The following is a 144,179-nucleotide window of genomic DNA, read 5'->3' on the forward strand; positions in this document are numbered from 1 at the left end:
GATTCTCAAAACCAATGCCAGTGAAGCAGAAACTCTGGCAAATCTTACCATGCTGGGGAGTCTTTGAATACTGGCTTGTTGACTATGTTTTTCAAGGACCACCTACCTGGCTAGGTCTGGAGAATCTCACTGTTAGGTTGAAGGAGGATTATGAAGTGTTTGCCATTGCACTCTCGAAGATCAGCTAAAGTTAGAGGGCTGCTGCTGAGTTTGAGAAGCACTGAAATGTGTTGCCTGATTATTTTTCATCTTTTAAACAAAATATACATATCTATTTCTTTTAGAAAATTGCACGTAGACTGTGTTGGCCATGTAGGTTATGTGAATGTCCACATAAGTTTGTCTAAATGTGGTTTGCAGGAGGGATGATTATCTTAGAATTTCACCTACCCCTCTCCAAGAAAGACCAGTTCCTCTCTGGAGAGGAACAGATGGGGCTATAAGGCTGGCCTCTCTGCTTTCTTTAAGGAGGGAATACTGGACTAGAATTATATCTACCTGTGCCCCTAAATAGTTAGTACAGGGGAAATAATTTCATTCTTAGGTTCAAGCTGCTTACCTGGTTGTTATCCCTTAAAAGCAGACACAGATTATATCTCAAGTCTTGGTCCCTTCCCAACAAATGCTAGTTACACACAAGATCATTACAAATACTGATGAATACACAAACAGCCCCAGAGAAGTTTTACAGATTAGGATATATCAGAAAATTCATAGATTGAATTAACTCTCCCTTGGTAGTGAGATCTTAGCTCCACCAAGGGAGAATCCCTGATCTTACCCAAGGGAAAATTCCCTGAAGTCTCTAGGGAGGCACATCTGGTAGTGTTCTGAGTGATGAATTATAGTGTGGAGAAGGCAAGAAGTCTTGTTAGACAGTCATTGCAAAAGCCAGGTGCCTGATAACATCTATATACGTGATGAGACTGCAAGAACAGTAAGGGAATGGATTCAAGTGATGTTTCACATGTTGAATTGGCACCACTTCATAACTGTTTGGGTATAAGAGGCGAGGGAGAAGATAAATGGGAAGGCAGCTGACAGAAATGTTAAGTCTAATGGAGGTACAGGAAAGTTTAGGGGGAAATATAACGAGCGTGATTTGGAGTTGAAGTTGAGACGCTGACGGCACATACAAATACATACAATCTGGAGGCACAGTTGTGTGTAACACGTTTTGTTATAACAAGGAACTTTATTTTTTAAGGGAAATGTTTATCGAATACTTAATCACAAAGGACATTCTTATTCATAAAACTAAAGAAACAGAGACTTACCTAACCTTAACAAACTTCATTTAAAAATGGAGCCACAACACAACACACACACACACACACACACACACACACACACACAACATTAGGGGAGACCAAAGTTTGGGATCTATAAACTGGGTTAGAACTCAAGATATAGATTTGCTTCAAGTATTGGGTATTTCTATTCCAATCTATTATTGATCTATTATGTAAATCTGATGTCTTTCAGAATTCATTTTGGTTACTTTATAACCACAATCACATCTGAGCTGTTGCTATCATTTTCCACTTAACTCAGAATTTGGTTGTTTAGAAAAGTAGCTGTTTTTTAAGTCTAGGTACTCATATGAATGTTTTTAAACAACATTTTTGGCCCATCTCTGTTCAACTTTTCATTTAGTTGAATTACTGCTGTTATCATCTCCCTTAGGCTGCCAGCTGAGGGTTGGGGGCTCTCCTGATTTCAGCTTCTAACATCTCCAACGGGGCTGTTCAAATTTACATGCTGGCTATCCTCAGGGTTCTTTGAGAGAATCTGTTTCAAAATAGGCCTCACTTTTTTTAAAAGCAATTTTACCCAAAAAAGTGACACCTGCTGGCCAAGAAGGTTAGGTGCAACTGATATCCAAGTCCTTTAATGAAATTTAATCCATGGGATCATGGGTTTGAAAATGAAATGGACTTTAGTAACCATCTAGTGAACCCTCTCATTCTATAGATGAGGAAACTAAAACTCAGAGAAGTTAAATGAATTCATGGTCAACATATAATTTAGCTCATTGCCAATTAAAATCTGTTGACTAAAAACCATCACATATGAATAAAGGATTTTTAAAGCTGAAAGTCTAAAGCCCAAAATGGCACATTGGAAAGAGAACCAGATTTTGAGAAAGAAGAGCTGTGCACAAATTCCAGTTTTGCTACTTAAAACTTGTGTGACCTCAGGCAAATCACAACCTCTCTAGACTTCATTTTCCTTGGATGAAGGAGTTTGGACAAGATGATCTCTTGTCCCTATATTCTTCCAGTTCTAAATTCTATGACTGTATAACTGGTGCTCTGTTCTTCAGAAAACACAGATTCTACTTACCGAAAATCCTGCCATCAGTAAAGTCAGTAAGTACCTTTACTACTATAACTTAATTATCAGATTTCATCAATCAACAAGCATTTCTTGAGTACCTACAAGGTGACCTCCAAATTAAATTGTTTAAAATACCAGATAAAAATAATCCTAAAACAAAAAAGTCAAGGTCATAAAACAATAACAAAGTTCTTTTCAGAAAAACAAAACTGAATTCATGACACATATTTGTGTTATTACAGGCTAGTGGACTTAAGTACACTGTTGGTGGAACTACAAATAGGTCTAACCACTCTAGAAAACATTTTAGACTTAAACTGTTCATATCCTTTGACCCAGAGGTTCCACTACTTGGCATATACCCCAAGGAAGATACAAAGGTCTCATATATCCTAATATTCCCAGCAATACTTTCAGCATTAACAAAGAACTGGACGGAAAATAGGTACCCTTCGATTTGGGAATGAGTGGACAAATTGTAATATGAATGTAATGGAATATTATTACACCATAAGAAATGATGAAGAATTTAGATAAACATGGGAAGGTTTGTATAAACTTTTGTTGAGTGAAATAAATAGGACAAGGAAAACAATATCATACTGTGACGATATGATAATGTAAATTCTTAAAAAAAAAAAAAAGCTGAATTCTAAGTAACTTCAATGAAAAAATCCTGGCCCCAAAGAACTGATAATGAAACATACTTCTTTTCTCTCAGCAGAGAAGTGGGAGACAATGAGGACAGAAATTTTCATTCATTTATATGTGATTAATGTATTGTTGTTTTGGCTTAACTTTTTTTTTTTATAATAGGGTAGGGTTCAATGCTAGAGTAGAAAGAGACTCTATCTGGAAATGCTATGTGGTGAAACCAAAAAGCCATCTACAAAATTAATTTTTCAAAGGTCTAAGCTTAGGGCCCGGGAAAGGATACTTGGGCCCAGCAAAGGAAGGAGTATGGTGGGAAAAATACTGGATTTGGAACTTAAAAGACCAAAGTCTGAGCTTTAGCTCTGCAACTTACTAGCTGTGACCATGGGCAAATCACTGAACCTCTCTGAGCTTCAATTTCCTTCTCTGTAAAAGGCGTAGGGGATTGAACTAGATGATCTCAAGGGTTTCTTTCAGTTCTAAATCTGATGCTACTCCACACAATGACCAATCACAACCCCAAAAGACTCATGATGAAACGTGCCATCCACCTTAAGATAGACAGCCAATGAACTCAAAGACTGTAGACAGAAACACTTTTTCTTGCTTTCTTTCTCGACATGGCTAATGCAGGAATTTATTTTGCTTGATATACTTATCTGCAACAAGGTTTTTCTTGCCTTATCAATGAGGGGAGCAAGGGGAAGTAGGAGAGAAAGAATTCAGAACTGAAATGAAAATAACATCAAATATCATAATTATTAAGCCTTTAAAATAAATATTAAACTTCCCAAAAAATCACATGATGCTGATTTCTCGAAATCAATTGTTGAAAGCAGCTTGTAGTGAATGACTTAAAAGTTCTAGCAAGCATCTCCATGATATACTGCTTGCTGGCTTTTCCCCCTAAAGCAGAGAGCAATGAATTGATGAAAGAGTTCCAGAAATTTATTTAAAAGACAGTAAGAAAAACAAATGAGGATTTTTCCATCTTTGTTAACCAAGAGATGAAAAAGAATATATACAAGCGGGGTGTCCTGGGTCTCCTTCAAAGTCATGTCACTGCTGTCCAAGGAAGGAAGCCATGGGGTCATCCGGCCTCTGGCGCTTCATCCTGTAGGCCTCCATTTCCTCTTCTGTAGGCTCTCGGGCTTCATACATGCTATTGTAGGGCCTCTTCCTCTCATCTAGCTGCATGATCTCCTTGACGTGGAGGAGGCGGGCCTCCTCGGCATTTAGTGCCTAAATGGAAAAATAGAGAAGAAACGAATATTGGCATTTTCAGCATGACTCTACTTGCCCAACAGTGGCAGGGCAGAATGGACGCAGCACTGGGAACTGTGATATCAGAAACCACTCAGCTAGCAGATCTGAAGAAGTTCTTCAAACTCTAATTGGAACCAATTATTATTCAGCTTGCAACACATTTTTAGTTTGTCAAAGACAACTCTCATTATGAATTTTTCCTTTTGTTTCAGCTATTTTAGTAAATTTTAATGCATTTTTACTAAATGACAAAGACCGAGCAGAATTTGTTTTTCTGATCTGTTTTCCTAGGCTTGGCTTCAGGTAGAGATTTAAATCCCACACTTTAAGGTCAATGAGTTAGACTTTTGTAGACAGCTTAGAGACAACGGACAAATTTCATTTAGCAAATATTCTAAAATTTCTGAGGTGAGGCCTTTACAAAAAGTCTTAGAAGTGAAGTTTAGGAAATGCTTCAAGGGTAGTTAAGTCAAGGTCATTACATACCTTTTTCAGTTTTTCATGTTTCTTCTTTTCTTCACCCTCGCTGTCAGAACTACTCTTCCTGTGTTTCTTCTTCTTTTTCTTCTTCTTCTCCTCTTTCTGTTTCTCTTGGTGAAGCTTCGAGGAAGGATTAAGATGTAGGATTAATACTACACTGAAAGTAGTACGTGATGAAGTCAAGTGACCTTGGTTTGAACCTAACTGGGCAGGTTCCTTCGCCTTTTATGAGTCCCAATTTCTTGATCGATAAAAGAGTATTAATACCTGTATGAATTACTGCACATCTGTTGTTAAGGAAAGTGCTGTGTAAATTATAAAGTATTATATATAAATGTGAACTCTTATTAACATGCTCATGAGTGTCAAATGTTCACTTCTACCATTTATTTATAGATTGTAAAGAATACTGGTAACCTGTAAAATGAACAGGGCCATGGCCTACCTCCATTAGAGCTTTTGGTCTGCTTGTCTGCTCTTCTCCCACAGCATCATCAGGAATATATTCATCTGCCTTCTGTTGAATTAAAAAGGGAAACAAACTAAATTCAACTGGTATATCATAATGAACAAACATCACAAGAAAAGGTACTACCCAAATCACCACTTCACCTAAGTCCACCTAAGGACAGAGTGTTTTTGATGTTTGACTTAAAGCTATGCTAAGGTGGAACAGCCTGGGAGGACACATGTTAGAGCAGAGGTGTCAAACCCATGCCTGCAAATGCCTCCTGAGTATGGCCAGAACTAAATTTAGATGTAATTGGGAAATTTTTAACAAAATAAAAAAAACCACAGAAAATGTTAGTTTGTGGTTTTCTAAGTCTATATACTACCCACAGGGATCCAGATCTTTCTATTTGAGCTTGACCCCCGTGTTGGGACGGACGCTGCCTTTTGCATATATAACCTTGGCAAAGTCACAAATATCCTGAGCTTCACAGCTGTAAAGTATGGATGTTAACACTCATGGGAATATGTTTTGTAATGGTAAAATATTAATCATGCCATTATAATCTTAAGTAATTATATAACTGTTTCTCAGATCCGGATAGGGATGGGGACTGGACCTGATTTCAGTAGTATAGAGAGCTACTAGATGAAGAAATGCCTTCTACCAATCCAGTTTGGCATTGTCTCTATAACTTAACAGTCCTAAGAGAGTTGCCTGTGGGCACTGAGAGGTTAAATGACTTGCCTACGGTAATACAGTAAGGATGTTTCAGAGGGAGGACCTGAACCCATATTCTCTGCTTCAGACTCGGCTCTCTATCCACTAATACCAACCTGCATCTTTTTTAAGATCAAAAAGTAGAATTTTCTGAAAAGAATTCTAGAAAATGTAAAGACAGGCAGTAAGAAGAATGAGTGACTCCACTGTTTAACAGTAATCAATCTGTAGCATTTCTAGAAAAAGGGATACTCACAGCAATTTCCTTCCCAGCTTCTCCAGTACAGTAGGAAAACTTGACAAAGGAGTGACAACACTTGTACCCCCATCTACCTTCTTTCCAATAGGAACCCCAGATATGCTGTAGATGAGAAAGACATTATTGAAAAACAGAACATATGCTACTTTAAATTCAAGAGTGTATATGAAGCCTCCAGAACAGTTCAGTCAAGAGAGAGGAAGGAGGCAGATGAGGGTAGAACTCTTCTGTACAGATTTTACTGTTTCTCTTTGTAAGTATGATGTTTTTGTTACATGTTCAAAGACCATCTAATAAAACTTCGTTAACTTGGGCTAGACTAAAGTTAACGTCTGCTTACCACACTTTCCATACCAACAAGAAAATTAATAACATAATCAAGATTTTACTGAATATCTGAAATAGCACCAATTTTGAAAATATTCTCAAATACTTATGAAATGTTCATTCTAACTTCTGTGAACCTTAGTTTCTTCATCTATCAAATGGGGATATTAATAATGCTTGGCCTACATACTTCACAGGGCTGGGAAGATAAAAGGCAACAACAGATGTGAAAATGCTTTGAAAAAAGGAAGTCTTGCAATTTATCAACCCCATTCCTTTACTGCAATGGATCTTCCCAATGTCATTGATGACATAATCATCTCTAAATCCAATGATTTTTGTTCTGGTTCTCATCCTCCTTGACCCTTCTATAGCATTACTGGACATTAATCAGCTATTACTGGACCACCTTCTCCTTCTCTATGCCCTTTCTTCCCTAACCTTTGGTGACAGTAAATTCTTATGTGTTTTTCTCTTTTCTTTTGTGCTGACCTACTATACCCATTGCTGACTCCCCATCTTTCTACTTCCTCCTTGGGTGTCCCTCAAGGTTCTATTGTTAGCCCTCGTTTCTGCTCTCTAGATGACTTCACCAATTCCATGGTTTCCATTACCTCTATGCAGATGACTCCCATGGAATCGCAGACTCCCAGAGGTCACATCTACTAGCCCAACCCATATCTGAAAAGGAAAACTCTACTCTGCCAAGTGGTCACCCAGCCTTTACTTAAATATGTCCAGTGAAGAGGAATCCCACTCAGATATTTCATTTCACTTTTTGACAGTGCTCATCATTAGGAAGTTTTTCCTTATATCAATGCAAAATCTGCTTCTCTGCAACTTCCCTGCATTGCTTGTAGCTCTACCCTCTGGAGCCAAGCAAATAAATCTAATATGTCATCTATGTGATAGCCCTTCTAATCCCTGAACATGCCTACTATGTTCCCTAAACTTCCTGTAAGTTCCCATTCCAACCACCCTTTTTCAGGCCCCCATCTATCTCCAGATTATTAGAACAGATTTCTAACTGGTCTTCTTGCTTCTTGAACCTCCCCTTTCTAGTCCATCCTTCACATTGCTGCCAAATAGCCTTCCTAATGCATCCCTTTGATCACATCACTCTTCTACTCAAAGACCTTCCCTGGCTCCCCGTTTTTTAGAAAGGGAATTGACAAAAGGAGGATAATCCATATGAGAAGATGACTGCAGACCATGAGGTATAAGGATTAGATAAGGAAACTGAAGATGTTTACTTTGGAGAAAAGAAGAGGCAGAGGGGCTATGACAGCTGGGTCCCAATATTAGAAAGCTCATCATATAAAAGAAGGGTTGGATTTGCTTGGCTCCTTTCCAAAAGAGAGAGCTAGGAGCATAGGGAAGAAGCAGGCCACACGCTGTGGCTTGATCTAAGTAAAAAACTTCCTAATGATCAGAGATATCTGAAAGTGGAAGGAATTGCATGGGGAGACTCATCAGAAATAAAATTAGTGTAACACTTATATAGCATTTTAAGGTTTGCAAAGTGCTTTACGTGTGTTATCTTCCTGGATCGTCACAACAACCTCGTGAGGTAGGTGCTATTATTATCCCCACTTCACAGATGAGAAAACTCACCCAGGCTTGGTCACACAGTTAGGCAGCATGCACTGCAGGATTTGAACTCAGGTCTTCCTGACTCCAGGTCCAGAGCTCTCTCCAATATGACACATGGCTACCTCTTTTATGAATCTTGATTTTACAAACTTAGGTTACCTAATCTCGACTGAGCCTTCACCGTAATAAGACAATCCTTTCACTCCTCTCTAACGGATTCTCTATCCCATTCCCCACAAAAGGCTGTTTCAGAACCCCTCAAGTCACAGGTCACTCACACTCTCCCCTTCTCCCTAGGTCAAGATCATACTTCACACCCTAGAAAAGAGACTATGCTCCATGAGCTCCTTCCTCGCACCTTTTCTACATCTCAAATCCTCTTGATAATCATTCTTTTCTCTTTCCTCTTTTACTCTAGTTTCTGATGAAGAGGTGATCTTTCTCTTCCACAAAGCTAACTCTTCTATATAAACTCCTTCGATCCTTCCTCCTGTCTTCTACATATTGCTCCCATAATCACCTCTTATCTTTCTAACTCTCTCTCCCTATATACTAGCTCCTTATTTGCTTACTCAACCTGGTCATCTATCGCTCTGAGCTATCATCCTGTACCTCTCCTCCCTTTGACAGATGAACTAGAAAAAGTCGTCAGCATCAGCTGCTTCCACTTGCTCTCAATCTCTTCTCAACCCTTTGCCACTTGGCTTCTGACCTCATCACTCAACGGAAACTGCCCTTTCCCAAGTTATGAGTGTTCTCTAACCATAGAAGCTGATGGCCTTTTCCCAACGCTCATCTCTCTTAGCCACTCTGAAGCATGACGCTGCATCATTCTCTCTGCCTCAATGCTCTCTCCTCTTTTGGTTTCTGGGACACTGCCTCTCTTGGTTTTCCTACGTGTCTGACTGCTCCTCCTGTGTCCTTTGGGACATCATCATCCATATCATGCCCCACAGTTGGATGTACCCCCAGGCTCTGTGCTGGGTCCTCTTCGATTCTCTCTTTACATTCTTATGAGATGACCACATCAGCTCCCCTTGGGTTTAATTATCATCTCTTTACAGTTGGCTCCCTGATCTTACGTACGTAGCCCTAGCCTCTCCCCTGCATCCAACTGTACGTCTCTAACTCTCTCCTTACTGGTTATTTCAAACTGCATGTCTGTAAGCACCTTAAACGCGACAGGTCCAAAGCGGAACTCATTACCTTTCTCTCTAAACCCACACCTCTTCCAGACTCCCTGGACTCCCATGCTGCAAATCTCCTGGGTTCTAAACTCCAAAATTATCCTCAAGTCCTTATTCAGTAGCCAAACATTTTAATTCCTACCTCCATAGTATCTCTTGCCCCTGTACCCTTTCCTCTATGAACTACTTCAGTGCCCTAAGCCCTTTTTGCTGAGAGTATCACAAGAATCTCTTAATTGTTCTCCCTCCTCTACAATCAAGCATCCTCCCAGCTGTCAAAGTATGCTTTCACTAAAGCACGAGTCTGACTACACGACTACCATAACTCACTCAATTACAACGGCTTCCTATTGCCCCCAGGATCAAATATAGGCTCCTGTTTAGTTTGTAGAGTCTTTCACAACATGGCTCCAACCTTATTGTACATTTTTCTTCTTCCCGCACTCTACAGCCCAGGCAAACCGGCCAACTTGCTGTTCTTAACACATAACAATCCATCTCCTGTCTTTGCATCTTTGCACTGGCCATCCCCCATGCCTGGAATATCCTTCCATCTTATCTACACTCTTACTTCCTTTGGCTCAAGTGCAGTCTTCTACATCAAGCCTTCCCTTACGTCCACAGCTTGCAAAGATGTTAGTAAAGTGACAGTGTGATTGGAATCTTAGGGCTGGCAAACTGGGAAGAGAAGCAAGGATCCAAGAGTGGTATGACAATTAATATGCTGGGGAGGATAGTTTCAATGTGCCAGTCTCTAATAAGGGTTAATGAGTTTCTTAAAGAGATCACTGCTACCTTAGCCTCATAGACACATTAGCTAAACTAGGCAAATGTGAAAACAACAGAAAGCAACAGCACAGAGCAGTTGTGATCTTCTGAGCTTACTGTATGATTGTTGATCTTGACATCCTCCTCATACTTAGAGCAGGCAATAGCACGCTCTTGTCCTTTGATGACCGTCCCATGTCTTGAATATTCCACGTAGTCCTCTGTTTGAGCCAAGAGTAACTCAGAAGGGGGAGCATCCAGGTGTTCTTGACCTCCATACTAAAAAGAAATTATGCCTGGTAAAGCATGCGGAAAGCATTTACTCAAACACATATTTAAGTCATCTGTATAAATGTGAAATGTGAAGTCTAAAAAAACTTAATTGAATTCTTCTTGGGAGAAAAAGAGCAATAGATAAAAGAAAGAGACAGGTAATCGTACTGAATTTTTAACTACTAAATTAAAGATATTCTAGAGTGGAATAAAAGATTACAATGGGTAAAAACAGACAAAATGGTAAACACAAAAGCTAAGTTTATATTAATAAAAGTTTTTAGAATTTAGCTAATGTGAAGCAATATATATTAAAAGGAATTTTTCTTTTGGCAGTGTTGTTATTCAACTTCAGTTCTGGCCAAAATTACCTTCTCTAGGATGCTTTCTTTCTGTTGTTCTTTGAAATCTTCTTTCTTGACTTTAAATGATTTATACAGCAACTCCAGTTTTGTTGGATCTGCTTGGAGATGCACTTCAGACCCTTTGTCATAAGCCTCCCAGGCAAACACTAAAATGAATGAAGACATTGAAAAAGAAAAAGTTAGTTATTAGCTAAATATTGCATTCAGAAAACACGAATTGAGCATCTGTCATGTACAGGCATAGCCAGGTGTCAAAGAAACTAGAAAGATGAATAGGACCTTGGTCCTGTCCTAAAAAGGCTTACAATACAGTTGGGAAAGGGGAATACTACTCTATTTTGAATATTTACATGCATTATAGTGGTATTGGTATACTTTTGGCCAGGGATCATTTGACTTGGGCTTCAAAAGCAAAGCTTAAAATTTCTTTTGGCCAATATTTTCACTAGTTGGTCTATCAGAAAGCAAGTCTTTTCTTATAGAAAAAACCTTATATCATCAAGGTCTAATTTGATGAAAATACTTACACTGTGTTTGTGCCATTGAAATTGTATCTCCAGTGTATCGAACAAAATTGTCTCCTGCATAACTAACTCTAAAAGAACAAAAAACAGATTATTTTATGAGGCTGACTTCTCAGAAAGGTAGACTGTTTCTTTCCTGACTTTGTCACAACATTATATTAATTTCTATTAAGAGTTGTTGACTCATCTCACCTTCAATTTGAAATACCTTCTCACCCTGCAATGTACACACAAAACAAACCTTAGACCTACTTACTCATCAGGACTCTTTCCTGCGTTGGCATAAGGATTCTCTCGCATTGCTCTGGTTTTTGGATCATAGTAGGCAGAATTGGGATCTAAATTTCGCAAGTACTAAAAAAAGAGAAAACACATGGAGTATTAACTTTTACTTACAGAGTAAGAACTTTTCAATGAAGTGGTGTACAGCTGAGAAAATCAGAGTACAAGAGGTGCACCACTGGGGAGATATAGACCTCAATGTGGTTACTGTTCTAGGCTCTCAAAAGCCTTGCCTTGGAAATGTTCTTACCCCAATAGAAAAAAAATCCCATTACAAGTATATCAAAATGAATGCTGGCATCTTCATTTTTAATAGATTACAACTTAAGACAACTTGGAGCTTACTTTAGCAATGTCTTCTCGAATCCTGAGATTCCGAACTGTAATTCGTCTTTTAGAGTCAAAATTTTGTCCAGGCATATCAATATCATCTGCATACTTATCTTCATCCTCATCTTCACTGTTGTGGTCTCTTTCCTAAAATAGAACAGAGTTAGAAAACGATTAAGAAAGAGGCGTAGGGTTTTATTTTAGGTTTAAGTGGGTTCATTTTAACAATACCAAATTAGTAACAATTAATCAAAAAAATTATATAGTGTCTACTTTTAGCAGACATGGTAAATACAAAGATAAAAGTGAGATAATACCTGCCATCAAAGACTTCACCTTTTAATGGGAGAAACAAGAGGTATAAGTATAAATTAATACAAAACACAAGGATTTCATTGGTAGAAGTAACTTCCAGATGGGGAAACTCCTTCCCATCAGTGCAGATCAGGAACTTTTCTGTAACTTACAGACTTAAAATTTTGTTTAGCAGGTGTTGGCAAACTACAGCTCATGGGCTAGCGACCTGTTTTTGTCTAAGAATAATTTTTACATTTTTAGATGCAATAAAACTTTATTTTAAAATGGAAAAGCCATTCTTAGCTGTACTCCTTCTGTATCTCTGCCTTTTAGAACACCTAGCATCTTTCAAAGCTCAAGTCAAGTACCACCTTCTACTTGAAGCCTTTGTTGAATACTGGCCTAGAGCACTAAGAGGTTAAGTGACTTGCCCAGGGTCATATATAAAGTTGGTATGTGTAAGAAGCAAGACTAGAGGGGGCAGCTAGGTGGCGCAGAGGATAGGGCACCGGCCCTGAAGTACCTGAGTTCAAATCCGGCCTCAGACCAAACACTTGACACTTACTAGCTGTGTGACCCTGGGCAAGTCACTTAACCCCAATTGCCTTAAAAAAAAAAAAGAAGCAAGACTAGAACCCTGGTCTTCCTGGCTCCAAGATCATTTCGCTATCCACTATACCACACTGCCTCTCTTAAATATATTTTTAAAAGCATATACAAAGTAAATACAATGTCATAATGAGGGTAACCTAGAAAATGGGGGAATCAGAAAAAGCCTCATGTAGAAGGTACTACTTGACCTGAGCTTTGAAGGATGCTAGGGGTTCTAAAAGGCAGAGATGAAAAAGGAATACATTTCAGACATGGGAGATAAAGGCACAAATATGGCATATAGAACATTGTAAAAAAAGGATCAGCAAGCTGGCTAGTTTGGCTGCAAAACAGAATGTCTGAAGAGAAAGAATATGTGAAAGGAAGTAATGGGTAATAGTTCTGAAAAGGTAGGCTGGACCCAGATCAGGAAGGGCTTCGAATGCCAAAGAGATGAGTTTCTATTTGGTCCTAGAGGCAATAGGAGGCCCCTGGAACTTTTTAAGAAGGAGAATGATCTTGTCACTGTGCTTTAGGAACATCATTTGGCAGCTGTGTGGATGGTATCTGGAGAGGGAAGAGATTTGAGGCAGAAAAAACAATTAGGAGACTATCTCAATAGTAGAGCCGATGTGGGCCTGGTGTGGTGGTAGATGAGTGGAGAGCAAGGGACAGATGAGAGATGTTGTGGAGTTAAGAGTGCCAGAACTTAGTAACTGACTGGATGAGTGATGAAGAGTCAAGGATGAATCTGAGTTTGAGATCATGAGTGGTGCCTTCAACAGAAACAGAAAAGTTGGGAAAAGAAGTGAGATTTGTTTTACAAGTTCTGTTTTGGCCATGTCAGTTACGAGATTCTATGGGACATCCCCTGGGTTCCAGATATGTGTAGAACATCCAAGTGGAGATAATCAGTTAGAAATGCAAATGGACTTAGGAGAAAAATGGATATCTTAAATGTAGATTAGAGAGTCATGTGCAAAGAGAGATAAGTTAATCCACTGGATTAACCAATGAGGTAACCAAGATAAAGGGTGCAGAAAAAGGAGAGGGCCCAGGAACCCTGGGGGAGTGCACCCACCCACACAGAGAGGGGAAGACACGGATGATGACCCTTTAAAGGAGGCTGAATAGTCAGACAGGAAGGAATTTAAGTATGACAGAGCAGCATCACAAAGACCAAAGGAGAAAAGAGCACCCAGAAGGAAAGGGCGGTCAATAGTGTCAAATGGTCATGAAGGTTGAGAACTGAGGGAAAAAGGCCATTAAATTTAACAGTAAAGAGACGAAGAGACAAAAGACCTTGGAGACAGCAGCTGAGTGACAGACCGAAGCAAGACTGCAAAGGGTTGAGAAGTAAGTGGAAGATAAGAAAGAAGACTGCAGATGGCTCAGGATCACAGATTTAGAGCTGGAAGGAACATCACAGATCATACAGTCCAGCCTCCCATTGTACAGATGAGGAAACTGGGGCCCAAGAGGGTTAAGTGATTTGCTTAAGGTCATCCAGGTAGTAAAATCTTGCTATTAAATGGAAGGGAAAGACATAGGACAATATAGATGGTAGGATCAAGTGAATTTTAAGGATAGGGAGATTTGGTCATGTTTGTAAGGAGTAAAGAAGGAACCAACAGATCAGGGGAGATTAGAAATTAGGAAGTTAGATGGGACGATTCAAAGAGCAATGGAGAAATGAGGAAGGGGATTAAGGGCACAAGCAGAAGGATTAGCATTGGTAAGGAAAAAGATCATCCTCTCTTCTGAGATAAGAAAAAAAGAGAACAGAATGGGGACAATTTTGATATAATCTGAAGTGTGGAAATAGGCAGCAGAGTAAGTGTGTGACAAATGGCTTCAATGTTTTTAGTGAAATATTAGGCAATCAGGGGTGGAGTGTTGTAGAGAGAACAGGTTTGAAATAGCCACTGTGGGGACAGGGATAGAGTTCATCAAAGAAGAGCAAAAGGACTGGTATGCTTAAGGATCTAGTGTATGGATAACATAAATCTGCAACGGATTCACTCAGAACAGTCATGTGACTTCCTTTAGCAGTATTCAGTAGCAGCAGGCATATCGGGGCAGAAAAAGTGGATGGCAAGGAGTAGTCCAGGTTAAGGCATGGAAAGGGATGAACGGTAACAGGACAATGGGGCAAAAGATTCAAGAAGAGATGACACTGTGAAGTTGAACTGATTGACTAAAGAGAGAAAATTTTTAAAGGAACAAAGTGAAGCGAGGACAACAGTTATGATCTGTGAAAGTAGGCAGAGGTTCTGGTGAGGACAAAGTCAAGGGTTAGAAAGGGTGAGACACACAGAGAGATGAAAGTACAAGAGGTTATAGCTAGAAGAATTTCCTAATGATGGAAGTGGAATACTTGTGGATGACAATGAGTTCAAGGGTATGACCTTTTCTGTGTGTACGGCTAAGGTGAAGTGAAGTTACAAAATGATAGGAGTTGAGTAGGTTGATGAACTGGGAAGCGAGGGTACCTAAGGAAACAGCAACATAGAAATTAAAGTCCCTCAGTACAAGAACAGGGATCGGATAGAGACGAATATAGTAAACCAGGTAATTAACTTCTTGACAAAGGACAGAAAATTACCTGGGGACCAGTAGAGAACAGCCATTAGGGATTGGACTGGCTGATATATCGGGAAGGCCTGAATCTCAAAAGTACAAAAAGAAGCCAGATGAATCCCTACACCAGCTAGACAGCATGGATCCCCCTCTCCCCTCCCATGCCTGCTCCCAGGGTTGAACGTTTTGGTGGGACTTCAGAAATGGTACACCTAATACTGGACAGAGTGGCATGGGATGTAATGTCTTCTGGGGAAAGCCAGGTTTCTTGATTGCAAGATGAAAGAAGTGTGAGAAGAAGTGGCCTAATATGAAGGAATTGTAAGTGGAGCCATAGAAGAGAAGATAGGTTTTGTGGAAAGCAGGGGAGTGAAATAGAGCGTAATGTTGTTTAAGGAGTGCACCAAAACAAATGGCAAGAAGTCCCATGATCTGGCTGGGTCTTGGTGTCCTAGTAGGACTCCTGGATAGGATATACTTGCCATTTATAGGGTGTTGAGGTACTGTTTTATTTCCTCACATTCCAATCAATAGCCAGGGAAGCAGATACCTGTGGTTCTGTTAATCAATAAAGCTAAATTTTAAAAGTAATGGCTTCCTGGAAATGAAAAGGTAATATTTTTCTTAGGAAAATATAACCCAGTTATTACCCTACTTAGGAATTTTCAAACTGTAGGTATGAATGTCATACAATCAGCATAGGCTATTCACCCCTTCTTCCCTGAGTCAACAGTAACTATGAAAATTCAATGTAGATCTAGTTATTTCTGAGGCAAAAATTTCCTACCGTCTGAGAATTCGGTTCTTCTTCTCCCCACTGATGTTTTGGGGAATTCTGCATTAAGAAAGAAAAAAGGATTTTGTAACTTCTGAATGTGGACATATGATAACACATACTATAAGATATTTAACATCATTAATATTATCTAATCACATTAATATCTACTTGGTCAAATATTGAGGCCAATAAGAATTCTAAATACAACTACCACCACATATATTTTAACTGCATTACATTATCAGTACAGTCAATACTATTCAAAATTGTTTACCTGCACGTAATCATTTAAGTCTATTATGTAGACTTATTTAGAATGATATCAATTCCCTATGAAGGATTTATAGAAAGACAAGCATGAGAAAGACACAGGAGGAGAAATCAAGCATCGGCTGTGATAGGCATCGGCATGAGATGAGCTTTGGACACAGCGAAGAACAACCATTTAAATAAACACCACTCAGTGCCTGTTGTTGCTGCTCGGTCCTTTCAGTCACATCTGACTCTGTGGGCCCAGCTGAAGATTTTCTGGCGAAGATACTGGAGCAGTTTGCCATTTCCTTCTCCAGCTCATTTTACAGATGAGGAATGGAGGCAAAAAAGGTTAAGTGACATGGCCAGGGTCACACAGCTAGTGAGTGTGTGTGGCTGGCTTTGAACTCACGGAAATGAGTCTTCTTGACCCCAGGCCCAGCACTCCATCCACTGTGCCACCTCACTGCCCTCTGTGCATATAATCAACTACATTTGCTATCAAGTCCAAAGAGGTGATTGGATCAGTGGGTATAGTTATTGCACATTGAAGCCTCAAGCAACCAAGTCAGACGTAACAGTTTCTAGGCTTAATGCAAGCAATTTCCAGCAAGCGTGGCAGAGACATCACATAGGCTGACATACCCCTTTCCCTGCTTGGAGCTATTGCCAGGCTTAGGAGTTAATGATGAGGTAAATACACTGAAAAGTCATCAAAAATACTATTCAAAGATTTTCATTGTTTTTTAGGTGACCACAAAACAAAAACCCCACCTCATAAACTAAATGAACAACAAGATAATGGTTAAATAGATTGTGATACAATGATGTGATAATCATGCAATGTTTTACTTGAGACCTAGGTATATAAAGAAAATTGGGAAGATCTCTATGAAATAGTGGGGAGGGAGGGACAAAGAATTATAAGAATTGCACATAGACTACAATGGAGAAAGAATTTTTTCTGAAATGATTCTTTATGCATTGAAATCAATCAGTTTAAATGAAAAAGTTACCAAGCATGTTTAGTTGTACTAATATTCAATATTAATTTTTTAATAAAATACTTTTTAAAAAAAAGTGCTGGCCCTCATGCATTCCCTTTCCTGCTTTGTGAGCTGAGATCAGGAGTTCAATCTCTCCTACCTCCACAGTCTTCAAATGGCATTTATTCAACATGCTGTATCATTTACCAAATGCCTAATGGAAAGGAGTTGGCACCTTGGGACAGTACTTTTAAAGGGCTGCAAACCTTACCTTAGTATGGTAACAAACAATATATTCACAAGTTGTTATTTCAACAAAGACTATATTGTTGAGATTATCTAAAGCTCTTTTTAAGGCATTAACCAGTATTAACTAGGTAACTGGAGATCTAGCAGAAATTTTCTTAAATTTTGTGTGTATGTATTCTGGGTTATATAGGGGAAATGAAAAGTATATGGGAAGGTAAACTAATGTCTAACCAAGAGAGGTCACCTAGCTTCCTTTTCCTCTTTCCATTAAGTACTCAAAATTACCTCAGTGGCTTCTGAATTACAAAGGTGTTGGAGATTCTGTTTATTTTATAACTAACAAAGAGTATGATTTCCTTTTTGACATTTTGCTTAATAGTGCAAATGTCTATCTATGTTGCTAATTGTCAGTTTTTTTTAAAGTCACTGTTAAAATACATACTGATAAAAAATGTAATGGAGGAATAATAAAAGCTATGGGATATTTTTCTTGTTTTCCCAAGGTGTAAGAACTAAAATTGGCTCTCCAGATGCTACAAACACTTTGCAAAATGAGTACTTGCACATGAAAGGCTATGATTTTATGTACTAAAAACAATTCTTTTTTTTATTAATTTATTTTGATTTATCAATAATCACTTCCATATGCTTTTGAGTTGAGAATTTTTCTCCCCCTTCCTCCCCTCCACCCTCCCCAAGACGGCACACAATCTGATATAGGTTTTACATTTAAATACCCATTAAACATATTTTCACATTAGTGAAGTTGTAAGTAAAAATTAAAACCAACAGGAGGAACCATCAGAAAGATGAAACAAAACTCAACAGAAGGTAAAAATAAGTGATAGTGATTTGACTTCCATAGTTCTTTCTTTGGATGTGGACAGCATATTCCATCCCGAGGCCTCTGGAGATGTCTTAGATCCTTGTAATGCTGAGAAGGGTTCAGTTTAACAATCTTAGTCATTGCATAATGTGGCTGTTATTGCGCACATAAAAACAATTCTTGTATGAGGAGTATACTGGGGGCAGTTTACCTTGTAGCAATGTTAGAGAAACGTTTGCAAATACATTTCATTGAAAAATAAACAGAAGCTATTATATTCAATTACTTACCACTTGTTCCATTAACTTTCCTGAGGCTAATTCTTCCTGCAGCTTCTGAGCTTTCAGTGTACGTTTAGCCTATAGAACAGAAATATTTTAAATCACGAACAAAAATATGCAACCTTTTGACAAATTTTTTAAAAAATCCTAATAAGACAAATAACTACCACTTTCATTATTTTCAATAAAGGCAGAGAACTGGACCACATGATCTACCAGCCTAAAATGATTTATGATTATAAACATAAAATGAACTATAATTTTAGGTAATAAATAATCTCCAACTTATCTATCAGTTCCTCAACTTAGGCACTAAAATGAACACCTAAAAAATGAAAGATAAAACATTCTTGCTGGTTGAGTTTAATGTCATTTACTAATTGGTTAAATTCATTATTACTACTATTAACTTAGAAATGAAACACCACAGCTGCATGCCATCCTAGACATAAATCCTCTGAGTTCATTCTGTTTTAGTAATACAGAATGTGGAACAGAAAACAAAATGTATAATCACTCATTAGGGATTACAAAAAATCAGAGAATTTTGCTTACCAGGTCAACTTTGGCATATTCTTCCACAATCTTCATATGCTCCTCTGAGTTGTAGCCATTCCACCGATCCCTTTTACCATCGTAGTCAAACATAAGCTGAGGTTGTATATGTTCATCTGGTGCTATATTAGTTCCTGTGAATTTGGCACCAACACGTCTAGGTCTCTGAAAAATGGCATATTATTTTATCTTTTCTTAAATAATTGTATTCTAGAAAAAACTTTCACCTCATCTCTCTTTCACATAGATTGGAATGACAATACCTTAGAGAGAATAACTGTTAGTAACTTTGCCTGACTAATGTCTGCTTTCCCTTCATTTGGAATTTTCTGATGATTCGGAACAAATTTTCTCAAAACACACTTCTGTTCACTAAAAAGAATGTTACAAAAATCCATTTCCATCACTTCTCAAAAACATAACACAAAACAGACAGGATCTCTGGCAAGAGTCTCCAAGGCTTTCAATACAAAGCTCACCTCAAAGCAGTCTTTTTTTTTGTGCGTCATAGCCCCACAATTTTCACATGCTCCTTTGCGGTACTTTGTAGTCACAACATTCTAAAAATGCAAACAAAATACACAGGATTGGTTCCATCCAGATGTATACAGTAGAAATAATTTGTTTTCAGAATATACTCTTCAATATGTTTCTCATGACAATGGTACCCTAAAACGCCGAAAGATCTGATATGATAAAGTAAAACAGTGTTGAAATAATTATTAATTTGGACTAAATAAGAAAAAAATCCTCAAAAGGAAAACAATCTGGTTGACATTTGGGGCATTTACTATGAGGGAAAGTCTGGAAAATTTGGCAATACAACTTTAAATAATGAAAGCCTATAAACTAATATTACATATATGAATTTTAAACTTCAAAACATATTTCTATTTTTTTTATTATTCCTTAAAAATTTTGGGGAGCATTATGTTCATGATTTAAAATTTTTCTACCAACCGATACCTACAGTTCACATACCTCTTTTACACCCCTCTTATACCATTCTCCAGATGAACTATATTCTTTTTGTTTCTCAGGTTGGGGTCTCTGATGCTTTAGTGTGGGTCTTTTTGATGGATCTATATACCATGGCACAGAGGAGATGTACTGTGGAATATGAGGATTGATATCTCTGTGATGAAATAAAAGTTAGAAAGTTCAACAGCGCAGAAATTAATATGAGTTTAGTATAAATGTTCTTTTTCAGGAAAACTTAAAACACTTACTTTCCTTCCTCATCTACTTCAGCTGGGGCATTACCCAGCTTTCTCTGTTCTTCTAGCTCCTTCTTCTTTCTCCAGTCTTCCCTTGTCATTTTCTTTGGCTCTTCCAAACCCATGTCATTTGAACCCCCTGGGGGGGCAGTGTTTATCGCTTCTGCAACAGCAGCTGACATGGTCCTGGTATCTTTGAGGAGGAAAAATACTTAGATTTGATGGAGGCATTTCATTAAATCATTTTTTAAAGCCACTCTTGAGGACGTGCCAATAATAAACAATCTGAGAGTTTTATATGATTTTCTGGGGGATGGTGTGGACAACATTCTTGCTTGGGTACAGGTTAACCATGAAGATGATAATAACAGCTAGCATTTAAACAGCATGGTAAAGTTTGTAATGTGCTTTACAACTATGTTCTCATTTTATCCTCACAACAATCCCCACTTTGCAGATGAGGAAACTGAGGCAGACAGAAGTGAAATGATCTGCCACAGTTAATTCAGGGTTTGAGGCTGAATTTGAACTCGGGTCTTCCTAACTATGGCTGTCTTCCGTGGCTTCCACAGGAAGATTTTCCCAACCTCTCTTAGTTCCAGTGCCTTCCCTCTGTTAGTTACTTTCTATTTATCCCGTACTTTACATAGCGTGCGTCATATGCACGTCTGCATGCTGTCAGCCCCATTAAATTATCGGCTCCTCGGAGGCAGGGGCTGTCTTTTGCCCCTTTTTGTACCCTGAGCTTAGCATAGTGCCCGGCACAGAGTAGGCACTTTATACACGTTTACTGGAGTGGTTCCAGGCCCACCTCTGCACACTGCTCAATCTAGTTGTCTGACACGCCCCTCCCCCCCATCTGGGGCTCTATGAGTCGGAACCTGCAGCACGTTCCAGTGTAAGAGGCACTGGCTCTGGAGTCAGAAGCTGTTCGGCCACGTCCGACTCTTCGCGACCTCTACTTGGGGTTTTCTCGGCAGAGACACTGGAGTGGTTTGCCATTTCCTTCAGCTCATTTCACAGATGAGGAAACTGAGGCAAACAGGGTTAAGTGACTTGTCCAGGGTCACACAACTTACTAGGGTCTGAGGCCGGATTTCAATCAGGAAGATGAGTCTTCCTGACTGCAGGCCTGGTGCTCTCTCCGCTTAGCTGTCAGAAGACCTGAGTTCAAATCTCTCCTCGAACCTTCCCCGGTTAGCGTCATCAAGTTTCCTCCTCAGTTAAGGGAGCCGCGAAGGCTCTGATGCCCCTGCACCCCCAGCTCCACACCCACGACGCTGGGACTCTCGTCCCCTCACCCCGGGCCCTCCACCCGCCTCCAGGCCAGTTCTTTCCCCTGCTCGGGCCCAGATCTACCTTCTTGCCCCGGGGCCCTCCAGCCCCGGCGCGGAAGCCGGAGGCCCCGGGCCGAGCTCTGGGGGCCGCTGTCCCCAGGAACCCTCCTCCCGGCAGCCCAGGAGCACTCACCCGGCAGCGGCCCTCCGTCCGCCAAAGGGAAGACCTAGAGGAAGGACCCGCCGACCCCGACCCGGACACACTTCTACAGCTGGAATCCCTGTTTACATCCGGGAACTTCCGCAGGCGTCCCACAAGCCAGTGGGGCTGACGTATATTAAAGAGACAGCGACGTGTTTGCACTCGCCGCAGCGGGCGATACGGGCATGCGCAGTGGCTGTGCAGTCTTCTCTAGTCCGTCTCCCTCTGCCCTCCCCCACCCATCCTTTTCCACAGCCCGCGGACAGAAAGTTGAAGTTTATTTACTTAATACCAGAACACCACTCTCCCAGGAAACTCGTCTATAACTTAATCATGAGTGTTTTTAGTGCCACTAGTGCTCATGTGTCAATTACATCAGACAGCATGGGAAAGAACTTCGCTTTATCCGGCAATTATGCATTAAGTGCCAATAGGGGTTCTAGGTTTGCACGTGACATGGAGTGGCAGGCCAATAGCGCGTTCACAAGCCTCGGGGGCTGGGCAAAACCAACGAGTCAAAAAAATCTCACGTTGTCTGCAGTATCCCACACCCATGGGCCCCTCACTTCTGTAAAGGAGCATCTTGTGTCTTTTCTTCAGGGCTATATTGAGTCATAATTTCACAGCACTTGGTTTTGATTCCTTTGTTATTGTTCCTATTTACGTTATTGTAGTTCTTGTATGGACAGCTAGGTAGTGAAGTGGTACAACTCTGGCCCTGGAGTCAGGAAGACTCATCTTCCTGAGTTCAAATTCAGCCCAAAATAGTAGTAAGCAGTGTGACCCTGGGCAAGACACTTAACTCTGTTTGCTTCAGTTTCCTCATCTGTAAAATGGGCTGAAGGAAATGGCAAACCACTCCAGTGTCTTTGCCAAGAAAACCCCAAATAGCGATCAGGAAGAGCTGAACAGCACTGGAAAAACAACAAGCCATTGTATACGTTGCTTTGCTGGTTCTTTAGGTTTTTTGTTTGGGTTCATTTTGTTATGAGTAATGCTTCTCTGTGTTAATAATGTTCATTCTTTCAGCACAGCAATATTCTGTTATTTTCACTAGTTAGCCATTCCCCAAATTGATGGGCATCTACTTTCTAGTTCTTTGTGAGAGATACAACGAAAATGTTCGTTCTCACAAATTCAGAGCTAACAGCTAGAGAAGTAACTAAGTAAAACAGGATACAGTAGGTCTCCTCTTGTTTTGCTGATAGAAGTTGGTTAATCAGAACAAAAGATTCCATAAAATTGAAACAACTGCTAAAAGTAACTAGGAAAAATAGGATAAAGCTATAAAGTTATCTTGTTTTGCTGATGGAAGTTAGTAAGTAGGACAAAAGTTAAGCTTTGCTCAGAGTTTGCATGCTTAAGGCTTATAAATACTAGCTTCTCTACCTCCAGGAGGGGGGGCTAAGACACCATTTAATGAACAAGGGATTTATGAAGAAGGAATAGATGTGTAATAGGTATACTGGAAAGTTGTGCACTCTGGAGTACTCTGCCAGTGAGGAAACAGAGAAGGGACTTTGCTGCTGGGATTAGAGATAAATAGTGAATTCCTGCTTTGGTATGAAATGGTAAATGTCAAAGCAGCAAAATTTATTACAGGAGAATCTTAAGGAAGTTTTTACGTTTCTGGCCAGAAGTTGGCTGCGCTCTCCTTCAGGGAGGAGTGAGCACTGAGTACAGAAGCGAGAAAAGCTTTATACTGTTAATTTGGAGCAATCCCTCCCATCAGAAAGCTGGTTGGCCAGCTCACTTCCGGTTACAATCTTCCCTTTATGCCCTCATCCATGTTGCTCCTTAATGTGTTTAAACGTGTTACCCATCCCTGGTCGTGTGTCTCATGATCCCTTAATAAGGCTCTAATTTTATTCGGGATGTGTCAGTTAATATTATATCAGCTGATTAAGCATGCACAGTAGCAATTTTGAGCCATCTGGTCATTGTCCCCAACTGGTTTGAGCTGGATAGGGCCTTATCCTAAACTTGCGTTTTTTTCTTGAAACCACCAGCTTGCTTCTTATTGGCTAAGCCCACTTATAGTTCAACTGTTTCTTTTGCTTTGAAACATCTTGGTTTTTTTGTACTCTCAGCACTATTCTAACTTTGTGGAAACTTAACCCTTGCCTAACTCTCACAATTTCCTCCTCTTCTCTCAATAAGAATTATGTTTCCACACTTTTCCTACAGTATTTTCTGCATGTTTCTAACAGGTACAATGTGTCCTAGTCCACAGGACACCCATGGTTGCAACTGTGTAATAAACTGGGCTTCTAACTTCATCCTTCCTGAGTTTGAATGAACTATTTCTCACATTTGCTACCAGTAAAAGGGCTGCCATGACTATTTTGGGGCTGTGCTTGTCTTTTAGGAATCTGCATTGGTCCATAATTTCCATTTCTCCTCTGAAACTCGCACGTATGTATCTATACCCCATCTTGGTACTTATGGCCCTGCATCATTATTTCATAGAAAACAAGTAGCTTTTGCCTTTTTAGAGGGTGCTGCTCTCATTTTGGGGGGTGGGGCAAGGAAGCGCCTCATATGTTATTTGCTTTCAGGTCTTCAATGGTCATTCTTCCCTTTCTCCCTTGTGTCAAATTCTCCCACTGTCTAATTCTGTGAAGAGGTCAGGATTCCCCTCTACTTCTTCAGATGCTTCTTCTTTGCTTTTATATTGAAGCCCCTCTCCCATTAAAACAACCACCACCACAACACTTACTTCTCCTTGACAACTTGAACAGAGGAGGGATAATTCTCAAGATCCTTTACCTTCTCTTCTGGGAGGGAGATCAGTTTGTACTTTGAGAACAGGTGGCAGTTAAATTTTTTGTTTTACACGAAACTGCAAATCTCTATTACATGCAGTTGCTTTTCTTTTTTTAAGTATATAATAAATTCAACATGTAACTTTTTAAGCTGCCTTGTTTTTCTTTCTGACCTTTCTGTTTTGTTCTATACATTTATTTAAAAATGCTTTAACAATCCTCTTTTCTTTCTTTTCTTTTTTCTTTTTTTCTCTTCATCCCTATTCCTAAATCCTCTCTTCCAACCAATATCTTCTGTCCTTGTTGAAGGAAAAAAACAAAACAAAACAAACCTTTTGTAGCAAATATGTATAGTCAAATAAAACAAATGTCCCCATTGGCTCTGTCAAAAATTGTGTATCTCATTCTGCAACTGGATTATATCACCTCTCTATCAGGAGGTGAGTAGCATTGTTAGTACTCTGGAATTGAGGCTGGTCAGAGATAACAGTTATTTGCCCATTGCAGAAAAACAAATATCCTACCGTTTATTCAGGTCACAGCAAAGTAATTCCTGCTTTTTAAGCTTGTTGAAACCAAGATCCTGTGTTCTTTGTCATTTTTTTTTTTGTTTTGGCTAATAGCTCTTGGGTGGTTAATTCTCCTAAAGAACTTTAGTGCCAAAATGACAAATGAGTTTCTTCAATCCGTCTCACCTCATTAGCACCTACTCACCTCATTAGCACATTGACAGAAATACCCTTCCTCTCTCGGTGACCTACTAACCTCCTTTCTTTTCTTTCCCTATCTTTTTTAGTTTGTATCCTTCTTCAGTTTTAGTCCTCTTTCTTCTTCAATTCCTCTCAAATTTCCTGCCTCAAATATTTCTCTTTGGCCTTTTTTTTTTACAACTTCTAAACCTTTCACATCTTCACGTCTTCATAATTAATTCTCCATATTTTCCATTCTTCACGAAAGCTTGCCTCAAAAGGTAGGATCTTCTTTAAGCATCTGACATCAATGCTAGGTTCAGAAATGGTGACTAGAAATCTTGTTTTTTCTCTCTCTGATACCTGGGAAGCATGTTCCTCCAACTTGAGAGAACATTCCCCACTTATCCTAGAACTGATAAAACAACCCAATTTCTTTCTAATTAGATCTCTTAAACATTGGATGCTTAAGAGAGCAATTAAATGGTATTCTTCAGATCATCCTGGGAAAGAAGGGGTCCTCCAAAAATTTCAGAATTCATTCTATCAGTAGATACTTTTCACTTTTGGGAAGAAGAGAGGAAGGGGTCCTAGTAAGACTATACTTGGGGCAGCTAGGTGGCTCAGTATATGGAGCACCGGCCCTGAAGTCAGCAGGACCTAGGTTCAAACCCAGCCTCAGACCAAACACTTGACACTAGCTGTGTGACCCTGGGCAAGTCACTTAACCCCAATTGCCTTAAAAAAAAAAGATTACACTTAACTATACTAGGTTCTATTAATTGAATTTTCTATTTTGCTCCATTAGTCTTTTTTTCTATTTTTTTTATCCAAGACAAGACTTATTTTATCAGTTTAAATTTATATATTCATTTACATAATTTGAATTCTGTAAGGTAAATTTCCTTTTGTACTGATCTCTGACAAATTCTGTTCCATAGTTGCTCATGTTTTGCCAATCCATTTTCCATATTAATGTTTTGTGGCTTTTATCTATTTTATGGATATAGCTTAGTGGCATTTTGATTGGCATTTTATTAACTCTATAAAATAATTTGGGAAGTTTGGCCATTTTTTCCAATGATTTGCTCAACTTAACATTGTATTGAATCTATTTGTTCAGTTCTTTAATTTCAGACAAACTGTTCTGAAGTTTTCTTTACATAGATGTATATCTTGACAAATTAATGCCTAAATATTTGCTAAATTTTGTCATTTTTATAAATTATATTCTCTATTAATTTTTCTGATTTTATTGGTGGTAAATAGAAATGCACATGATTTTTGTGGATTTATCTTATGCTCTGCTATTTGCTAAAGTCACTTATTAATTTGTTTAATATTTTTGTTGAATGTCTTGGGTTTTACAGCTATAAAATCATCCATACAAACATCTATATTTTAATTTCTTCATTTTTACTGCTTATGACTAGTCATGTGTATATGCGTTCTGGTGCTGCCTACTCTTCTGTTATCCCTTGTTCTTCCTATGTGTCTAGCTCATCTCCTTTTTCAATTTTTTGGATGATAATATTTTATGACACTTCTTGCATACAAAGCATTGGAATCAACCTATTTACACTAACTACACATTTCTCCATTGTCTTCCTTTAAATTTAATTCTTTGGAGATGTGGTTTCCAAAAAATGAGTCTTTGTATAAGGGAATAATTTAGGATTGTCAAAAACACTGCACCATTTCCCAGATTTAATCTCCTCCTATTCAACTTCTTCCCCATCTTCAGGGCATCACAAACACTGTAGTGGAGGTGCATTGAAATATCACCCTTAAGCAAGTGCAAGTTCCTATAAATAGGAGATCCTATAAGAAGAAAGAGATTAATAACATAAACATAAATTGATCCCTAGACCAAAAAAGAAGCAAAGAAAAGGGAGATGTGTGTTACTGGTATTTACATGTGGACCTCTTTTCTTTAAACCTGCTTTGCAGAGACATCTATTTCTCTGGTTAATGGTCTATATCAAGGGATATCTTTCTAGCTCTTTAGGATCTTTATAATAGCTTGGGCAATAGGCAATTTTTACCAGTTTTTTTTTTCCTGTGTAGATTGTTATACTACTTTCTTTCGAGTGATTGTGGATCTCATTAAGGCACTCTTTCCCTGGGTTTTATGCCATCAGGACACTTTCAGAACAATACTATCTACTAATAGTCTCTACATCTGTTGTTATTATTCAGTTGTTTTTCAGTTGTATCCGAAAGTTGTGTCCAACTTTTTGTGAGGCCATTTGGGGTTTTCTTGGCAAAGATACTGGAATGGTTTTGCCATTCTTTCTCCAGCTCATTTTATAGAAGAGGAAACTGAGACAAACAGGGTTAAATGACTTGCCCTAGGCCACAGAGCTAGTAAGCTTCTGAGGCCAGCTTTAAACTTAGAAAGGTGAGTGTTCCTGACTCCAGGCCCACTACTTTATCCACTGTGCTACCTAGCTGTTCCTTGTAAAAGTAAACTGATGTTAAATAGTTAAATGTAATTGGGGTACTAAGCACTGTTAGCTAAAGACAGGGAAACAACCAGTGGGGACTCAGGTTGATGGTATTAGTGCAGCGTTACCCCCAACCCCCCAGGGGACTCCTAGAGCCCTTAGAGGGAGATGTAGTGACATGACTCTGGGATAGTGACCTCAGAGACATATTCACTACATGGAGAATATTAAAATATCAATAAGCTTCTCTCTCAGATAGCTTCAGAGCTCCAAGGAGGGCCAAAAAGAGTGACAATTTCAAGGGTCTCTGGCTTCCCATTCCTGAGAATGTAAACATAGCAATGTTTTGATCACTCACATTTTATTTTCAGCTGACAGTCAATACTAATTAGGCAGAAATGCAAACAAACTTTAAAGAACAGAGATAAGCTCTGGAACTGGGTACTCACTCTCCCTGAGAAGAGGATAGAATGCAAGGAGAGAGAAGCATCACCATTGCTGTTCTCAAAAAAAAACACCGACAGTTATAGACTCTCTCCTCATCTCAGCTCTGGGTCGCATCTGCCACCTCCTCACCTCTCTTTTCATTCCCCCTTTCCCATCGTTGTAGCAGAGGTGCTGCTGAGCCCTAGTGTTTCCTCCATATCTCTTTTCCCTCACTCAATTTTCCCCTTTTCTTTCTCCATCTCTGCTCATCCCTGCCTGCCATGACATCTTCTTTTCCTGGGTGAAGGGAAAACAATATTGTTTCTTTAAGGCACAATCCCTCTTTAGCTCATGAATCAAAACAGACTGAAGAGTTTCTTTCCCAGCCAGCAGAACTTTATTCTCAGTATGTATATCTCCTTGGTAACAGGAGCTACACACAGATGAAGAAACTGAGATTGTTACCGTAAGGATGCAGATCTGTTCTGCCCTGATTATACCAATGTAAGGACACAAAATGTTCAAAGGAATAGTCCTACCCTAAGGGGAAAGTACTAAGATACTGAAGAAAGAAGGGCAGTCCATGCCACCATGTATAAATGTATTAGAATTTATTAGGTTAATTGGGGGAGTTTAAGTGAAGTTTACTCACAAGACAGCAGTCCTTGGTGACAGCAAGACAGAATAATGGATCCACCCTTAGGTCAGATCAGATATAGAAGCAGAACAAAGAAGGCATAGTGCCAGGGGTGGCCCAGGATCACAGGAAAGTTTCCCCATGAGATGCTTGTTCACATTCTTTCAAGGTAGCCTATATTAACGGGAGTTATAGATCATGTTCTAACACTGGTTTCCATTGTACAGTAATTAGCCAAGCTCACACATCCAGTTAAATGTCTGAGGTGGGATTTGAACTGGTGATGAGGCCTGGTGTTATTTCCATCACATCACACTGCATCTTAATGAAAATGGCATAACTTTTTTAGGCATTTTTTTGGGGGTATGGTGGTAAGGAAATACCATTTAATACATGGTCAGGAAGATTTCTGTGTTAATTTCTTTTCAGGGTCTTACCCTTCCTGAGAATCAATACTCTTCCAAAGGTAGCTCTAAGCTGCAATAAATAGGTCACTAATATAGTCTTCCTCAGGAAAAATCAATCCATGTATAGTTTAATTAAATAACTTTGATCTCATAATAAAATTCACAATTTTTAATTTGACTGACAAGAAAAAAAGCCAAACACAGAATGTTTGGCTGAATGAGGCATTTTGAAGATTCTTTAGCACAATGCTCTCGTTTATCAGATGGGAAAACTGAGGCCTAGAGAAGTTCTTGAAGAGTATGACTAAATAGGAAGAAGATACTGGGCTATGATTCAGGGCATGATTTTAATCTCTCTGGACAGGATTTTCAGAAATGAGAACTAGATGAGATCCTGGATAAAAACTTTGAAGAAAAAAAAAAGATTCCAGTTAATGAAAAAAAAAATTAAACAACAACAAAACCAAAACATAAAAAAACCATCCAACATTGATGTTCACCTACTGCATCATTTTTTGTTTAGTCTGTGCTCTCTAAACAAATCTATTCTACTCGATACAAGTTCGGGCCGTAGATTGTGAAACATATTTTGCTAAATTTGAGAAATAAGGTTGGGAAATTATAGAAAGAGAAATGAAAACAGGTCCCCCTTGACAAATGTTCTTGGAATACAAAAATACACTCTTGTTTAAAGTAACCAGTGTGTTTAATGATAAAAGATGAAGAGCTCACATATTTCTCAAATATATGATACGTTCTTTTTTGTTAGGCTTCTTCTAGTCCTTTGGTTAAATATTCTTTTCGGGTTTTCTTCTTACAATTTATTAAAACTCTAACACCGAATGAATGATAAATAGATTTCAAGCTAGGAGGGACCTTAGAGGTCAGCCCTTCTTATTTCACATATAGCTATGGGTGTATCCTATAGAACATGCTGCAGAGCTCCCCCATATATAGGTAACTGATTCACTGCTGAAGAGATGATGAAACCATCCCTTATTACGATCAGTAAGCAGTAACAACCAATGGCTCAGTGGATCTTAAAAAGAGAGTGAATGTTCACTTGCCTGCCCCTCCCCCACCTCTGTTCAGCCAGCCAGGACTGTTGGTACTTCCCTTTGAAGGGATGGGGAAGGGAGATGTTACCCTTCCCCTGACTAGGGCTGGAATGGTAAACTAGGAGTACAAGGTGGCTAAAGTACAGATGTTGGTTTAGAGGAGCCTAAGCAGGAACACTGGGGCCCTGACTGTCTTTTCTACTTTATCTTTCCTTATTGAGATAGATAAATGAGAAACAATCCTCAGATGGACATTTCTAGCCTCTGAGGCAACTCTCAGTATTCCAGATATCTAGGTTTCCCGTATCAATTCTTTAGTCAGAGCCGACTTGTAGTGGCACGAGTGTTCCTCCACCACAGCCTTCTTAGAGAAGATGACCATATGACCAAGGATAATGAAGAGGAGCTCCAGAGCCTGGACTGGCTTACTAGAAGACATTGACTTAAAGTATATTGTTTAGATTAGACAACACAGAGCCAAGGTAAAACATTAAACTGCCTATTCAACCATTCCACAAATTGCTTCATGTCTGATGTTTAAGTCTCAGTATAACGTTGATATGTTACTGTCTGCTGTTGAAGTATTTTGTCAATGATGATTGTGAATCTCTTATGTCAATAATTTCTTTTGGGTAGAGAAAATAAATAGCTGTCCTTTACCAGAATTACACTGTACTTTGAGTCAATCTTTCTACTTTCCCCTTTTGGGTAAATGTTAGACAGTGAGCCAAATCTAAGTTTCAAGTAATTTTCCCTGAGGTTCTAGGGTGTGGGAGGAGGTGTGGTGTTGGGGACATGGGGGGGTTATGGGATGAGGAGGGGAGGAGAAGATCAAAGGAGAGAGAGAGAGACAGACAGAGAGACAGAGAGACAGTGACAGAAACAGAGACAGAGAGACAGAGAGAGAGAGAGAGAGAGAGAGAGAGAGAGAGAGAGAGAGAGAGAGTGAGACAGAGAGAGAGAGAGAGAGAGAGAACTAACCTCCTCAAGCTCCAGAACTAAACCTGGTCCATTCATGTAGGTTGTTGAGAGCTAAGAGGGGACCCTTAGGGGTTCAGGAGAATATGAGCACTCTGCTGCCTCTTGGTCCAGCAGTGGTTCCTTATTGTTGCATACAGATGAGGAAAATGAGGCACAACAAAATTGTTTTGCTCATCATATAGGTAATGAAAAGGTAGGGCCAGGATTAAATCTAGGTCCTTGGACTTTTGGTCCTAAGTTTCTTTTCTTTCTTTTTTTTTTAGGCAATGGGATTAAGTGACTTGCTCAGGGTCACACAGCTAGTAGTGTCAAGTGTTTGGTCTGAGGCAGGATTTGAACTCAGGTCCTCCCGACTTCAGGACTGGTGCTCTATCCACTGTACTACCTAACTGCTCCTCTAAGTTTTCTTATCTGAATAAGTAGGGGATTGGACTCTATGGTCCTTTCTAGTTCTGGATCTGCGAATTCTATGATTTAAAAGTCGGGACTTTTTCCTATTTAGTCCTATTTGTAGGACTGAAGAGATCATAGGGTCATAGATCTAGAACTAGAAGGGAACTCGGAGGCTACTTAGGTCAACCCCCTCATTTTATTGATTAAGAAACTGGAGGTTAAGGTCACTCAGGTAGCAAGGTTAGAGGGGTGGAATTTGAACTCAGTTCATCTGACTCCAGGGTCAGTGCTCTTTCCTCTTTGCCCAGAGCCTTCTAAAGCTTACAATAAAAAAATTCAAACACTTTTTTCCTTCAAAGGATGAAAAGGTTTTGACAACTTTTTTTTGGGGGGGGGTCAGGTTTTTGTTTCTTTGCCTTCTATCAGTAGCTAGAGTCAGGGAAAGTCTCATGTTTGTTAGTCCTATGTTACTGACTGTGCAAGATGACTTCCAAGGCACTCTTTAATTCTGAAATTGTCATTACCTGATTCCTACTTCTGCATTGTCTTCAAAGATACCTTCTAGGTACATGATGCTGCCCTGCCTATTCTGGTTTATGTCATTACCTGAAACAAGAGGATGGGGCTAACGGCTATGTGTTTTTGTATTTATATTTTTTTCTGATAAGAATGAATTTCTCTCTCTTTTTTCCTTAATAAAATCAATTTTAAAACCCCACCTGAGCTACTGTAATTTAGCCAGATAATACAACCTTTATCTTAACAAAATTCATCAATTTCTGCTGTTAAGGGTATGCCCCATTTAGGCTGAGGATTAAAGGGGCAAGTGAAAACTGAGCTAGTGATAGGCAGCTAATTCAGAGGCTAAAAAAGTGGTAAAGACTGTAGCTGCCTGTCCAGAGAAAGCTCAGGAAGTCTACCAGATCTACCCATCCACCAGAGACCAAATACTCTGCGAAAAGCCCATTGGCTGCATGATCTTTCTGGCCTCATCCAGGAAGTTATGGCCTGGTGGCCAAGCAATCTGTCTGCCAGGAAGGCAACAGCCAAGTCCAGCCAGGAGCCAGCTCTAGAGCTGAGTGACCCGCATGATCCAGTTTGGAGTTGGAGTGACCCATTCAGCTTGGACAGCTTGCACTGGGAAGAGTCACCCCAACGGAGGATCAGATTGACTCATTTGTCAAAGATGCTGCACCTCACAGTGATCTTTAGGTCTGACTCCTCAGAGAAAGATAGCATAACAAGGTCTTGAAATTCTAGAGTTAGGAGTTGCCTTGGTCGGTCATATGTGTCCCCTATATGCACGACTTGATACCAGTGTGCCAAAAGTTCATGGTCACTCCTCTAGACCTTTTGTAAATTTGTGGGAGAGTATGCTCCTGTTTTTTGTTGAAAACTTTTTTAATGACTTGTAACTATTCTGCTTCCAGCATGATTTGAGCAAATGCTTTTTTTTTTTAAAGCTAATTGAGCCTACTGGCTGATAGTTAAGGGGAACATTTGATGGAGGCTGATGAGTTACAGTATTAGGAAGATGGTTACCCACCTTTCTGGGAACCAACCTTCTAGGGAAGTGAGCCCAGAGGGAGTGCTATATCAAATTTAATTTTCATGGCAAAAAAGAGTTTCTCAATTACTTTCCTTACCTTCCTTTCTCTTATTGCCTACTCTTTTTTCCCCCAAGACCCCAATAGAGCTAAGAGCAGCAGATACCAAAACAGAGGGTAGGGGGTGTTGGAAAGAATTGAATAGAATCCTTGATAACAATGAGCAGATTTTTTTCTTCTCTTTTCCCTATGAGAACCTAGTTTTGTAGGATCTGTTAATGTTCTACTAAAAACTTTAATGATTGAGTACCTGCTGTGTATGTAGCACCATTCTGGGTTCTAAAAGGGGATTACTAAATTGGAAGAAGAATCTGGTCTCTAATCAGTCAGCTGTATGACCTTAGACAAGTTGCTTAACCTCCGTGTACCCCAGATTCCTTAATTGTACATTGGAGGTGATAACATTTGTATTATTTGTATTACTTGATTAGGGTTGTTGTAAGGATCGAAAGAAATCATGTATATAAAGGCTTTTGTAAAGATAAAGTGGTATCTATCTATCTATCCATCTATCTATCTGTCTGTCTGTCTGTCTCTCCCTATATGCCATATATCTAGCTAGCTATGTAAATTATTATTTTTTTCTCCCTGGAAATCTTTTGAAAACGCATCCTTAGATTATTCATTAGAGCTGTAAGTTCACTTCACCCCTGGACTTCTCACACTGGAACTACTCTCTGCCCTTGCAGCCTCTTCCTTTGATTAGCTAGTTCCTCTCAGGAATTTTAAGGAAGACACCTAACCCAGCCATGTCTTAAATTCACTCCAGGATGCACTCTTAACTCTCTAGACGTTTTCCACCATGTCTTGTGAGCCATCCCCCCCACACCTCCCATCCTTCTTATATGTGCTATTTACCCCCATTAGAATGTAAGCTCCTTAAGGCAGGGACTATTTTGCTTTCTGATTTTATTTGAATTCTCAATACTTTGCACAGAGCCTGACACATAATAAGCACTTAATAAATTCTTGTTTGCTCTCTTGCTTGCTTTTTAAAGATGACTGTAATTTAGTACAAAGTACTTCTTAAAGTAAACACTTAATATGGACCCCTACTGAAGTTACATTTCACAAAGAGAACTACTGAATGTCGGAGGTCATTTGGTCCCGCCAGTGCCTGAAGAAGGATCCATAATGTAACCCAAAACAAGGCATTCAGCTTGAAAATCTCCAGTGTGGGGGAAACCATTTCCTCCTCTGTCAGCCTATCCCACTTTTGAATAGATCTACCTGTTTTTGTTTTTTTTCTGTCATTATATTATACTGCCAAGACTGAATTTATTGCTTCTACAAGGAGTATCACTCACGTATTTCAAGTGTTTAAACCAGACCAGAAAAATATGCCACTTAGGATAATTACAAAGACATTGGGATCATAACTCTGAAGAATAATGTGCTAGTGAAACCCTTCTGGCCTTTGTTTTGTTTTGTTTTTTTCTTACAATTGGGTGCAACCATGCCATACTTTATGTTGTCTAGCTTTTTCCTAAAACAAATTTACAAAGAAATAAAGTGCTATGAGACAGAATAATTACTCACATTTCTATAGCATTTTAAGTTTTACAAAATACTTTCATCATAATAACCTTGGGAGGTAGGTGGTAGAAGTATTATTTTCTCCGTTTTATATCAACAACTAAAGTCAGCCAACAACTCTGGAAAGAATGCTGTATTTGGCATTAAAGGATATTGGTTTGAATCCTTCTTCTGCCATTTATTTTCTAAGTGACCTTGGGCAAGTTATTTTACCTTTCTATGCCTCAGTTTTCTCATCTGTAAATTGAGAGATTTGAGGACTGAATGACCCATAAGATTGCTTTTAGTTCTAAATTTATGAGTATATGATTCTGTCCCCAGATATTGCAACCTCAAGGCCCTTCATCATCTTGGTTGCTTGTTCTCTGGACATTGCGGTGATTAAAAAGGTTCAAGAGGCATGGTTTCTGGGTAATTTAATCATTTTATTAATGGATGGTCATTTGGCCTTCTTTCTTAAACCAAACACAATCATGGCGGGCTCACAGTTCATATACCTTTCAAAGAGTAGGTGTTCCCCAGGGTGAAAATCAACTCTGATTGTTTAACAGTTAATGAGAGAATGAATATATTACAATGAGGAGATGAGATTGACTTCAAGTCACCCTTGGACAGAGAGGCTATTTCTATACCCAGACCATCCCCAGCCTTGGGCAATATAGACAAAAAGGTTTGTCTACACTCAAGCTTTATTGAATGGAATTCCTTGTAAAGTTGGGTGGGGTTGGATAGAGGAGAAGGTTAACTCAACCTTCAGAAACTAAGATTTTGAAAATAGAAAAGGGGGGAACTCGGAATCTCCCCACATAATTGGTTATTAATAATCATTTCTCTCAACATTCTCTAGCTTCTCAAAGTCATTTCTAAAACATGGCATCTAAAACCAAACATGACATTACAGGTGTGATCTGACCAGTGGGACCATTGCTTCCCAAATCTTGGGCACTGTGCCTCTTTTCATGCAGATGAAAGTCACGTTAACATTTTAGGCTATCATATATCATACTGCTGACTCATACATACAGCTGGCCCATTCATCTGCCTCCCCTCTGTCTTTTTCAGTTGAACTGCTGTCTAGGTATGTCTCACTCATCTTGTATTTGTGCAGTTGATATTTTAATCCATGTATAAGACCTTACATTTATCTTTTTTTGAAATAATATTTTAATTTTTCCCCCCAATTATGTGCAAATATAATTTTTAACATTATTTTTTTAAAATTGAGTTCCAAATTTTCTCCCTTCATCACCTTTTACCTCCCAAAGACAGTAAGCAATTTGATATAGGTTATATATGAACACTCAAGTAAAACATATTTCCATATTAGTCATATTGTAAAAGAAGAAACAGATTTAAAAGAAACCATGTAAGAAAATAAAATGAAAAGTAGCGTACTTTGATCTGGATTCAGACTCCATCTGAAATTTTTTTCTCTGGAGGTAGATAGTATTTTTCATCTTGAGTCCTTTGAATTGTCTTTGATCATTGTATTGCTGAGAGTAGCTAAGTTATTCACAGTTGATCATCATACAATATTGCTGTTACTGTCTACAATGTTCTCCTGATTTTGCTCACTTCATTTTGCATCATTTGTGTAAGTCTTTCCAGGTTTTTCTGAAATCAGTTTGCTAGCTATTTCTTATAGCACAATAGTATTCCATTAAAATCATAAAACATAACTTGTTCAGCCATTCCCCAATTGATGGGCATCCCTTCAATTTCTGATTCTTTGCCACCACAAAAAGAGCTGCTATAAATATTTTTATACAAATAGGCCCTTTCCCCCCACCTTTTTTTTTTTTAAAGATCCCTTTGGGATACAGACCTAGTAGTGGTATTGCGAGATCAAAGGGTATACACAGTTTAATTGCCCTTTGGGCATTGTTCTGAATTGTTCTCCAGAATGATTGGATCAGTTCACAACTCCACCAACTCAACCCCTCTCCAACATATATCATTTTCCTTTTCTGTCATATTAGCCATTCTGATAGGTATAAGGTAGTACGTCACAGTTATTTTAACTTGCATTTCTCTAATCAATAGTGATTGAAAGCATTTTTTCATATGACTATAGATAACTTTAATTTCTTCATCTGAAAACTGCCTGTTCATGTTCTTTGATCATGTATCAAGTTGAGAAATGACTTGTGTTTTTATAAATTTGAATCACTTCTCTACATATTTGAGAAATGAAGCCGTTATCAGAGTCACTTACTGTAAAAAATTTTCCCTAGCTTTCCACTTTCCTTTAATCTTGGTTGCATTGGTTTTGTTTGTGTAAAACCTTTTAAATTTAATGTAATCCATTTTACATCTCAAAGGCTCTCTATCTCTTGTTTGGCCATAAATTATTCCCTCTCCATAGGTCTGATAAATTATTCCTTATTCTCCTAATTTGCTAATTTACGTAGTATACCCATTTTGACCACATTTTGGTATATGATGTTGATCTATACCTAATTTCTGCCATACTGTTTTCCTGTTGTCCCAGCAATTTTTTTTTTGGTTAGGCAATGGGGTTAAGTGACTTGCCCAGGGTCACACAGCTAGTAAGTGTTATGTGTCTGAGGCCAGATTTGAACTCAGGTCCTCCTGAATCCAGAGCCGGTGCTCTATCCACCGCACCACATAGCTGCCCCCTGGAAAGAGAGTCTATCCCAGCAATTTTTGTCAAATAGTGAGTTCTTGTCCCAAAAGCTGAGGTCTTTGGGTTTATCAAAAATTGTCTTTTTAATTTACTCTTACTAGATTCAGGTCAATATTTTAACTTGTTAAGATTGTTCTAATCTTTTTAGATCTGAACTCTATCATTGTGTTACCTGTGGTTTTTGGCTTTGAGTTATCTGCATATCTGATAAGCATACCTTTTAGTGCCTTTATCCAAGTCATAGAGAAAAATGTTAAACAGCAGAAAGCTGTTAGCAGAGCAAAGATATCTCTGGGATACACCACTAATGATTTCTTTCTAAAATGACAGTCAAATAACTAATGACTACCCTTCCAGTCTCCCACTGAATGTCTACGTATACTTGTCTTATCATCTAGCTAAGTAGTCTCAGTGGCGGCTTGACCCCAAGGAGTATGTGACTAATTAATCAGAGGGTGAAAAGATGGGTCCTATCCCACTCTCCCCACAACAGCAATTGTGGGTCGTGCTTCCAGCATATTCTCCTCTAATACCCTCCCACTCTAAGACTCTCCTCCTGCCCCTAGATCATCCTTCTAGCAGGTGCTCTTTCAATGAATAATAACCCCCGTATCCCTTTTTTATTTTTGAGTGGGATAGAGTAAGTCCCAAAGATAAGCAGGCATGGATGGGACTGCAATCTGCATCACAGATTTCATCACGCTATCATCTCCCCTGAATTGCTAATTAATTTATGAAATTATGAAATGAGGCAGGCATGCTGGGACTATAATAATGTCAGTGGGAAGTGAGGCTTCAATCGCACTTTAACATGGCATGGAGGATATAGGGCCAAACAGCACAGAAAGTAGAGAGACAAGTGGAGTTAAAGGGGGTATGGAGGCAGACGGAGTGGGGGACAGGCATGCGGTGGTGAAGGAAGTCAGGCAGCATGAGGAAGAGGAAAGGAGGAGGAGAGGTGCAGATAATCGTGCATGTAACCATGGATTAGAGTTTGGAGCATTTGGCAGCATGGACCCAAATAAAGATGGAAAAGTCCTGGAGTGAGGGGAGGGGAGAGGAGGTAGGACAGAAGTTTGAGGTCTCATTTTTATAGGATTTTGCGGGGGACAGACTAACTCTTATCTGTGCCACCTTGGGTTAAATTGATTAACATATCCAGATCATCTCAAAGTTCTCAGTAAAAGTTAAAGTCAGCATATTCACATAATCTCAAAGTTATCAGTAACATTTGGGATCTGCTAGTCTTACTATAGATGTCTGGAATTTATCTAATGTTTATGTACTATAGGACCAAAAGTCTCTGATAGCAAAGCCTAGATGGCTTCCCCTGATTCTTCACATGTTACCAGGATGTGATTTTTGGTTAGTATATGACAACATTTCTAAATCATACTCTTTTGATCTTTGGGACTGTGTGTACACGACTTCTAGGTTCCCCTTTATAATCTTACTTCCTTATGCTGGCTACTTCTAAACTTACTATACTGACTAGAAGAGGCTGCTTGCGGTGGTCAGAGTGACCTGAACAAGATATAATTTTAACACATCTTTCAAATCCACTTCCGTTCTACATTTTGCTTTTACTACACTCCTTTCAGTCATCCAGTTTGACTGCCTCAGTATCATTTTCAGCTCACTCTCTCATCCCATGTATCTGATCAGTTGCCAAATCTTGTTATTTCTACTTGTGCAATATCTCCTGCATCTGTTGTCTTCTCTCCGATCACCTAGCCAAAGCCCTCATCACCTCTTGCATGGACAGCTGGAAAAGCCTCTTATTTGTTCTCTCCCCTCTCCAATCCATGTTCCATACAGCTGCCAAAAGGAAGCACAGGTCTGACCACACTGCTCTTCTTTTCAGTAAACTCCAGTGATTCCTTGTTGATCTAGGACCAAATATTATTTTATCTTCATCTCATTCTTTATAAATGTTTATTTTTATGCATTTTGTGACATACTTAATTATTAATATAGTAGTACTTGTATATAATTTATAGGTAAATTTACACATATTGGAGTGTGGACTCAGACATTTTTAATTAATAGAGGCATGTAATCAAGAAAGGTTTGAAGACTGTTGATCTAGCACACTTTGACCCATTTACAAGATAGATCCATTCTATAAGAATAGCGTGAGAAACTTTATTTTAATATTTTGTTAAAATCCAGGTAAACTATATCCATTGTGTTATGCTGATCTATCAATTCAATAGGACTGTCAAAGATGAAAATTAGATTAATTTGACATGTCCTATTCTTTTAAAATTCAATTTTATTTTTTCAACTAAGATTGGTTTTCTTTTCTTTCTCTTCCCTGCACTCCCCTGGAAATAAAAAAGAAAAATAAAATAATTGTAACAAATGACATAACCTATTTTTGACGAAGCTGCGCTGTTTCTTAATGAGCATCTTTTCCCTTAGATATTTGGTGACTATCTTTCTCTCTCTCTCGTAATATATTCTATAATTTTTTTTTTCAGGAAAAGAAGTTGAATTCACTGGTCTCTGGTTTGAAGACTAATCAGGTATCTTATCCATTTTTCTTATCTATTGTTTCTTGTGAATCTCAGGTTGCCTACTTCAATTGACACAAGTTAAGAGTATATAGTATCAAATATATTTTACTAAATTGATGCACTTTGAAAAATAACAAAGAGAAAGTAGTTCTAGTTTGATAAGTTATTCATTGAATAAAAACATTCAAGCTTATTTCAAATCTGAAGAATATTTGATGATGGAAGATTAAAATAATGCCATATATTTTCTTTTAAACTTTTACAAAGGGCCTTTACTTCAAAAAGAGAAGTACGAACATTTTCTCCTAGCCCTTGGACAGTCTCCCTTTTTACCACTGCAGTTCCTGGAGACAGTGATCTCAAGCTTAATGGAGTTTCTACATGGGATTGGTTATATCAAGTTTACATCCAGTTATGGCATAGCTGTTTGATGAGTGTGCTTCTCTGTTATTCATAGCCCACATACTTCTTAAGCTTATTAACATTATTTGTGAGTGGGCTAGTACTTTTTCTATAGCTCCAAGAAATGTTGTGGAAATATTCTTGATAAAACTTGGCAACTGACCAAACATGGAGGGAGAGGGAGTCAGAGAGGGAGAAGGAAAAGGGTATCCAGTACACATGCATGTCTGAAGAGATATTGATGCTGTCAACCATAGACAAGTCTGAAGAAGGGGAGAATTTACATTCAAATATTGAGATCTGCTTCAGACAAACTAAGTTTTAAAGGCTGGTTAGGACATCAGGGTGAAGATAACCAGCAGGTAGTTAGATATGAAGGACTGGAATTCTAGAAGGAGGTTAGGACTGGATGTGTGTATTGGGAATCATCTGCATAGACATGGTGATGAATACACAGCAACAGATGAGATCATCAAGAAAAAGTATATATAGTGAAAGTAGAGAAGACACCCCAGGGAAGAATCTTAAAGATGCTCGTGTATAGACAGTAGGAGACAGATCACAATCTAGAAAATGAGACTGAGAATGAATGGTCATGCTATTAGCAAGAGAACCAGGAGAGAACAGTCTCTTGGGAAAGAAGGGGGAGGAGACTATTCAGGACTACATAGTGGCTAATAGAGCAGAGAGATAAAGGAAGAGATAAGAGCAGAGAAAAAGCTGTAGCAGTGGCCTTCTCATAGAGCATGTTGGGGAATAGACTGATGCCCTGGTTATTTCTGGGGACAAGTATTCTGGCGGGGACATTGTCTTACTGTAGTTTCAGGAGGGCGTGGACCCCTATGTACAGTCCAAGAAAGGGTGTCGATACTCCTTACATATCACTGATGTTGCCAGTGGAAAGAGCCTGAGGGACTGGTTGGGGGCATGCTTCTAGTTACTGTCCTGGTATCTGGGAGAAGGGGTGAGGTCCTACTCTGTTGATACAGGTTATCTAGAAAATGTTTTAGCCAATAAACACTTGATCTTTTTAGCAAATGGAAAGAGATGGTAGGTAAGGGCAATGTTGTTTTATATTGCAAACTTCTTTGTAAACTCTATAGAGAATAACCAAAGATTATGAGCAGTACTGCCTCCTAAAATTGCCCAAAACCCTAGATGCAAAACCAGATGAGTCAGTTAACAAGAAAACTTGACATAAGGCCTCACAGAGTTATATCAGTTTGAGAGCAGAAATAAATGAAATGGGCAAGGGATTAGTGAAGTGATTAAAATTGGAACAAATTTTTCTGTGTTCCTATAACAACCTGTTTTCATGATCAATTATTGCAGAAATACCATACCAGGACTCTAACATCAAAGCTCCCAGTTGCTATATAAGGCAGTTGAAATGACACTTAAAAAGATGGATTAGGAAAGAGTGACTGGATTAGATCAAATACATACCACATTGAGGAAATCTGCCAAAGTCAGCAGAATTTTGAAAACGTTGAGGGATTGTTTGGCAAGATATTTTAGTGAGGGAAAGATACCAAAAGAAGGGAGAAAATAATGGACAGTATTATTCCTTAAAAAATAAGATACTTGCCAACTTGTGTGCCAATTTTCTCATCTTTGTAAGTCTTTTAAAAAATCATTATTACCCATGAACCAGCTTGTAACTAGTACTTCAAGGACATGTTCGTAGGGTTTATTTCCTGGAAATTACACTCTGTGTGACTTGAACCTCCACATCAGAGTCACCCTGAGGACCTCTAAAACCAACTTACGTCTAGCTACTCAGTTAATTTTATTTTTTAAAATTTATTTTATTTTCAATTCACAGAACAAAAGAATCATTTCCATAATACAGTACAATAAAAAGATGATTGCACATGAAATTGCAAAACTACGGTGTACAACTTGCTATCCCCTCCAAATATACCACAAAGTTATCATGTAAATTTCTATTTTTTCCCCTTTTTTCCTTCTTTCTCACCCTCCTTCCTCCCCCAGAGGTGGCTAATATTAAATACAAATATATGTAAAATTATTCTATACATACTCCTGTTTATCATGTAGATAGCTTCTTTCTTCATATTTTTAATTTGTATATTTATAATAGTCAAAATGACTTGGTCACTCAAAGTCATTCTCAAAACAATGTTATTGTTAACTGTATACAATGCTCTCCTGGTTTTGCTCACTTCCATCTTCATCATACAAATGCTAACAGAAACTAAATCAAACAACAGAATATAACTAAAAAAAGCAAGTAACTAAAACAGAAAAGGAAATGAGAAAAAAATTAGAACTATGATCAGCAACCATTTGCTAATTGAGCACTTCTCTATTCTCCTCTTCCCTAGCATAGTCTACAGAGAAAATTTCCTTTTATCCATTGATAGTATCCTTACTAAAAGGAAATAGGCTCTCATAAGCGATTTTTCTGGAGGACATCACATCTTTACAGTCATGTAAAGACAGGGAGAATACAAGACGCCAATTACACAACAAACATTTATTAAGCGCCTATTATGTGCTAAGCACTGTGCTTACCACTGGAGACACAAAAAAGGGAAAAAGCAAAATAAAACAAATATCTCAATCTCTACTTGCAAGGAATAATAAGAGCTATCATTTATATAGCACCTACTATGTGCTGAACACTTTATAATTATTATCTCATTTGATCCTCACAACAACCCTGGGAGACAGGGTAAATAGAAGTTAAATGACTTGCCCAAGGTCACACAGCTAGAAAGTATCTCAGTCCACATTTGAATTCAGGTCTTCCTGACTCCAGGCCCAGCGCTCTATCCAACATACCACCTAGCTATCTCACAGGCTAGTGGGACAGACAAGTAAACAACTGTGCACAAACAAGATACAAACAAGATAAACTGGAGATAATCACAGAGAAAAGACACTGGCATTAAGTGGGATTGGAAAGATTTCTCATAGAAGGTGGGATTTTAACTAGGACTCAAAGGACTTACATTTATTGCTGGTTAATTATAAAACAGCCTTGATTTAGTAGAGAAAAGCACAAACATCAAAGGATCCTTTCATGCATAGGTGTTTGGATCATACAATATTCCTTGATAAATGTTTTTGGTGGGAAGACAAGTTCCCCTTGGGGAACTTCAAGAACTGAATTTCCCATAAGCCTGTGTGGTAATTTCACACACTAATGGCAGGCTTCCCCTCCTGCACTGCCCCCAGCTGATACAGTCTTTCAAACCAGGAAACTTGTGAAAAGGGTGGCAGTGTGGAAAAGAATGCTGAGGGAAGTTAGGAACTAGATGGCAAGGAAGAAATGATTATAGCTGCTCTATGTAGCTCATGCTGGGCCTCGCACAGCATTGACAGCAGCCCCCGTGGGATCTGAGGCAGGATGCAGGGTTCGGTTTTCTCTTGGCTCCTCAGCAAAATGTCTGCATATCTGAAATGTGCTCCCACTGTAATGAGAAATGTCAACATTCTCTCTAATTACAGCTCCAAGAAGCCTATACGCTGAAGATTTGCTGCTATGGAAATATGTAAAAGAAAATAACACAGGTCACCCACACAAGTTCCCTCCAATCTCCTGTGATTGGTTGAGCTTCTACTACCTCTTCTGCTGAGGAGAGAGACCGAAGGTTTGGAGGGAGACAGGATGTCTTTTATATTGTATCAAGATGCAAGGGGGAGTGGAGAAGGATGAATACGTAACCTGGAGATTAAGAGGATGGGTGTATTCTGGGCATGATGTTAAGAGTGGTTTTTTTTTACTGCATTTTTCTGATTTTAGCCCCTGTTTCTCTTTTAAGTAAATTGCCCTTTCCCACCACTACAGTGTAATATTACGTGATTAGCATAGCAGCTGTTCAAGGAGAGGAAATTCAGGGAGAGAAAAACAATAAGGGGGACTTGGAACATTAATTTGAATAGATATGAACACAAATCGGGTTATCCAAAAGTAGTGGAAGGGACCTTTTGCAAATACAACTGAAAAGATAACTTCATTTAACTATTCTCTGATTATTAATGTCATGCCAGGTACAAGTTACACATGCTTTGTCATTAGATTTATGTTAGGGAGATAGATTAGGGAGTGTATAAAGGAGATGGATACATGCTCACCAAAGGTCTTTGACACCGTCAAGGAGGGTGACCTAGAGGGAGTTTACATGGAAGAGGGTGTCTTTATAAATGATGAGATCCTCTACTACTGTTTGTGCATAAGTTTATGCTGATTGCTTTGAGATCCAACGTGTTATCCAAAATTGCTCAGAAGAGATTGGCTTAAAAATCTATACTTACTGGAGAGAAAATGCCTTTCTGATGACTAGTTTATGAGTTAGTAATCAGTCCATAACATCAGAGAGATGTAATATTGGGAAAGAAATTGGACCAATCAGGTAGTGAGAGTGAGGGGGTACAAACAGATGGACTGCAGGGGTGTGAAACTGACACCTATGAAATGTAAAAAGACCTAGAAGCAGGAGTTCTTAAGCTGGTGTCTGTGAATTAAAAAAAAAACACTTTTATAACAATATTTCAAAATAATTGCTTTCCTTTGTATTTTATTTCATTTTCTATGTGTTCCTATGTATTTTCTTTTCTCTTTCTCTCTCTTTTTTTTTTGGCTAGGCAATGGGGTTAAGTGACATGCCCAGGGTCACACAGCTAGTAAGTGTTATGTGTTGAGGCCGAATTTGAACTCAGGTCCTCCTGAGTCCAGGGCTGGTGCTCTATCCACTGCGCCACCTAGCTGCTCCCTATGTATTTTCCTATGTACTGAATGTTTCCCATGGTGCCCTAGCCTTCCCTCAACTATCACAGGGGTCCATAACAGAAATATGGTTCAGAATCCCTGAACTAAAAGAAGGAACAGTGGCTAGATTCTCTGTGAAGGATCTATGGGAGAACATAGGTATGAATTGCATTGGATAAGAAAATGTGGATGGGTTTTGGTCTGCATCACTATAGAAAACACCCCATTGACAGAACAAATCCATTTAAATATGTGGATATATAGCCCTTGACATTTTATTTAACCTATTACAAATTGATTTGGATAAAGGGATATATGCCATCCTTATCAAATTTATAGATGACAAGAAGCTAGAAGGAAAGCTAACAAGTTGGATGGCCAAATTGTTATCCCAAAAGATCCAGGAAAGGTAAGATAGTACACTGAATTTAATAGCACATTGTATGCACATAACTGGTTGGTTGATAATAAAATAAAATTTCTCAGAGATAAATATAGTCCTACGCTTGGATACCTCTCTCCTTCCCCCATCAACACAAGTTCAGTATAGGGGAATTATGACTGGACAACTCTGTGTGTGTGTGTGTGTGTGTGTGTGTGTGTGTGTATTTCTACAGACTTTTCATTTTTAATAGATTGTAAACACAATGAGTCAATAATAAAAAAGAAATACTGATTTGATCTGTGCCTGTCTAGAAGCACAATGCAATAGTCAGAAGGAGTACAAGGTACTCTACCCAGGTTAGACTTTCATACAAAGTATCATGTTTAGTTCTGCTTGATACAGTAGGCAGGACAGTGACATGCTAGAGCAGTACAGAGGACCTTGGACGTGATGGTGATAGGACTGGAGAACCCACCATATAACAGAACTGTATTGGAATCAGAGGACCTGGGTCCGAATCCTGACTCTATCATTTAATACCATCTGTGATGATGGCATGTCACTGCTCCTTTCCGCTCTCAGTTTTCTCATCTGCAAAATGAGTAGGTTGTACTAGATGACCTCTAAGGTCTCTTTCAGTTCCGAATCTATTATTTGGTCATTTTTATTCTGGAGAAGACTCTGTGGTAAGGTTGGGGGGCAGGGGTGGGAAAAGGAAAGGAGGAGAGAGGAGAGAATAAAATAATTATCTTCAAGAATTGCTCTTGAGATCAGAACCCATAAACTTGGAAAGGCCGAACAGTATGATAGACAGGACAATGGATCTGGAATCGGAGGTTCTATGTTTAAATTCTGCTGTGCTCAGCTGCAGCTCTGAATTGATCCTATTAACTTTATGTGTAACACTGCACGTAGTAATTCAATTTAAAAAAAAAAACGGGCCAAACATTTATTAAGCGCCTACCATATGTCAGACACTGTGTTAAGTGCTGGAGATATAAGTGAGAAAAAGTTTTGGCCTTCAAGGAGCTTACAATCTAATGGCGAAGGACACACAAAAGGAAGCTGGAAAGGGGGGAGGGGAAATGGGGTCGGGGTTGGGTGTGGGGTGGGGTGGGGGTATATCACGTTCTTAGCAGTTCAAGCCAAGCAGAGCTCGGATGAAAATGGAGGGTTAGGTGGACAATCCAGATCGAGCGCTCTTTAAGGAAAGCTCTGGGAGGAGTTGAGTGCTTCACCCAGCAGAGGAGGCTGGGGTTGGGAAAGGGTTGAGTATCCAGCAGGCATTTAATAATTAGTTGTCCAGAGACTTTAAAAACCACCTCGTTTAATTCCCTCATTTTACAGAGAAAACTGAACCTCAGAGGTTAAGGGGGCTTGTCCAGGGTCATACAGCTGGTCATGGGTTTGGACGCCTCTGGCAGTCTGGTGAAGCCTGTGGACCCCTTCTCAGAATAATGTTTTTAAATGCATAAAATACATCGACTCACAAATGAAAACAGTGACACTGGAATACAGTTACCAACATATTTAGAATATGTAGTCATTGACTTCAGGTTAATGTCGAAGGTAGGATTCGAACCGACGTCTTTATGCCCAGGCAGTCCAGGCACTACTCAGAGAAACCTGCAAGAAAGCAGATTCCCGAGAGATTTTGTAGCTTTTTCTCTCTCTCCGCCCTCGTTGCAAAGTTGGTGGGGCTTCCTCGGGCTCTCTCATTGGCTCAGCCGGCGGCTCCGCCCCGCCCCCTGCGCCCCGGCAGCCAATGGAGGCGCGGACTCCGGTTTAAACGCAGGCCTGGGAAAACAAGCCCGTTCAGTTGCTGACTAACGGCTGCGGTAAGTGGGGAGGAGCCGGGTCGCTCCGCATTTGGGACCCTCGGGGCGGGCAGGGCCACACGTGGGTGGCGCTTGCTTGGGGTTGGAGGGGAGGCTGAACCTCGAGCCCGGCGTGGCTAGTTGGCGGGTTTGGGGGTAGGGGGCGCGGGCGCAGACCGGGGCTTGCCCCGAAACAGGGCCGGCCGAGGGAAGCTGGTTGGGGGGAAGCGGGGAAGCGGGGAAGCGGCCGCGCCGCCAGCCGTGCCGGCCCGGGCGGCTGCGGAGGCAGCGTGAGGGGTGGGAGCGAGCCGAGCCTCCCCGAGGGAGCGGCGGCTGCGCCTGCGCCTGCGGCTGCGCTGGAGCGCCCCTCTGTAGGCGGAGAGGGGCAGTGCGCGCCTGGGGCAGCCTCCCACAGCACCCGGCAGGCGGCCCTTTTATTAAGTGCCTACTGTGTGCCCGAGACTGTGCTAGGCTCTGAGCGTCCACAGACCAAAAGCACAATCCCTCCTGCCCGCAGGGAGCTTACGATCTCTCTTGGGAGGTGCGATGCACACACATAAGTGGATAAAACACAAACAGTGTCTCGAAAGTGTTAGTATAGTAAAGCTGTTAAGGGTTAAAACTATACTTTTGGACTGTTGAAACCACCCTGTTTACTAAATAGAGACTCCCAAGTGAGGAGAATCCCTCCACCAGTGGCGTCTTCTCTAGAAAGTTACAAGGGTGGGTGCTAGAGGCAGGACTTGAAGCTTTGGGCTTCCCGGTGTCAAGGTCTTAGCTCTGTGCAGACTATACCCGTGCTGCCTCTCAAATTAAGTTTAAGGTGATGCAAAATAATTGCGGGAAGGGGGAGGGATCAGCCAGAGGCAGCTGGGGTGCTCAGAGCTGGACCTGGAGGCAGAAACAGTGGAGATCAAAACTGGCCTCAGACACTACTTAGGTGACCCCGAGCAGGCCACTTAACTTTCAGAATACCTAAGTTTCCTCATCTGTAAAATGGGGATGATAGTACCTCTGTCTCAGGGTTGTCGGGGGAATCAAGTGAGATGCCATATTTTAAAAGCTTTGTAAACCTTAAAGTGCTGTAAATGCTAGCTGCTGTTATTGTGATGATGATTTGGAAAGGCCTCCTGTAGGATGGAGTACTGTAGCTGAGCTTTAAAGGAGGCCAGGGAGTTGAGCAGGTAGGAGTGAGGAAGGAGGGATGAATTCCAGGCATTTGGGATAGCCTATATACAAAGACACAGAGAGGACAGGGAACTGTAGCGGTAGAGCAAGAAGACCAGTTTGGCCGGACCCTAGTATCCAATGTGTATGGAAAGTAATACATGAATCTGGAAAAAGATAGGCTGGAATGTGATTGTGAAGGGCTTAAATGCCAAATAGAAAAGTTTATATTTGATCCTAGAGGAAGTATCTTTAGAGGTCGTGCGATCAGAGATTTAGAGCTGAAGGGATCTTAGAGGCTGTCTGGTCCAGCCCTGGGTCTCTTAGGGGAGGCAACTGAAGTCTGGGAAGGTTAAGTGATTTGCCTAAGGTCACACAGGTAGGGACAGAGCTGGGATTTGAACCCGGGTTTTCTGATTCTAATTCCAGTGCTTATTCTCAGGGATACAGATTGAACCTCTGATTTCATCAGTATAGGGAACCAAAGCAAGCCAGCACTTTCTCTGCCACTTGGGGTCTTAGAGTTGCCTAGAGCACGGAGAATTTAAGTGACTTTTGCTAGGGTTACAGAGCCAGTATGTTTCACAGGCAGGACTTGAACTTGAGTTTTCCTGGTTTAGAGGAAAACCTCTTTATCCACTATATTATGATGCCGCTTGAAGGTATCCTCTTTTTCTGTTAAGAAACTATAGGGGTGAGACAGTGGCCATTTAGCACAAGAATCTAGTATTATAATCACATTCCTTTACTCTGTGCTCTGGGGAGGTTCTTTAATGGGGGAGGGGTAGGTTATTGGTGTTGTTGGTGATCCTGGGTATGAGGCATTACAGGGAAGAAGGCAAGTCAGATAGAGAAGAGAGCCAGGGCCTTCCTCTTGATTTAGTTCAGTTTGAGAAGGATCAGTGCCTCTATTTTTCACATGAGGAAACTGAGGCTCCTCAAAGGGAGGAAGCAACTTAGGATTGTAGGGTTTTAGGTCTTGAAAAGCCCTTAGTTCTACCTCCCTAGTTTTAGAGATGCCAAAAACCCCAGAGGATGAGGTGACTGCTCAGGAGGTCACACCCGCTGGTACATAGCAGGCATTGCTTCCAGCCCTCCCTCTGCAGTCTGATTCAATCTACTTTTCCAAACTGATTTCACATCACCGCCTTTGTATGATCCCTGTTCTGTCCCAACTGGCGGACTTACTTTCTGTTGCTCAAATTTGACTTTCCATCTCAGTCTCTATGCTCAGGGTATCCCAGAATGCATTCTTGCTATGTCTCTGTCTCTTAGAGTTCATGTCTGTCAAGGGCTGTGTAAAAACTTAAAGCTCTGTAGAATATCCTTCACCCCTTCCCACTCCAAAGGCTCAGCTTGAATGCCTCCTAGTCCCATAGGATCCCCTTTAGCCTCCCAGTCAGTACGGTTTTCTCCTTTGTTCAGTTACTTATGGCTCACTCATCAGTGTGCATTGTGTATCATTCAGTGAATGCAGGCTCCTTGAGGGCATGCACTGTTTCATCTGTCTGTGCACTTACCAGATGCTTGTTTGAATTGAGTGCCAATCTGTCCTGGCTTTGGAATCTGTGGCCCTGCACATGTCATGACTTCAACTCTCTGGTCCACAGTTCCCTCATCTTAAAGTGAAGGCGGTTGGATTACATAACTTGAGGAATATTTCTGCTCATTTTGAATTCAGCTCTTTCACTCGCTGACCTTACTGTAATGTTTTTAGACACATTCCAGTCAAAAATGTTGAAGAGCCTCCTGTGTACAAGGTTGTAAAATGGGTCCCATGGGAACAAAACAAAGCAGCTCTACTCTGAGAGCTAAGTGCTTTAGCCTTTACATACAGGCTTACATGGTTCTAGAACAGCTCTCTAGGATGATACCCTAGCTCAGTAACTACCACGTTTATTGACCCATATATCTGCTAAATGTTGTCCTGTGTCTCTGGAAGCGCTGCTTTGTATTTGTTTTACATTTTTTTATTAATTTATTTTGATTTATCCACAATTAGTTGTATAAGCTTTGTATAAGCTTTTGAGTTTTAAGTTTTTCTCCCTTTCCCTCTTCCTCCCCAAGACAGCGCACAATCTGATATAGGCTCTACATATACATTGCTATTAACCATATTTTCATATTAGTGATGTTGTAAGGAAGAATTAGAACCACCAGAAGGAGGAAACAAAACACAACGGAAGAAAAAAATAGCAAGTATGTTTCGATCTGCATTCAAACTCCTTAGTTCTTTCTCTGGATGTGGATAGCATTTTCCGTCATGAGACCTTTGGAGATGTCTTAGATCCTTGCATTGCTGAGAAGGGCTAAGTCTATCAATGTTAGTTATTGCACAAGGTGGCTGTTATTGTGTACAATGTTCTCCTGGTTCTGCTCACTTCCCTCAGCATCAGACATACAAGTCTTTCCAGGTTTTTCTGAAGTCAGCCTGCTCGTCATTTCTTATAGCACAGTAGTATTCCATTACATTCATAAACCACAACTTGTTCAGCCATTCCCCAATTGATGGTGTTGCTTTATATTTGAACATGTGGGAGCTTGTTGAGGGTGGCGGTCCTGTTACCTGAACTCTGCTTAACAAGGACCACTGGGCCTTTCCATCTGGCTTCTCTCCCTCCTTATATGTGGTGTCTCTCCTTATTAGAATGTGAGCTCCCTGAGGACAGGCATTGGCTTACTTTTTTATTTGTATCCCTGTTACTTAGCACAGTGTTACTCTTTCCATTCATTCAAGAGTCATAATTGTAGAACTGAGAGGGAACCCAAAGATTATCTCTTTCAACCCCTGTATTCCTTGGACAAGGAGAATGAGGCCCAGTGACTTGATTTGTCCAATGTCTACTTTAACTAGCAATTAAAGTCAGGGTTTCAATCCAGTTCCTATTAGGCTTGGTCCATTTTGCTTTTCCACTACAGGGTTCTACCCTCTATGTATTTTTCCTCTACAGTAATCCAGAATGGCAACACTAATCTATGTTGATAAGGAGAATGGAGAACCGGGCTCTCATGTGGCACCTAAGGACAGGCTGAAGTGTAAGTCTACTTGATTCTGATGGGCATGTAGGGTTTCTGTGAATAAAGTTTTCACTGAAGAGCTTGGGCTTTGGAAATTGTATAAGGTGTGTGTTCTTTAAAAAATGTGTGTGTATCCTGATGGTTTACTTAGCAAATTCTAGGGGATCTGCAAAGATGCTGAGACAATTAATAGCTTCAGCAAAATCAGAGGCTACAACAATAAAACTCTCAAAAATCAACCACATTTGTATATAATAATGACAGAATCCAAGATGTAATAATAAAAAATGCATAAAATACCTGGGAATGAGTTCACCAGATCCTATAAAATACTTGTATAGATTCAGTTACAAAATACTTGTTGTTAAAGAAATAAAGGACTTTTTAAATGGCTGGAGAAGCATTCACTGCTCATGTCTGGGCCATGCCAATATAATAAAAATGATAATATTACCAAGATAAATTTATACTTTTAATGCTATGTCAATCAGATTGCCAGAAGGATACTTTGCAAAACTTGACAAAATAAAAACAATTCATTTGGGAAAAAAAATATCTAGAATATCAAGGGAAAAAATGAAAAGAGGTAGGGAATGAAGGGGGAATGGTACTTCTAAAGCTCAAATTATATCATAAAGTGGCAGCCATCAAAACGACAATGGATTATGTGATATTGGTAAAAGAAAGAAAGAAAGAAAGATAATATGTATCCTTTTCTTTGGTGTGGATTCTCTGTTGCTTCTATTCTAATCAGTACCAGTAATAGACTCTCTGATTCCCCTGGGTGAGGATCTTCCCTAATTGGAATTTATTTATTTTTTTTGGGTAGATATCTAAATAGGGCCTAAAATTGCTTTTTTGAACAAGGACTTTAATAAGTTTAAATAACATTACATAACCCTACTGATCATAACATGTTCATACAGATACCTTGGGATCTATACCTTCTTATTGTAGTGATGTATTGTTCTAAGTAATATGTTTTTAGAAATATCTTTAAATGTATCTCTTTATATTTAGCTCTTTCCTGAGGCTTATTATATACACAATTTGGGGCATTCATTATAAAATAATCATTGTGCTTGGATTAATCAAGCACCATTATGATAAGTCACTTATTGGGACAACTGTATGAAGAGGTGGAAGTCTTTTGAGTTTTGGCATTCTGAAATAATCCCAAAGCAGTGCTGTCAGGAACACCATTGCAGGGCACTGGCAAGGGTGTATGTACGGAGTGGGTTTTATGTATGGGGCAGTAGCATGGCTTGGTGATGTGGTGCAGCTGATCCAGGGAGGGCAGTTCTGATAATTTTTTTTCCCCGCAGCAATCAAAGCCTTATCTGGAAGAGCTCAGATTTCAACTCCCAAGGCTGGCAAAGTGTTTACTGCAACTCCAGCTTTATCAAAATCTGTCAGAAAGGCTTTGGGGCCTGTCAACAGGACAACAGAAAAGGAAAACTTGGTGGGGAAGAGAAAAGAACCCCTCAAACAGAAAGGGCAAAACTTCACTGCCAAAAAGGTGAGATGATGGACTTTTTGTATTTCAAGATGACATTCCTTTAGGCCTCTGTGAGAATTGGGATTGGGGGACCTGAGGCTTTCATCAACTCATCATGTGATGGTCACATTCTATTTATGCTTTTTATTGCTTATTTTTTAGCTAACTGTTAATGCTTGGTGATTTTTTGAAAAAATTTTTTTTTCATCCCTTTTGTTCTTATATCACCTATATTTCCCTCTGTATACCTCCATCAAGCTCCCTTAAGATCTATCCCTTGTTATGAAGAAAGAAGGGGGGAAAAGTCCAACAAAAATAAACATTGGAAAAAATCTAATATTATATATGCAGTATTCCTCACTTCTCTAAAAAAGTAGGATGAGGTTCCTTCCCATGTCTCCTTTGGGACCAAACTTGGTCATGCTAATTTCTTAAATTTCAGTTTTGATTACTTTCTTGTTTTTCTTTCCATTTATATTGTAACCATTGTGTATATTGTTTTCCTGGTTCTGCCTACTTCATTTTGCATCAATTCTCATATCTTTTCATGCTTCTCTACATTCGTGATTTCTTATTTACAGTATAGTAATATTCCATTAGTCAGGTACTACAATTTATTTAGCCATTCCCCCACTTGATAGGAATCTGCCTACTTTCTCTATAGTCAATCAATAAGCGTATTTTAAGTGCTTATCACTTGTTGGGCACTGTGCTAAGCACTGTGTATAAAAAGGGCAAAAACATTATCCTTATCCTCTAGGACTGTGTTGTATACAAGATAAATACAGTGTAAATGTGAGAGAGTCTTGGAGAGAAGTCAAAGCAGAGACTGGGAAAGGCATCTAACTGAGTGGAATCTGAGCCAAATCTTGAAGGCAGCCAGGAGGCATGGGTGAGGAGGGAGAGCATTCCAGGGGTGGGTATCAAATTGAGTAGGGGAGTTGTTGCATGGTCAGATCTGTGTTGAGTGTAGGATGGATTGGAGTAGGGGCAGGAAGACCAGCCAGCAGGCTCTTTCAGTAGTCCAGGTGTGAGATGCTGAGGGCCTGTGTCAGGTAACAGCTGTGAGTGGAGAGACAGGGATGTAGATGAGAGGTGTGGTGAAGGTAGAAGTGACAGGAAGCCATGGCAACAGATTGGACATGTGGAGTGAATGTGAGAAAGAGTTGAGGATGAAACTGAGGTGGCAGACTTGGTTTGACCAGCAGGATAGCGGGTGCCTTCGACAGGAATGGAGAAGTTAGGAGGAAGGGAGGGTTTGGGAGGAAAGATGAAAAGCTTTGTTTTGGACATTTTGAGTTTCTCCATGGGACATTTTGTTTGAGATGTCTAGTAGGCAGTTGATGATGTGTGAGATTGTAGCTTAGGAGGGGACTTAGGGCTGGATAAAAAGATCTGAAAATCACCTGGAGAGAGAAGATAATTGAATCCTTAGGAACTGATCCGGTCACCAAGTGAAATAGTATAATGGTATTGAAGGAAAAGCGAGCCCAAGACAGACCCGTGGGGGATGCCCATGATCAGTGGCCGTGACTTGAATGAAGATCTAGCAAAGGAGCCATTAGAAAGGTTGGAAAAGAAGCTAGAGAAAGTAGTGTCATAAAAACCTAGAGAATCAGTCAAAAAGAGGAGGGTGAGTGACATTGTCAAAGGCTATCAAGAGGTCAAGAAGGATGAGAAATGAGAAATTTGGCAATTAAGAGATCGTGAATAACGAAACAGTGTTTTCATTTGAATGAAGTCAGAAGATTTAGAAGAGAGAGAGGAGAGGAAATGGAGTCACAGATAGTGGGAATGATATAGGGGGCAACCAGCTGGAGAAGACAAGATGGAATCAAGGGTGTATATGGAGGAGCTTTGCCTTGCCTTGGCAAGGAGAAGGGGCCACCTCTTCAGTTGGGATATGTGAAGGTAGTAGGAGAAGATATCTGAGTGATGTGAAGTGAGATAGGGAGAAGAGGGAGCTCGTGGTGAATGACCTTGATTTTTTTTCAGTGAAGTAAGAGGCAAGGTCCTCAGCTGAGAGAGCAGGGAGACGGGATGCCATGGGGAGGAAAGATTTGGAAGAGACACTATGGTGAGTGGAATACTGAGTCAGTTAGGGAGGTATAAAAGTATGATCTTACCGCCGCGAAGGCCTAGATGAGACTATGCAATGTGTGTTTGTGGTGGATCCAGGCAACATGGTCTTCTCTAATTCCATTTGGCAGTATATGAATAAGAGTGAAGGCAGTAAATGGTAGGTCATGCAAGGCTGGGGCTTGTAAAGGCATGATCAGCCATAGGATAGGGGGCTGAGAGATTCTGGTGTGGAGTTGAGCTGATTCACCAAGGGAAGGAAAGAAGGAGAGTGTAGCTAGCAAAGGGATAGTGGCCTAGGAAAGAGCTGAGGGATAGAAGGATTAAAGGTCACAGTGAGGATGAAGTTAGGGTTAGGAGCCATAAAGCAGAGGGAAATGGAATGATAAAAGATTACAGTCAGATAAAAGACTTCAAGAGTTCATTTGAAATATTCTTACACCTTCCTCCCTTTCCTGCTTGAAATGTACTCAAAAAATGCAAACTCATTTTAATATTAACCTAAGCAAAATATAATTAGTATGATAAATCTGCTAGAAAATCACAAATGTATTTAAAAGTCAACTTTTGGTATTATCTGTTATTTTAGATTATTCATGCCAGTGTTCTCTCTCCATTAGTGCAGATAATTGAATTGACTGTTTTTTAATTGAATTCAGTCTGCATTCCTAGTAAGATAAATTGATACTTACCAGTAAAAACTAAGGGCTCAGTATTTTTTGTTCTTAGTAAGGTTTGAGCCATGCTATCAGAACAGTGTGCTGAGTTGTATCTTTGAATTATAATGACGTATAAAGAAGCTAGAATTGTTTTAAAGTTAGCATAAAGTTTTTTTTAACTATAAGCTTGGTAACTTAGTCATAATAATTAAAACTAGTAATTATCTTATGTATGAGATTAGTTGGTAAGTGTTGTCTAATCTCACTAATTTTATATATTTTCTTCTTAAGGTTACTGAAAAGATTCCCACAGAAAAAACCTCGGTTCCGTTCCCAAATGAAACATGTCCAGAAATAGAAAATTTTTTTCCCTTCAACCCACTAGGTAGTATGCATTCTTTGTTATCTAACGTTTTTTATGAGTTTAACTGTGAGTCACCTCCTAGATATAGATGTGACCCAAGGCTTGCCCCATTTTAAGGTCTTTTATTTGTTTATTCAACAAATGTATTGGGTGCCTACTATGTATAAGGCATGGTTGCTGGCTATATGTAACTCTGCCTTCTCCTCTGCTCCCCAGGACATTCCCAGTTTAGTCTAGTAAGGAAGACAAAGCAGTATGTGACAATTCAGTACCTGTTTTTATGTTTTAGTTTTGGTCTCTGAGAATAACACAACCAAAGCACAACAGGAGTTCAAAAGAGGGAAAGATTTCAGCTCACTCACAAGAATGCTTTTGAGGCATTCTAATAAATAGAGGTCCTTCCGGGAGATTTGGAGGAAGCATGCTACTTCTGGTTCACTGGTAGATCAAGAAGCCCATTGAGTCTTCCTAAGAGACTGTCTCTGGATCTGTGTATGCATCAGACTAAGGATGCTGGAGGAGAGTGTGATCCTTTCAGTCCTTTTTGAGAAGGTTCTTTGAATTCTTGGGATGGAAGAAGTCTAAAATCACTTGATTCAACTTAGCAGATATTTGATGAAGGTCTTCCTATGTGCAAGACAATATACTTTATCTAAATGATAGACTTCATTTTCTTTTATTTGTAACAATTTTTTCTTAGTTAAAAAAAAAGTAAGGTCTTAATGTAGGAAAAACACATTTAGCTTTTAAGAAGGGAGTTGAAATAGCTTTTGAATTAATGGATGGGCTTATCATTATAAACAGAATTTGAGAGTTTTGATGTTCCTGAAGAACACCAGCTTGCAAACCTGCCGCTGACTGGTGTCCCCCTCCTGATGCTTGAGCAGGAGAAGTCACTTGAAAGGCTTGTAGATCTTCCACCCTCACCGGTGCTGATGCCTTCCATGACGTGGGAGTCTGGTAAGTTAGGAGATTTGATTTCCAACCCCCCCCCCAATCCCCACACACACTTTTCCCTTCTTTTTCACCACTTAGGGATAGTTAGAGATTAGATGTTCCAGTTTCAAGGCACTTCCTGTTGCCTGCAGCCGAGGGAGAAAGCTGTATGTTACAAGTCACATCTTTAGGAAATGATGTAGTCTGACAAAAACAAACAGCTATTGTCAGTAGGGAATGACTTTCCATTTCCTCAAGTACAAGCTGCTAGATTAAAAAAGGTAAGCCCTTTTGGCAACTCTGAATTCAAGCTCAAAATCATGAGTGGTATCTTTAGGTAAAATCAAACGAGAAAGCAGCCCCTGATCCTAATTTTTTTTCTTGGATGTCAGCAATTCATGGGACAAATTCTAAGGGTACTTGGCTGGGATGAGAGAATTTTCAAGTTTATTTAAAAAGCTAATAGAAGAAAAGGCCTCTCTTGGCAGTAGCAAAGAATGACATACAAAGTGGTGATCTTTCCTTATTTTAGAAAACTGAAGACATCTCGATGGCTCAAAGCTATTTTCTAGCTGTAATGAGTATTTTCAGGTGCCTGCTGTTATTATCCTGTTCCATTGCCTTCTTGTGGGGACAAGGGATCACGAGCCTGGAGTTTGAAGTCCCACTTTTTCTACCTTCTTAGCAGCTGAGTGACCTTGGGCAAGTCACTTAAGTGTCTCATTTTCCTTGTTTTGTAAAATGAGAGGGTTGAACTTCAAGGGCATCTAAGGTTCCTTCACTCCCACAGCCTGATTGTTGGTTTTACTGGTTGGGCACCAGCTGTGACAGGTTTTCATAAGATTAGTGCCACGTTGACAGTTTGAGGACTGGCCTGCAGAGAGGATTATCACCTGAAGGCTGGTTGCCAGGTGCCGAATCAAATTATGAATGAACAAACAAATCCTTGCTATAGCAACATGTAAAGATTGTCTTCCTAAGGTATGGCAAAGTGTGTCAGTGGAGAGAGCGCTGGTGAAGATCAGAAACCTGGAAATATTTTTCAGTCCTGCAGTTTTAATATTGCTGATCAGGATAAACCCACCTACTTGATAGGACAAAGGGGAATACAATTCAACTTTAGGAGCAGGGTAGTATAAGTGCTTCAGGAGGACTTTAAGGCTGACATAGGCTAGAAGTAGGCTCCACCGTGATCAGGATCAAAAAGTCTGAGGTCATAGCTTGACATTCAGGTCAGGATTGAGATTCAGCATCCTTACTTAGTGTCGCAGCAGGGCTATGATTTGTGAAGCCTTGTCAGAGATATACAAGACTCCTTAACTGTCATCTTTCTCTCCTAGATCTGTTGGAATCAACTTCGAGCCTTCTGTCAACTGTGGATGAGATTGACTTGCCACCTGTGTGTTATGACTTCCCTATTTAAATGTCTTTTTATTTTATGGTGTAGTTATATCATTTTTGTATTAATAAAGTGATTATGTAGTAACTGTATTTGGGGCTGTGTTATTCAGGCAGTTTCATCATCTATGTTTTATGTTAAGTAGTTTATAAAACTAATTAGAATCATAGACAAAATATCCCTTCTAATGCTAACCTAGTAAAAGCTCCATCCCCCTTTTCTTCCTCCCCTCCCGTTGAATGAACACACTTTTAGAGAGGAGGGAACTGAGGCTCATCTGTGAGACTGTCACTTGTCAAATAGTGACAAAATGAAACTTACTCCTAGGTCAGACTGAGAATTAAGAGCCTTTTTTATTACAGCATGCTTCCTTACTGATTAATTTATGGAGACATTTTCCTCTACCAGAAAGAGCTTCATTTGTTGAGTTAGTCCAAGGGCTACTGGGATTGAGGATGAGGCAACGTGAAGATTTAAAATTACCGACCAAGCCCGGTTTGGAAGGGGGCACATCTTCTCTTAGAAGAGTAGCATTCTTCCTCTTTGTGCTCTTGCATCTCTCATGGATGACATTGCTTGTTTTTCTTTAGTTAGCCGAGTAATAGCTATGAGAAAGATGCTGAGGCTAGTGATAGCTCTTACTTAAAGAAAGGCTATTGTCTAAATCGGCTACTTCTTAGAAAGAAAATGTATACATACTTTCATTAATTTTACTCAGTTTGTCTAAGGATTTCGTACTCATACAATGTCAGGGGACTTTTGCCTATGATCTGCAAATCTATAAAAATCTTGGCCTATATTCCTGTTGGTGTTGGAGATGCTATGTATAATTCATTATAGGAAATATGTGCTTCTTAGATGCATTCTCTACCCTGGGAATTGTGGGAATTGATTGAACCACACTGACTTCATCTTGTGACTCAATTCTGGATCTAGCTCAATTCCTTTCCTATTTAATTATGGGTCTAGTCTAGTTTCTGTTTTCTGAAAAAAAGAATTACGGGAATTATGAGAAAACAATATTGCATTGTTTGAACTTAGCCCTGCATGACTGGGAAGCTGGACTACCTCCACCTGTTACTTTGTTGTCCGTGAGGTTTTCTTGGCAAAGATACTGGAGTGGCTTGCCATTTCTTTCTCCAGTATGTCCCCATTTTACAGATGGGGAACTGAGGCAAATAGGGGTTAAGTAACCTGCCCAGGGTCACACAGGTAGTGTCAGACCCAGATTTGATCTCAGGCCTAGTGCTCTATCCACTGTACTACCTAGCTGCCCACCTGTTGCTTAGATACCCTTAACTAAGGATCTAGGTTATGCTGAGCAGAAATCTAGTCAGATCTGAAGACTGATGAAAGGAGTTTTCTCATGATTATGCATCTAAAGGAACCCATAGGTCTCATCTGAAAACTGGCCCCTTACTGGTCAGTCAGTTAACTGTTCCATTGTTTCTCTGATCGAATATAGACACTTGTGAGTAAAGAGAGGGGATGCCCCCTTTTCTAATTTCAGGGAATTGTACCTGTTCGCTCTCCTCCTCCAAACTTGGAAAGCCCCTAATCTTCTATCCTGGTTTATATTCTGTTAATTGTTGTCTTTTAATGCATAAAAATCTGTCTAACCTCGTATTCAGGGTCCAGTGCCAAGCTGAAGAGGCGTGGTCTTGATTTGTTATGCAGTTGGCATTCATTGCTTAATAAACAAATATGCTCGGAAGCTCAAACCTTTGTTTCCTCGGTGCAGGTTTTACCCATCACACAACTTATGGGGAAGCTATGCATATTAGAAACTTTTCCTCTAAGAAAAATAGTATCCATGGGGCTGTGGAGAAGAGGTTTAAGAGTATGTAGAAGACCTTTTTTACAATGCTAGTCTGTAGTGCTGATGGAGTAGGAAGTTAAAGAAAAATTACTATAAAGTATGTTGGCCCTTGGCCAATCTATTTGTTAATACCTTACAGCCATAGATAGTGATTGCTTGTAGTTCACACTGATTTGGAATTTTCCACTGTCCATCAGGAGAAGATAAATCAGCTCATTTTGTAATCCTTGAGGATAGTAAAAGGATCCCTTGGAAGTGGGAAGGAATTCTGAAATATGGTATCTCAAAAGTCATAGAGCAATTTGAAGCTATTAAATACTCAGACTTTTGGGATACCTTATATACGTCAGGATAGCTGTTGGGAAGGTGAAATTAAATGAGAAGGCTAAGAAGCATTTCTTAACCCTTTCCTACCCCCCCCCAACCTCTAAGTGACTTTGGAATAGAGTCTCATAAACCATAGGATCATTAGTGTTTCTCAAAGCAAAAACATTTTCCATAGTTCTTATTCCCTAAAATAGCCTAACATATTTGAGAGATTTTTTTTTGTTTTTTTTGTGAGTAGCACCACAACTTTATGAAGCATTATGAGCCATTAATCTCTCAAATGTCTAGCTACTACATTGTGTTCGTCAGAAGCTGACATATACCTGAGCTCTTCCAGTCAAGGGTTATTAGCAGAACAAAATTAAGTTGTTTTATCTATACTAGGGGGTGGGTAGGAACTACCAGTCACTTTCTTTTTTTTCTTTGTGAGGCAATCAGGGTTAAGTGACTTGCCCAGGGTCACACACCTAGAAAGTGTCAAGTGTCTGAGGTCGAATTTAAACTCAGGTCCTCCTGACTCCAAAGCTGGAGCTCTTTCCACTGTGCCACCTAGCTGCCCCTCTCTCTTGTTTTTGAGACTGAAGTAGTTCTGACTTTTTACTGTTGCTAGTCAAATCATATTGTATTATCACTTTTTAAAAACAATTTTCTATTAACATCAATCATTTCTATCTTGAGGAAATTATTACACTTTACATGCGCAAAGAAAGTGTGATTTCATCAGCAAGGAAACCTTCCACCAACAAAGATCTGCGTTGCAAGCCATCTGTCATTTATTCTGGCTTGGAGAGGTTAGGGGGCCACCAGGTTTGCAGAGAGGATTTGAATTTAGGTAATCCTGATTCCAAGTCCAACCCTATAGACTACTGCCCCAAGCTTCCTCTATCTCCCTTTCTAGTTTACATGCAATTCAGATCTTAATTCAACACATACCTATTGAGCCTCTACTAGGTACAAGGTGCTACACTCAGTACTGGGGATAGAAACTGAAAAAGAGCGATGGCCTCTGTCCTCAAGGACCTTATATTTTATTGGGAGTGGGGCAGGTAAGTCTGTAGGTTAGGGCCAGAAGGCGCAAAGGAGAAAGTAGATACAACTCCCTGCGGGAGAAACCTGTCAGCTAGAGGGGTAATATTTATTGAATGAATGTTGAGTTCAGCTTTATCGTTGGGACAATGGTGTGAGTCATAGACCCCACTGGATGTAGTCCAGTCTGTTCTCCATGTTCCTGTGCTGAAGGACTGACCCATATAAATCAGTAACTGGGTTTCTGAAGTATAAGTACTCAAATAATGAAAATGTCTTTACTGGATCTTAAATGCCATTTTCATTAGTCTCACAGCTCAAAGCTTGGCTTATCTATCACCATTTGAGTCTGTTTAGGCCTCAACTTTAAGGAGAGAATTCAGCCTTTGTGTTTCATTACCAGTTCATACATGAGATGTAACGACAATGTTTGTTCCCATAAATTCGGAGCAAACAGCTAGAGAAGTAACGAAGTAAAACAGGATACAGTAGGTCTCCTCTTGTTTTGCTGACAGAAGTTAGTTACTTCTCTAGCTGTGTGAAGCCCCTCTAATATTTGTTGTTTTTCATTTTTGGCATTTTGTCAATCTGATGGGTGTGAACCTCAGTTGCTCTAGTTTGCATTTGCCTCGTGGTGATTTGGAGCTTTTTTTTTTTGTTAATGTATGGCTGTTGATACCTTGGATTTCTTCCCTGGAGAAATGACTGTTTTATAACTTTTGACCATTTTTCAAATGGAGAATGCAAGCTCTTCATTTTACTGTTGAAGAAACTGTGATCTAGAGAGTGGTAAATGCTGGAATTATTACCTAAATCCTCTGGTTCTAGGAGTGATGTTCTTTCCACTCTACCACACTCTTATATACCTGAACACAGAAGTATTTATTTTTCAAGTAAAAAAGAAATTCTTCCTGACAGCCCTTCTATCCATTCAGTTTCCATGACATTTAAAAAAAGCTGAATCCTCTTCAAAACTACTCTTATAGATTTCAGCGCACAAAGACTTTGAATGAATGTTATGTTTGGCTTTATCCTTGGGACAATGGTGTGAGTCAGAGATTCCACTGGATGTATTCCAATCGTTTTCCATATTCTTATGCTAAAGGACTGACACAGGGGTGGGGAACCCGTGGCCTCGAGGCCACATGTGGCCCTCTAGGTCCTCAAGTACGGTCCTTGGACTGAATCCAAAACAACGGCTACACTTGAGGACCTAGAGGGTCACATGTGGCCTCGAGGCCACGGGTTCCCCACCCCTGGACTGACCTATATAAATCAGTAACTGGAGTTCTGAAGTATAACACTCAAAAAATGCCAGTGTCTTTACTGGATCTTGCTAAGTCCCCCTACTTCTACAGATACGGTCAGGCTCGTGGAGTTAGGTTGGTAAAATTCATAACTAAAATTGAATTTTAATAACAGAGAGCTCGAGGAGGGAAGACATGGAGGAAACTGTTCTGCCATTCAGGGTAGTTCTTGGGAGACCTTCTGTGCCCTCTATATTATAGAGGTATTTTGGAATTAGGAGGACCTGAGTTCAAATCCTGAGTCAGGAAGTTACAAGCTCTCTAGAAACAGATTCTGGGTAATTTTCTTTACTTCTCTCAATTTCAGTTTCCTTCTGTCTAATAGCTCAGTGGGCAGAGCATTGGACTTGGAGTGAGGAAGACCTGAGTTCTAATTCTGACTCACATATTTACTAGCTGTGTGACCCTGGGCAAATCACTTGACTGGTCAGCCTCAGTTTCTTCATCTGTAAAATGATAATAATAGCATCTACTTCATGGTGGTGTTGTGAGGATCAAGTGAAATGGGATATGTAAAGTACTTTGTTAACCTTAAAGATCTATGTAGGTATTTGTTAGCTATCACCACCATGGCAACCCTCTGGTTTGTGGTATTTAAAGCCAGAAGGGACTTCAGAGTTCATCCAATTCAGCACCTTCATTTTACCGCTTCAAGAAGTTAAATGACTTTACCTGGGTCACACAGGCAATAAATCATAGACCTGGAATTCTAACTCAGGTGCAGTGTCCTTCCCCTCTCACCATCCTTCCTGTGCTTACACGAGGGGAAAGGGGAGGGGGGAGGGGGGAGAGGGGAGGAAAGGCAAAGGAATAACCATTTATTTAGTGCTTATTAGTGCCAGGCATTGTACTAGATACTTTACAATGGTTGACTCATTTAATCCTTACAGCATAGGTGCTATCTTTACCCCTACTTTACAGATGAGGAAACTGAGGCAATCAGAGGTTAAGTTATTTGCCAGTTTACCACAGCTAGTTAGTATCTGAGGCTAGATTTGAATTCAGGTCTTCCCTGTCTAGGCCCAGTGCTCTATTCACTGTGCCACTTAGCTGCTAAATATATTCCTTTTTGTGTGTGTGTGAAAATTTTTTATATTTTATTTTTTCTAATTACATGTACAAAATTTTTTCAACGTTTGTTTTTTAAAATTTTGAGGTGCAAATTCTCTCCCTTCTTCCCTTTCTTCTTCCCTCCTTGAGAAGGCAAGTAATTTGATATAGATTATACATGTACAGTCATGTAAAACATTGATTTATATCTATCACAGGAATGGAAAGCCCGAGAGCATTCAACAAATTACATTCATAATTTTCATTATTTCAAAATATTCAGCAAATTATAAAAAGCATTAGATTGAAAAAATATATGTTTCATTTAGATTAATCAAGCTCCTATAACTTACAGACTTTATTATTACCAGTAAAGGGAGACGTGAAAAAGAGTGAGTGAAATGGAAAGGGATTTAGGGAAAGGAACAGATGAATAGACAGAGGGAAAGATAAAGCTATATGTGCCACGCATTCATATACCATGTTATGTTTAGCCATTTCCTAGTTAATGGGCATCTACTTTGTTTCTAATTCTTTGCTATCACAAAAATACCATAAATATTTTAATGTTCATAGGAATTTTCTTCTTATCAATGACCTACTTGGGGTATAATATAAACTTAGTAATGGAATCTTGGGATTAAATTGTATAGTGATAAACACATATAATTGTATTTATTTATTTACATGTACTTTAGTAGATTGATCTCTAGCTATTTTATGCATTTTGTAGTTATTTTTAATGGGATTTCCCTTTCTATTTTTGTCTCTTGGATGTTGTTATTATTATATAGAAATGCAGTTGATTTTTGAGGGCTTATTTTGTAGCCTGCAACTTCATTGAAGCTGTTGTTGCAATTAGCACCTTTACTAATTCCCTAAAATTTTCTAAGTTATCATATGGTCAGCAAATAGGAATAGTTACAGCTCTTTTTTACCTTTCTTTATACCTTTAATTTCTTTCTCTCATCTTATTGCTATGGCTAACATTTCTATAACTATATCAAATAATAATGGGGAGAGCAGTATCTTTGCTTTATTCCCGTATTTATTGGGAAATTAAAAAAATTGCACATATCTATATCTATACCTATCTTGTACCAACCAAACCCTTTTCAGAGAAATTTGAAACAAAGATTTTTTTTTCTCATTCAACAGCTTTCCTTCTTAAGTGCCTTGATTTTGTTTGTGTGGAAGTTTGTGTTTCAGTTTCATGTAATCAGAGTTACCTGTTTTATTTTCTGTAATTCTATCACTTGAGGCAGCCACATGGTGTAGTGAATAGTGCCAGTGGGAAGTGCCAGCTTTGCAGTCAGGAGGACTTGAATTCAAATCCAGCCTCAGACACCTACTAGCTATATGATCTTGGATAAATCATTTAATCTTGTTTTTGCCTCCGTTTCCTCATCTGTAAAATGAGCAGGAGAAGGAAATGGCAGACCACTCATGTATTTTGCCAAGAAAACCCCAAATAGAGTTACAAAAAGTTAGACACAACTGATTGACAAAACAACAATAACAACAATTCTGTCTCTTATTTAATTTATGGAATAAAACAAGCATTTCTATAGCATAGCACAGTAAAAAAGATGATTGCACATGAAACTGCAAATCTGCTATGAAACTTGCTATTCCTTTCAAATAGACAACAAAATTATCATGTAAATTTCTTTTTTTTTCTTTTTTTTTTGTCTTTCCTCCCACCCCACCTCCACCCCAAGATGGCTACTGTTAGACATAAATGTGGCTGTGTGTGTATCTATCTATCTATCTATCTATCTATCTATCTATCTATCTATCTATCTATCCTTTCCATAAATGCAAATAGCATCTTTATTCATATGTCCTTTATAGTTAATTTGGGTATTTATAATAGACAAAATAACTTATTCCCTCAAAGTTGTTCTTAAAGCAATATTGCTGTTACTGTATACAATGTTCTCTTGGTCCTGTTCATTTCACTCTTCATTATTTCGTGCGAGCCTTTCCATGTTTTTCTAAAATCATTGAGCTCATCATTTCCTATTGCATTGTAGCATTCCATCACAATTGTATACCACAACTTGTTCAGCCATTCCCCTGCAATTTCCAGTTCTTTGTCACCACAAAGAGAGCTGCTATAAACATTTGAGAATATTTTCCTTTTTCTGTAGGTTTTTTTAAAAGCATAAAGTGTTGTGCTTTGTCAAAGGCTTTTCCCTTAGCTATTGAGATAATCATGCAATTTTGTCTGTTTCTGTTTTTCATGTAATTAATTATGTTGATTGTTTTCCTAACATTGAACCATTCTTGTATAAATCCAACTTGGTCATGATGAATGATTTCTTGGATAAATTGCTACAATTTGTTTGACAGGATTTTATTTAACAGTCTTGAGTTGATATTAATTAATGATATTGGGCTATAATTATTCTTCTATGAATTTACACTTCACTAGTTTAAATATTAGGACAATATTTGTCTCAGAAAAGGAATGTGACAGTGTCCTTTTTTTCCTCAGTTTTTGAGAATAATTTGTATAGTATTGAAACTAATTATTCTTTAAAAGTTTTATGGAATTCTCATGTGAATCCATCAGGATCAGGAGGTCTTTTTTTGTAGTTCTTTTACGGCTACTTCTATTTCCTTTTCTGAGAATGGTTTATTTAAGTTTTCTATTTGATCTGTTAGCTTGGGTGTTTTATATTTTTTGAAGGTATTTCTCTATTTCTTTTATGTTCTCAATTTTGTTAGCAAATTACTGTGCATGATAGGTTCTAATCTTTTTACTCTAATTTTGTTGTGATTTCACCTTGTTCATTTGCTATTTTGTTCATTTAATTTTCTACCTTCTTTTTAATCAGTTTGGTTAAAGGTTTATCAATTTTAACAGTCTCTTCAAAGAATCAGAGTTTAGTTTTATTCCTGTGGGTTTTAATTTCCACTTTATTTCAGCTCTAATTTTTTTCTTTTTTTACTTATTTTAGATTTGTTTATTTGTTGGCTTTCCAATTTTCTTTTTCTTTCCTTTCTTTCTTTCTTTCTTCTTCTTCTTCTTCTTCTTCTTCTTCTTCTTCTTCTTCTTCTTCTTCTTCTTCTTCTTCTTCTTCTTTTTTGCTAGGCAGGGGGGTTAAGTGTTAAGCCTAGCATCACACAGCTAGTAAGTGTCAGTGTCTGAGGCTGAATTTGAACTCAGGTCCTCCTGACTTCAGAGCCAGTGCCCAATTTTCAAAACTACACATTCAGTTCACTAATCCTCTTGTTTTCTATTTTGTTAATGTATGTTAGTAGTAGGGATATGATTTTCCCCTGAGGACTACTGTAGCTGCATCCCAGAAATTTTGGTATGCCATTTCATTATTATCATTTGATTTCACAAAATTATTAAATGTTTCTATTATTTGTCCTTTGGTCCACTCCTTATTTTAGCTATAATTTCTCTAGAAATTTGTTCAATTCTATATTTTCCCTTTTGTGTATCATTCTGTTAGACTTATCTAACTGAGAGAGGGAGATTGAAGTCTCCTGCCACCACTGTATTTCTATCTATCTCTTCTTGTATTTCAGTTAACTTTTCCTTTTTGAATTTATATTCTAAGGCATTGGAGCATATAAGTTCAATATTTATATTGTTCTATTGTCTATGGTTCCTTCAGCATAAGGTAGTTTCCTTGTTTATCTCTTTTTATGTTTTGAATGTTTGTTTCCATTTTATCTGATAGCATGATTCTCATGCTTGTTTTTTTATTTACCTGATTTTTTTTTTGATTCACCTAGTAAATTTTTTTTTTCTAGCCCTTCCTACTTATTCTATGTATGTCTGTTTTTTTAGGTGTGTTCTTATAAGTAACAGGTGGTGGAGTGTTTTATTTCCTTATTCATTCTGTTGCTTTTATTCATTTTATTGTATTGTTTAATATATTTATAATTAAAGTTATGAGTTAGGTTTATATTTTCCTCCATTTATCTCAAATTTTTTTTTCCAAATTAGGATTTTTTCCCCTTCTTTCTCTGTAAATACAATATTTTGTCTCTTCAATTATTTTGACTTATTTCATTTTAAGACAATTCTATTCCTACTATCTCTTTTCCTCTCACCAGTCCTCCCCCTCCCCCCAATTTGTTATTCCTTTCCTTAGTTTTGGCATTGCGCTTAACTTTTAGTTTCTTTTTATCTAGCTGTTTAATTCTTCCCCCTCAGTTACGTAGTCAAGTAAAATTCCCTTTCCTATCTTCACCTTTAACTTGCTTTGTTAGTTTAAAAATTGTCATTTTTGTGCCTTTTCCTAAAAAGGATTTCTTTCAATCATTCTCTTCATTTTTGTCTTCCCTTTCTGATTATTCTGGACTTTAATGATTTGATTCATGGCCCTTCTACTTATTAGTCTTTATTCTCTGCGTTACTCATGGAATTAAAGTTTCGTGGGCGCTTGTATTGGATCCCTCTTCTATATAGTTCCTATGTTATGGCCTCATAGATCTTGTCCTGTGGTCTCTTTTTGCTGTTGTGCTGCGCTCTTAAAAATAATAATTCCTGCAGGTGATAGGGAAGAAATTGCCCCATGGTGGAAATTTTCCTATGCACCTGGTTGTATAGTTTGTTATTAACCTTTGCCCTCTTTATGGTCATTTCCCTCCATTTGCCATAAAATCTCCTCCCTAGGCCCGTGCTCTCCTACTCTTCTGGGTGTCAGTTGCCACCTAGGAGCTCTGGTTCTCTTTCTGCTGAGGCAGGATGAGTGGTCTCTCTAAGTACTAAATTTCTGTAGGTTAGACCCATTGTAAGGCCCCCACCTTCCTTTACAGAATCTTTTTTTCCCCATGAGAGTATTCATCAGCAGTACCTCTTCCCACCCTAAAACACGATTTGGTCTTTTCTCCCGCCCTCTGCCTGCCTCTTCTCCCCCCTTTTTTCAATCTTTCTCTTTAGCTTTTTACCTATTCTCCTGAAGACTCTCTTCTTCCTGAGAGACTACAGGAGTTATGTTCCCTTAATTATAAACTTTTGCCTTGGATAGAGTACATCGTGTATTCCCTTCTATTTTCTTCCTTCCCTTTCCCCTTTTATGTGCCCTCTCATTCTGTGATTTAGTCTCATAACAATATTGTTGCAGCTGCAGGTGAGTTGTAAAGTTTAGTCCAGGATCTTTCAGGCTTGTTTCTTCACCATCATTTCTCTATAATTTCTGCTTTTATTCTTATCTTTTTGTGAGATTTTGGAAAGAAATCTCTTAATCATCTCTCTTATTGTTTTTGGTTGCTATATTTGTTTACCTTTCTAGTAATTCTATCATCTGAGAAAGTAACAGTTTGAAAAGCAAATAATTTGTTCAGCTCTGGTTTTCTTCCTAGGAATACTTTAAATGCTCCCTGCCCCATGTCAGTCTTTTTTTTTTTTTTGTTCATGCTTAAGTTCAGGTTTGCGGGTATGCAGAGTGTATCACCTTGATATATCATCTTGAGCTCTTTTGCTCTTTGAAATACATTACCCTCTTTTCTTCTTCAGTTTCTGGTAAGTGAAAAATAATCCTGTCTTACTAAAATTTTCTTTCCTTTATATCTGAATATCTGAATTTATTCTGATTGCTTGCAAAATTTGTTGTTTGTCATAGGAGTTTTTCAATTTAACCACTATGTGTCTTGGAGTTTGCAGCATAGATTTGTTTGTTTTTTCCTGGAGGCAATCTGTGGATTTTTTCAGTTGACACTTTGTTGTATGTGTTTAGAAGTGCTGGGCAGTTTTTTTGCATTAGGGCTTTCAGATTTTTTGACTTGTCGTATTTTTCTGGGAGAATTGTAATCGGTAAGTTGTCTCTATGCTTCCTGACTTTAAAATCAATTTTTGCTTCTATGGAGAGCATATTTTCTTTGAATGTTATTGCTTTTTGCTTCTTTTCTTCCAAATTGTGTTGCCCACAACCAGATAGTACACCTAACAGAAAGGTGTGAAATAAAATGTGAAGATGTGGGCCAGGCGGAGCAGTAGAACTGGCTCAGTTTATTCTTCTGAGGGTACAGGATATATAGAGAAAATCCTAACTTTAAAGAGTCCTCCCTGTGAGACACTCCCTGAAACATCTGCTAAGGATGTGATAACATACATTTCCTCCTTATCAGAGTTCCTAGATAGGGTTGTAAATTCCAAGGCTTTTTCCTGGGCTGTATAGAGGAGTGAATATGTAAATCTAAGGTTCAAAGAGTAAGAAGGAATGTCTCAGGAGCCTCCTAGCAGGGAGAGATTTGGAGAGCCCTGCTTCTTCATTTTTGAGCCCTTTGGGTTAAAGCCTGGGCAAAGGTCAAACTCTGTCCTGGATCTTAAACCCATATCAGACTCTTAAGAGTGGCCCTCAACAAAATTGTCCTTTATTTTTCTATATTTGCATTCCTAGTCAATTATAGTCAATTTTGTTTATTTAGTGAGAATTGTCTTTGTGGATTCAAGTGCTTTCATTTTTCCAATTGTTTTTGTTGTGCAGGCCCCAAATTCTACTTTCACAATTCCTGTTTCTCTTTTAAACCATCCAGTAATATTCTGCTGTAGTTCCATCCTCTCCTGCCTCATCAAATGTTGATTAATTTTACTTTGTCTTGCAATATTTATTAATAGATATCTGAACTCTTTAAATAGATTTGGAGACCACAATCACTTCTGTTATTAATATCTTCTCTGTTGGTTTATATGCTTATGCTCAATATCTTTAACTGAGTTTTCATCCTTTAGAAATCTTTGGTAATTTCAGTCTTTTTTCCTTATATTCCCCCATTTCCCACTTTCTGAATCCTTCCCCTTTGATGGTAATTTCTCTTGGGGCTGGACCTCAAAGCCGTATTATTCTATTCCTACACTGGGTAATTCATATTTTGTTGACCTCAGTCTCTACTCTAACTGCCTTCTGGTGGGACAGAACTGGTCTCAGCAGGATACTGGCTTTTCCCCTTAGGTTTAATGGAATGCCACACAACCATATGGCCCCTACCCCAACTAATCTCTGTTACTTAGCATAAAACACTACCACAAGGTTTTTTTTTTCCAGATACTGGGAAGAGGGGGTGGGTAGAACTGAATTCTGTTGCAAGCTCATGTGTCAGTATGTGTAGACTTTGTAGAGCATGGTGATTTTTGGGGAAGGGATGCTGAATGAGTGAATTAGGGGTTAGTGATTAGCATTCTTTGCTCTTTGGTGTCTTATACCATGGAGGTACCTGAAATTGCTTTTTCTCTTATGCATAATTCCCATTTTGGTAAAGTTTGAGATGTCATAAGGCTCAGAGAAAATTTAGTCTTCCATCTTGCTGGTCATGTAACTTCTTGTATATGTCAGAATTGTTTTAATTATAATTCCAGAACTGGAAAGTTGAGGGGAGGAGGACTGAAGGGCATACGTGCCAGGGAGAAGATGGCCAGGGAGTAGAAAGTAAAGTGAAGGATGTCTAGGGTACTCCTGAAATGATGGGCCAGGTGAATTGTCCACTATTCCTGGGAGGAACAGTATCACCAATCAGAAGAGCAGGTGCCCTATGTGTTAGTTATGGAGTTGAAATAGGACCTTGTCCTGAGGTACAGGCAGGGGGAAACCATTGGGAAAAAGTGTCCCCTTTACTTAATTTGGAGAAAAACCTCGATGTTTACCTTCACCTACTTATGGCTCTGTCTTTGTATTGAGAAGAAACTGAACAGATTTACATTTTTGCTTGAGAGCTGCAGCCTTAACTTAAACCCTTGCCCAACTAGAGTTCATCCCTGATAAAAGAAAAATCCTTTTGTAGAGATTCATTTTTTGGCCTTTCCATCCCCAGCATTTTTATCTTTCTATCTCCTTGCCTGTAGTGGGCTTTTCATAAATGTTTGTTGAATTGAATTGTCCTGAGAAGTCTAGAATCACAGGACTCCCTGTTATTAGGAAAGGAATGTGACACTTAGAACAGGAGAGAGAGAGAGAGAGAGAGAGAGAGAGAGAGAGAGAAGAGAGAAGAAGAAGAAGAAGAAGAAGAAGAAGAAGAAGAAGAAGAAGAAGAAGAAGAAGAAGAAGAAGAAGAAAGTAAGTATGAGTGTTATTAGGTAAAATACAGAACTATGGACTTTATGACCACCTGAAAGGAATGCCTTTGTTTATTCATTTCATTCATTTATTCATTCAACAAATATTGATTGCATAGCCACTAGATCTAGTGGCAAAAAACAGATCCTAATCCTTGTCCTTAAGAAGCTTATAATTTGATGGAATGCAATTGGGCTGTAAGAAATCATGAGCTGGTTGGTTTTTAAAAAAACATGAAAAGACTTGCACGAAATAATGCAGAATGAAATGAGCAGAACCAAGAGAATATTATATACAGTAACAGCAATATTTTTCAAAGAGTAACTGTGAATGACTAAGCTAGTCTGAGTCATATGATCATTGTTGTTGTTGGCTGTTTGTCCTTCGTTCTTGAAGAAGACCACGACTTTAGGAAGGAGCTGCCATGGCATGCAAGTGAATTGGATTGAAGTGAGGCTGGTGACTGTGATCGTTTCTATCACCTAAGAAGGGCTTATGAGGGAAAATGCTATCTACCTCCAGAGAAAGAACTGATATGTGGAAGTATGTGCTGGATGGTTCTACATAGACATCTATAATCAAATGTTGACCTTCTCTAACACAGAGTTGAGAAGGAGGGAGGGAGGGAGACAAACTGAAACTCAAAAAATGTAACAAAAAACAAGTAATTTTTTTAAAAAGAGGACTTCCTCCCTTCTTCCAGTTCCACATTTTCTAACAGCTCAGGTCATGCAGGGACAGAAGAGGCTTTTCTTCCTGAAGGATTCTAATTTCCTTGCAGAAAGAGACTAGTCCACTAAAAATTGTGTATGGGTAGGGATGATGCTTTATCTAAGTGTTCTATCTCCTCTCGTGTGTAGCATATTGATCAGCATACTAAATAAAGCTTAATAAATAATGAATCAAAACTTGAAAAAAAGCTTATAATTACAACTGGGAGATAAAACACGAGTTGTTAAATAACATAAAGCAGTATAACCCAAGAGACAAATACGTGACATAGACATTAAGTACTGGATTCCAAGGTTATCCAACCATTGCTGTATGGAATATGAGGAGGGTCGTGATATCTATCTGCTCTGCCCCCTCCTGTTTTCTTGCCCTCTCCTCAAAAAGTGGTGTAACAGATGTGCAGTTAATGAACTTGCAATCCTGAGTGTGTCCTTCTGAAGTAATATGTTTGTGTCACTAGAGGGCACTTTCTGCTTTCATATTTATGGAAACTGCTGCTTTCTTTATATTGTCATACAAAATAGGATCGCAGTGTAGGAAGAGATCTTAGAGGACACCTTTATGTCCCTGAAATTTCTCTGTTGAATTCCTGGGGAGCAAGCTTTTGACTTAAAAAATTAAAAACAATTTTTTTTTTATTATGAGATGGGATTAAGAAACCCTGATTTTAGTTGGTAGAATTTCCATTTATTGGATGTAGCAAGGTTTTTGGAAAGTCCTGCCTTAGTTTAAATCCAATCAATCATTCAATCAAATATTCACCCACTGCCAGTAAGTGCAAATACAGGAGAATATAGAAAGAGGCAAATACAAATACAACAATTTAAATAACAATTTATGGCCAACAGTTCCAAAGATGTCACAAAGCAGTACTGCTTAGTTGAACCCAATAAACCAGTCTGGCCTAGTGGAAAGAGTCACTTGTGTTCTAACATTGTATATTTGTGACCACAGGCAAATCATTTCACCTTCTTGAGACTCTGTTTCTTTGTATGGAAGCTGGGAATAATAATACCTTTAGGGACAATTTCATAGGTTCTGAGAGAAGTACTTTGTGAATCTTAAATCACCATGGATATGTGTTACCTTCTAGCTCACAAGGTTGTTACGAAAAAAAAATGCTTAATGAAGCTGAGGTGCTAGAGAAATGTGAGTTACTATTATTTTAAATGAAATTAGAAGAGTGAATGATGAGTGTGTACTGACTGAGAATTGGTGTGGGAAGGAATAGAACCTAACTTGGTTTTTATCTGATATGTAGTATCTAAATGGGTAGGGAGGAGGGTGGAGAGTATTTCAGGGAAGGAACATAGCTTCAGGAAAGATACAAGGTACATATGGGAACATGAGGTACCCTGAAGGATTTAACTGCCCTGCTTATCTGAGAAATTCTTGGCTATAACAACCAGAGGTTCTGGGTTTTCTGAAACAGCCCCAGTTTCAAGAAGAGAAAGACTAATTTTTTGGGAAACCCCCCCCCCCAAGATTTTTATTGATATCTTTTGTTTTTACATTACCTAGATTTCTTCCTGTATTCTTCTCTCTCTTCCTCTCCAGGAGAGGCATCCATTCTAACAAATAATTAAAAAAAGAAGAAAAGAGGAAGAAAAGAAAAAAATCAGCAAAACCAATCAGTACATTGAAAATAACGACCATTCCATGCAGTGTTCCACATGGGTTGTAGCCAGCCTCTGCGGAGGGGTAAGAGGAGATTTCTTCTCATATCCCTTCTTTGGGGATAAGCAGCATGCAATTTCATTTCTTATGTGGCTGTTTGTCTTTCCACGTACATTGTTGTAGTCACTGTGTACGTTGTTTCTCTGGCTTTGCTTATTTTACTTTGCTTTGCTCGTGTAAGTTCATGCTTCCTTGTATTTATCAGATTCATCGTTTCTTATAGCACAGTAATATTCACTGTAATTATTGTACTACAGTTTGTTTAGCCAGTCCCCAATGGATGGACATCTTCTTTGTGTTTCTAGTTCTTTGCCACCATGGAAAGGCTGCTACGAACATGTTAGTGTTTATGGAACTTCTCTTTTTATCAATGACTTTGTAGACATTTTAATCATTCTCTTTGCAAATTCTCAGTTAGTTTCCAGAATTGTACCAATTCACAGCTCCATCTACAATGCATTAGTGTGCCTGTCTTTCCGCATCCCCTCCAACAATGACTCCGTCTTTTCTTATCTTTGCCACATTTCTGGGTATGAGGTGAAACCTCAGGGTAGTTTGGATTTGCGTTTCTCTTATTATTAATGATTTGGAGAATTCTGAGAAAGAGTATTTTTAATGAGACTTTGCAAAAGGATTAAGTGTCAGGCTGTGTGCCTGTACTTCAGAATATATGGTATATAGTCCAGCAGGTGGCTGCAGCAAGTATCTATGCCCAACACACCCCTTTAATTGTGAATTGTGTTGTTTCCCCTTCTTATTCTAACCACCTCCCGAGGTAGCATGGTGACTCATATTGCTGGGCCATGTTGTGTGAGGGACTTTTTCACAGACAGGATAGAGAAATTGTTGAGCTGGCCTCTGGCTTCTTGTGACAATAGGTGTTAAAATCACTAATTAAAGGTGGTTGTTACAGCTGGAGCTAGTGACCTGTGTTTATTCAGAGTATTCAAACAACATGTTAAAAAAAGGTCCCTCACACCCTTAATTAATAAATAAAACAAAACTTCCAGAAGAAGGAAGGTGAGACTGAGGATCTCTGGATACTTGGAAAGTTTTTTCTAAGAGTGTGTTTTAATTCAGGTCACCAGTTTTCTCCTATTGGGTTTTGTGATTTGTTCTTAGAGTTTTGACATGATCAGGTTCTGAAGAAAAGTTCAGTCCATCAGTTAGTCAATAAACATTTATTAAGTGCTTACTATATACCAGACCCTCCGCTAAGTGCTGGGGATATAAAAAGAGGCAAAAGGCACTCCCTGCCCTCAACGTGCTCACAGTCTGATGGGGGAGACATTATTTGTACAAGCAAATGTGTACAAACAAGCTATAAACAGGATAAACAGGAAATAATTAAAAGGGAAGGCATGAGAAATTAAGAAGGGTTGGGAAATGCTTTCTGTCAAAGATGAGATTTTAGTTGACATCTGAAGTAAAAAAGCCAGGAGGAACAGTGTTCCAAGCATGGGAGAGTCAGAGAAAATGCCCAGAGCCAAGAGACAGAGTATCTAGTTTGAGGAATAGCAGGGAGGCCAAAGTCACTGGATCTAAGAGCATTTATTGAGGATTAAGGTATAAGAATATTGGGCTGTGTGTGTGTTAAGTTATGAAGGGCTTTGGATGCCAAACTGAAGACTTTATTATCAGTTTGTTGTTGTTGTTGTTTTTGGTGAGGCAATTGGGGTTAAGTGACTTGCCCAGGGTCATACAGCTAGTGAGTGTTATATGTGTCTGAGATCGCATTTGAACTCAGGTCCTCCTGACTCCAAGGCTGGAGCGCTATCCACTGTGCCACTTAGCTGCCCCCAAACTGAGGACTTTATATTTGATCTTGGCAGCGAGAGGGAGCTATTGCAGTATTCCAAGCGGGAGGTAACGAGGGCTTGCACAAGGGGGGCAGTATCAGAGCAGAGAAGTGGGCCTATCTGAGAGATGTTACAAAGGTGAATTGATGGGCATCTGCAAAAGAATGGAGATGGAAGGCGAGAGATCAAGGGAGTTAACGATGACACTTAGGTCATATGTCTGAAAGACCTTGACAATAACAGGGAAGTAAGGAGTGCGGAGGGTTTAGGGAAAAAGATAATGAGTTCACTTTTAGACATGTTAAATTTAAGATATTTATGGGATATACAGTTTGAGATGTCTGAAAGGCAGTTGGAGATTTAAAACTGAAGGTCACTAGAAGCATCTGGGATGGCTGGGTGGCACAGTGGAGAGATGGCTGGGCCTGGAGTCGAGAAGAACTGAAATCAAATGTGGCCTCAGACACTTACTGGCTATGAGACCCTGGGCAAGTCACTCACCCTCTTTGCCTCAGTTCATCGAACCGCTTCAATCTCTTTGCCAAGAGAAAACCCCAAACCGGGACTCAAAAATCTGACATGACTGAAATAACTGAACAGCAGTAGCAGCAGTAGCAGCATTAGAGAGTGATAGGTAGATGTGAGAGTTCTGAGAGGAGCGACATCATTTGCTCTGTTGAAGAAGTGGTAAGAATCACCTTTACATACTCATAGGTCCCACTGACACTGCTTTTCCTTTTGATGCTGATAGGGTTGCTGCTGGGACTTCAGGTGAGAAGAAAGTCAAGTAACTCCTGTGCTTTCAACTCTACTGAATCAGTGGGCTGTAATTAGGGCTAGAAAGCTTAGAGGCCTGACACCCTCCAGGACTACAGAGCAGAAAAGCTGCTGCTGTGTTCAGATAACCTTAGGGTCTGGGGAGGCAAGGGAGTCTCAAAAAGCCAGACAGCTAACTTTTTGCATTAACTGGGTTACTCTCATCTGATGATTCTGTTCCTGATAAGACTGTTAGTACATTGTTGGTACAGTTGTGTGTTGTCCCTAGGTGGTGAGGGCCACTGGACAAGTTATCCTGTCCTCTTCTCCGAAACCCCAGCATTTTTCTCAGGTTAAAATGAATAACACCAAAGGAAACTTTGAGGGGAGAAGGTGGGAGGATGGGAAAAGAGGAGATATCTCAAAAGGGTTCAGTTCAATTCAACAAACATCCATGAAGCATCAATCATGCTCACAGTTCTTTGCTAAGCTCTGGGGTTATAAAGATTACCCAGTCTCTGTTCTCAAGCACTTACAGTTTACAAAAGAGGATGTATCTTGTGAATAGATTATTATATTATGAGGTAGAGTTGATGGGAGTGTGGAAGAGATCCAGGCAAAATGCTCTAGGAAAACTTGAGAAGGGAGACAGCGCTTTCAAGTGGGGGGATTGGGGAGACGAGGATGTACATGAGATGAGCTTTGAAGGCATGTATGTTATGGTTTGATGGTATGTTGTGGGGGTCGTCTTGAATGAATTAGCAGACTCAGACCATCTCCAACACAAGCAAAGGCATTTATTGAGAGTGATGCCTCTCCAGCAGGAGAGTTCCAAGAGGAGCCAGCAACCTCAGTAAAACAAGACAGGCAATTTTATAGTGTAATGATGCTGATTACACAACAACAATTATGAATATTAAAAAAGTGAGAGGGTTTATCAAGGGATTAGGTAATAGGGGAGGGGTTTCAGCCTCAGTGGAACCGAGCATGTGATTACCCACAATGCATACATGTGTGGGGGGGCATGTGTGTATGATAATGATATTGGAATTAGCCTCTCTACGTCATAGGTTCACCTGAAGGACAGCTTCTGCTGTTACTGCACAGATGCCTACTTAGTCCTTTCTATTGTTCTGGGATCCATGTCCTGCCTGGACACCCCGGTGCTGCTGCTTTCTGATTAGCTGACGATTGTGGTCCTGTCTGAGAATAGGTGGATGTAGTTGTGGCTGAGTGTGTGGACACACCTGCTGTTGCTGTGAGGAATATGGGGAAAGGGTCTGGGGACGGTGGCCAGCTAGGGGCGGTGTCTGGGATTCCATCACACCAACATGCTTGCTGTTCTAGTGGGGCGTGAGTTCTAGGACACGCCTACTGTTCTGGTGAGGCAGTGGGGCATGTATGAAGAAGTTAGGATATTGAGTCTGGGGTCAGTGGTGTGGTTAAATCAAGACATTGCTGCTATTCAATGAGGCCCATAAGGAAGTTAGAATATTGGGGTTGGGGGTAGCTTTGTTAGGATTCCATCACATGCACTAAAGATAGTAGCAGGTCTGTGTGTAGGAAGGGGAAGAGGCAGTTTCACCTCTTTTCTTGGGGCAAGGTGAGCTATGTTCATGTGGACTCTGGCTTTATGCATGTCAGCTTTTCTATTTTAAAAGTATGGGTTGAGCCACCTCCTTCTCCCTATCCCACTGGCCTCCCAAATCTCTCATCTTTAGGTACACAATTGCTGGAAAACGGGGTTGTCGCCAGGTTTAATGGGTGGGCACGATCAGTCATTCTTATTCACCTTACCCTAGTGATGACTCTGAGTATTGTTTCTCTTGGGAATGGAGCTATGACTGTAAATGCTTCTGGAGAGCCTAAGATTTGTAAATGATGTACTAATTAAGCTAATAGCCCCTTTCTTGCTTATATGCGATGATTTCACAGTCAGCTCTAGTGCTCAGTCCCACACAGATGAATTTTCTATTGCTTTTGTGTGTCTTTGGCATACTACACCTTAATACAGGTAAAGCGCTTTACATATTTTATCTCATTTGATTTTTGCAACAACTCTGTAAGGTAAATGCTGTTATTATCCTCATTTTTACTGAGGCCCTTTCTCGCCAGTACAAATGTTTGTTCTCAAGTACCACAGAAAAGTTCCTAGTTTTTATTTAAGCTGGGGAAGATCTCAAATTTGCTTACAGTTTTTAAATAGATCTCCACCTTAAAAACAAAACCAAACCACACAATCACAACAGCAAGACTTGAAAAAGTGCTTGTTTGTCCCCAGTGGTGACGTTTTGTTGTGTTCTGTTGTTCTTGTTGTTTATTGCTTGTTGGTTAGTGTGGCTTCTAGGATGTAAGTGAGGACATCTGGCTTATTGTGACAGCAGATGTTAACAATCCTGATTGAGAGGGGCTGCTTTGTTCTGCGTAGCTGAGCGGCCAGTAGAAACACAGCTTCCTGGAAGGTTCGAATTAAAAGCTGGGATCTTTGAGATCATCTGGTTCAAAAAACCTCATTTTGCAGATGCGAAAGCTGAGCCCCACAGGATGGTTTGTCCCAATTTACACAGAGAACGAATGGCAGAATTAGGATTAGAGCTCAGGTCTCCTGATTCAAGGTCCAGGACTTTTTCCATTAGAGCTCTGCATACTCTAGGTCCTTTAAATGTGTCATTGATAAAAAGCAAATAAGTAAAATAAGGGGAAGAGGACTTGGAAAATGTATCTCCAGTAGTCCCAGAAGTCAAGAACTTCTTTCATGCTAAGTTCCACTGATAGGGTTAAGTAATGCCAATATATGCCCAAGGCACAGATAAAGAAGAAGGAAAGAAGGAAAAAAGGGACAGGAAGGAAACATGAGGAAAAATAAAGGAATGGAGGAGGAAGTAGAGGGAGGGAGGGAGGCCAGAAAGAAATGGAAGAGAGAAAAGTGTGTGTGTGTGTGTGTGTGTGTGTGTGTGTGTGTGTGTGTGAGACACAGAGAGAGAGAGAAGAAAATGAAAAAAAAAAACCATTTCTACTCCTGTTTCTACAGTCGACTTATGATGTGACCTTGGGCAAGTTATGTAACATTTCTGGGCATCATAATCTTCAAAATACAATCTGTTCTTACCTAGTGAAGGTGAGACAATGTCTGAGAAGTCATCTGAGCTCTTCAGGATGGTGTTCCATTGACTGCATTATAGTGCTGTTGTTGCTAATTAAAGGGATGAAATCAGTAAACTTGAGGTCTGGGCCCTGAAGTGTCTATCACTCCTTGTTCTAATAGTATCTGCTTTAACCTCATGGGAGGATCTTGGCATGAGAACTTTTTCTTCCTTCATAAGAGGCTTAAAAACTTAAAGGAGGGTAGAAAAAGAGGAACTTGACACATATGACCCTGCTAGGGCTGAATTTTACAATTTAAAAATCTGATAAAAAGGCAAAAGTAGTTTTCAAATGAAAACTGAGTCACTGACCTGCAACCTTACTATGGGTTCTCAACTGAAACATCTAGGTCTTTCTTCTTGATGAAATTTCTCTTGATAAGATATGTGAATCTTATTCTAAACTCACATATCAGAAATTCCTTCCCTCTCTCCCTCTATTGATGAGAATCCTTGGGAAAAATCTGGGTGACACAAGGGAAGAGGCTAGGTTGGGAAGTTCCAGAAAGGTAAAAAATGAATTCTGTTTTACAGTACTCAGACCTCAATATCTACTTATTAAAAGTTAAAGATAATCCTTTAAAATAGCATTTAGAATTCATATATGATTAGTCATAATTTATAATGAGATAGGGACTGGACTAGTGATTTCGTTGGCATAGGAAACTCTCAGGTGAGGAAACTCCTTCTGCTAGTACAGATCATCACTTTCTGTGCAACTTAGTCTAAGAAAGATGTCAGAGACACTGGGATGCTCATCATATAGCTTGTATGGGTCAAAGACAGGGCATGGACCTAGGTCTTCCTGGCTTTGACACTGGTACTCCATTAGACCAGACTGCCTCTCTATGTAATGATGATGTTGCATAGATCTCTGAATCAATCAACATGTATTTATTAAGGGCTTACTATGTGCCAGGCACTGTGCTAAACCCCTAGGGGTGAAAAAACAACAGCACAATGCTTGTCCTCAAGAAGCTTAAGTTCTATTAGAGGAGACAATATGTGTGTATGTACACATATATCTACACATAGACATATATGTATGTCTCTATATCCATACATATACACATAGCATGTCTATGCAGAATAAGTTCATCAGTAAAAGAAAATTTGGGTTGACGGGAAAGCACTAGCATGTACACAGACAAATATGTGAATATATAAGCATGTATTATATATGTGCAAAGTAAATTCGTAAGCAAAAGATATTTTGGGTGGATGGGTGGGGGGGAACCAGGGAAGGCCTCACATGGAGGCGATGCTTGAACTGAGCTTGGAGGGAGGCTGGGGATTCTAAGAGGTGGAGGAGACAAGGAAGTGGGAGCTCATTCGATGCGTGAGGAATTCCTTGTTCAAGATCAGGGTAGCCTTGAAGGATATATTTTGCTTCATTGAATTAAATACCTTTTAAAAAAAATCAACAAACAATAAAACCAGTGGGATCTTGTATCTTCTGCCCCTTTTTGTCAATAACTATGAGCATGTGATTTGCTGTAGAGAATCTTTTGCAGAAGCCTTTGTTTTCTTCCCACACTTTCTTTAAGCATACCCTTTATTTGTATGTACCACCATTCATAAAGATTTTTTAAAGATGAGAAACCAGGCACATAGGTCAGTAGTTAATAAGTTTCTCTTGCCTAGTTTGGTTATTAACATTATTTGTTTGGGTTTTTTTTTGTTGTTGTTGTTTGGAAATTCTTTCCTTGAAATCCTTTCTTTTCCTTGACATTTAATAAATACTTTCTTCACTGTGCATTTAATTTTGCTGAGTTCCTCTTCTCAACGTCTTGCTGTTCCTACTTTCTTTGTCACTGAGGGTGAAACAAGACCATTATAGAATTGTTGATCAACTTTTTTCTTTTTCTGTTGTCCTCTTGCAAATTTCATTCTTAAATGTTCTTGGGGAAATGTGGCTTATTTTGGTCTCATGCCACATTTTCTACAGACTTATTTTCACATCCATTCCTTTTCCCTGTTTTATGAGGTGATATTTTCCCCATTCTTTCACCTTCTTCCCCTGTAGTATTTTATAAATGAGGTTTTTTTTTCTCTCCTGAAATGGTGTTAATCTTGGCTGCATCTCTCTCTGCTTGTAAGGAGAGATGCTTATTTTCCAGCAAAGCACAACAAAAGGAGATAGATGTATGCTTGTCAAAGGTGTTTGCCACTTGTGAAGGATTTCTTTTGCAGGGTACAGATAGAAGATGGGTTCCCTATAGGTCCTGCTCTAGATGTATTGTGCTAATTACATCAAACTCGATACATAATGAGGTTTTCTCAATAAGATCCATGATTATTCAGAATAAATTGTAGGAAAACTGAGGGCTTGAAAACTATCTATTGTCTGGCCTAATACATGCAGTTGAATTGTCCATTCCTTTGTTCGTACAATAGCTCATGTGGAGAGTGCCCAAAGTGGTAGCTTAGGCTGCAGTAGCTTAAGATTGCAGTAAAACTTTTGGGACACCCTGTTTTTGGCACACACTGCCAGTGAACAATGAGTTGGTGCCGGAATTGATTAGGAAGAGAGCAAGTTGGATTGTCCTTGGCAATTTTCATAGTGCTGTTAGAGAGCACAAGCACTCCTCAAAACAAAGATCTGTCTTATCGAAACAATGTTTTCTAAATGATGCTGTATCGTTTAAAAATCTTCAAATTGTATGAAAAAACAAAGTTGTGAATGAGCCAAATAGAGAGCTTTATGGTAGGCACGAGGAGGCTGCTGCCCATCTACCTTAGTGGCATACTGTCAAGAAGTAGCACAAAGGGTGTCCTTGGGAAATGTGTGTTGGGAAAAGGAGGTGGACCACTCATGGGTGGATCTCCTCTGTGCTTGCTCTGTGGGTACCAATGAAGCACAAAAAGTCCTAGGGGACCATCTCTGTCATTTAGGGTGGATTCTCTGTGGAGGCTCTGTGGAAGAGCCTGACTGAGAATTGACCAGGTTGAGAAGGAATTGATGAGTTGTGATCTGCGCTGAAGGAATGAGTACCCACATCAATGAGATCATGAATCCACCGAGCATTGAAGTATGTGTTATACAAATAGCATTTAAAAAAAAAGCCAATTTAAAAATTTTACTTTTAAAAATACAATTTTATTTTCTTTTTAGTTCTGAATTCTCTTTCTCTCCCTCTTCCTGTTCCTCCACATATTGAGATGGCAAGAAAAACAAAACCTATTGTAAATATGTAGAGTCATCCAAAACAAATTTCTGCATTAGCCATATTTAAAAAGAAAGGAAGGAAGGAAGAAGAAAGAGAAAAAGAAAGAAAATAATTTTCAGTCTGCCCTCTGAGTTTGTCAGTTCTCTATCCGGGAGGTTGATAGCACATTTCATTATGAGTCATTTGCAATTGTGGTTGCTCATTATGTTGATCAGAGTTGCTAAGCCTTTCAAAGTCAATTAGCATTAAAGTATTTTTAGTATATAAAATGCTTTCCTGAGTCTACTCACGTTGTTTCTGTTCATACAAGTCTTCTTGGGTCTTCCTGAAACTATACCTTTCATCATTTCTTGTGGCACAGTACTATTCATTCATACTATTAATCAATCAACATTTGTTAAGCTCCTACTAATGTGCCAGTCATCGTGCTAAGCACTCGAGTTACAAAAAAAGGCAAAAAGCAGTCCCTGCCCTCAAGGAGTTTACAGTTGGGAGATGGCAAAAGCAAATAAATATATTCAGAGCAAGCTATATGCAAGATAAGTAGGAGATAACAGAGAGAAGGCACTGGAATTAAGACAAGTTGAGGAATACTTCCTGTAGAAAGTTGGATTTTAGTTGAGACTAAAGAAAACCAGAGAGGTCAGTAGTTGGGGCAGAGAATTTAAGCAATTTTCTCAACTTATGGGAAAAGAGGTAGGACAAAAAAAGATCAAATTATTATTTTTAGCAGGGGGGAGGTAGGAGAACTGAGAAACAAATGATTTGCCCAAGGTCATGTTACTACTTTTTGAGGAAACTGTATCTAGAATCTTTACCTTCTGACATCCATCCAGTGACTTTTTCTAATAATTATAGTAATATTAATAATAATTTTATATGGTAATATATGAATTATATAAATATAATAATTACTGAAAGGTACTTCTAGAATAATTTCGGTTCTAAGTTCTTTGGGGCTTTAAAGATTTTGTTCACATGTGTATGTTCAAATGTGTTGTTGAGTTGATTGGTCATGTCTGACTCTTCATGACCCCATTTGGGATTTTCTTGGCAAAGATAATGGAGTGGTTTGTTTTTTTACATACGACGAAATGGAAGCAAACAGGGTTAAGTGATTTGTTCAGGGTCACACAGGTAGTGTCTGAGGCTGGATTTGAACTCAGGTCGTCCTGACTCCAGACCTGGCACTTTATCCATTGCATTACTGAGCTGCCCTCTGTTCAAGCGTGTATACTCTCACAACATCTCACCAGTAGCATTGAGAATTACAACTCTATTCTTTAGATGTCACTGTGTTCATTGTATTCGAATGTAGGATGTTTTGATTTCTTCATCTGAAAGATAGAAAAATGATTTATGATGCTTTAGCATAAGCAGTAGCTAGTCAACACTAAATGGGGAGCAGATGCTGACTCAAAAGCATCCTGACACTGTTTGTATCGCTGGGGCAGTCTGCTGGTTTCATTTTCTATAAATGAAACTTCTGCACAGTGAGTGACCATGCACTGCTTTTCCCATTGTATTTCAAGCTATGTGGTAATATTATCTTGCTTTGTGTAATATTGCCATGAGAGCTTCCAGTCACTAATCAAAGTAAGATCTTAGCCAACAAAACTTGCTTCCTGTCAAAAGAACCTTGTAAGACAGAACTTTCCAGAAGACATGGCAATGTGATAACCGCTCCAGTTAATAAAAATTATTGAGAGTGATACTTTTTTCGGTTCCTTAGTCTCTAGTTCTATATTGTCCTTCTGTTTCTTCTTGTGCCATTCTGTCAAAAATAAGGACATGTCCTCATCACTCATCTCCTCAATAAACTCTAGTGGTGCCTTCTTGCTGCTAGGATCCCATATAAACTCCTCTGTTTATAATTTAAAGCTCCGTACTCCCTGGCCCCTTCCTGTATCTCCAGCCTTCTTTCATATTATTCTCCTCCACTCTCTCTACTGTCTGGTCATGTTAGATTACATCAGGAGGGAATAAGCATGTTCTGCTTGTTTGCAGAGGATAGGACTAAATGTGATGGGAGGAGGCTGCATGGTGGCGAATCTCGGTTTGATGTGAGGAAAAGCTTCCTAAGGACTGACTTGAGCCCTGGACTTGGAGTTGAGAGACCCAAGTTTGACTCCCACCTTTAAATCTACCAGCTGTGTAATCATGTTAGGCACTTAATTTCTCGCAGGGTAAGTTTCCTTATCTGTACAATGGCCTTAATGATACAGTGCCTCCCCTGCAAGGTTGTATTAAGGAAAGTAGGCCTTAAAGCACTATACAAATACAAATTGCTGTGTTTTCTGGGACGATATGGCAGAGGAGGCACAGTACTGGATTTGGAATTAGGAAGATTGGGCTAACCTTTTACCTCTAAAACTTACTAGCTATACAGCCAAGAGCAAATTACTTTACCCCTCTGAGCCTCCATCTGCTCATCAGTAAAATGGATAGCAGCACTTTTAGTAGCCATCTCACAGGTCTGTTGTGAGAGAACTTTAGTTGTAAAGTGCTTTGCAGAGTCTTTCTCCACTGTACTCCATTCTCCACATAGCCACCCACATGATTTTCCTAAAGCCCATATCATTCACTTTCTCTCTTTTTAAAAAAATTTTTTTTAGGCAATTGGAGTTAAGTAACTTGCCCAGGGTCACACAGCTAGTAAGTATCGAGTGTTTGGTCTGAGGTCGCATTTGAACTCACATCCTCCTGACTTCAGGGCCAGTGTTCTATCCAGTGCGCTCCTCACTGCCTCTTCATTTACCTTCTCAATAAACTCTTGTGGCTCCTTATTGCTTCTCTGTTTTTAAAGTCCTTTATAACCTGGCCCCTTCCTGCCTTTCCCTTCTTTTTTTTTTTCTTGGTGAGGCAATTGGGGTTAAGTGACTTGCCCAGAGTCACACAACTAGTGAATGTTATGTGTCTGAGGCTGGATTTGAACTCAGGTCCTCCTGACTCCCGGGCTGGAGCTCTATCCACTGTGCCACCAAGTTGCCCCCTTTCTATTCTTCTTCCACATCATTCCCCTCCACCGTCTCTATTGTCTGGTTATATTGGCACGCTTGCCTTTTATTTCTGTTCTTTTACACTGGCTGTCACCAGTACCCAGAATGTATTTCCTCCTCACTTCCATCTTTTGGAATCTCTGGTTTCTCTCAGGAGTCGACCTAGTGAGTGTGACCTTCTACACAAATGCCCTTCCTCCCCAAACTACCTTTTTTTCCCTGTGTTCTTCTAATATGTGCTTGTGTTGTCTTTCCCGTTAAAATGTAAGCTCCTTGTTCTTTCTGTTGACCTTGTTATAATAGATATGATTTTACAAAACAGTTGAAACTGATTAATGTGAAATGATAATGATCAAATTGGGGCCCCTGTCCCATCTCCATGCTTGTTGTCCCCCATGCCTAGAATGCTCTCCTTCCCCCTGCCCCTTGGAATCCATCAACACTGCTCAAGTGCCACCCTCTGCTACCTTTTCTGGCCCCTTCCATCTCTAGGGCCTTTACACCCAAAGTTTCCCTGTATCTACACTGTGCTTTTCTTATGTGTGTATGTGTGTGTGTATATGTATATATATGTAGGTACGTGGCTCTGCTATTAGAATGTGACCTCCTTGAGGGGAGGGACTGTTTCGCTTTCAGAGCCAATCCATCTTCTCTTTGTCCTATTCTTTGAGAGTCTGTCTCTTTTCTTTTCTTTTCTAAGTAATTTTTATTGATGACTTATTTTGTACATCATCATGGTTTCCCTCAGTATCATTTTCCTTCTTCTTCCCAGAAAGCTGTTGCATATAAACAAATGATATTTTCTAAAGATAAAAAATGGAGAAAAAACCCAAAGCAAAGCAGTGCAGCTAATTGACACACTGAATAAGTCTGAAAATGAGTTTGTTTCCTTTCTCTGCTGTCTGTGTCACTGTCTGATGGCAGTGATGACATTCCTGGCTGGGGAATGGCTCCTTGGTTCTGTTGGCCTCCCTCTTCTGAATGTGCCTGGCTCCAAAGCCCTACGGATCTGCATTTCCATCTGGCCCTGGTTCTTCAATGTACGTATTTCTTTGGAAGAAAGCGTGGTTGTGCGGTAATCTTTTCTGGGAGGTGAACTAAGTCTATATGTAGTTCCTTTCCCCTCTGTCTGACTTCCCTCTAGAGAACTTCTCTTTTAAAGGTCAAGCAGATCAGGTGTAAATTTCATCGTTAGTGAACTATCAACTCATTGATCCTTGTTTCCTGCTGCAAATTAGAAGCTGGGAACTTGAGTCAATGGCAAACAAAGCAAAAGTGAAGAGCACAACAGGAAGCCAAGATCAGGCAAGTTTGCCTCTTGTCAAGGAGACAGAAGGGAGAGAAAGGGCTTACTCAGCTTCTCATGCCTTGGGTATACCCATTACAATTGTCTATGCCACAGTTGTCTGTCTTTGTTCATTTCCAGAGGAGAGGGCCTATGGTTGTTTAGCAACCCCCTTTGGGCTCACTCACCCTACTTGCACTAGAACTGGCAGATTCCCAAGGGGTGACTCCTACTGATGTGGTTTAGGGGTTCAGGAGTACTGGGACCCCAAAATCATAACACATGGGTCCTGCCTGAAAGAATTTGACCCAAGGCTTCTTTCAGCCAAAGACAATGTTTATTAGGACATCTGTCATATTGGGCAAACTCTTAAGGAGTCTGAACATGAGCAAGCAGTGGCTAGATTATAAGAATCTGAGCATTTTCATGGAGACAAGATGGACCTTATATACAGAAAGCCTGTGGGAGGATCTAGGAATGGCCAAGCAGTCTATGAGGTAATGGAGCCTAGATGGGACCAAGGGTGGGAAGTGGCCTGGGGCCATAGGGAGGCAAGACAATGGAGGGGAGATTGGGTGTAGCCACAATGAAAGGCCAGTTGATTATAGCCTCAGCTGAACACCAGAGATTTGGCCACCTGGGAAAGTCCAGGGTTTTTCCTTTCTGTGGCCCAGATCCCAACCCCATCACTACCACTCTCAGATTCTAATGGCTACACTTCTTCCCCCCCCCACCCCACCCCTTAATAGTATTTTATTTTTTCTGATTATATGCAAAGATAGTTTTCAACATTCACTTTATAAGATTTTTTTTTTCTCCTTTCCTCTCTTCTCTCCCACCTCCACAAGATGGCAAGCAATCTTATGTAGGTTATACATATACGTTCTTATTAAACATATTTCCACATTAGTCATGTTGTGAAAGAAGAATCAGAACAAAAAGGAAAAACCACAAGAAAGAAAAAAAAGAGAAAACAGTATGCTTCACTCTGCATTCAGACTCCATAGTTCTTTCTCTGGATGTGGATAGCATTTTCCATTATGAGTCTTTTAGAATTGTCTTAGATCATTGTATTGCTGAGAAGAGCTAAGTCTATCAAAGTCATCGCACAATGTGGCTGTTACTTCATACAATGTTCTCCTGATTCTGCTCACTTCACTCAGCATCAGTTCATGTAAGTCTTTCTAATGCTGTCTAGGGGTGCTAGGAACCCCGAAATGCAAGGATATAGGGCGAGGGTCTGTCTCGAAAGAATTCAACCACTCAAGCCTTTCAGTCTAAGTAGGGAGTTTATTAAGACACTGGTTGGGTGGGTGAGATTATTAGTGAGTCTGTGGTATGTGTGATACCAATAGAAGTGGGTCAGATTCTAAGAATCTGAACAATGTAATGGGGATAAATTGATATTGTTACTGTAAGAAGATATGGTTGGGATCAAAGGGTGGCAAGTAGCCTGGGGTGGGTCAGGTGCAGACACTGAGGGCCATAATGAAAAGGCAGTTAAAAGGATTGTATTAGGATGGACCAGTGCCTCAGGGAAACACCGGAGACTTGTTCGTTGAAATTTGTGGGAAAGTGCAAGGGCTTTTCAGGGGTCCAGGCCCCATCCCATCATTTCCAGGTTTTTCTGAAATCCGAATTGCTACACTTCTAATATTATAGCTCATGAGTTCCCACCAACGTTCTTCCCCTTGACAGTTACAGAGTAGATTCACTTAGTTCTTTAGCAAAAGCATTTATTCAAATGACATAGCAAAGATAGCAATTACAAAGTGTTTTCCCCCAAATCACGAGGTCCCACAGAGAGAGGGGATGAAGAATACTATGAGGAGCCTAAGCAGGAGCCAAGGCAACTTGCAACTTTGGAACTGTGACTCTTGATGTCTTTTCTCCTCTGGAAGTTCTTCACAAAGTTCGCCATGGGAGGTAGCATTGGTGGTAGGTGATTTTTTCCACTGCTCAGGTGGACTGACTCCTTGCAGGGCCTGAGATCTCCGATGGACAGTCTAATTCGCTGCCAAGTTGGGTCAAGTAGGTCACTTCACTATGGAGCTGGTTCTTCAGTGGCCATTGGATTGCTGCTAGATTGGCCCAAGCACGTCATTCAGCTGCTGGGTTCTTTTTAGGGAATGGTTTCTCTGTTGGGTGGGTCAATCCACCGGACTGCCTGAATTTGTCTTTTTGGTGGGTAGCTGCTGTCTTCACTACCTTTAGCCTCTGGGTCAGCTAGACATATCTGTTTAGTAATAACAAAGCCTAGGACTAGCAGAATCCTCTTAATTTCAACTAGGAGAGAGCCCTGGCTGTGAGGTCTGTCACCTTTGGGAAGGAATTGTAGCCTTCTCTCAGCTTTGGATCCTAACTTTACTTATAATTATCAGCCAACTTATTCTTTCCAAACCCTTTCTAAGTCTTATGCAGATGAGTGGCTGGAGACAAAAGTATTGAATTCGTTTGGGGCAAGTTCATTGTCTAGCTGGTCTCTTCATATGCAATTGAGTTATTCAAATTTCAGCCCCTTTCTAAATGTGAAATAGTTTCTTTGCATCTGAAAGGCCTTTTCCTGTAAATTTCTATGTCTATGCCCCTTTGGACAGTTCAGCCTGGTTGAAATCTAAATGAGGTCCACTCTTACCCTGTATAACTCTTTGTAGGGAGTAGCCAGTATAATGTGCAATGAATATGAATGAAATCCCTTTATGAAAAATATCTTGGGATATCCAAATTGTTTTGTCTTCATGGAATTTTTTTTCCCCAAAATCATTTTCACAGACATACTAGACTTTCCCCTTCTTAGTAGAGATTTAGTGAGCAAAACAAAATAAGAGAAATAAAGTGTGGTAGGCATACACAAAAAATATAGTCATACACAAATGGCAAACTCCTGGCTAGAGTTTGTGTGTTGCATTGTTTTAGAAGTTTAGCTTTTTCTTTTTATGTGGTCCAAATATTTGGAGTGAGAAAAGGGGTAATAATTTAACTTGCCATTGTGTTCTGCTGGCCAGTGGCTTGCTCCAGCTCAATAATGAAAACCGGGCACTGGGAATGCCCAGGCCACAATGTACTCTGCCACAAAACCAGAAGGCACTTGGGAGAAATGCCAAACTCTATCATTCCTAGAGAACTGGCAATGTCTGTCACCAAGCTTTGCCCGTCTTCGGGGTGACAGTGCTCATCTTGTTAGTTTATGGCTGTCGTTTGCATGGATTTATCTAATTAAACTTTTGGCTCAGCTCTCACACACCAGAAAATTCTTTTAGTCTTCCCTGTTACATTTCCATTTAGGCAACCTCTGTTAAGTGAATATGGCATAATAGGAGGAAAAAAGGAAGCAGGCATTTATGGAGCATCTACTGTGTTTTAAGAACTGTGCTAAGCTAATATTTTACAAATATTAGCTTATTTGGTCCTCACAACAACCTTGGGAGATAGGTGCTATGATTATCTGCATTTTACATTTGAGGAAACTGAGGCAGATAGAGGCTAAGTGACTTGTTCAGGATCACACAGGTATTAAATGTCTGAGGCCACATTTGAACTCAGCTCTTCCTGACTCCAGGCCCAGTGCTTAGTTGTTGACAACTACACAAACCTGTTTCAACTATATGTGTGTTTTTTTTTTCATTTGTGGCCAAATAATTAAAAGAAGGGGAATAAAATAAAATGTATAATAGCAGTCACCACATAGGCTCTTTGCAGACACAGACCTCCCTGGACCAATCCCTAGGCGCTCCCTAATCCCAGAAATTCTCAAGCCCACTTTAGGTGCTTCGATTCTGCTACTCCCCATAAGAATAAGTACTCTCAAAGCTTTACTAACCACCCCCAGCGTTTTCCTACTTATGGCCAAAGTGTCTTTCATATGGTTTTCCCGGTGAGTCAATGTCAAGTTAGCTGGGGAACCTGGGAGCTGACACTGGCTTCCAATGCTCTTGGTTTCCTACACACTGGTTTGTCATTATCATCAGCCTCTGGTCCTGCCATCAGAGTGGTACTTAGCCTTGATGATCCATTGGTTGGACTATATGGAGCCCTCCTAGATCCTTGTTGCCTATGGATTGCTAGCAGGGCTGTGGAATGGAATCAAGGGCAGGTAAAGCATGGCGGGGGTGGAGGGCTAGAAAAATCCTACTTTTACTCCTTCTTTATTACCTTGAACTGGGAGCCACAGCCAGTCGGTCTTGACTTATATCTTGCTCCTGGACTCCAATGACCCTGTAGGAGAGAATGAGGCTGGTGACTTTGCACAGCTGTGCTTTACTTAAATCCAATTCACCTGCAAGTCAAGGCATCACCCTCTTGATGCCACTGGTCCTCTTCCAGAACGAAGGATGAACGACAATTACCCTGACCATTCTTTCTTGAATGTTTGTGCAGTCCTGCATCTTGCATCAATTTTGCCCCAGCCCTTTAATTCTTTTTATTTTGTTGGCTCTGAAGGATCAATCAGTTGATCAATCAACAAACATTTATTAATTGCTACATTCCTTCTAGGCCTTGTGCTAGGCGCTGGAGATAGGAAGACAAAATTGCCTTCAAGGAGGTTCCATTGTAGTAGGGAGAGTGCAACATTTGCTGATAAGTAAATTCAAAATATATACTGAACATATACAAGGTGATGAGATGGGGGAGGAGGTAATTAATTACTAGGCTATCAGAAAAGGCCTCTTTATCTATCTATCTATCTATCTATTTATCTATCTATTTTTGGTGAGGCAATTGGGATTAAGTGACTTGCTCAGAGTCACATAGCTAGTAAGTGTTATGTGTCTGAGGCTGGATTTGAACTCAGGTTCTCCTGATTCCAGGGCCGGTGCTCTATCCACTGCAGGAAAGGCCTCTTTAAGGAGGTGGTTCTTGAAGCTGAACCTTGAAGAGAGTCAGGGAGTCCAAGAGGCAGAGGGAAAGGGTTATAGCCCAGTCTGGAGTGCCTGAGGGGTTGTGATTTATAACCAGCTTGGAAAGATAGACTGGATCTTGATTGTTTAAATATCAAAGAAAAGAATTTCTATTTTATCTAGAAAAAGGTGAGGACCCTAATGCTTCTTGAGCAGATGAGTCGCCTGGCCAAATTCACACTTTAGGAATACCTGTTTGGCAGTGAGGTGATTGGATGGATTAGAGAAGGGCGAGTCTAGATTCAGGGAGAGGTTATTGCAATGGTCCAGGTGCTAAATGCCCTAAACTGGGTGGTAGTTGGGTGAGTGGAAAGAACAGGATGAATACAAGAAATATTAAAGGTAGAATTGACCAGTGCTGGCAACGGATTGTATATGGTGTGAGAGGGAAAAGCAGAGGCTAGCTGGTAGATGTGGAAGCAGAGAGAATGGAAGAATTGTGGTACTCTGGATAGAAATAGGGAAGTTAGATGGAAGGTTGGGTTTAGGGAAAGACACAGTGAATTCTGTTTTGCATAGTGCCTAGCCCAGTGCCTGGCAAATAGTAGGCACTTAATAAATGTTTATTGACTGACCGAGATATTGACTTGGAGATGACTAAGGGACATCCAGGTGGAGATATCCATCCAGCAGGTGTCTTGGAGATACAGTACCGAAGCTCAAGGGTCAGGGATGTAGATTCACAGAGAGGTGATCATTGGGTTATTTAGTGAGGAAAAGGTTTGGGGTTGTGTGAAGGATACTTGGGTGAAAGTTTACCATTGACCTAGTGCCATGTATGACGAGGACCATTGTAGTACAGTATTAGGTTCTGGTTTTGTTTGAATTCCTGTTAGTGGGAGGCAGCATGGTGGTGCTGGGGAATAAACACTAGCCCTGAAGTCTGAAGACTTGGTTTCAAATCCCATCTCTGATTCCTACTACTTGCATGACTTTGAGCAAGTCACATAAACTCATTGGACCTCATTTTTTCATCTGTAAAATGGGAGGATGGACTAGATGATCTCTGAGGTCCCTTCCAGCTCGAGTATTTTGTTCCTCTTGGAGTCCTATAATTGTATGCTGCTTTGATTTCTGAGGAGGGGTTAGCTGGGAGTTGTTTGTGCAGAAATAAAATATTGTCATATTTGTTGTATTTCTTGCTTGTTTTAGAGATTCCAATTCCATAGCTGCTGGGCCTCTAAGGGGACTCCTTTTTACTGAACGACAGTGGCTCTGTTTGTTGGTATTGTGACATACAGATTTCAAGGTGTGTCCACCTCTGGGTGGGTGGGAGGCCTCCACTTCCATTTTGGGTATCCTTCTCTAGTATTGGTCCTTCCTGCCAGGTTGGATTTTTCAGGCCTATGCCTATGGCCTTTATATATTTATCCTTACCAAAGGATAAAGATGGAGTCTATTGAGTAAATCAACCTCTTGATTGAGTCTAATCAATTCAAGGTGTTCCAACTAAATGTGAAAAGACCTTAATCAATTTAGACATCCTCGATGAGCTGTTGGATGAACTGGAAGTGACTGTACAGGAAGAATGTTTAAATGTTTGGAATGGCTGAGGAAACTTGGCCATGCCCATGAGGATCATTTATAAAATGTCAAGCCAGTTTGGACTGGGGGTGATTTGAGTATCCCTCTGAGAAGGAATTATGGGAACTGGATGGTGGAGTAGAAGGAGCATTTCTGCAGAACTCCCTCAATATTCCCCTCCAAATACCTTTAAAATAACACATCAAATTGAGTTCTGGGGTGGCATAGCCAACAAAAGGTCAGGGTGGGATATTTTTCCAGATTAAGACCATTTAGGAGGTCAGAAGGAGAGTTTATGTCACTGGGGTGGGGATCTGAAGCCCAGAGCAGTAGAGGGCCTTGTAGGTGGCAATAGCAGCAGCAGCAATTTCAGGAGCTCTCACTACCCAGAGACAGTGAGGGGATTGGACAGCCTGTCAGAAGGAGATTACAGGGGACCCCTGCATTAGCACAGGGTGCAGGATAGGGCAGTTTGGCAATCCAGTGCGCATTACCCAGTTCCTCGTTGTAGCTCCAGGGTGAAGAGGAGCACTAGCAGTTGCCGTTGCAAGGGAGTAAGGCTTCTCCTTGAGTAAGGACCAGAGAGCAGACCGAGAGTGCAGTGATCATGTCTCTTCCCCAGTCACACCACTTTGGAAGCACCAAGAACTCACAGACGCCTCAGAATTAGCTATGAAAATAGCAGGGTAACAAAAACCTGAAGTTTGGGACAGTGACAACCACTGCTTTCCCAACTGAGAAGATACCAACTCTAATATAAAGTTCAATATCAAGAAATAGGAAATAAGAAAAATGAGCAAACAACAAACAAAGAACCTGGTCACAAAAAGCTATGACAGTAATAGAAAAGCTCAAGACATAGACTCGGAAGAAAATGATGTGGAAATACCTATGAGGAAAGCCTCCAAGAAAAATACAGATTGGATGCAAGTCCAATAAGACTTCCGGGAAGAACTAAAGAAAGAGATTTTTTAAAAAAAGAGCATTTTTTTAAAAAAAAGCAGAGTTGTAGAGGAAAAGTTGGGAAAAGAAATTAGAACAATGCAAGAAAATCATGAAATGAAAATTAACAGCTTGGTAAAAGAACAAAACCTCTCTAAAGAAAAGAACTCCTTAAAAAATGGAATTAACCAAATGGCAAAAGTGGTACAAAACTTCCCTGATGACAATAACTCCTAAAAAGCAGAATTAGCTCAATGGAAAAAGAGGCACAAACTCTCTCTGAAGAAAATAAATCTTTAAAATTAGAGTTGGTCGAGTAGAAGCTAATGACTCCATGAGACACAGAGAAGAAGAGCACCTTGAGCTTTAGTCTTCATTTCTTGCCCTCCCTCCATCCAGCGAAAGTCCTTGCTAGCTGTGGAGGTCTGGAAGATTTTCTGTCTTCCCATCAGCATCTCATCAGAGGCCTTAGACCAGTTGGCAGCAATATCTGAAACAGGAGCCAAGGACAGACTGGATACAGATTCATAGTCCCCTGAGGAATTCAGCAAAGAAGGAGTTGCACTCGTAAGAATAACTTTTTGAGTTCTTCACAAAGAGTAGAAAGAGACTTCCAGCAATCAAGAGCTGTGTTATCCCTTTGACTCATATACCTTCCAAGTCTGAGCTCAGTTTCAGGCCTAGTGGTCCATCTCTGGCCCCATAATATTGATTCTCAACATTCCCCCCAAAATATTGCTCTGAAGGCCCCAATTAAAAACCTCCCTTTGCTTCTGGAAATCCATTTAGAATCCTTCAAAACAAAAGTTTTAACCATACTAGCTTACAGCAATGCTACCTGTCAAGTGACTACTACCACCTGAGCCAAGCAGAATTTTTAAAGAAATTGTTTGAAAGGGCTTATCAGACCTAAAGTTTGGAGAACTTTGCTTTGAAGTCTTTGAAAGGCAAAAGATATTTGGGACTAATTCTGCTTAAGGCAGGAATTTTCTTTATTTTCCTTAGCTCACATTCAGGTGAATGGTCCTAATTGTTTTTAATAGATCACAAGATCGTATAATTTAGAGTGGGAAGGGATCTTACGGGATGTTCTAGACTCACCTCCTCATTTTAGAGTTGAGAGATTTGAGGCCCAAAGAGCTTAACTGATTTGCTGAGGGTCACAAAAGTAGTAAGTAGCAGAAGCTAGAATTTGAATCTAGCCTTTCTGACTCTCAATGGCTTTTTTCTTTTCTCCTTTTTAAAAAAGGTTATGAATTTAACAATCATCAACAAACAAAAGTGTTTCAACATAGAAAGTAAAAAAAGGGGTATGTTAATGAAATTGTGAACTTCTGCTATATATATTTAAAAGTACACACAGAATTTCACAATATAGTGTTGTGCACTGCTAGCTCAGCTCACCACAAGAGCAAGGATCCTATACTAACTGTGAAGGGATAAGGCCAGCTTAACCTTCTATCTCTCGAATGCGCATTGATGAGGCGGGAGACAAGATGGAAGCAACTCCTTTTAATTTAAACAAAGCATTCACTTCAGTAGTAAAGTAACAGGAACTTCTTCTCAAGTCACGATGACACAGAGCTCATGCTGTGCTAAGGACAGCGCATGCACATCCTGTGCACTTGTCTGACTCCAATCACAGATAAACTGCTAATGACCATACAGTAACTTAGGGAGTTAAAGATTGTTGAAGATCCATAGAATGGAGCACCGAACCAGGAGACCTTTGCTCATAGATCAGCACCTGAGAGGGGCCTCCCCCCATCAGTGAGACCTCATGAACAGCCTGTGGCCCTCTACGTCCTTACAGATCCCCAACAATCTAGTAACAAATTTGCAATGCTGTTCCCATCTCACCTTTTTTGTTTTCATTTGTATGTTTTAAAATGTTTTATTGATGGTCTTTTAGTTTTTTTTGTCGGCATCTCTGTCACTACTGACTAGATAATCCTTCCTTCCCTTCCCAAGTATTGCCTTGTAAGAAACAAGTGTATTCAAGCACAATCAATACATTGGATGTACCCATTGATAATTCCAGTTGCTTGCGTAGACAAGACCTATTTGTCCATTCCTAAATAGCAGCTACATTATGCATGGATAGAGTGCCAGGCTTGGATGCAGGAAGACTCATCTTTGTGAGTTCACACCTGGCCTCGCATACTTATTACCTGTGGGACCCTGGCCAAGTCACTTATCCTTGTTTGCCTCAGTTTTCTCATCTGTAAAATGAGCTAGAGAAGGAAATGGAATCCACTCCAGCGTTTTTGCCAAGCAAATCCCAAACGAGGTCATGAAGAGTCAGAAATGATAAGTACGGCTGTGTGAATGGTAGGTTTTGAGATATTGGGCATAAGACGCACGTTACTAATGGACAGCATTTCAGTTAGATTTGGTTTTACTGTGAAGCTGAAAAAACATCAAAGGGCCTCCCAGGAAGTGAGCATCCGGGAATTTTCCAGTCTGGGAAAGAGGGACACAGAATTGTGATCAATATCTATAAGGATATAAGATTGACAGTGATCACCAGGAATAGATGATGAGAGATTTCCTGGGAATTCTGCCTATTAGGCTAGTGTTGATTCATAGCGGCTAACCACGGTACAGTAAAAAGAGCAATGCATTTGAAGTCAGAGGTCTTGAGTTCAAATTCAGACTTTGTCATTTGCTATCTGTGTGACCTTGCAAGTCATTTAACTTCTCTGGGCCATCAATATAATGAGGGCTAGATGACCTCTAAAGTCATTTTCTAGATCCATAATCCTGTATTTTAGAACATTGGTTCATTCAAGACGGTTCAAACTTCGCATGCTATTAGTAATGGACAAGAGTTTCTTATATGATTCCTTTCCTACCCTCACCCCCATCAAAAAAATCTAACTTTAAAAAAAAGTGCTGAGACACGTAGTTTTTGGGTGATGTTAAATTGAGGTTTTGACCGAAACTAAACCGGGTGTACTTGAAAAGCTAAGAGGCTTATCGGGCAGATGACAGTGCTCTCAGGATTTCCCCAGATGAGACCACGGAGAGTACAGACAGGAAGCCAGAGTATCGAGCGCCTGACCAGAGCTTCCTCCTGTGTGGAAAAAAAAAAAAGACAACCAAACTAGAATGAGACCGTAAGAACTCTTCGGGAGTATGCAAGCCCCCAAAATGGCATACCTCCTATAGCTGGCAAGAAGAGGGCCTGCCCGAACCCCCATTTCCTCTGTAAAACTCAGATGACTAAATCTGGTCTCGCATGAAAGGAATCGCATTGAAACATAATCTCTTATTCAGGTTCAGCTTCTTCCCCAGCACTGACCTGAGGAGGGAATTGAGAAGGGACTTTCCAGAGACTTTAGCGTGCAGGGTGTGGAAAGGGAATAAAAGCATATGCAAATGGGGTTTTTAGTCTCTTCCTTTCTAATCATAGACGGTGCAGGAGAGCATGAGTGTTCCTCCTGAAGGCAGGCAGTAAATGCTCCCCCTGACACTGCTTGTCATCTGTCTTCTCTCTGACAGCAAGGCCTAGCGTGAAGGAGTGACCTATGAAAAATAAAACCATGCAAAGGGGTTGACTGAAGAGGAGGAAGGAAACATGAGGAGGAAGGGAAAAAAAAGCATGGGATTGGAAAAGATAAAGTAAAATGAATTTTTAGGATGCCACCGTGAGTAAGAGCTGGGGAAAAAAATGATTCTAAGCTGATTTATTATGTACTTATCTTCTGTCTGAAAGGCTGTATGCTTTTATGTAGTGGGGTTTTGTAGAGAAAATGGCACATGAAAGATACGTTCAAGATATTTAAGCTTATTGAATGATGTTATAGTTAAAGCAGGTGAGACTTTTGTCATGATCTATAAATATAAAAATGTCAGTGGGTTGGAAATTTTTTCAGTGCTTTAGTTAAGATGTGGCTTCTTATCTGTAATGAAAATGTTTTTAACCTTTTATTTCTGTTGGCAAAAATGCATCTTGAGAAACAAATATAGTGATAAAGTAATTTACTTTGGATTGTAGAGTTATAGTGTCTGTTCATTTAGTCTGTGATAGACTTATCTCTGATAGAACTGGGCTAAAAGCATATTTGTACGAGTTGGACAATCAAAATATTGTTATGTTTGGCTTTCAGGTGAGGATTCAATTATGGAAAAAGTCATTTTTGGCTTATTGCTCTTTTTCTCTTGTTTTAGTGTTTGAACTTATGTTTTTTGATATGGAGGGCATGCTTATTTTTTTTCCCACGAGGAAGAATTCTGCTTCTATTCTGAATCTTTTTTTGTGTGTCAACCTGGTAATCAACCAAGCCTTTCTCCTACTGCTGTTAAGTGGGCTTACCTAATTTTCTCACCTCTAAGGATATTTTTGCTTCATGGCCATCAGGTCATTTAATTCCCCTGTTTACCGCAGGGGTCTATGAGTCTGAAGACCCTTAGCACATCAGGGTAGTTATTTAAGAATAAGTCCTTTCCCGTATCGGGATATTTCTCGTCATTTATGACTATAGTACTGTGCTGAGGCCGTATGAATATGGTTAAGCATGAATTTAGGGATAAAATCAACTTTCCATCATTTAGCTGTTTTGAGTAGAATGCTCATTTTCTCAAACATTACTTTTTGTTCCCATATGATAACCTCATAAAGGGCCAAAATTTAAAATGCATAAATATTAATATTTTTAAAAGAAGGAGCATAATAGTCTAACACACAGCTGGGAATGTAACTGGAAAGATGGCAACAATTGGCTTGGCTAGGTCCTGTCTTTCTTTTTTTTTTCCATCTCAAAAAAAAGATTTCTCTTTTCTCTGGGACTCAGTGTTCTAGCACATGATTTTTACATCAATCTCTCTTGCTTTGGATGCCTAATGGAGACCTTTGAGACAGAATTCCTGCCAATATGCTGTCCTTCTGACTGGTTGGGGTCTAGATAGATCTTGAAATGAAATTCCTAAAAGTTTGTTTTGGAGTGATTTGAACTTAGGAAACTGTGGTGGTCTCTTTCTAAGTTCATCATGTGTGATCTGGCCAATGTTCCTAATTTTAGTCCTCGCCTTTGGATCTTGGATACAAGATAGATCCCTACCACCTGTAAGATGTCCTGAGAAAAAAGACCAGGAAAGTGAGAAAGGGTGACAATTTTAGCAGGGGTAAGATTTCTGATATAATATTTCAATTTCAGCTAAGATTATATTTCAATTCAATTCAACAAGGCAGCTCAGTGGACAGAGTTCTGGATCCAGAGTCTGGAAGTCCTGAGTTCAAATGTGACCGCAGACTTTATTAGCTGTGTGATCCTTGGCAAATCACTTAATCTCTGTCTATATTAGTTTCTTCAACTGTAAAATGGGAAAAATTATATTTCCTACCCCCCCCATAGTTGTTGTGAGGGTAAAATGAGATAATATTTTAATGGTGCTTTGCAAATCTTAAAACCCAATACTATTACTAAATGTCTAACGTGTGTCAGGCACTGTGCTAGGTGCTGAGGACACAAACAAAACTTAAATAGTTTTTACCTTCCAACAGATTGCATTTGATTAATAATAACAACAACAATAACAATGACATTTACATAGTATCTTTTTAGGTTATAGGGTCATTTAGAACTGGAAAGTATTGTAGAACTCACCTAGTGAATCCATCACCCTCTTTTTCTTTCTTTCTTTTTTGGTGAGGCAATTGGGGTTAAGTGACTGACACCCTCTTTTTCTAGTTGAGGACTCCGAAGGGTAGAGAGAATAGGTTGTTTGCTCAAGTTCACACAAGTAGGAAATGACAGAGACAGAATTTGAATTCGGCTGTCTTGCCTCCAAATCCAGGGCTCTTTGCATGGACCATATCGCCTCAATCAAAACTATTTAATTTATATGATCCTTTTGATCTTTACTGCAAACTTTTGAAGTCACATTAAAAAAACTATCCCAGTTTCACAGATGAAGACATTGGGCCTCATAGGATAAGTGATGTGCATAATCAAATAGCTAATAATTACTGCAGGCAGGAAATGAGCCCAGGGTTCTTCTGATTCTGTTTCACTACTCTTTATTTGCCCTCTTTCCTGTTTTTTTTTTCTTACTTCAAGGTACTTGCCTTTCTGGTCCATGAAGTTTGTTTATTCAGGATGTAACTCTTTAGGGACATGCCTTGTTGTAAAGGAAATTTTAGGTCCTGCTCAGAAATTCCCTTTCTTGGGTTGTTAGTATTGGAGACTCAGGCAGAAGGAGCTTTTGTTTTATTTTTCAGTCGTTCAGTCATGTTTGACTCTTTGTGATGCCTGCCATAGACCGTAGCATGTCAGGCCCTTCTATTCTTCACTGTCTCTTGAAGCCTGTCCATGTTCAAGAGCAGTGGATTGCAAAAGAGTTAAATTCCTGAATTTGAGTGGTAAAGTTAAGATGGAAACATAAACCACTTTTAAAATGTTGTTTCCAGGCAATAGGAAAATGCTAACTTTTCCTTGGTTCTCTGTGATTTTGACTTTATCCCTGGCATGGAGAAAATACCAGTTGCTTGACGTCCTAGCCCTTTTAACTGCAAAGAACCATCTAAGTGGGTGAACGTTTTTTTTTTCCCAAGTAAATATCACCTAGGCCTTGTCAGAGACATTTTGTGTAGTGTGTGTGTGTGTGTGTGTGTGTGTGTGTGTGTGTTTGCAGTTTTCAGTTAGGGATGGGGAGGCTATGACTTAAAAATATCCAAAAGTCCCAGTGCCATTTAAAAACTCAAATGGGTGTGAATGAAATGCCTTCCATTCTTAACAGAGTTGTTTAACCCTTCATCAGCAATAAGAAAAGGAAATCTAAGCTGCCTAGTAAGCTATCCCAATGGGTGTCAACAGCCTTGTCCTTCAATCTCACCATCCCTAGAATTTTCTTTGGAAGGAAAGGGATAAAAACTTTACTATTTCCTCACAGTCTGAATCCATGACCTCTTTTCCACTGTTGCTGTTTTTCAGTTGTTTCAGTCACATCCCGTTTGGGGTTTTCTTGGTAAAGATATTGGAGTGCTTTGCCATTTCCTTCTCTGGCTTATTTTATAGATGAGGAGACTGAGACAAACAGGGTTGGTTAAGTGACTTGCTAGAGTCACAGAGCCAGTAAGCGTCTGAGGCTGGATTTGAACCTTAGGTCATCCTGACTCCAGGTCTGGCGCTCCATCCGCTACACCACCTAGCTGCTCCTTTCTACCCACCACCCCCAAATCTGACAACTTCACTTTAATTTTTAATTGTAGTCATGTCCTAAGGATCTCTTCAGTCAATTCTGTGAAACTCTGGGGTGGTGGCACGCACCTGTAATCCCTGCTACTGGGGATGCTGATGCTGGTTCAATCTGTGTTTGGGAAGCTCCATCTACCAATGTGCTGGGAAGTTCTGATCTGTAAAAGGGCTAAAGCTGATCAGGTGTCTACACTAAGGGGAGATGGAGTACCAGTGTGGCTAATGAACTGCCCTAGGTGGGAAAAGTCAAAGTTTCTGTTCGATCAGCTGAGTGACTAGGCCATCAGGCTGCTGCACTTCCAGTCTGGGTTAGATAGGGAGATAGGTAAATCCAGCTGCATGAAGAAATAAACAAACTCTATGCAAGAGTCATGCATAGATTCATGGCTCTTAATTCTGGAAGGAATCTCAAGAAATCATCTCTAGATTTCCAACTTTAACAAGTATAATATTTTTAAAAAGTTTGGACCTATGATTTCAACTGTGTTTAGGAAAATTCTTCTACTAATGTAGATCAGCAACTCATTCATAATATATAGTCTTTTAAAAATAAATTAATTTATTTTTGGTTTTCAACATTCACTTTTATAAGATTTTGAGTTCTAAATTTTTCCTCCTCCCTCCCCTCCCCCCCCCCAAGATGGCGTGCAACCTGATATAGGTTATACATGTACAATCATAGTAAACATATTTCCATATTAGTCACATTGTGAAAGAAGAATCAGAACAAAAGGAAAAAAAATGAAAAAGAAAAAAAAACAAAACAAAATGCTCTGATCTGCATTTGGACTCCATAATTCTTTCTCTGGATGTGGATAGCATTTTCCATCATGAATCTTTTGGAATTGCCTTAAGACATTGCATTGTTGAGAAGAGCTAAGTCTATCAAAGTTGGTCATCTCACAATGTTGCTGTTACTGTGTACAATGTGTTCCTGGTTCTGCTGACTTCATTTAACATCAGTTCATGTAAGTCTTTCCAGGTTTTTCTGAAGTCTGCCTGCTCATCATTTCTTATGGAACAATAGTATGCCATTCCATTCATGTATCACAATTTGTTCAGCCATTCCTCAATGGATGGGCATCCTCTTAATTTCCAATTCTTTGCCACCACAGAAAGAGCTGCTATAAATATTTTTGTACGTGTAGGTCCTTTTCCTTTTTTTATGATCTCTTTGGGATACAGACCTGGTAGTCCTCTTGCTGGATCAAAGGGGATGCACAGTTTTATAGCCCTTTGGGCATAGTTCCAACTTGTCCGGAATGGTTGGATCACATAATCTATAGTCTTAAAGAGTTGTGTGGGGACATTGATTCCTTAAATGACTTGGCCATGGTCACCTAGCTAGTATGTTTCAGGGAAAGGCTTTGAACCTAGGTCTTCCTGATTCCATGGCTAGCCCTCTATCCGCTATGCCACACAGAATTACACATACTATATGTCAAATTGTAGCATGATTATTTTCGTATTTCAAATGAGACAACTCAGATCAAGAGACGTCAAGTGATTTACTCAGAGTTCTAAACCCTAGTAATAGAGTCTTGTCTCCTAGGGCCATATTCATTCTTTCCCAAGTTCATTTTTTCAGGCTACATGTAATACATGAGTTATTTTTAGTCTCCATGTTTTATTCCACTTTTGCCATTCTACCACAGACTGGGAATCTATCCCAATCTCCCTCCTTCCCATCATCTATTCTCCCCACTGTGGGGAAAAATATATTTAAATCATAACAACACATACAAGTTATATCCTATTGTTGGTGGGATGGAACCATATTTTATTTCTAGGGCCCCATTGCTGCTGATGAATCAGCTCCTATGATAGGCTCATTTGGGTGGCTTGTGGATTTTATCTGCAGTTACAGAAGAGCCATTCCAGTTAGTTAACAAGCACTTAAATGACAATCCAGCTCTGTGGCACCATAGAAAGACTCAGAAATGATCTCCTAAGGAAGGGAGTAATGACAGCAACACGAAGAAACCAAGCAGATAGAAATCTGGGGTGACTGGGAGAAAGCTGAGAATTTACATGACTCATTAACTCAATGGCTCCGGGAACACTGGGTTCATTTACCATTAAAACACACCATCATCTTGCGATTCAGAAGGTGATGGATGGAAGCACTGTCTGCTGGTATTTAATGTTGCGTAGTTGCCATATCAAAAGATTTCCCTTTCGTAATAGCAACTTATCCCAATCACTGTGCCTGCTACCATGATTGGCTCTTAAGTGCCTGGTCCTATAGGAATAGTTATTTCTAGTGTGTAGGAAGATGTAAGATGTAAGTCACTAAATGACCTCCAGTGGCAGACAAAGAATCAATTAAAATGGAGATGGGGGCTTTCTCATCCCTTTGGGAAGGGATATACTTCCTTTGGGGAAAACCAAAGGGCAGTGGTTAGTGTCTTGCATTTAATAGTGAAGAGATATTATCATGATGAATGTATCATATTTATTTTTGGTGATGGTGATTATATCTACTACTGAGTTCGGGAAACTACTCAATGATAGCACCAGGGAACAAGCAAAGTAGCACCCTGGCTTTGGAATCAGAAGTCCTGGGTCCAACCTCCCATTTCTGATACTTAGTACTTACGTGAACTTGGGAAAGTCCCTTAACTTCTCGGGACTGCCTTTGCTGTAAAATAAGGGAGTTGGACAGGGTGATCTCTAAAGTTCCTTCTAATTCTAAATCTGTGACTCATTTATCCCAAGTGATGGTCATGGAGACAAGAACATGTCATCTATTACTATTGAAATGGGCATAACTGGATGGCTGTGGGAGGCTGTTTACTAACTCTTTTGGTCTGACTTGGCTACATCATGCCTGGTTATTTCATACTTGACCAGGTCATATAACTTGTTGTAGAGGACTTTTCCTGCCTTTTGGTTAGGCTAATTGTGTCTAGATATCTTTTTTTTTTGGAGGGGGGCAGATTTTACCTATTGGTTCGCTGGCAATTAACTTTGCACTAGAGAAAGTGGGAGATAAAAGATGGACCATTTCTGCTTAATCAATTAATCAGCCTAATCAAACATTAGGCTCTTGGGAGTCTCAGGGTCCTTACCCTTTCTTTCTCACTACAATTATCCCTTCCACATCTCAACTTTCCCCATCGAGGTTTCAATATATCTTGGGTTGGCATAAGAAATTACGTAAATGGAAATTTTTTGGGAGTTTTGTAGAAGCCATAGACAACACACAAAAGCCAGCAAATGATACAGAAAAAGTTTAGAAACTCAGAAGTGGATAAAATATGCCTATGACCAAATAATTAACCCAAATTTTACAATACGGTACTGTAAACACTCCATAAAAGAAAATGGAAAAAAATTCAGACTTGTTCTTTGGAATGAAGGGAGGGCCAAAACATTTTATGTGGATTTTCCAGATCACAGGGGCACCTTAACTCCTGAGATGTGAAAGGGATAACTGTGCTCATTTTTCTCTATTCTTGGCTTTCAGTGGATGGGCGTAGGCAGGATAAGATGAAAGTGAGGAGAGAGAAATGATCTTTTGCATATTTATATGTAGTGGAGGAACTTTTTGAGAAAATAAGCCCCAGGAAATTAATGAAAATCTTTTCCTAACTGATGATTATCTACTGTCTCATCTTTCTTCTTCACCTCTATTTTTAAAAATCAGACCTGTGATTCTATTGGTTCAGGGAACTCCAGTGAGGAAACTCCCTCTTCCAATGCAGACTGCAACCACTCTGCAGTTAATGGTATTACTGAGCGTTGCCTAGGACACTGAAAAGCTGAGTAACTTGCTTAGGAGCACACAGTCAGCACGTGTAAGAAGTAGGACCTGAACCTGGCTGGGTCTTCTTGATTCCAAGGTCAGTTCTATCCACTGTATCATACTGCCTAAATTTCCTGAAACAGTAGTTTACACACATTGCCTCGACTTCCACATCACCCATTTTCTCCTCAATCCCTCAATCTTCCATCCTTCTTGTTGTCATTCAGTCGTGTCTGACTCTTCATGACCCCATGGACCATACTGTCTATGGGGTTTTCTTGGCAAAGATACTGGAGTGGTTTGCTATTTCCTTCTCTGTCCTTCACCACTCGACTAAAACAATTCTCCCAGGTTACTAAGGACCTACTTGCCAAATCCTATTGCTCCCCCACCCTCAGCTTCATCCTTTTGAATTTTTTTGAGCATTTGAGACTTGACCAGAGGTGTCCACAGAGGCAGTGTGGCATGATGGAGAGTGAGCTGGATGTGGAATTAGGATAAATCTAGGCTTGAATCCTATTTCATGTATTTGTGGGCATATGACCTTTAGCCATTTTGATCCTATTTCCTCATCTACCTACATTACTTCCATTATAGGGTTATTGTGAGAATCAGATGAGAAAATACATGCACAATTGTTTTAAACCTGAAGTCACTATGTAAATATTAGACTGTATAGTTATTGGTCATCCCCTCCTTCTGGATACTTATCTGTCCCTTGGATTCGGAGATATCACACTCATCTCCTTCTCTGCTTCACTCACCATTCCTTCTCTGTTTTCTTGGCCCATTCCTCGGTCCCTTCCCTGCATAATAGTTCCTAAATGGTCCCTACACTTAAGATTCTGTCCTCAGCCCACCACTGCGCCTTTATCACTCCTAAGCAGAGTTTCTCTATTGACCTCATTCTTAAGCTCTACTCCTCAACTTTTGGGTTTCTATTCTATTGACCACCACATCAATGGAGACTAGTCACACCCAAGTATAGATACTTCTTTCTGTATCTCTGGTGTGTGTTTAAGCTAACCATGAGAATGATATGGTAAATTTAAACTTATTGGTTCAATGTTGGATTTAATTGTGGGAAGGGCAAATGGATTCTTAAATAATACTGACTTAAAAAAAATCTGGACACAATCCTGGTTGGATGCCAGGCATTCCAGATTCACTCTTCCTCCACTCTCTATTGACTATTCCAGAGGATGGATTAAGTGAATGGAGGGGAGAAAGTATGAGAAAAGGAGTGGTTGATACTTTTTTTTTAAATGACTTGCTTTTTTTCCCCCAATGGACTTCCTTATGGCAGGAGGACGTGGTGAGCATCACCAAGATCCTTGGGAGAGAGTGTGCTGAAATCACTCAATGAGCATTTATTAAGACATCAAATGAAATCTCATCTTGCACTGTGGGTATGGGGAAAGCAGCCCATATTACCCATATCTAGAATTGAATGGTAAGTAGACCCTGGTGTAATAACAGTGGTAGATGTTGGTTTAAGGGATATGGTTTAAAGGCCCTCTCACTTAGTGTTGTCTTGCTTCTGAGGAGTTCTGGAAGGACCAGAAAATTAAAGTGGTACAGTGGAAAGAATGGCAGTCCCTGTCCTCAAGAAGCTTCCATTCTATTGTGGGGAAACAACACACACACAGAAAATTAAATACAAAATATATGCACAATGAACATAAGGTAACAAGGGGAGGGCACTAGCAAATAAGAAAAATCATGATAGGTTACCTATAGGAAGATGTCTTTGAGCTGAGCTTTGAAAGAACCAGGGATTCTCTGGATGGGAGGTGAGGAGGGAGGGCATTGCAGGCATGGAGGTCATTGTGCAAAAGCATAGATATGGGAGATGAATTGTCATGGATGGGGTAGAACAGACAGGCCAGTGTGGCTGGAACACAGAAGCTGGGGAAGGAAAGCACATGATGTGATGTAAGCCTGTATAGGTTGTAGGGAGCCAGATTCCTAATCTGTAAAATGAGAGAGTTAGACAAAGTGATCTCTAGTGGTCCTTATAAACCTAAAATGCCATAATTCTAGACTCTCACTCTTAAAGCCACCTCCAAACCCCCTGAGCCCCCATGAACACTTCTGACTCCTGGCTTTTGGGAAGAACCAGAGTCTTGAAAAGCTCAGCATCTGAAGGTAGCTGTTCTTGGGTTCACTTGAGATTTCCTTATTGTATCTTACAGCAAGCACATGGGAAAAGCAGCAGACTTTGTTTGAGGCAAGAAGATGGGAGATACTCTAGAGAACCTGTATCTTCAGCTTTGAGAACTGAATTCCATGGGTCGTCTTTGTATCAGACCTATGAAACTCAGTTCTTCAGCTGGGATATCTCTGCCGTCACAGACAAAGGGTGAAATATGAAAGCCTGGAACATGATTCTTTGGGATCTTAGCAGATCAGAAGCAAGGAGACAGACTCTACAGGAACATGCAATGGAGGACATTTTCTAATGGAAAGAATCATGAACTAGGAGTCCAGAGTCCTGGTCCTGTATTTGGCTACATCACAAACTGGCAGCATGACCTCAGGCATGGCATTTAAATGGTTTGTATTTTAATTTTCTCACCTGTGAAATGAAAACAGACCTTCACTTAAGTGTCACTCTAATGCCTTATTGGAGTATGGAGATAATTCTAGGTTCTCAAAAGCAATACCAGCGGAGGACAAATTGCGGGAAATTCTATGACTTGGAAAGGCTTGAGTTTGAACCCAATGACAGACTGTACGGGTTGACTGAAGACCAGGCTAATTAAGTGTGTAGTTTTCTCACCAGAATGTTGACAACCAAGTAATGACTTTTTTTGCCCAGCACAACTCATTCTATCTACTGAAGTATGGGGGAGTGGTGGAGAGATAACAATCTGTATTGGTAAAGGGAGTGTCCTCAATGATGATATCATAGATCTTCTGAAATATCGAAGTGTCACACCAGAGTATTATGGAGAACAGATAAGATAATGCAGATGAAAGTTCTTTGAAATGAATAAAGTATTATACAAAAGCAATATTATGTTTTATCTGAAGTCGTAAGATCATACATTAAGAGCTGGCAAGATCAGAGAGTGCAACCCTTCATTTTGCAGATAAGGAATCTGAGGCCCAGAGAGAGAGATCAACCTTGACCAAGGTCAAGGAACTAATAATAATAGCTACCATTCATGTAGCATTTACTATGTGCCAGGCACTGTGCTAGGTGCTTTACAATTATTATCTCATTTGAGCCTTGCAACAATCCTGGGAGGGAGTTATTATTATTATCATCCCCATTTTACAGATGAGGAGACTAAGGCAAACAGAGGTTAAATGACTTTCCCAGGGTCACACAGCTCGTAAGTGTCTAAGACTGAATTTGAAATCAGGCTTTTTTGAGTACTAGTAAATATTAGAGGTAAAATTCGAAATCAGGTTTTCTTGACTTTTAGTCCATCACTTTATACACTTTATCACACTGCCTCTAATGTTATTAAACAATGTGGGTTTATGCCCACTTAATGGCAATTAAGTGATGATGGCAGGGAGAAGAAGCCTATACTTTTGTTGTTAATCTGATCTACGTTAAGGTGCTTGGAATAATATCGCCTCAAGTCACGCTGACACCTTAGCCACTTCCTCCCTTCGCTCATTGAAGCTGTTTCTGCATGTTCGCCCCATGAGTCATTCCAGAACCATAGCTTTGAATTGAAGCAGTCAGCTGTGACCTGCCTCTGCAGTGGGGAGATGAGCAGAGACTCTTAAGTATGAACTATTTTGATTTGGAGCCAGGGAGAAGAGCTGTGGATTCTGACCAAGATCTGCAAATTTTACGAGAAAGAGAGTGGTTCAGCAGAACCGACCAACACATTTCTCTTGACTGACAGTGTACCCAATCTTCCTTGTCCAGCGGCCTTCACTTCTGTAAAGAGAGGAAGAAAGGGGGCAGAGCCAAGATGGCGGAGTAAAAGCAGGGACTTGCTTGAACGTTCCCCCAAACCCCTCCAAATACCTGTCAAAAATGGCTCTAAACAAATTCTACAACAGCAGAACCTACAAAAAGACAGAGTGAAACAAATTTCTAGCCCAAGAGGGGAAGAAGGCACATTTTCTCAACTCTTTCTTTACCACCCTTATGCGTAGATAGTCTCAGACCCAGGCTTATTCTGAACAGCTGTTTAAAGCTAGCTTAATAGCTGAAATCTGGATTTCCAAAACAATGAATTGGAGTATGGGTGAGGAGGAATGGGAGATTATTCACTTTACAAAAGAATTTACAAAGGGATTCATTTAAACAGTAAGCTTCCTACTCACGTTTAATGGAGAATTTGTTTTTTACCAAAAGTATACCTACTCTGTCGCACCCAGCTAGGGAAACCAGCACTGTGCTGAATAGAAACATGGCCAGTGCAATTAATTTTAAGTCTTTGACGGGGAAGGTGCTGACCTATTTTTACTGCAGTTGGCTTGTTATCTTTACATAAATTGGCTCTGAAAGAGAATTATTAAGTTCCCAAACCTTCAAGTTATTTAAATAATGTATCACCAGCTAATAATATTTTCCTGCGTTTTTAACTTTATACATCTTTTAAACTCCAGATCTTTTCTTCATTTTCTTTCACTTTCTGCCCAATCTGTTCCCTTTCTAGCACATGGATACATCTGCATAAATGGTAATGCCCCAGAAATGGGTTCTGTATCCTCTTGGACCATTGTTGTAGTGAGAACAAGCTGGATGACCATTTGTCTGGAATGTTGTAGATAGGGAATACTTGCTCCATGTATAAGGATTGGACTGGATGATCTCAAAGATCCTTTCTATCTCAGATTTTATGACTTTGACATAAGATACTTTAAATTTGTAAAAGAATAAAAACATTTATCATCTATATGAAAGAGGAAGATATTTTGAGAGGCAGCATAGTACAGTGGATGGACAGTAGTCCTCAGAGTCAGAATGAACTTAGTTTTGCCTTCTGATCCATATTGGCTGTGTGGCCCTAGACAAGGATCATTGAAGCTCTATAAGTTTCAGGGCAGGTGTTAGTGTGCTTTGGTAAAGGGTATTTCCTTACCTGGAAGTTCCCTGCAGCAATGAAATCATAAGTCTAGTCCTAATCCCTATCAATTGGAAAAGGTCATGATTTATCAGCTAACATTCTGATGACACAAAGTAAGATGTTGGTCAGGCATTTAATTTTTTTTTCTTTTTGTTAGTATGAATTTGGAAAACATAAATAAATATGAACATTTCTTTATCAGAACAGAAAAGAAGATTGTACATGACACAGTGAATCTCTATTACATATAACTTTAAAAAAATTTTTATATAGATGATTTAATGTATTATTTTAAAAATATAGTATAGTTTTAACACTGCCTTGCATGTTGATGTCCCCTTGTGAACCTCCTTCTGTTCTCTTTCTGGGCATTTTAAGTGTGTTTCATTGATATTCTTTCCTTTTTTTTTTAATATCACTATTATTACTCACAACTCCTCCCCATGACTCTCCCTTTCCCCCAGTAAAATCCTTTTCCTGTGACAAATAAGTAGAATCAAACAAAGCTAGTTCATATGTTGGCTATGCCTGAAAATGTATGTCTCATTCTGAACCTCTAAGTGCGTTACTTCCCTGACAAGAGGTTGGAAACATGCTTTATTATCAGTCTTCTGGATTTGTGACTGGTCATTGCATTGATGGCTACAAAACTACATTATAGATAATTTGTAGTTTTACCCCTGTCAGACCTTGATTAGGTGTCGTGGTGTCTCAAGGACTGTGAGGAAAATTATAAAGTTTTCCCATCAATTATTTCTTTGATAGCCACAAAACCACAAATGCCCTGGGACCTTTCTTAGCTGGCCAACTTTGAGAGACAGGATGGCATAGTGGATAGATAGCCTGCCTTTGAGTCAGGAAGACCTGGCTTCAAATGTTACCTGAAACATATTGGCTGTATGACCTTGGGTGGGTCACATAACATTTCAGTGTCCTAATGTCAAACTCAAATAGAAATGGGGGCCACTAAACCATAAATAATGATCCTGTGGAGTATTACATCATGCAGTCTGGGCAGCATGTTTGATACCTCTGTCCTAGGCAGCTCTGATCTGCATTTGTAGAGGCATTTCGCTTGCTGGGAGTTCTCTAAAACTACTGGAACCATTCTCTCTTTAACCCCTTTACTCCCCCTCCCCCCAGGGGCCATCGTTAGTACTCGTTTCAGTGATGTACTAAGATGAAACCAAATTGCTGTATTATTTCCATTTTAACTACCTACCTCCTCTCTGTCCATTAAACAAGCAAACATTTATTAAGCCTAGTATGTGCAAGGCGCTATGCTAGGTGCTAGGGAATACCAACATGAAAAAAAAAAAAGATGCTACTGCCCCTGCACTCAAGGAGCTTCCGTCTTAGCCTGCGACTGACTGGGAAGATGATAGTTGATGGTTCTGTCCTGTCAATATTTCCACCAGAGCATGATCTGAAACCACCAGCCCATTTCACAGAGGGCACTGACAACTGTCAACTGGAACAGCTATTTCTTACAAACCTTGGCTTGGATTCAAATCATTGACCTGAAAGCAAATGGCTTTCTTTTCCTTTACCACACCCCAGAGCCTGTCAGGCCCCATCCCTTGCTGAATATATAACACCATCTAACATACGCTAACATTTTTCATCAATATTAGTGTCACTGAAAAGTGCAGTTAAAATAGAAGTGGTTTCATACATTATTTATCTGCAATGTGTCCACCAAGTGAATTCTCTTGCAGGAGAGCTGTCGTCTTGGCATTTATAAACTCAGTGACAAATCTGCAGTTCTGTGGGTTTGTATCCTGAGGCTCTGACAGGAGGTGAAAAAGGACAGGTGTCCTTATTGGACTGAACTAAGATTCTCTCAGAAAATATTTATTAAGGGCCTAATGGCATATCGTATTGAGCTGCGTGTTGAGAAGTGGAAAATCTGAAACATTTCAGGGGGCTTGTTTTAAGAAAGCCCATCAATGAAAAGAGAGACTTACAAAATATGAATTAAGAGGGTGTTTATTCATACTATGGAAAGAATCATCCCATTTATAAAGGGATTCAGAGGGCTGCTTTTACATAGTAGGCTTCTCTAGTGCATTTAAATATTTGTCTGAAGATTATTCACTACTGACAAAGAGGTCAAAGAGGGAGGACTAGGAATGGAAAAACTTCATACAGAAGTGCTAGCAGATACTGCACTTTGGGGAGGAATCAGAAATGAGGATACAACACCTCTGAGATGAATGAACATACCTGAGTGGAAAAATAAGCTTTGGTTCCCGGAATTTTCGTTTTATACACAACCTTTTAGAAACACGTGACAACTACATAAAGAAAGACTCCATCCCTCTATCTAGGATTTGCATTCTAAGACATATACTGACTTAAAGTGAACAGGAATGACCCATATGGAAAACAGAAGAATGAAAACTGATGCCGAGAATGAATGGCATGATATTTGGATCACATGCAAATTGAAGGTAAGTATGTTTTAGGGAGGTGGGTTGGGGAAGAGCTGAGGGGTCAGGGCAGGCTGTATTTGGAGTGGACAGTAGGGATCTCAGACATCATGTTGCCATGGTCCATGTCCAACCTAGAAGGGACATGGGAAACATCTCTTTCTCTTCCTTCTCCCTTCTATTTTTCTCGTTCCTCACAGGCAAATAGGACCTAAAATGGAACAGAACTTCATCTATTACCTAGTATAAAAGTTATCAACCTGGGTTCTGTGGATAGATTAAAGGGGGTCTGTGAACTTGGAAGGAAAAAAAAATTACATCTTCATTTTCACTAACTTTGAACTGAAATTTATTACTTCTTTCAATTATTTTAAAACATTCTTCTGAGAAAGGCGATCCATAGATTTCACCAGACTGTCATTGGGGTTTGTGACACAAAAAGGTTAAGAAGTTCTGATCTAGTCCAACCTTATTTTACAGATAGGGAAAGAAAGGCCCAGAGGAGGGCAATTACTTGCCCAAGACTATGCCAGTGGTAATCAGCAGGGTCATTTTGGCAGAGTACTAGCTAGTAGGGCTAGGGCCTTGCCACTGGGCAGTGAACTTGAGAGGGCACTGAGGGCTCTTATAGTCCTTTAGCAGATGTAGTGATGGCAACACTTAAGATGTAGTTTGTAAAAAAGACCTAGTTAGTAAAAAAAAAATAGGAAGTTATCTATGGTGGGATGGTATGTCTTCTGCTGTTCTGCTCTGCTATCTCCCCTTTTTCTCCTTGCCTCAGCACAGGGCTATGGCCCTCCCTAAACACACTTCACCTGAGGGCGAATGTTAGGCCCCTCGCCCCTGGGCACAAAAAGTCCTACTTATGGCTCTGATTTTTCAGCTGTGAAATTACTGCATGACCTTCCTTACCTATAGGGTGATATGTTTGCCCACATGGTACCTCAGATTTAAGGCCCTGAGTGGGATGTAGATGGGCCCCAAAACCTGGCTGAAGGTCTCCTGGCTCAGAACTCTGATGGGAAACTAAACCTCCTCTTGGGTTTTGTGAAGTATGGCCCAGACACCAAATAACATGGCTCTTTCCCAAGATTCCCCGACCTCTCACAAATCCTCTGAAGCTGTGAAAACAGAGCTAACGAGTACGTCTGGGGAAGCACTGGATGCCATTTAGGTGAACAAAACATTTTATGCAGGTATTTTCCCCTTCACAAATATGGGGCCAGGATAGGGTAAAGAAGGGCAAGGATCAGACTAAGTGGGTTCTAGTTCCAGCTCTGCTTGAGGTTCATGGACCAACTTAGCAATAGCATCAGCAAATGTTTATGGTGTGCTGTGTTTCGTGGTAGGTTAAATGGCTTGGATCTAGTTGTAGAACTAGAATGGGAAGGAATCAGAGATCACCTAGTCCAGAGGTATCAAAGCCTTCCAAACCCTTTAATCCTGGGCCCAGAACCACATGAAAATGTAATTGGGAAATGCTTAACACAACAAATAAAAACAATACAACACAGATAATGTTCATTTGTGGTTTCTAAGTCAATGAGTGGCTCTCAGAGATCTATTTCTATTTGAGTTTGACACCGTTGATCTAGTTCAACTCCCTCATTTAGATGAGGAAATAGATCCAGAGAGAAGAAATGAGTTACCCAAAGGTCCTTTATAGCAAGAGCAGGAGCTGGGGTTAGAAATCAGGTCCTGTGGTTCCAAGACCAAAGTTTTTCCCATTGCACCCCTTGGGTAAAATTATTCAACCTATTTGCCTGGCTCTGTCCATCAAATAGAGTTAAGATTTGCCCTTCCTTTTTTTAAATGGTTGACAAGATGGTGGACAAACTGGCCTTCTAGCTTTTCTCTCAACTCAGTGTGTTACCTTCTGTCTCTCAGTATCCCAAGGCCCATGAAACACTCTGGAATCTCTAGTGTCTTTCACAGCTCAGTTCAGGGGTCACCTCCCATGTGAAGCTTGTTTTCTGATTTCCCCAATATTTGGGCTCTCTCCTCCTGAAATTAGTTTTGTAACTTAGCTGTGTATAGCTTGCCTCCCACTCAGTAGAATGCAAGCTCTTTGAGGTCAGGGACTTTCTTGTCTTTGTCTTCCCAGAACCAAGAACACTGCCTTAATACTGATATTAATAAGAGCTGACATTTATAAAATTATAAGGCACTTTATTTTACTTTATTGCATTTGATTCTCACAACAATCCTCTGAGGTAGATGCTATTCTTATTCTTATTTTAAAGATGGGGCTCAGAGAATATAAATGACTTTCCTAGGGTCATATGGTATCTGAGGCTTGATTCTAATCCAGGTCTTCCTGCCTCCAAGTCCAAGATTCTATACCATCTTGCCTCTATTTCTTGCGCATAGATGATGCTAAATAAATGTATGTTGAATTGAATTGTAATTTTATGTGAAAATATTTTGTATTTTTTTGGGTAAAAGTGCCATGTAAAGTAAGTGAATTATTTTGTTTCACTGAACATTTATGTTCAAGTGGTGGTATCTTTCTAAAAAGTATAATCAAATATAGTTATTCTATTATCTCTTCTATTCCTAAAATAAGCATAACTCTCCATATGGCAGCTGGATTTATTAAAGACCATTGATAGAAAGGAATAGGAGCTCACTAGCTAGGCTGCCTAACGTGTGATGTTTTCAGAAAGTGCTCCTAGCCTCACTTTTTAGTTATTGTTTCCCTACTTCTCTTTCTCGGACCTAAAATGAATCAACAACTTAAAATTCGAAGAATTAATTTGGAGACACTGCTCCTCATGCAAGGTTTCTAGCCCAAAGCTGTGTTATGCTTCTATGCTTTATAGTCATGTCCAAAAGTACATGATTCTTGAAACGGTCGGGGAATATGGAATAATCTAAATAGACTAAGTCTCTGAAACAATCTTAGTCATTAAAATGTCAGCCAAGGGGCTGCAGAATTTGTGCATGTTAGCTTATATTGACAAAGAGACGTACGCATGGCTCAGATGCACAGCTAGAAACATCACTGTAAAAATAGTCAAATAGAAGTTCAATTTTTTAAATTAAGAAAAAAATTAAATTGTATACTTAATAACCACCCACAAAAAACAAGCAAAGGAACCTACAAAGCAAAGCACATTTTACTGTAAGTCTAGCCTTATACTAAAGCAGAATCAAAAGCTGAAAAACCACAAACATTCTGGTTTGGTGGTTCTCCTCTCTCTTCCCCTTTCCTCTTCCCTTTCCTCCCCTCTTCCTTTCTTTATTTTTATTTATTTGTCTATTTACTTGTCTATCTATCTATCTATCTATCTATCTATCTATCTATCTATCTATCTATTTATTCATTCATTCATTTGTTTATTTATTCACTTATTTATTCATTCATTCATTTAGTTATCCATTTATTTATTAATTTTTATCCGTTCATTCATTCATTTATTTGTTTTTGTTTGTTTGTGAGGCAATTGGGGTTAAGTGACTTGCCCAGAGTCATACAGCTAGTGAGTGTTATGTGTCTGAGGCTGGATCTGAACTCAGGTTCTCCTGACTCCAGGGCTGGTGCTCTATCCACTGTGCTACCTAGCTGCCCTTGACTTCCTTTCTTTAAAAAAAAAATTATGGTCAGTGTGCATGCAGTTCCATTAATTTCAATCTGTATCACTTTGTATAGATCCTCTCCCCCTACCAATACTTCCTTCTCTCCTATTGGAGGCAGCATGGTGTAATGGTTAGAGAAGTGGTCCTGGAGTCAAAGACCTTGGTTCAAACCTCACCTCAGACACATACCACCTGTGTGACCTTGGGAAAGTCACTTAACCTCTCTCCCATGTTATCCTAACTTACATGGTAATTGTGAGGATCAAAAGAGATAACATGTGTAAAACATTCTGCAAATCTTAAAACATTATATAATGTGAGTTGTTATTGAAGTTATCATTGTAGCACTTGTATACTTGGTAGGTACCTCCTGTGACATGGAGCCCTGCAGTACTGGTGGTGTCAATCTAATTCAGCTTGTGTACTGCTTTCTTAAGACTTCAGAAAGAAATTGAATCACTATATTAAATATCATCTCCCAGGAAGGGAGATGATAAAATCTGAGTTGTCCACCAAGTGACCCTGTGCTAAAACCGGTGGCCAAGTGATTTCTCAGTTTTACTGAAATGCATCACGTGAACCTCCTGTATGGCTTTGCTGTGTGGTTCCAAGTTAAAATCCATGCTGACTGAGCTCTGAATTTAGTCTATGGGATAATATGAAATGTTACTCAGAATTTAAAAAAAATACAAAATCTGTTGTTCCGTTCTCTACTTAACAGTTCTTCTTTTAGCACTTAAAAGCACTTAGAAGTTCTTCTCTTTCTGTAGAACACCTCCTCCCCCTGTCTCCTTCATAGAACACAGATAGTTAACAGACTGGGGCTGCATCGTTTACTAGACATGCCATAGCTAAAATTAAAGAAAAACTTGTTAAGCTCTCCCACATGGAATCTTCTACATGACTGTCCCCAAACTCCTCCCAAGTACCTTCCATGGTCTGTTTGCAGCTGGGGATTTTCAAAGAGCACTTACCCACAGACTGGGGAGAGAGAACAAAGGTGAAAGTTGGTGTGTTGGGGCCCCAAGCTCTGAACTTAGAACGTAAACAAGGACATCTGGAAAAGGTGTAGAGAGTTGTTGGTTTCCCTACCCACCTGGCTCACCAGCGTGCCAGGCTTTGCAGTAGCTTTTAGTCTATGGCTCTTCTGACCTCGCCTTGTCACAGCATCTGCTCTTAGATTTGAGTCCATAGTGCTGACCTCAGCACTGGTTATGGCTCTTCTGTTTTTTGGTCCCAGGAATCGAAGGTAGAGGGGAGGGCTTTGCCACCTGGCAGCCTGGTTTTAAAGCCTTGGCTGAACCAAAGAGCCTCACTGCCCAGTGTCTTTCCCATGGGCAGCCCTGGAGTCTGACTTCCAAAATCTGCTACCATCCATTCACATGGCGATCATTCTTTTTGGAGTGACTTTCTTCCCCTTGTGTCCTCTTAATGGCAGACCAGAAATCCTTCTCAGGGGCAAAGGAAAAGGAAATAAGTAACGTTGACTTGTCTATACCTGTATAAAGAGTTCATAACATTCTGGGATCTCACAACGTTTTCCTCATTCCAATTTCTCTGAATCTTTGAGCTGCCACCAAGATGAAATACCATTGCAGAAATACCCATGTCACTGATTTTCATCATTACCCTATTATTCCACTATGTAAATATGCCATAATTTATTTAGCCATTCTCTAATTGTTGGATATATACATTTCCAATTTCATTAAAAACATCTTTACTGAAGACCTCACATTTTTTATTCAGGTTGTTTCAGGATGCCAGAACTACATGAAAATATAGGTTTAAATTGTGTTGAAAGAATTCAATTCAGCTGGACCCAAGAAGTTAGACATTCTGAAAATCAAAGCAATGAAACTTCTGAAAAGTGTTACAATCTTCAGCCCTGGAGAGCTTTAAAAAGTAGGACAGACACCCACTTATTCATCTTAGATAAGTGAGATACTGAGCTTTGTCAAGAAATCCATTCCAATTCTATGATTCTGTGGCTTAAGGCACCCATTTCAAAAACCCGAATGCAATCTGATGTGATTTTATACTCATTTACTTTTAAATATCTCTCCTACTGACCTGCCTTTTCTGTCTAAAATTCCTATTCTCCTTTGCATGAAGGCATTAAGGGCCTCTGTTAAAAAATTTTTGTGAGACAGAACTCTTTTAGTCATCGCCACCTGTTTAGACCTTAATTAAAATTCATTTTAAAATTAGCTAAGGAGTCATAGAACCAAAAGGGCCGCTAGGTGGCGCCATAGCGCACACAGTGTTGTGTCTGAGTCAAGAAGATTCATCTTCCTGAGTTCAAATCTGGCTTCAGACGCTTACTAGCTGTGTGACCCTGGCCAAGGCACTTAACCCTGTTTGCCTCAGTTTCCTCATCTGTCAAATGAGCTGGAGAAGGAAATTGCAAGCCACTCCAGTATCTTTGCCAAGAAAACCCCAGAAGAGGTCAGGAAGAGTTACTGGACATGGCTGAAACGACTGAACAGCACCAGTTTCTATTATCCAGCACTTAGCATAGTGCCTGGTGCATAGAATGTAATTAATAAATAGTTATTTATTATCATCATTCAATTCAATGCAAGGTAATGCAATACAATGCACGTTAACATTTATTAAGAGTTTATTATATGGAAGGCACTGTATAAGACTGGGGACAAAGACAATAATTAAACAGTTCCTGGCCTCAAGGAGTTTATATTCTACTGGGGTTAGGGGGAAATTATTCAGATAAATAAATATAACATATTAGAAATACATTAACAATTGGGAGAGAGTAAAGAAATCTTATAAAGAGGAAGAAACTAAACTAGGCATGAAGAAGATTCCTAAGGGTAGTGAGGAAGAGGGAGTATATTTCAGACATTGAGGAGACAGTTTGTGCAAATGTGGGGTATGGAATGCCTTATTACAATATTTTGTTGTTTTGGTGAGGCAATCAGGGTTAAGTGACTGGCTCAGGGTCACACAGCTAGTAAGTGTTACGTGTCTGAGTTCAGATTTGAATGCAGGTCCTCCTGACTCCAGGGCCAGTGCTCTATCTACTGCACCACCTAACTTCCCCTGTCCCGTTACAATTTGGTGGGAGGTCATGGGGTTAGAAAAGTCTGGAGCACGGACCTAGGCCTAGGAGGATAAAGGATGAGCCCTTTAGGAAGGGACAACATAAAAATACCAGAGGAGTTGGTGATTGGATTAAAAAAAGCAATGAAGGAGTGTCAAAATTAGCTTATTTTACAATTTTGCCAATAGTTAACTTTGGTCACTGATGGAGAGAAAAAGACTGAGGAAGGCTCTTGAGTTCAATAAAATCTGAAAGAAACTTAACTTAAATACCAAGGTTGATCTGATATAAGCTTCCGTATAGACAGGACTTGAGTTTGGAAGAAGAATGTACAGACTTAATCAACACCATCCAGTCCCTTACCTAGAAGAACTAGCTGATGGCATAGCCTACTTTTGTAATACTCTCTGTATGGCCCAATTCCTAGGATTTGGGAACACAGGGAGCCAGGGTTCACGGCCCAAGACAGATTATGCTGTACTCTCTTTTCTCCTCACTTTCCATGGCCCCACTCATTTTAAAATTAAGACTATTTCACAGGTAGTTTAGTTAGACTTTCCTGCCATGGGTGCCTCTTTCAGCAGCCATGTACTTTTGGAAATGCTCACTAAATACAAAAACACAGAACAGCATTGGGCTACTAATTTTGGATGAATTCTCGAGATTGTAAACTGTTAATTCCCTTTGGATTTGTGGTGGTGGAAAGGAAGGAAGAGGAAAAAGTGGGAAATCACTAAAATTAGGTTTTGGGAGCTTTTTCTGAAAGCGTAATGTAACCAGTTGGAACATTTATTGACAGTGAACATTAAGGACCATTGACAGGCCTCAAAATGAAAAAAAAAATAGGGAGATGTTACAAATAAATCATGTTTAGCATGGGAGTTGTCTGAAAGTGGGGAACCCCTGTCTTAGTTGTTGCCTTGAAGGATGCTAATAATCTGCAAGACATCCTTTAGTAGATAAGTGTTAGGGGTTGTCCAAGGCACATAGAGCTTTTCTGATTTAACAATAATAGTATTTAACATTTACGTTGTATTTTAATATTTAAAAAGCACTTAACATTTATGATCTCATTTCATCTTCACAGTAACCTTGTGATGTAGGTGCTATCATTGTCTCCATTTCACAGATGAGGAAACTGACCTTCCTCAGTCACATAACTGGTAAATGTCAGAGATGAGATTTAGACCTAGGGCTATCTGACTCCAAGCCCAGTAATCTCTCTACTACTCCAAGCCTCTTCTATATATCTTTTGGGACAATACGTAAAATTTGTAGGCTGATTGGATGAATATGAGACTTTCTTAATGGTTTCTTGTTTTCTTCATTTGGGTCTCTCTGCAATCCCTGCCATTTGGCTCTGTTATTACAGGTAGGCAGCTAAGTGGTGCCATCATAGCATGTGCACTGAGCCCTGGGCCTACAGTCAGGAAGGCCTGAGTTCAAATCTGCCTTTCATTGCTTACTAGGTGTGTGACCCTGGGCAAGTCACTTAACCCTGTTTGCCTCAGTTTCCTCATTTGTAAAATGGGCTGGAGAAGAAAATGGCAAACCACCCCAGTGTCTCTGCCAAGGAAACTCCACATGGGGTCATGAAGAGGTTGGATGTGACTGGACAACAATAATCCAGGCTCCTAGGTGTACAGTTAAAGAAAATGAGGTCCAGAGAAGGAAAGAGATTTTTTCAGGGTTTACATGCAGCAGTAGAATTAGGACTAGAACTCCTAGTCTGGGCCCTTTCTTTGTATCAGGAACAAATGTGGAGAGTGTGTGTGTGTGTGTGTGTGTGTGTGTGTGTGTGTGTGTGTGTGTCTGTGTGTGTGTGTGTCTGTGTGTATCCTGTCATTTCCTAGAAAGGAGAAAGATCTAATCCTAATCCCCTAACCTCACTATTTTATTAGGGCCCTGAGTTTGTGGAAAGGGGGAAGGATTAGGCAAGACTCTAGGTCATAACCCTAAGCCCCTCTACTCCTGCCTTCCAACTTTTTTCCTACAAGGCCCGGGATCTTTGAATTCTTGTCTTGTGCACTGGGATAGGAGGCAGGAGGGAAGGGGGTTGGTGTTAACCACTGTTCTGTCTCTCTCTTCCAGGGCTCTGCTTTTATCTCTTCCTTAAGCCTCTGCAAAATCTCCTTCCTGCTGTGCCCAGAGCTGCTTGGTGAATGCTGATGAGGAAATCCTAGACCAGGTGACTGCTGGATTAGTTAGTTTCTAGGCCTTTAGTGCCCTGACCGGAAAGGAGGCTGAGTGCATGAGTGGGTAATGCGGTTCATACCCACAGAAAGGGAGATCTCTTTTCCCCTTCTGCTCTCCTTTGAGGCCAGCGCTCTTCTGACTTCTAGAGAAATGCCAAGTCTGTTTCAGGTTCACTTATCATACTCCATTCACAGCCGAGAGAAACAGTTCTTCAGTGTGTGACAGGAGGGAGTCAGAGCTCCCCTCCTTTTTAAATAAAAGGAGCCGTGGAACTGACAATCATCGTGTGGATCTATGCTTTTGCCTAACGGCTGGGCCAAGAGGCCTCTTTGGGTTTTTAGCAGCTTGAGGAGTCTGGTATTCTGTGTATACACTGGGCAAAGGAAATGGCCATCTGTGGTCACCTATTTCCCAGACTACAGAAAGATTTTCTCTGTCCAAATGAATTTCTTTTTCCTCCCACTATAGAATATCATTTCTGTATGTGGCTGGGTCTCATGTCCTCTATTCTCTCCTTCTACTTTGGAAGCCCTGAGGATTTTAAAGAAGGGTTCTTTACTCTCCTAAGTGCCTTCTTCTCTCCCACCCTAGAAGAAGCGTCATTGGTTTGAGTCTTGAAGTTTACTTGAGGAAGGCACTGAGGCAGGAGCAACTCACTTTGAGCTATAAGATCATAGATTTAGACGTGGAAGGCAAATGAGAGGCCATTTACTTTTTAAACCCTTACTAACTTACTTATCTAGGTAAGTCACTTAACCTCTGTCTGCCTCAGTTCTCTTATCTGTAAAATGAGGATAAGAATAGAACCTACCTCCCAGGGTTGTCGTGAGGATAAAATGAGATCACACACTTGTAAAGTGCTTTGCTGACCTTAAAATGTTATCTAAATGCTAGCTATCATTCCTATTCCTCTTCCTAATCCTCCTACTTAGTCTAAACTCCTCATTTAGCAGGAGAAGCTGATTACTTATGAGGTTGAGTGGTCACCCAGCTCAAGGTCACCCAGATAGTAAATGATACAGATGGGATTAGAAAACAGGCCTCCTGCCTCTAAACTGAGTGCTCTTCCCCTCCCCCATATTGCCTCCTAGATTTACAGCACATTAAACCTGGAGGCATCTTAGAAGTCATGTAATCCAACCCCTCTAGTTTTTTTGAATAATATTTTTTCCAGTTACATATAAAAACAATTTTTAACATTTGCTTTTTAAAATCTTGAGTTCCAAATTCTTTCCTTCTCTCCCTTCCTTCCCTTTCCTCCTGCTTGAGATGGTAAGCAATTTGCTATGCAACTCCATTTTACAGATGAAGAATATGAAAATCAGAGAGCCTGCAGTAATCTATTTGCCCAAGGGCACAGTTAGGGGCAGGGCCTGAATTAGGGCCCCAGGGTCGTCCCTCTGGTCTAATCTCTTTGCATAGGAAATTATCTTTGTCAGAAAGTGACTTTAGTCAGGAATCTAGAAGTCACATCCTCAAAACAGAATGTGGCCCTTTCAAAATGAAACTGAGTGCGGAAAGTTTCAGCATATTGGGGTAAATCTAGAGCTTCCTTTTTCCTCTCCAGGCTCTGCCCCTACTTCCCGCCTGGGGCTTGGTACTGCCTACAGCCTGAGCTACTAGAGGACTGTTATTTAAAATTCAGCTGTCACCATGGCAACCTGCAGGCTGCTGTATTTCACCAGAAGAGATAAAGACGCAGTAAAAGGGAAAGTTTAATAAGATCTTTATGAATTTTGCCAACAGTCTCCATCTTTTTTTGGGGAAATAGAAATATTCCATTTGAGTAGCATTATCAAAATGTCATGAGTTTTCTGCGCTGGGGTTTGGTGGGGTCAGGCTCAATGCTGGCACTCTGGGGATGCTGTCCATCTCCTTTCCTCCAGCTCTAACATTCTGTGATCCTGCATCTCCATTAAATACCGCGGTTCTTTGCAAGCACTCAAGCTCTTTCCCTCCCACTTAGCTGTCCCAAGGTGTTCTGGGTTGGGACCCCCCCTGTCAAAGGAGGGGTGGCTCTGGGTGAATTCCCCAGTGATCCTCTCAATCCAAGATTCGAGGTATTTATATCATAGTGTCAGAACTGAAAGGGAACTTAGAGATCATTTTATAGATGAGGCAGCTAAGGCCTGGGAGAGTGGGAGGAGATTGCCCGAGTCACACATAGAACCTGGATTCCCACTCAGGTCTCCTCACTTTCAGTAGAATGCTTTCTCCTCTACCCCAGGGCTGCCTCTTAGTCTGCTGTTTCTCTCAGCAAAGAGGATGACTTTTTCTAAGTTAGCACAATCTAGGAGGTAAGTTTGGAGGAGGAGGAAGTCAGGAACTGCTTCCAATAGCTCTAATGAGAGCATCAGTCTGTCTTCCACTCTGAGGCTATGTGTAGGTAGTAGTTAAAAGCAGGGAGAGCTAAAGTTTCTGGGCTGGTATCTAGGCCAGCCCATTAGTAATGAAGTTGCAGGAAAGAGATCGAGTTAGCCGGGTGAAATTTCATTGTGACTTTGGTGGTTGTGGCCTTCATTTCTGGGTGACTTTGCTTGTATGTTTATGTTCCCCTTTGTTGGATGTGATCTTGAGGAGAATCTTAGGCAATATATTTGACTTAAGGCACGGAACACAGGAAATACAAAGAGCTTGGCTAAAGAAAACTGTCACGGGGTCAACTGCAAGTTGTTGTCCTTGATGGCTCTTTTCTGTTCTCCCTCCCCATCTGTTTCAGAATTCATGGATCCCTTGCACTTGGAAGTTGCAGGACCCTGATACCCTGGGAGAAATAAAAGCTAAAGCCTATTAATAATGAAAATCCAAAGTAAAATAAAAGTAATAAAGGCATGCTTCCTGACGGACTGAGCTTTGCAAGATTAATCATTCGGGAAGACAAATTATATTAAATGAAATTAGAACGATTTTTCCTGTAGAGAAAACGATAGTCTCTATTTTACCACAAGGAAGTCAGGGACACAGAGGCTGGACTTTTGGACTGATGCTTCACAGCAAAGTCAAAGTATTGATTCAACAGTAGAAGTAGCAAAATATAGTAGAAAGTGTGTCGGATTTGGCATCAGAAGACCTGGTTCCCATCAGTTCTGATACCTGATACCTGCATGACCTTAGGCAAGTCACATGACTTCTTTCTCCCATTTTTTTTTCATTTGTAAAATGAAGAGCTTGGGCTAGAGGACCTCTGAGGTTCCTTCCATTAAATCTCTGAAACATCAGAACCAGCGTGACATTCAGGTGAGGAGGTTCAGAAGGCTAAAAGCATCTCCCCAGGTGCTTTTTCTGATGCAGGAGGTAGAGTTTTGAGGAGACAGGAATCTTAAAGAAGCAGGAGTTTGGAATTATCATCCCCTCAAGGATAATAGTTTAGATTTTAGGGAAAGAAATGATAAATTGTGCTCGTTGGAGGTTAGATGGGGGATATCTCCCCAAAGCCTTTGGGTTACATTCCCAAGATCCCAGTTCCCTGGGAAAAATTTCTAGGAATATGCTTCTCTCTACTTTTCCCTCTCAGCCCCCCAGATCCCACCCTTTCCCCCATTGGAGCTGTCCTATGTCCACGGGAGCTTTTGACTCAGAGAGGAGCTGTGTTTGCTCGACTGCATCCAGTGGGTTTGTGTCGTTCTCTCAGTCCTGCTCCTCCCAATTTCCCTCTACAGAAGATCGGCTCCTCACCCAGCGGTCCTTGTGGGTCTGTCTTCACTTGCTCTCATGCAGGATCGAGGTGGAGCCAACCAGCCCAGTCCACCGGGATTGTTTGCCATAGCAGGGCATGCTGTTTTTAGGGAAGGTGAGCTTCTTCCTCCTGGTTCCCAAGCAGTATGGCTTCTCTCTCCTTGGGAGTCTTAATTGACCTTGGTAAGTTTCTGGGCTTTTTGCTCCATCAACTATTTGCAGATGAAGCTGCCTGCACCGATGGGCTCTTACCACCAGAGGGCAGGAGCACAACAGCAAAATGGTTAAGCTCTTTCCTTAGGGCAAGAATATAAATGAAAAGCAGAGGTAATTAAAGCTGAGCAGACACCATCGCGTCCTGACAGGGTTTGGAGCAGGCAAAGTGTGTCGAGTCCTCAAAGCGCAAACTTTTTCCACCATCTTGATTCATATCCATGATGCCTTCTTATAATGATTTTATTTTTCATGCCAATAAACACATTAAAGCTAGTGCCAGGGGAGGAATCCGAGAGCAGACAGGTGATGGGGGGTACCTGCGTGTGAGGGTGGTGGTGGAAGGAGCCCTGTGCTTGGAGTCCTGGGTTCAACAGAGCTCTGCCACTTCCCATCAGAGTGACCTTGGGCACATCGCTTTCCTCATCTGTCACATGAGGGAGAGGGAATGAATGATCCCTCAGAATCTAGGATTCTGTAACTGTAAGTGGTTACCATATTAACTCCCACCCCATATTATTGGTGCAGTCGTTGGTGGTGCTGGATGAAGAAGGCATCACACTAAGAAGGGAGCCATGTTGGGCTTTGGCACACTCCTGTGTCCTGTTTTAGGATTCCTCTCCTCTTCTGTGTGCCTACATACTGCCTCCATTTTCTTATATCCTTTCCATGCCCCCTTTCCCTCATCTTTTCCCCGACTCTCATGCCTTTTTGGCTAGCTATTCTTTTGGAAAGAAACCTGATTAGCTAATCTCTGCTAAGATATTTATTACAGATTTCAGTTTAAGCTCAAGTAATTTTCTAGGGCGAACTCTCATTTTGGCAGGGGGATTCCAAAGGAGCTAAGCTGTAATTCAAAACGTGAATCTCTAGTGACAAAGTATTACAAATGGAGGAGATATTTTAAGGTCGAGTGGCTTATTCTTCTTTCCCTCAAATCAATCGCCACCTACAAGTGATTATTGGCAACCCATTTATGTTAGAGATGAGAGATTTAGATATGCTCTTGGAGAAGCAAGTCAGTCTGGGAAATACTTTGGAATCATCAAGCTGGATTCCTCTTTCCATGAAATCCCTGACCCAATGCCTACTTCTGCTACTGTGACCTTGCTTTTTCACCAGTGTTTTTTTTTTTTGCGGGGTCCTGAGTGATCGGCATGTAACAAAGGAATCCTTGTGCGATAGTGGAAAAAACACAGAACTAGTTTTATGTGTTGCAAGTGGAAAGGCAACCAGATTTGGAGTTAGAAGTACCACTTACTCCCTGTGTGACCTTGAACAAAGTTTTCAACCTTTCTATGCCTCTATTTCCTCATCTGTAAAGTGAGAGGATTTAATTAAATGAATTCTGAGATTCCTTTCAACTCTAAACCTATGTCCTAACGCCCTTTAAGATCAGGGTTAGGAGGCCTGACATCCCCTTAGCTCTACTTATGGGTCCACTACTGACTTGGTTGATTTTGTCATCTCTAGAAGTTATTTTTATTTCTTGTGTCTCATTTTTCTCATCTGTAAAATGTCAGTGTTGGACTATATGATCTCAAAGGACCCTTTTATCTACAGCATATGGATTCTAGTTGAGATATATGAAAAGATAATGCTCAGTTGAAGACAATATATGATAAAGGCCAAAGGAGCCTTTACTGACCATAAATGCTCAGAGCAAGGAAAGCCAGGGGCTGAAGTGTTCAGGAAGCTTTGTGAAGGAGAAGAGGATTTGAGCTGAGCATGATTCCTCCTGGCTCCTTGCCTGCTCAATACTCTGTGTATGTCCACTTGGTCTGAAATATAGCCCTTAGAACAAGCAACCAGCAAGGTTGGTAAGTGGCAGAACTTACGACCTTTGAGATAATGAGGCCCACCTGTGGTTCCCAATTCTGCTACCTTTCCAGATCTTCTTGCATGTTGAGGGTGGTTGCATAGAGGCAGAACCCAACCTGTTACTTTTTCAGACCTGGCAGGGCCACCCTGACAGAGTAAGGACTGCCTAGTCATTAAAATGAAAGGAACCAGGCTAGAGCAGCTTCTGAGAATGCTGACGTGAAGTGAAAACAGATGTTCCTTAAGTGTGATACTATTTACAAACGTATACTTGATAATTCCCACTCAGGGGCTTGGGCACTTCTGGGAAGAAGAAGGATGCTTTAGGCAGATGCTTCCCCTCTGGGTATGGTTTGAACCTCTCATGGATGGGGAACAGATTTTAGACTCACAGAATTAGGTTGTAAGATGTCTTTGAGATCCTAGTGTACCCTATCCCAATTTGTTTTTGCAGATAAGGAAAATGAAACCCAGATAAGTGAAGTAACCTCCCTAAAGTTGCCCAAGTCAGTGGTGGCTCTGTCAGTAAGGCTGAGGGAGTAAAGTCAGACCTCCTGACTGTCCTCAGTCAAGCCAAAAGGTCTTGCTTGCCCAAGGTCATTGCCACAATGTCTTCATAGCCATTCCTCTTCTCTCTACTCGTGTGGCCCTCACCTTAGTTTAGTGCCTCGGTACTTCTGCCCTGTACTATTGCAATAGCCTCTCTGCTTCCAGTCTCTGGCCTCCCTAATCACTCTTCCACGTAGCTACCAAAGTTATTTTCCTAGAGCGTTAGGTCCAACAATGTCACTAGCCTGCTCGATAAACTCCACTAGTTTTCTGTTACCTCTAGGACAGCGGTTCTCAACCTTATTTTGTGTGTCATGGAAACTTTTGGCAGCCTGAAGCCTGTTCACCCCTTCTTAAAATAATATTTTAAAAGAATTTAAGTTAGAGGTTAGTGAAAATAAAAATGTAATTTTTTTCCCATGCAAGTTCATAGATCCTTTGAAATCTATTTGAGCATCCCAGGTTAAGAATCTCAGCTGTAACTCCTCTGTATGAACTTAAAAGCCTTGACTTGAATCCATTTTATCTTTCCAGCCTTATTCCCCTTCATGCACTCTATTGTCCAACCAAACCTGCCTTCTTGCTGTTCCACCCCTATACAGAACTTCATTTTCCATCTCTGTGCCTTTGTATTTGCTGGTCCCTGGGTCTCAAGTCCAAGTCCATTCCTTCCTGACCCTGATCCCCTTTGGATACCCTGGTTTTCTTTAAAGTTTAGCTTAAATGCCACTTTCTATTTAAGGCCCTTTCTGATCCCTCCCAGTTGCTAAGTCTTCCCCTTCTCCCCATTTACCTTGTATTCATTTTGTTTATCCTCACATATGTACGTGGTTTTTACCAATGCAAACTTTTTAAGAGCGCGGGAGGTTCCTTTTCTTTGTCCCTTATCCCCAGGACCTAATACAATTCCTGGCACACAGGAAGTGCTTAATAAATGCTCCCTGATTGATCACTTAAAGGCAGACCTAGGACTAGAGGTGAGGTCTCCTGACAGCCTCTCAGTTTGGCTCCCTTTTCTTTATACACTAGGTTCCTTACGAGCAGCAGCAGTGTCTCATCTGTTCCCACCTGCCTCTAGAATCAAATATAAACTGCCCAGTCTGGTATCTAAGAACATCCACATTCTAGCGCTAACCTCTTTTCCGAGCCCTGACTTGCACTACTAGCCTCTCATGGGGCTAAGAGTGGCGCCCTGTACTGACAGGTGGTCCTCTCTGACACAGGCCGCTGTGGAGCTCCTTTCCTCTTCACCTCTGCCTCTTACAGTCCTCATTATCCTTCATGGCCTCTGGGATGCCACATTCTCTGCGTTTCCATTCCTTCCTCCCCTCAAGCTGTTAGTGATCTCCTTTCCCTCAAATTAGGGAGGGCAGCTTGAGAAGAGTTCTGGATCCATGATCAGAGGGCCTGGGATCATACCCTATGTTTGCTATGGCTACCTATAGGACCTTGGACAAGTTACTTCATCTCTCTGGGCATCAGAAAAGACTCCAGATTGAGGACTCTACCCACCATGTCATACTGCCAATTGGATTAATCTAAATAAAGGGCCTTAATTTATTTTCTTCTCCTAAGGTTCCTTTATGTTAGATTTTTTTGGGGGGGGCTAGGCAGTGGGGGTAAGTGACTTGCCCAGGGTCACATAGCTAGTAAGTGTTATGTGTCTGAGGCCAGACTTGAACTCAGGTCCTCCTGAATCCGGGGCTGACGCTCTATCCACCTAGCTGCCCCCCTTTATATTAGATTTCAAGGCAATATAACATGGCATTTCAGTTTCTTGCTTGTCCATCTAGATGGTACAATGAGATAATGTTTTTCAGGTGCTTAGCACAGGGCCTGGCACGTAGTAGGTATCTAATAAATGATTGTTCCCTTCCCCCTTCCATAAAACTTGAGTTGGATGAGGTGATCTTTAATCTCCCCTCCAGAAAAAATAAACAGAACAAAACGTGACTCTGTAAATTACATTTAAAGTGTATATCCATATCTATATCTATATCATACAGACAGTAGGTGGTGCAGTGGCCTACAGGCAGGAAGACCTGAGCTCAAATCTGGTCTCAGACATTATGTGTCTGAGCTATGTGACCCTCGGCAAATCACTTAACTGTATTTGCTTCAGTTTCCTCTTCTGTAAAATGAGCTGGAGAAGGAAATGGCAAACCACTCCAATATCTCTGCCAACAAAACCCCAAAATGGGGTCACATAGGGTAGAAAACAACCGAACAACTATACACACACACACACACACATATCAGATATATACTTTAAATATAATATATAAATATTATAGATTGTGAGTATACATAATGTATTAAATACTATATTTAAAGTATATCTGTATTCACATGTAAAGATGTGTATATGTATACTATATATACTTTTATGTGTATATCTATATCTACCTATATCATCTATATTTATGTTTCTTTGACAATATGGAACATATGATAATTCCCAAGTATAATGTAAGTTCATTATATGACAATACTTTCTTGCCTTTTTCTGTCTTGGTATGTAACAGTTACTTAATAAATGTTTGTTGAATTGAATTAGATTCAATCTTTTGGTATCCCCTCCAGCATTTGGTATGTTGCCTTTTGCCTGCAGACAGTCAGAAAATGTTTGTTGACTGATCATTGGACATATTTGACCCTCCCTAGAATTTCCCTTGGCCCTGAAAGACCCTTTGAAATGACTTCTCCCCCTCCAACAGTTGGCTTTCCCGTTGTCCTGCTGTGGTACTTCCTCACAGTGTTTAATTTCCCTATAGTTATTGCCACACAGAAACAGCCAACAGTCACAAGATGGCTAAAAATAAGTTGCTCTGCCTGCAAATGATCACAAGTGATCAGCTGTGCCTTTGTTCAGGTTATTATAGCAAAAAAAATTATCAAGTCTGAGAGGAGGCTTGGGCTGTATGGAACCCAGAAGGAGGATGTACCCAGTGGGGGGAGAAGGGGAGGGAAACCAAGCAAACAAAAACTCTGCAAGTCAGCTGAATTGTCCTCCCTGCTTCAGCAGATGCAGGGCATGCTCTTCAGATAAAGCCAGCAATCTCCCCTCATTGATTTCTGAAGTAGTCGCTGTTAATCACGTCAATATTGGAAGCAGCTGCAAGAGCTTCACCGACCTTGCCTATCAGCCTTGGATGTGGAACTAGAGAAGTAACAAGGCTTGTGCTCAGTGTTGGAGCTGCTTCTGTTCATCCTGTTTTCTCTTCCTTTTTCGGGGGGGGGGGAAACTTGTGGGAAGTGAAAGTGCTTTTTTTTTTGGTGGGGCAATGACATATTTGGCACATTTGGGGTCCGTCTGGCAGGTACCCAGGATGGAACAAGGAAACAGTGACCTCCAGGGTTGGGGGGTTTTCAGAACAAGGCTTTTTGACCATTTTAATAGAGGGGAAATTCCTGGAAGGCAGGAACTGTTTCAGTTCTATCATCATAACCCTAGAACCTATCCTAGTAGAAAGAACTCAATAAGAGCTTGTTGATTGATTTATTTGGGATGCTTATACCTACTAGGAGATCTCAGTTCCAGTTCCATTCCCACACTGAAACACTTATCTGCCTGTTTTGCAGGGTGGAGAAACCATTACCTTTGTTTATAGTATAAAGAGACCGATAAATAGGTACTTATTTATCTGTTTGCCAGCCTTGTGATTTCGCCAGTGTGGGGGGACTCCTAGAATAGAAACTACCTCCACAGATGCAGATTGGCAACTCATTGGTCATTTATAGTTTGAGAGCTGCCTGGAGTCCTGAGACATTAAGTGACTTGTCCTGGGTAATGTAGACAGGAGGTGTCAGGGGGGCACTTGGACCCAGATCTTCCTAGTTCTGGTGCACACTCTTTTCCTATCATACCATGATTGCCCTAAGTTCTGGATTTCTGCTACCAGCTTTCTAAAGACTTCTCCCCACTAGACAAACTTTTGAGTGCTGAAGTAGAGGCCGACCAGATTAGGAAAGCAAGATTTGGTGGGTATTGGGGCAAGGAATTAGAACCTGGAGAAGAACTGGAATTAGATGCAAAAAACAAATTGTGAAAGCCTACTTCATTTGTTGCTGATTGTTCCAAATGAAATGCTGAGCTCAGAAGGCCTGAGTTACAGCATTCTGCTGGTCTACTAGACCAGTCTAGTAACTTTGCCAAAAAGAGAAATAAGGTTACTCTGTCACACGATGCTTTTGATGCCAGGTCCGTGAATGACCTTCCTTTTCACACGACCACCACTCCCATTTCTGTTGCTGTTGTCCTTCCATTTCCTCACATTCTGGCCGTATACATTATCATTTAATTATACCTGTGAAATCATTCAAAACGTTCTCACCTGACATATTGCCAAAAAAATGAACAAAGAATAAAAAATAAAGGAAGAAAATTATACTTCAATTTGCACTTAGTCCATCAGTTGTCTCTCTGGAGGTGGATAGCATTTTTTCACCATGAGTCCTTCGCAATTTTCTTAGATCATTTTATTGACCAGAGTAGCCAAGTCTTTGACAGTTGGTCATCATTACAATGTTGCTGTTACTTGTCCAATGATCTCCTAGGTCTCATTTCATTTTGCATCAGTTCATATAGGTCTTACCATGAGTTTTTTTAAAAACCCACCCCTTGTCGTTTCTTATGCCACAACTTGTTCAACCATTCCCCAATTGATAAACATCCCCTCAATTTCCAATTTGCCACCACAAAAAAACCTTCTATAAATATTTTTATACATATAGGTCATTTTCCTCATTCTTTGATCTCTTTGGGATATAGAACCAGTAGTGATATTGCTAGGTCAAAGGTGGGCACAGTTTTGTAGCCATATGGGCATAGTTTCAAATTGTTCTCCAGAATGGTTGGACAGCTCCTGCAGTTTATTAGTATACCTATTTTTCCTCATCCCCTCTAGCATTTGTTATTTCTGATAGATGTAAAGTGGTACTTCAGAGTTATTTTAATTTGCATTTCTCTAATCAATAGTAATTTAGAACATGTTTTTTCATGTGACTGTGGATAGCTTTGATTTCTTCTGAAAACTACCTGCTCATATCCTTTGACTACTTATCAATTTGGGAATAGCTCTTATTTTTATAGATTCCACTCAGTTCCCTACATATTTGAGAAATGATTCAGTTGCCTACATATTTAAGAGATGAGGCCTTCAGAGAAACTTGCTATAAAAGTGTTTGTCTGTGGTATCTTTTAGCAAAATGTAGTTTCCATGATTATCTCTTTTAATCAGGTTAAATTAGGTCTATTGGGTCTTTTGCTTTGTCTGAGATCATGCTTGCTACCCCAGCCTCTCTTAATTTAGATAAAGCATAATAGATACTGCCCCAGCCCTTTATTTTGACTCTATGGGTGTCTTTCTGTTTCAAGTATGTCTCTTGTAAACATCACATTGTGGATTCTGGTTTCAATTCTATTCTGCTATCTGCTTCCATTTTATGGGTAAGCACATCCCATTCACAGTTATAATTATTACCTGTGTATTTCTCTCCATCCTATTTTCTTCTGTCTATCCTTATCTTTTTATCCTGTCCCTCCTCAAAAGTCTATTTTGCTTCTCACCACTGCCTCCCTTAGTTCACCCTCCCTTTTACCATCTCCCACCCCATCTCTCTTCTCTTTTTTCCTATTTCCCTATTGGGTGAGATAGATTTCTATACCCAACTGAGTATGTGCATATATGTATGTATGTATGTGTGTATAAATATGTATATATATATATATATACATATACATATGTATATACATACATATATATACATACACACACACACACACACACATACACACACACTGATGAGAGTAAGGTTCAAGCATTGCCCACAACTTCCACCATTTTCCACTCCACTAACAAAGCTGTTCCTTGTACACCTCTTCTATGTGACAAAAGTTTCTTCATTATATTTCTCCCTTCCCCATTCTCCCAGTGCACCTCTCTTTCTCACCTTTTTTTGAGATCATCCCAACATAATTGATTCATCCTCATGCCTTCTGCCTATGTAGACTCCTTCTGACTGTCCTAATAATGATAAAGTTCTTAGGAGTTACATGTATCATCTTCCTGTATAGCAAAGTAAACAGTTTAACCTGAATGAATCTTTTATGATTACTCTTTCAAGTTTATTTTTTTATGCTTGAGTCTTATATTTGAATGTCAGATTTTCTATTCAACTCTGGTCTTTTCATGAGGCATACTTTAAAGCCCTCTATTTCATTAAATATCAACTTTTTCCTTGGAGCTGTCTTCCAACCCCCTCAAATACCTGTAAAAAATGGCTCTAAACTTTTTCCCCTGAAGGATTATACTTAGTATTGTGGGTAGGTTATTTTTGGTTGTAATCTTAACTCCTTTGCTTTCTGGAATACCAGATTCCAAGCCCTCCACTCTTTTAACATAGAAGTTGCTAAATCTTTTGTAATCCTGACTGTAGCTCATGATATTTGAAATGTATATTTCTGGCTGTTTGCCATATTTTCTCGTTGACATGAGAGCTCTGGAATTTGGCTACAATATTCCTGGGAGTTTTCATTTTGGAGTCTCTTTCAGGAGGTGATCAGTGATCAGTTTCTATTTTACCCTCTAGATCTAAAATATCATGGCTGTTTTCCTTTGTAATTTCTTTTTTTTTTTTGTGAGGCAATGGGGTGAAGTGACTTGCCCAGGATCATACAGCTAGTAAAGTCAAGTGTTTGAGGTCAGATTTGAATTCAAGTCTTCCTGAATCTGGGGCCAGTGCTCTATCCTCTGCACCATATAGCTGTCCCCTCCTTTGTAATTTCTTGAAATATTTCTAGACTCTTTTTTTTTATCACATCTTTCAGGTTGTCCAATAATTCTTAGATTATCTTTTTGAGATCTATTTTCCAGCTCAGTTGTTTTTCCAATAGATATTTCACATTTTCTTCTTTTTTTTTCATTTCTTTTGAGTATGTTTTATTGTTTCTTAATACATCATGGAGTCATTAGCTTCCACTTGCACAATTCTAATTTTTAAGGAATCATTTTCTTAACTGAGCTTTTGTACCTCTTTTTCCATTTGGCCAATTTTGCTTGTTAAGTAGTTCTTTTCTTCAATGAATTTTTGTATCTCTTTTACCATTTGGCCAATTCTGAGTTTTTTTTTCAATTCTGTTTTTTTTTCTTTTTGCCAACTATATCTTCACTATGGGCCCTACTGTCTCTCTCTCTCTCTCTCTCTCTCTCTCTCTGGCCATCTCAACTATACTGGATATTTGGGCTACCCAAACACACTTCAAAAGCTTAACTTTTTCACTATAATTGTGTCTGTTTCCTGAAGTTTGGTATAATAGAAAAAAAAATGAAAGTATAAGATTCAGGGTCAGAGGATCTAGATTTGAATTCTAGCTCTGCTACTTACTAATGATGTGGCCCTGGGAAAATCACTTCTTCCTTTCTTTGGGCCTCATGTGCACTACCTTTGTGAATCAATTCTGTTTTTTAAGGTGTTATTTTCTTCAGTATTATTTTGTGCCTCTTTTACCAAGCTGTTAACTCTTTTCATAATTTCCTTGCATTGCTCTCATTTTTTCCTCAATTTTTCTTCTACAATTCTTATCTCTTTCTTTAATTCTTCCCTGGTGGTTATGTTCTATAATAACTGTTCTCACTATCTCAGCTTGGTAAATAACCCCTTCTAAAAGCTTTAAAGGCTGGTTCATTAAATAACTCTCAATTGATAATCTTGGGAGAAAGCACACCAATGGAAGCTCAAGACAATGGCATTGATCACCCTCAAATTCTCAGAGGTACCCCTAGAACTCTGAAGGGGGATGTATCCTTTCTCTGGGACCCAAGATTCATCAGTGAGAGGGGAAGCTGGAATAAGGATCCTCAAAACTTATAAGGGTTACATAATATTTATAGAAGGATATAGACAAAAATGGCATGAGAACACATGAATGGATTTCTATTCACGCTCACGGAGGGTGTTCTCACATCCCTGAGATGATAGTTACGTTGAATTATACCATGCTTCAGTCTCATATTAACCTTGCTCTTCACTAACTCTAACCTCCTGGTCTTTTTCAGATGAATTGTTGTTTAGCATACTCCCTTCCAAATGGATCTGACTCATTCTGGCTGCACCAATGCTCTCAGTTGATGACAGAGAAGAACCCAGGCAAGAACTCTATAAGCAAGAATTAATGGAGTAGCAAACAACAGGGAGCACTAGAATGCAGAGATTCCAAGCCTGTAATAGATAGAGATCTCTAATGGCCTGGTCTTTCCTCTCTGAGAAACTTCTCATCCAAAACAGGGAAGGATATTTCTATATATACAGTATCTGGAAGTGTGATTTTCTTCTTCAGAGTTCACAGCCTGTCCTCACCTAGTCCTTGTCTCACTCATTCAATTCATTCATTCAACAACTAATGACCAAGCTCCTATGAGCTACAAGCAGCATGGCATAAGAGAAGGAGCACTGGATTCAGATTTAGAAGAGCTGAATTCAAGTCACAGGTCTGCCATGAGCTAGCTATATCATTGGGTGAGACACGTAACTTCTATAAGCCTCAGTTTCCTAATCTGCAAAACAAAGATAATAATATTTACACTAATAAGATATTTACCTCACAGAGTGGTTGAAAGGTAAATGCTTTGAAGATTATAAAGCACTACATCATTTTTCTGCTGTTACTCAACAATTAGCACACATTTATTAGGCATTTACTATGTGCCAGGCACTGGGGGGTTCCAGGAAAGGTAAAAAACATGAATCACTACCCTCAAAGAGCTCACCTTCTAGTGAAGGAAATTATCATTTCTAGATGTGCAAAGCTCTGAAAGAGAAATGACTCATTGCATGAGGGTCTCTGCCTTCACAAAGCTTATAAACTAGTGAAAGAAAAGTGATGCACAAAAATATTCAGTGTGATATGATTAAACAATAACTATGTAGTATTTATACAGTAACAGTGCAGAATAGAATATATGCTATTTCACTGCAATAGTTCAACGTTAGACAAATTTCAGACCAGATGAAAATTAGCTATTAGGGACAAATGGCATGACCAGGATTCTCTGGCACACACAATTACACAAAGCAAAGATAGAAAATTGCTTCCAAAATGCAATTGCTTTTATGTGACTATTCTCTGGCTAGGCCTTCTCTAAGCAAAAAAGCTTTTTTCCATATGTTTCATTTGCTTTTTTTCCCTTGTGTGTTCCCCTAAATTGGAAAGGCAACTAGTTGATCCAATAATTGGTATGTTTTTTTTTTTCAGATCCCTTCGCACACACACTATGTAATGGGAAAATGGGAGAGGAAATATATGTAATCATCCTGACCTGGTATTGGGTGAATTTATATTTGATGCTCTTTGGTCAGATTGATTTTTGCAGAACACCCTGGGGGTGTTTGCAAATAGAAAAGTCCTTGTAACCCAGGCTGTTCACATTTACAGGGAGAAAAAAATTGAATTTTTTTTTACTTTTTCTAAAATCCTTCTCTTTCCTTTGTTCCCTTCCTTAGAAGCCTGCAAGAGAGATATATCCTGGGTCTGGGATGAGGGAGGGCATTTCAAAGATAGCTAGGCTAGTGTGAAATGGTTCTCTAGAAAAGATTGCTTGCTCTAGGCATGATTAGCAAGTGTATGGAACAAGACAAATAAGAACCACTCACAGTCTACAGATTCTTTGTTATCAAGACACTGGTCAAGATATACTCCCAACCTGCATATGACATCCACGGCCTTGCCAGTTAACCCAACTCATGACAATCAAGGCTTCCAATTATGACCAGGCTTCTGCACAGGAAGATTAAGTTTATAATTCTTAATTTAAAGAATACACAAGCAACTTATTACTCCAGGAATCTCTCCTAATAGCCTGCTGTAGTACCAAAATTTCACCATCGCTGTTACATTTGAACATGCAAATGTTATCAGAGAGGGAGTAACATGTTAGGATGCTGTCAGACTGACACACAAGATGTTAATGACCAACATATTTCCTTCAGTCACCTACCTAGTGGGAACAGAATAAAGTCCAAATTCTTCATCATGGCATCCAAGGCCTTCTATGATATAGTGCCAACCTACTTTTCTAGTTTAATGTCCTACTACAAATGAAAGTGGATACAAAGATGTTTTAATTATAAAGTATGATGTAAAAATTAGCCCCTACATGAACCACCCACCAGAACCAAAACAACATAACATAATTGCCCTTTCTTATATAAGCAAGTCATTGAACACTAAGAGGCTCTGATTTAAGTCCACTGAGAGTTAAGGAAGTCAGAAAGAAAAAGCATACAACAATCAGTTGCAAAAGGAGATGAGCTGAAAAGCCAGCAGGGGCAGTTAAGAATACAGTAGGAGAGTCTTTGAAGGGAAGACTTCAGATACATGGCTGTACGGAGAGATGCTGATTGGCTGGAGAAAGGCTGAAGCTCACTGAAAGATAATAGAGTTTGGTTTATTGCTCTCTAGTGCCATGCACAACTAGAGAGATGAAAGCTCTCTGAGGTTCTGATTGCTCTGTGCTTCCCCCTCTCATTTGGGAGGGGAAAGACAGGCTTTGCAACTAGTTTATTGAAAGTAAAATCAAAGCTGATCTGCACAATACAACATCCTGTGGAGTGAATAGTTGGCTAGGTTTGTTTGCATTGTCCAGAGAGCCAACCTGAGAAACTTTGCAATCCTCAGGCTTAAAAGAATTGCTTATCATTACAATAGCGAATTACTTCCTTAGAGCCATAAAAATGAGTGATTATGAGTTTTAAAAGTTTGTCATTGTTTTATCAATTCAAGAATAGAAGAAGAATGGACTTACCCAGTAAACGAGTGTTGAAGACCAGAAGGAGAGCAGTTAGCAAAAAATCAACTTCAGGTGGGGTGATTATTCCTAAAGAGATCAAGAACGTCAAGGCCCATGGCTGTGAGCTGTCCTGAGAACATAGCTGTTTTCACTCATATATCTCGCTATTACGTTTCTGTATGTATATTCCCTCTCTCCCTGAAGGCTATATGCAGTAATGGGAGAGTGTGACTCAGATTTCTGTGTGGCTTCTGATAGATTGATTATTTCAGGATTTGCCTTTTATTGAGGAACTGTGACATATCTATTATTATCCTTGCTTTTGCCTTATTATTAAGTAAATGTTTTATGTTTTAAAGCTAATAGTGTCATTATTATAAATTAATGCTTTCATGTGGAAGGGAAACACCAATGGGGTGCTGAGAAACTACATAAATAAGTAATAGGAATATATCCCAAATAGGCTTATCCCAAGTACTCTGAGTTTCAATTATAGCCATATGGTGGTGTTCCTTCTCTGAGAACTTTGCCCTGTTAATGTGGGGGAAGATTGGGTGAGAGAGCCAGCCTAGAAAGAAAGTGGACATGCCCCATGTGAGGAGCTGTACTGCTGGGGTCCACATCACTCACTTCATCCACATGCTAGACAAATTCACGTTTTTACTCTCAAAAATATTTTCCTGCCTCTGCCTCTTTGGTTATTCTACTCCCTTTTGCCTAGAGTATCTTACCCCTTCTCTATAAGTAACCAACTTCTACCCATCCTTCAAGGCTCAGTCCAAATCTCACCTCTTCCATGGAGCCTACCCTGACTACCCTAGCCCAAGGTCATCTTCTGAGCTCCTATGGTATTTATCTATCTTTATTGTTCAATTGACATTTATTTTTCATTGCCATCTATTGTTCCCTTAAGCATTTTACTAGAAGGAAAGTGATGGAGAAAATGAAAATGAATGGACATAAATATAAAATCTCATCTTTGGAGTTACAAAATCACCCATACAAGTACAAGATGGGCAAAGTGTGGCTAGGCAAATCTGAAAAACAAAATTGAGAGTGGGGAGAGGTTAGTGAACTGCAAGCTTAAAGAGGCAGTAGTGTGATATGGCAACTACAAAAACCAAAGTGGTCACAAGTTACATCAGACCACGTTAGGAGTATTGTATTGAAGCCTAGTTAATACAGGTTAGGGAGGCTGTTGATAAGCTGAAGAGCATCCAGAAGAAGGTGACCACCATCAGGAAGGACTTCATGCTGCATGCTGCTCAGCTGAAGGAGCTGGGAACGTTTAGGAGGGCGTGATAAGGACACCATTTGGAGGAAGCACTAGGTACAGAATCACAGGTTTAGAACTGAAAGGGAGCTCTGTAGCCATCTAGTTCAACCCTCTCATTTTAGAGGTGAGGAAACTGAGGCCTACAGAGATTAAGAAATGTGCCCAAGTTCACACAGCTGGCAGCTGGCTAGAATTGAAACCCAGGCCTTGTGACTCCACATTCTGCATTCTCTCCACTCTTACTGTTATCCTGCTTGTCCTCAGGGACTGGGATGATGGGGAACAGGTAGGAGCTGCAGCGGCAAAGTTGGGCTGGATGTTCGTGAAGTCTGTCTGACAACTAAAGTTGACCAAATGTGTGTGGGGGTGGGTTCTCGCCCTGGAAGTCTTCAAGCAGAGACTGGATGGGGGTCACCTCTTGGGTGTGTTGTGTGAAGGGGCTGGTTCAGACACAGGTTACACTAGATGGCCACTGAGGTCCCTTCCGACTCTGAGGTCTTGTGAACTTTCCATGTGCACATACCTTATGTCCCCAACCTTGCTTTAAACTACTCAGGGGCAGGAACTCATGGCTAACACTTCTTTGTATCTATCTCAGAATTGATTCAATCCTTACTGTCATTGGACAAGTACATTCTGAGTTTCTTATTAAGGAAGGGAAGGCATCTGTCCAGAGCGTCCAGAGCCCTGCAAAAATGTTGCCTAGAGAAAAGAGATGAGAAAGTAGGATGACAGAGAAACCCCCAAAGCAAATTTCATGTGTGTTTTTTTCAATTTTACTGTAATTTTCTTGTCTTGGCCAAGCCAACCAGCTGATCTTATACTTCAGTGAAGAACCTATCTCTGGGGGAGGGATTCAAAATGCATAATGAGTTGTGTTGGTGGCCACAGGCAAGATAAGGAAACTCCAGCATCAGGAAATTTTCAAAAGAGAGGAATTAGAGGTTGATGAGTAGTTGGTCTAGAAAACCACAAAACCAAGGGGAAGGATTGTAGCATGAAAAACAGTTTCACTTCCCGTCTTTTTCTGCAATCTTCTTTGGAGTAGTCATTCTGATTACTAAGGGAAAAGAAAAAAAAAGGATGTAAGTATTAATGATATAGATTAAAATACCCATATATTAATGATATAGATTAAAGTATCCATATTATCCCCCAAACTCCATTGATAGAAGAATTAAATTTTCACCTCCTTTTCAACAAAATCACAACTATTTGTTGTATCTTCTCTGTTTGTCCACAACCATTTTTAGGTAGAGATTGAAATGAGCTAGGACATAGCCCAAAAGTGAGCAAGAGAAGAAAATAGGCATAGATAATCTACAAACTGGGAGACAGCCAGCCAGCTACAAAAACTAGTAATGACTCAACTTTTGGACAAGAATTGCCATAAAAGTTTTCAAATATTGCTTCTGGAACCGAATTCTGATACTATTGTATCCTATCTCCCTAACTAGTCTATTTTCATTTTGAGGTCAAGGGACAACATCCTAGATTTGTGTGCAGTGCCATGCAGTGGAATGAACACTAGACTCAGATATAGGACTCATGGGTTATAGCCATGTGTCTGCACTGAGCTAGCTAGATCATCTTAGGCGTGTGACTTCATTTTTCTTGAGTCTCAGTTTCATCATCTGTAAAATGGTCATGTTTTGGGATTCTTAACCTTGGTGAGGAAGAGGACCTGTGAACTTTTAAAATATTTTGATGATTGCATTTCAATATAATTGGTTTCCTTTGAAGTCCTATGTATTATATTTTATGTATTGAAAACGTTAGTCAAAAGGGGATCCATAGGCTTCACCAGACTGCAAAAAGAGTTCAGGACACCAAATAAAAAGATGAAGAACCCTTGTACTAGAATGGTCTCTAGGATTCTTCTAACTAGATTGCAAGTTCCATGAGGCCAGGAATCATCTCTTTTCCAAACTGTATCTCCTCCAGCACCTTGCACTAAACTCTACGCAATAGGTATTTGATAAATGTTTATTGAACAGTGACTGCAAAAGGTAAGCAAAAATAATGGTGAAAACACAGGTGAATGGCCAGGATATGCTGGAAATGCCCAGGCCTATCTTAATGTCTTAAATACTTAGGTATCTTGTGTCTCATTTTTAAATTTTAGTGTCTTTTTAAAATCTAGTCATTTTTGTTTCCTTAATCAACTTGATGAATAAAATGTCCTTCGTTGTTAAGTATTCAATAAACATTCACCTTAAAAAAAATATAATTCCCTGGGTACATACTCTAAGGAAATGTGCTCTACATGACCATGATTGAAAGATAGTCCAATTCATATAATCTGCGATGATCAATCTCGGCCCTGGATAACAAAGTATGCTTCTTTCCTCTTGGTAATGATGTGGAAGGCTATGGATAAAATGGAATGCTATATATACTCTCAGAAAAGATCACTGTGTTGTTTGGTTTGCTTAACATTTTTTTTTTGTTACAGGGAAGTGTTTTTCTGCTAATTTATTTTAATTTTTAAAATTCTGCCTCTATGTCTGCTTCCTCAATGCCTAGAAAAGTGCACTGTGCACAGTAGATGGCAAAAAATATTTGTTGACTTTTTGGATACATAATTACCATTATTCCAGTCCCACCTCACTAACTGCTTGCTGGACATCTTTACCTTTATATCCCAGAAGCGCTATAAACTCAACATGTCTAAAACAGAACACAACTTCCTCCTAAAAACCTGCCCCTTCTCTAAACTTCCCTATTTCTGGAAAGGTACCACCAATCCTCTAAGTGATCCAAGCCTGTGACCTCAGAATCAGCCCTGACTCTTTCCTTTCTCTTATCTCCTGTACCCAATAGATTGCCAAATCTTGTCAACTTGACCCTCACAATATCTCCATAACTCCCTTTTCTTCATTTACCCTACAACTACCCCAACATCGGCTGTGACAAGAGTAGTGTTTCCCTGACAAAGCCTCCTTCCTCCCACCCTCAACATGCAGAGACTTTACCTAAAAGAAGACAAAGCTGCCCCAAGGACATAATCGGCTGAAGTGATTGGCCCCAGCTTCCCTGATGCAACTTCCTTCTCTACCCCTCTCCAAAATGGGTTTGGTAGAGGACAAAGCTGCTCATGAGATTGAATTGACCCTGGCCTGCCTGACACAGCTTCCAAGTCATCTAAGGGCACTCTAAAGTCCAGACATTAGGAGTGCAGGTTCCTAGGACTTGGCAGATTTCTGAAGCCCACACAAATCACTTTACTCTGCTCTTCTGACCAGATTCATCTCCCTATCAAAATGGTCCTGTCCAGGGAAGCTAAGCACCACTGTATATCCTTTCTGTGCTATTGTTTGTGCTTCATTCTCAAAGAGGAGCATGATATCAGGGAAGTGATATCTTGACTTGCAAAAGAATTGGATTTAAGTGAGGGAGGGCTGTGCAAAGTCACCAGCCTCACTGTCTTCTCCAGAGCCGTGTGGATCCAGTGGCCAGATATCGATCAGGACAACTGGAGATGGCCCAGAATGTAATGGGGGACCTTGGCCTTTTTAAGCTAAGGTCTTTAACAGATCTCAGTTTGAATGAGGCAGCACCCATTCAGTGATTAATGTTAAATAAGAAATGAGGCAAAGAATGGCCTCTTTACCTAGTCAAAACAAATTGCTAAATATTCAA

The 144,179-nt window shown here is 39.9% G+C and overlaps 2 protein-coding genes and 3 long non-coding RNA genes across 10 annotated transcripts; 2 read left to right on the forward strand and 3 right to left on the reverse strand.

Annotated features, from left to right (window-relative positions):
• Positions 1 to 3,920: 3,920 nt before the first annotated feature.
• On the reverse strand, positions 3,921 to 22,021 carry SLU7 (spliceosome associated SLU7). Of its 2 annotated transcripts, none has more exons than XM_020992358.2 (16): positions 21,902 to 22,021; positions 20,444 to 20,624; positions 20,196 to 20,349; positions 19,694 to 19,774; positions 19,215 to 19,379; positions 18,669 to 18,737; positions 16,075 to 16,122; positions 11,835 to 11,966; positions 11,464 to 11,561; positions 11,211 to 11,278; positions 10,690 to 10,829; positions 10,163 to 10,324; positions 6,168 to 6,272; positions 5,186 to 5,257; positions 4,747 to 4,860; positions 3,921 to 4,236 (listed from the first exon to the last, which is right to left on the reverse strand). In XM_020992358.2, exons 2-16 carry the CDS (start codon positions 20,611 to 20,613, stop codon positions 4,054 to 4,056), a joined length of 1,761 nt encoding a protein of 586 aa, XP_020848017.1. In that variant the 5' UTR covers positions 20,614 to 20,624; positions 21,902 to 22,021; the 3' UTR covers positions 3,921 to 4,053. The 2 variants fall into 2 exon arrangements, with proteins under 2 accessions (XP_020848017.1, XP_020848018.1); XM_020992359.2 differs by lacking the exon at positions 21,902 to 22,021 and adding an exon at positions 21,791 to 21,892.
• A 24,643-nt stretch (positions 22,022 to 46,664) lies between these two features.
• LOC144455984 (uncharacterized) lies at positions 46,665 to 80,311 on the reverse strand. 2 transcript variants are annotated; one of them, XR_013484885.1, is made up of 3 exons: positions 80,105 to 80,311; positions 74,281 to 74,334; positions 46,665 to 47,344 (listed from the first exon to the last, which is right to left on the reverse strand). It is a non-coding gene; the product is annotated as an uncharacterized LOC144455984 (long non-coding RNA). The 2 variants fall into 2 exon arrangements; XR_013484884.1 differs by lacking the exon at positions 46,665 to 47,344 and adding an exon at positions 64,765 to 65,421.
• Positions 47,308 to 58,576, forward strand: PTTG1 (PTTG1 regulator of sister chromatid separation, securin). The gene is made up of 6 exons (XM_020992356.2): positions 47,308 to 47,385; positions 51,483 to 51,567; positions 52,875 to 53,068; positions 56,077 to 56,170; positions 56,954 to 57,109; positions 58,426 to 58,576. Exons 2-6 carry the CDS (start codon positions 51,492 to 51,494, stop codon positions 58,506 to 58,508), a joined length of 603 nt encoding a protein of 200 aa, XP_020848015.1. The 5' UTR covers positions 47,308 to 47,385; positions 51,483 to 51,491; the 3' UTR covers positions 58,509 to 58,576.
• A 16,142-nt stretch (positions 80,312 to 96,453) lies between the features above and the next one.
• On the reverse strand, positions 96,454 to 101,304 carry LOC144455985 (uncharacterized). The gene is made up of 2 exons (XR_013484887.1): positions 100,566 to 101,304; positions 96,454 to 98,032 (listed from the first exon to the last, which is right to left on the reverse strand). It is a non-coding gene; the product is annotated as an uncharacterized LOC144455985 (long non-coding RNA).
• LOC110212369 (uncharacterized) lies at positions 98,029 to 108,920 on the forward strand. 4 transcript variants are annotated; one of them, XR_002325647.2, is made up of 4 exons: positions 98,029 to 98,606; positions 105,827 to 106,000; positions 107,210 to 107,356; positions 108,099 to 108,920. It is a non-coding gene; the product is annotated as an uncharacterized LOC110212369 (long non-coding RNA). The 4 variants fall into 4 exon arrangements; XR_002325646.2 differs by lacking the exon at positions 105,827 to 106,000 and having other exon boundaries at positions 98,029 to 98,774; XR_013484886.1 differs by having other exon boundaries at positions 105,827 to 107,356.
• Positions 108,921 to 144,179: the final 35,259 nt, after the last annotated feature.

This window comes from Phascolarctos cinereus, unplaced genomic scaffold, assembly GCF_003287225.1.
Source record: "Phascolarctos cinereus isolate Bilbo 61053 unplaced genomic scaffold, phaCin_HiC Scaffold_2;HRSCAF=192, whole genome shotgun sequence".
NCBI lineage: Eukaryota > Metazoa > Chordata > Mammalia > Diprotodontia > Phascolarctidae > Phascolarctos > Phascolarctos cinereus.

Excerpts from the sequence above, each read along its gene's own strand:
- SLU7 (XM_020992358.2), bottom strand. The coding sequence starts at position 20,613 with ATGTCAGCTGCTGTTGCAGAAGCGATAAACACTGCCCCCCCAGGGGGT. Across the intron at positions 20,350-20,443 it reads GAAGTAGATGAGGAAGGAAA|AGATATCAATCCTCATATTC; the intron begins GTAAGTGTTTTA and ends ATTTCATCACAG. Across the intron at positions 19,380-19,693 it reads AAAAAAAAGACTGCTTTGAG|AGACCTAGACGTGTTGGTGC; the intron begins GTGAGCTTTGTA and ends GCCATTTTTCAG.
- PTTG1 (XM_020992356.2), top strand. The coding sequence starts at position 51,492 with ATGGCAACACTAATCTATGTTGATAAGGAGAATGGAGAACCGGGCTCT. Across the intron at positions 51,568-52,874 it reads ACCTAAGGACAGGCTGAAGT|CAATCAAAGCCTTATCTGGA; the intron begins GTAAGTCTACTT and ends TTTTCCCCGCAG. Across the intron at positions 53,069-56,076 it reads AAAACTTCACTGCCAAAAAG|GTTACTGAAAAGATTCCCAC; the intron begins GTGAGATGATGG and ends TTTCTTCTTAAG.